Source organism: Schistocerca americana, chromosome 3 (genome assembly GCF_021461395.2).
Source record: "Schistocerca americana isolate TAMUIC-IGC-003095 chromosome 3, iqSchAmer2.1, whole genome shotgun sequence".
In the NCBI taxonomy this organism is placed as follows: domain Eukaryota; kingdom Metazoa; phylum Arthropoda; class Insecta; order Orthoptera; family Acrididae; genus Schistocerca; species Schistocerca americana.
In genome coordinates this window covers 821,980,903-822,125,081 of record NC_060121.1, presented here as the reverse complement: position 1 = coordinate 822,125,081, position 144,179 = coordinate 821,980,903, and positions in this window count along the sequence as shown.

The following is a 144,179-nucleotide window of genomic DNA, read 5'->3' as shown; positions in this document are numbered from 1 at the left end:
AATTAAATCACTCAATTTATGAACATTTATGAACATCAGACACTGTGTGCCATTCTGCCTCTCATCTCCGGCCTCGCTACCGAGCAACCTCTCTCTCTAGCCTCTCACACACGACTTCCACCCACGGACTCCAACACTCGACTACTGCTTACCCACCCACACATTGTTGACTGCACTGCAGTCTTTGCTTAAACCATGTATGATCTCTGCATAGTGCATAATCGATACTACGTAAGGGTACTGTACCCTTACAAGCAGCAACTGTCGGTTCTCTAAAATTTCTCAATAATGTTTTTCGAAAAGAACATGAGCGCTGTCTTACCTTCAGGTACTCCCATTTGAATTTACGTAACATTTCCGTAATACTCGCGTGTAGTTCAAACGTACCGCTAACAATCTAGCAAAACGACTCTCAATAGCTTCGATGCCTTTCTTTAATCATTGTATTCCAAAACACTCAAACGGTACTCCTTAAAGAGGAGGTACACATTCGTAAAAGTTTCCCATTATGCTGAAAATAATCATTCACCTTCCCTATTACTGACTATAAGAGCTAATTCCACTCCAGACAGCTTCCACTCGTCACGCCTGGATATTAAATGTATGTGACCGTGTCACACAAAAAGCCACTTTTAATGTAATCGATATTTACACGATTGTTTTTCCCACTCATCTCCGTTGACTTCCATTTTTCTAGCTTTACAATAAGCTACCAACCGTCACATGAAATAGAAATTTTGAATCATACTTATCCTTGAGTTGTGTCGGCTCCTACAGATTGCGGTCTATAGATTGTTTCTCTGGTTTGTTTTCCCTCTGGTCTCCGGGCGGCGCTCTTACCCACGTCTTCCGGTTTGAAATGTTTGCGAGGAGGAGATTGTAACACGGACAGTCGACGAGGCACGAGGAGCAAGGAAGTCGGTTGAAGAAAACGTCTGCTGCCACACGCTGATTGTCAGTGTCTTGCCTGACTCTCTCAAAGGGAGCCGTGTCAACGGGAACGACATTATGATTGGTTCTATCCGGCGCTCTGAAAGGGGGCCACTTTCCTGTTGTCTGGCTATGTTGTGTGATCTAGTCTGGCGGCATTATCGGGCTCTGTTGTTGGTAAACTGCCCTGTGTGATTCTTCAAATGTTTCAAACAGCTCTGAGCACTATGAGACTTAACTTCTGAGGTCATCAGTCCCCTAGAACTTAGAACTACTTAAACCTAACTAACCTAAGGACATCACACACATCCATGCCCCAGGCAGGATTCGAACCTGCAACCGTAGCGGTCGCGAGGCTCTAGACTGTAGCGCCTAGAACCTATCGGCCACTCCGGGCGGCCTGTGATTCTTCCCTGAGTTGTGAATTTGTGCTTCACGGGATGTTTATATCCGCCGTAGTGTTGTCTGTATCGCTTATAGAAGCTGTTTGAGCATGCCTCCCTCTGTGTTCGATGAGCACCCTGTGTTGCTTTCCTGAAAGCTAACTTAGTTGTGATCCCCTCGTGTCGTGATAGATTTTTGTTACTTGGCTTTAATAACGTTGTTCTTTACCAAATGATGCCTAATGTTATTACTGTCACTGTCTGCACAAACGCTGGGAGTGTTACAGCAGTCACAGGGGCTACTGGTGCTGTTATGAACATTTATGAATAATGTTCTCCTTTAATTATGTGTCAGATTCTGATTTGGCCAGATATATGAGAGCAGCGGGTGCACTAGCGGAAAGTTGCTAAATTTTCTGTTTTGCCACACTGAAAGCCAAGACTCCTTACCTGATTCTTGTAGGCTGATTGGGTCTGCGAGCCATCGTTACTCGTAGCTGACGATTATATTCTTCACAAAAATAGAATTCAGGACGCTTGTTTAAAAATCGGCCCTTGCGGGGGTCTTGTAACATTATCGATTACTTGTTCAGGCAGCTATTTCCTGAAAGTCTGTTACCCTACTAGTTGATCTCTTGGTATTTCTACGCACCTTCGTGCCGAGTGACGCTTATTTCAGAGCGCCTTGTTATTGCCGGATGGCTGCAGTTGCTGCAATCTATGCGTGCAATTGACCCAGCGTGACAAGTGTGAGCGCACCGGTGGCACGATACTACGGACAGCATTTAGGATTCGGTGCTGCCGTTACATTGTGTGAAGCAGCTCTACGGCACGGTGACTGGTGTTTAAGTTTTTCTTCTCTGGTTCGTGTCAGCCTAAGCATTTTCAGTATCGGCGTATTTTCGTCTTTTTTCTTGGATCCCTTTCGATGCCATGCCCTTCCTATATAAAGTTTGCCCTGGTTAGCCAGGCCATTTGCCTGCTCTTGTATCGCTTAAATTTGTCAGTTTTCTCTAATGATCGTGTTAAATTTTGATTTGTAATTTAAAACCATTGTGTTAACTTCGATATTTCAATTTGGTTAACATTTTTCCCGTTACTAAATCGGTGCTAGTCGCCGTAACATTTTACCTTTCAGAAATCTTGTTTTAAATTTTTCATCTCTCTTAAGGTTCAGTGAAATAGTATTGAGCGTAATTTAAATCATTATGTCAGCTTGGACATTTAAATGTGTTTAAATATTGTTCCCACTGCTAAATTTGTCCTGGTCGATGCTGTATTTTTCAAAAACTTGTGCTTTAAATTTGTCAGATCTCTTAAAAGATCTGGTTAATAGTTGAGTCTATAATTCAAAACTGTTGTTACTCTTTTATCATCTACATATTTTTGGTCTGTGCTTCAAAACGTTTGTGTTAGCCTGGTATCATGTTGCTATCACTGTCTTCAAATGGTTCAAATGGCTCTGAACACTATGGGACTCAACTGCTGTGGTCATCAGTCCCCTAGAACTTAGAACTACTTAAACCTAACTAACCTAAGGACATCACACACATCCATGCCCGAGGCAGGATTCGAACCTGCGACCGTAGCAGTCGCACGGCTCCGGACTGCGCGCCTAGATCCGCGAGAACACCGCGGCTGGCACTGTCTTCAATATTTAAAAATTTTAATAAATGTCAATTACTTGGCAAATAATGATATCTTGACCTCAGGCCTAGCTCTTTCATGAATTGCTGCTTCTCTGGCCCGATGTGGATATTGTTGTCCTTTTTAAAATACAGTTAACCGATTACAGTGGAAAAGCACAGCATTTCACTTTACAGAAAGTACAGGAATGTTAGGTGTAGTTGAGGGAAGAGTATTTTGAGCAGGATGTGGGAAGGAGTAGTTAGGGAGGAGGATACAAAATGATACTTTCAGACATGAAAGAGTAAATTGTGCGTCTGGATGGAGGGGAGGTTGTTGGAGGTGAGTGGGAGGTTGGTAGGAATCCTCAAACGGGCAAGACGAGGATTATTGTACTAAAGGTGGAAGAATGGCTAGGTCTGTGGGTGATACCTGGTTGGTTATGGACAGACCATTAGTTTTATAGGGACTGGAGGTGCAGTATGTGGATGTGAAAGGTGGCGGGGGAGAATGTGTTGGTACAAGTGCAGTGGATAGGCTGAGAATTAGGGCCTATTTGGAGGCATTTGAGGGTGGTCTGTGAAGTTGTAATGACCATTTTATCAAGATGGCGCAGTGGTCAATGAATCTATTTAGTAAGCAGGACACCCAGGTCCGAATCTCTTTCCTGCGCCATAATTTCCACCTTACCCATTAATTTAAATCAATGCCCACGTCTGTAATTACTTTGTGTCTTGATGTGTAAGGGCTGCTGGTTTGTGACATGTGTGAAAGAACAAATACTACATCTATATATCTACAGTAGATTACTAGAACGAAACGATAGATTGGTTGTTGTCACGTTTTCGAGATTTGTTGCAAATTGGAAGATATCTAGTGTGGAATAGAAGAGAAGGGAAATTAATAGGTTCTGGTGGAGGAATATAGGCTTATTGGAAAGTCAAGTTGGAGTGCATAGCATTCGATGATCTGGAGAGAGCGGTAAAATTTTGATAGACCGGAAACCCAGGAGATGTTGCTATAATAGAGGATTGTTCGAATGTTTTTTATAGATATTTAATTATTTTTTTGACTTTTGAAAAGGGAATACCTTGCTCTGTAAAACTTGCACGAAGTGAACCCTCTTTTCTCTAGTATGTACGTATTTTAGTAGCCATTTATAATGAATATTCGTGCAAGTGTAGCGTTTGAAATAATTCAGCAACTTTTATGACTGATCACTTTTTCAGATTTCGTATAGAGCAGCGAGTGCCCCTCTGGTACTGCCCTTGTGCGGCCGCCGTTGTGCTGGGTCACGCAGCTGCGCGGCGCTGTATTTCTGCCGACCCCAGGGAGCGCCAGTGCCGTGTTATTTATTTGTCGGGGTGGCTGTTGGCGGGGCAGAGGGAACGCCGTTTAAAGTGGGATAACTCAGCCCGCCTACGCTGCACCAGCGCAGCGGTGCACGCACAGGCGCGCAGTCTGCGCAAAGAGCCATTAATTTCCAATTCCTTACCCCAGCAACACTACGAGGAAGAGCATTCACGCAGTAAGATCACATTACGATAACACAGATAATAACCACAGTCACAAGGGAATAATACGATAAAAGTATGGCACGACTGCAGGCGCTTAATACAGCGTGAATGAGAAAATAAAAACATAACCAAGTCGTAAATTGCTATTAGGAAATCGGCAGCTTTCGATAGTCTCATAGTGATTCTTGTAAGAAAGAAAGGAGATATGTGATTATAGTCGCTTAAGAGTACCTATAAGTATATACATAATATAGTAAAGAATTTATAACAGATGTTGTTCCCAACAATAACGTTAGTATTTAATCAACATCATAATACATTATAACTAAAACTAAATAAACATTTTTATTGTGTTTCAAATTTTAGTGCTCTTTTCGTTCCACCCATGTTACCGGAGTTGATTTAACTGGAACTCAGCCTTTCAGACAGATCCTAATCTGAAGCATGACGTTAATTGTGAACATGTTACGAGAGTCAGTCTCCTGATTTGTTTGATATGGTCCGCCGCTAATTCTTCTCCTGTCCCAAACTCTTCATTTAAGGGAAGGCCTTGCATCCAACGTCCTCAGCTAATAGTTCAATACAACGCAATCTCTGCCTCTCCTTACTGTCCGCAGCTCGTGGTCTTGCGGTCGCGTGGTCGCGTTCTCGCTTCCCGAGCACGCGGTCCCGGATTCGATTCTCGGCGGGGTCAGGTATTTTCATCTGCCTCGAGATGACTGGGTGTTTGTGCTGTCCTCATCATTTCATCATCATTTATGACTGGACTGAGAAAAAGTTGGGAATTTCTACGGGCGCCGATAACCGCGAAGTTGAGCGCCCCACAGACCAAACATCATCATCATCATCATCATCTTTCCCTTCTGCTTGTACTCTCTACACATCGCCCAAGGAGCATAAAAGGTATTCCACAGAATCCATAGTAGATGGTTGGTTCAAATGGCTCTGAGCACTATGCGACTTAACGTCTGAGATCATCAGTCGCATAGATCTTAGAAGTAATTAAACCTAACTAACCTAAGGACACCACACGCATCCATGCCCGAGGCAGGATTTGAATCTGCGACCGTAGCGGTCGCTCGGCTCCAGACTGTAGCGCCTAGAACCGCACGGCCACTGCGGACGGCAATCCTTAGTAGAAGTTGGTTTCTTTCTCTCACGTATACTTTTTCACAATTGTAATTTCGTTACAAAATAGAAAAATCGCAAGATATGTATAAGAGGAATGCTGATTTCCTTACTTTTTCGATAATGACAACCATTTTGTTGATGTATACGAAACATCGGTTTATTATGTAGTATTTCTACGCCTATTGACTAATATTTCCATTCTCCCAACTCCTTAAAGAATGTAAAATATTTATATGAAGAATTCATTGTGCTGCATCTCGACGGTGTGACTAACGATAATATCGTAATAAAATGGTATCTGAACAGCTTGCACCGTCTTTCCACCACATTCATATCTTAAACAAAAACTTCTTCTTTTTCCGTAAAATCAGTATTATTGATGCATATGCGTATCATCTACACAATCCTGCAGGTAGTGTAGATAGTTAGGTGGTGGTGGTGGTGGTGCTAGTGAAGGTACTGTATTACTCATCTATAAATTTATTTTACAAGGATACTGGAAATGATGTGTTGGCAAATGTGCCAACACCTTGTAGATAGAGGAGGCCTAAATGCACGCTATCTAACGCAGATGGGCGTGAATTCTGGAACAGGATAAGTAGTGAATGGTAGCAAGAAAAGTACGTTGCTTTGGGAATACTTAACTTTTATATAGTCCTTTGGTTTACAACGTTCTTGATGAGACATTTCATACGATAACTATCAAACTATGTAAGGCTAATGGCGCCTTGCTAGGTCGTAGCCATGGACTTAGCTGAAGGCTATTGTAACTGTCTCTCGGCAAATGAGAGAATGGCTTCGTCAGTGTAGTCGCTAGCAAAGTCGTCGTACAACTGGGGTCGAGTGCTCTATCGTATCTCGAGACCTGCCTTGTGGTGGCGCTCGGTCAGCGATCACACAGTGGCGACACGCGGGTCCGACATGTACTAAATGGACCGCGGCCGATTTAAGCTACCACCTAGCAAATGTGATGTCTGGCGGTGACACCACAGGAAACGTTTTGGTATTAAAATTTATGAACAAACAGATAAAGGTAAGATAAAGGTAATTCACATATGCAGACATTCAGAGACTTCCAGATCTACTATAATGAGGATGGGGCATGTAATTGCCCCTGGCCTTATAGTAGGAACAACGCTATGCATTTGTCTGAAGTAATTTAGAGCAAATACTAAAAACCTAAATTAGGATGGCTGGGTGATGATAAGAGCCTTTTTTTATGTGGCATTTTATGCCAAAACTGTCACGCAACCTATTTTATAATATAACAGGCACATTCCAATAATCAGTAGTTGAGTCTTAAAGTCTGCATGGAAACTGCAGACAGCATTCACTGCTGGCGATGATTTCACTGTTAATTACTCCTACTTCTTCTTTCCTTGAGCCTTCTTAACTTGCTTGCGAGGAGAAGTTAACTCAGGACTGTAATTTCATAAACTTGTTCAGTACTGGAAGCTGCTCCTGAACAGGTTTAGAAAATGGAAGTCACAATGTACTGTCAGCTCAGCAGACAAATAGGACGACGACCTCAGTTCCATGAAACTGCCCTGTGCTAGACGCTATAAGAAATCCTTTTGAGTGAGATACGACCCAAAACTCACAGCTTGAGATAGTGAGACTAGCCGTTGGTTGCACGGCCTTCATGCAGGAATGTTTGTTTAGATATGATTAAGACGAGCCGGCCATGAGCGGTTCTAGGCGCTTCAGTCTGGAACCACGCGACCGCTGCGGTCCTAGGTTCGAACTCTGATTCGGGGATGAGAGTGTGTGATGTCCTTAGGTTAGTTCGGTTTAAGTAGTTCTAAGTTCTATGGAACTGATGACCTCAGATGTTAAGTCCCATAGTGCTCAGAGCCATTTGAACCATTTGAGTAAGACGGCCTCTGGTGGTTCACAGTAAACCTTTTGGTATAAAGCCCATATTCCCCTATGCCATCATACAAGGCTTATGGGTAGACAGTCTTGGAAACGTGTCATGTAGAGAGAGAGATTCTCTTCCTTCCTCCTCATGCCACACCATTATTAATTAACCACATCAAATTCGACGAGAGTAGCAATATCTCAATCTTATTTATGTAATTATTGTTGGTTAGAGCTTGCAAGGGCAGCTGCAACTCAGTGACGAGATTCCTATGCTGGCAGTACCAGCAGTGTCTTAGAGAGTAAAGTCAGAGCACATTTGCTGCAGGGACATTTATGACAACACTCCTTCAGGTCTTATAGAGCCATGATCAGCGATGTCTATGATCCTGGCTCAGAATTTCCAGCCTCTGCTGCAGCTGTCTACGAAATTCATACAATTTAGGAGAGGTATGCAGGAGCTGCCAATGCGGTCTCCGAGGCGAGGGGGCGACAAACGTGGTTCACCTGCACCACAATTTCATTGCAAAATTTTAACGTTCACAGCCAGCTAGTTGCTGCAATCATGTGCTTCAGGTAATCCATTGGTGCTCATTCTTCCTTCTGGGTCTCTTTCTTCAAATCAATAACCACCGGTTTCAGTCATTGGCCATATCCTTGATAAACATTCATATTAAGCTCTCATGTGCCCACCCACCTGTGATGTAATTCTTCTAGATTACAACCTTTTGTCCATTTATAATTTTTTATGTTTGATTCTAAGGGTAATTAATTTTATTAGATTACTTACGACGAGAAAACAACATTTTATAGTGCCTTCTAGTTTCATTTTGTAGTTAGATGTGTCTCTTAACTAACATATCGGTGTGGGATGTGGTACTCATATTTTCGTGCTTAATGGCACCTTCACTAGTAATTCTCCTTCAACAACACGTTATCCATTGTCCAAAATTGTTTCTTTCAAATTTGCATAATGTTACAGGGAGCTTCCCTTCCCTGCTGGTGACCGCGGGGCAGACTTTCAGCATTTGAAGGTTATGCTATACAGCTCAGTCCCAAATACAAGGCCACTCTGTTTAACCCTTAACTCACTACGTGTGGTCTCACAGACCGTGCGAAAATTTTCGAACTCGCTTTTGGAAGTTCCCTTTCAGCTGAATGCTTTTATACTCCCCCTACCTTCCATATATCGCCAACCCTGTAATGTTCCGTTGTCGGTTGCATTATCCCCTCCTCTGTTGACTGTTGACAGGCGTTATTCACACGTGATCTGGTCTCCCAGACCACGCCTCGTGAATTACATACCTGTTTTCTGCAGTACAGCACAAAATGCATTCACAGGAACACATCAGTTTTAACGTTCCTAAGGTTGATGAAATTGTTAATCGGTGAGTGGATGAAGATGTCAGTGATATGCATTACGAAATAGAAGACGGTTTTACAATAGCTAGTGATTATAGTACTGCTAGCAAATAGGACGGTGATTTGGGGGAAGAACTTCAAGATAGTTGTTATGGGAACATCTCTGTTTCTCCAATAAAAATGCTTAAACTGTTACTTAAAATCAAATTTATTCTGAGTGGTAATAAAGAAAAATGTAGATACCAGTAACGAATGTCAGTGTTGTAGGCTTTCCTTCTGTACCTAACGGGTGCAATTTTTAGGTGCATGTTTAAATCTCGGAATTTTGTTCTATGTGAGCATTTATTTGCTATTGTGATACTAAAATGTCTTCAGAATGTGAAATTCAGTTCTGTAACAATTCATTTATTTGTACTATTTGCAAAAGGAAAACACACAAAGCAATGTGATACTATGTTCTAAAAAGTAAAATATTGCTGCCATTATTCACTGTCAAAAAAAAAGGAATATTTAAAAAGCTTAATAACTATAAAAGGAAAACACACACAGCAATGTGATACTATGTTCTAAAAAGTAAAATATTGCTGCCATTATTCACTGTCAAAAAAAAAGGAATATTTAAAAAGCTTAATAACTATAAAAGTAATGGTTATACAACTTAAATTAAATATTTAAAATGATTTGTGCCGTAATTATCGGGTTAAACACAACGGTCCCAGAGACCTTGAGTCCCATTCCTGCATACATTGTCGTGGGAGTTATTCCATTATACATCTGATTGTAGTCTGTATTCGCAATTGCAAATACATGACTCGTATTTCATAATAGCTGTAGTGCCTGAATATCTGAAGGAATATTGCATCATAATTTGGAACAACACAGCCACTGCAAATCTCGTGTTAATATTATATTTAGTATATAACGTAGCTTTGGTATAAGATTTTTCCACAGGAAAGTAAAACAAAGAAGGAAAAGAATTAGTGTGAAAGTGTAATATGGCAGGATACATGTTTCATTACTATTATTATTATTATTATTATTATTATTATTATTATTATTATTGCTACATTTACAGATTTACCAAACCCTACTCTGTATTATCTAAGTAACACCTGAAGTCATATAATATTTACCGCCTTTTTAAATAAGTCTGCTTCATAATTATCTTTGTCCTACATACGTAATTTGTGGCACAGTTTTATATCTTGGTGGAAAATGCTCTTTTGAGTTTTATGTTTCACTAGCTGAGAAACCTAACGTTGCTCAGCTGTTTATTTATAGCTGTATCCAAGACATTGCAGATTGGAGTTTATTTTTAATTTACAAATCGTCTTTCCATACTACACTCCTGGAAATGGAAAAAAGAACACATTGACACCGGTGTGTCAGACCCACCATACTTGCTCCGGACACTGCGAGTGGGCTGTACAAGCAATGATCACACGCACGGCACAGCGGACACACCAGGAACCGCGGTGTTGGCCGTCGAATGGCGCTAGCTGCGCAGCATTTGTGCACCGCCGCCGTCAGTGTCAGCCAGTTTGCCGTGGCATACGGAGCTCCATCGCAGTCTTTAACACTGGTAGCATGCCGCGACAGCGTGGACGAGAACCATATGTGCAGTTCACGGACTTTGAGCGAGGGCGTATAGTGGGCATGAGGGAGGCCTGGTGGACGTACCGCCGAATTGCTCAACACGTGGGGCGTGAGGTCTCCACAGTACATCGATGTTGTCGCCAGTGGTCGGCGGAAGGTGCACGTGCCCGTCGACCTGGGACCGGACCGCAGCGACGCACGGAAGCACGCCAAGACCGTAGGATCCTACGCAGTGCCGTAGGGGACCGCACCGCCACTTCCCAGCAAATTAGGGACACTGTTGCTCCTGGGGTATCGGCGAGGACCATTCGCAACCGTCTCCATGAAGCTGGGCTACGGTCCCGCACACCGTTAGGCCGTCTTCCGCTCACGCCCCAACATCGTGCAGCCCGCCTCCAGTGGTGTCGCGACAGGCGTGAATGGAGGCACGAACGGAGACGTGTCGTCTTCAGCGATGAGAGTCGCTTCTGCCTTGGTGGCAATGATGGTCGTATGCGTGTTTGGCGCCGTGCAGGTGAGCGCCACAATCAGGACTGCATACGACCGAGGCACACAGGGCCAACACCCTGCATCATGGTGTGGGGAGCGATCTCCTACACTGGCCGTACACCACTGGTGATCGTCGAGGGGACACTGAATAGTGCACGGTACATCCAAACCGTCATCGAACCCATCGTTCTACCATTCCAAGACCGGCAAGGGAACTTGCTGTTCCAACAGGACAATGCACGTCCGCATGTATCCCGTGCCACCCAACGTGCTCTAGAAGGTGTAAGTCAACTACCGTGGCCAGCAAGATCTCCGGATCTGTCCCCCATTGAGCATGTTTGGGACTGGATGAAGCGTCGTCTCACACGGTCTGCACATCCAGCACGAACGCTGGTCCAACTGAGGCGCCAGGTGGAAATGGCATGGCAAGCCGTTCCACAGGACTACATCCAGCATCTCTACGATCGTCTCCATGGGAGAATAGCAGCCTGCATTGCTGCGAAAGGTGGATATACACTGTACTAGTGCCGACATTGTGCATGCTCTGTTGCCTGTGTCTATGTGCCTGTGGTTCTGTCAGTGTGATCATGTGATGTATCTGACCCCAGGAATGTGTCAATAAAGTTTCCCCTTCCTGGGACAATGAATTCACGGTGTTCTTATTTCAATTTCCAGGAGTGTATATTTGAAGTAGTATGAATGTGGAAATGAATAAGGAGCTTGTTTGCTTCACCAACGTAGGAGAGAGAGTCACATAGAGTCGACTGTGCAAAAAGTGACACTAAGGTCCTCGACTGTAAAACACAGCATATCACCTTGTGCTTTGTTTATGGTCATGGCATCACATAAGCTCACCAGCAACTTGTACATGTTTCAAGCGATAGCATAAATTGTTTTGTATATAAAAACTTACTCGCCTGTACACTTCCCATCAAGAGTTCCACTTCTGTGACGTTAAATTTAGAGAGGAGTAACTGCAAGCCTACGTGAGTGAAGCGATCAGAGTAGCAAGATAACGCAAGACACTCTCGATCAAAGCTACGTCACACTTCACTTTTGGAAGGAGTTTCCAAAGAGAGAGAGTTAAAGCCTGATGTTATCATGGTGCAAAAATCCCGCCCGTTCTTTCCTCTTGATTGCATCTTTCAGACCACATCTTCCTCAGTTTTCTAATCGTTCTGGTGTATTCAGAACGACTCTACCGTTCATAACCATTTATACTAATAAACAAGAAGAAATAACAATGCAAAGTGCAGGCAGCCAAATCACAAGGCAAACCTAATAAATCCGTTTCCCAAACAGATAACAAAAATAAATTTTCATATTTTGGATCCATACCTCTTGTCCTGTCTTACCGCATTTGCAATTAAACTATAGGATATGAGTTCCGTCTTTTGCAAATAAACTGTTTTTTTTTCTTTTTACCCAAACCGGTTTCAGAATCTCAGTGCCATCACAAGTGCTTTTTTGTTTATTGAAAACTGTAACCAGTGAAAATGCTTTAGTTTATAACTGATCTAACCAAGTGAAGTCGAAAGAAAATTTTTGTTCGCTTTACTTCTTACCGTGATTTTAGATTACATGGTTTTGCAAGACCAACTGTGTGGTGTACTGCACTGATAGCTTGTCGTCTACAAACCAAACTATGTAAACGTGAATGTCATCCGTGATTATTTTTAAAATGTGATTTTTTGGTGTCAACAAATTTTGTGTGTATGTTTGTTTCTAGTAACTCAATTATGCTCTCTGGAACATTCACGTTGGCACTCATGGATCCGGTGTAGCTCGTACGAGGCACCAAGACGGCCAATGAGTATCGTACACCGGTTCCATATACGCAGACCCCTTTCTGGCGATACTGTTTCCCGACAGCTGCGGCATTTTTCAACAAAATCTTGTGCCAAGTCACAAGGACAGAGATGTGATGAAGTGGTTCGAGCAACACTGTCGCGAGTTCCATTTAATGTACTGACTCCCTAACTCTCCGGATTTAAATCTGATTCAGCACGTCTGAAATGTGATTGAACGTGGCGTCACGGCTCATCGCCCCGCATCACCCCCCCCCCACCCCTTCCGGAATATACGGGAATTATGTGACTTGGGTGTAGACGCGCCAGCTCCCCCCTGCAGCCTACCAAGGACTCACTGCTTCCATGCCACAATGCGCCGCGACTGTTATTTGTGCCAAATGTGGACATACCGGCTACTACGTAGTTGGTCACAATGTTCTGGCTGATGAGTTTACGTTGCCCTAAGCTACACTGTCTTTACCTGTTTCGTGTACTAGTTTTGGAGATAAGCGTGTTAACACAGAGAAATACACCACGGTCTTAGAAACATTTCAAATGTTGCCCAGTCGGCAGGTCACGCCAGGATCTCTAGCAGAACGTCTTTGTCTTAGTCCGCCCCCGGTAGCTGATTGGTCAGAATATCAATCCTAATAGCCCGCGTTCGAGTCCCGGCTCGGTCGGAGATTTTCTCCTCTCAGGTACTGGGTATTGTGTTGTCCTAATCATCATAATCACTTCCCCATCGACGGGCAAGTCGCCGAAGTGCGTCAAATGGAAAGAATTGCACCAGGCGAACGGTCTATCCGACGGAAGGCCCTAGTCGCACGACATTTTTATTTTTATCTTCGTCTTAGGAGAGCGTGGTTCGCTCGGAGATAGAAGGCGAGGCGAGTAACAGTGAGACTGGGAACGTAATACAGTTTGCTCGGGTCCGCATTTCTTGGTTTAGTGGCTTCCGTTGCTGCCTCTGGATCACGGTGTCCCAGGTTCGACTACCAGCCGGGACGGGGATTTTCTCTGCCCAGGGAATGGGTGCATGTTGGGTGCATGTGTTGTCCTCATCATTTCATCTTCATTTAGGAAATGAGCGAGACTGAAAAGTGAAAAGATTGGGATTTTTACGAGCGCTGATAATCACGCCGTTGAGCCCCCCTCAAACCGAAATCATCATCATTCCAGTCGAGGTGAGGCAGCTGCGTTGCAACCCGGTGGTAAGGTGAGTAGTTTGCCGGTAGTTGATAGCTAGTACAAGTTCGGTAGATAACTCTCACCAACCCCGAGCGTAGCAGGGATACCAGGATGAGACACCAATACGATTTCCTAGATTGCGAGTAATTATTACCTCGGATAGTGTCGGCTACAAACTTTTGGACTTGTGGGGCGCATGCGGATGGAAGGAGCGTGTTCTGTGTTACAGTGACAGACTGGACATGGAGTTTGACGGCGGACCGCCGATGCGTTTCGTTTGGTGGGAGTCTGGTAAAATCTGCCTGGCTGATTGAGCAGGCGTAGCGGCCGTATGCGGAGCCAAGTCCGCGCTCGACTTAACGGCCAGACGGATGCAGGTGGTCCTGCACCTCTTAATATTTCCGAGTCCACTACCCCTTGTCACTACAGGGTTGTATAGCCCGTCGATGTATTTATTTGTGGCTTAATCACTGTGCGCCTACTGCAGCTGTCTTTTTCTTTTCTTTTTTTTATTGTGAGTAATGTAAATTGTTGAAGTGTTAACCGGTTAATTTGCCAGTTGAGTAATTGCTAGATGTATTTATAAGTGTTTATGCAAGCTTGGCTACTCCAGCTGAATGGTTATTAATCTTACTCCTTGTATATAGCGTCTGTTTTTGAACTGACCAAACACCAGGTGCATTAAAATATGTTAATTTCATGCAGGTTCTCACTATTTGTGCCATTCAGAATGCAATATTTAATATAAATGTTGTCTGGTTATTTCTCGTCCGTGGCTTACACGCCTCCGCTATCTTGCGCTACAGTAATTTTCTTATGATGCTTTTTTGACGAGTATAATTGTATTTTGAATTGAAATTCTTAAAGATTTTTTCGAGAAAGAATTTTTAGCTCTTTTATTGTACAGCTACAGTTTTTATTATTGTGTTTAGTCTGTTTGCTAGTTATCAGTCTGGTACCGAATCATGGTAGTAAATTATTCTGCTCTTTAGTAGTCAGTACCACTGCAGGTGTTCTTCCAGTAGATGTTTAATAAGTCTAGCCTAGTGTTATCTGCTAAAATAAAAAGAAAGCTCACAACACTAATGATGCTCAGTCTCCCTTAAGCCCTGTCCTTCCTGTCAGTCAGCCTGATGCGAGTATTGTGATCCACTTTTAATTTACGTTTGTTTCTTTGTTACCCTATTTTGGTGAAATAAAGCCTAAATGTTGCCCCAAGTTAAGCTCAAGTTTCATTTGATAACCCCACGAAAATTCGACTAAAAGTTTAGGAGGCTTCTGTGTTGAAATAGAAAAACAAACACGATGGTTTTAAAGGTCTGCTATTATCAGAGATTTCTTGGTAAAAGTAAGATGTTATTTTCTATGCATACAACAGATCTTTAAATGTGTTGACATGGTGGAGTGTTTAGAACAGATCTTAACAATGAGCTCGGCTACAATTCTGTGTATCACTTTATGGTCCTTTTCTGCAGTTTGATGTGTTAATATTTTGTGCATTTGTCCCCCAGATCGGAATACCATAGCTAAGAATTGCGTGTACACATGAATAGTACGTAACTAAAGAATTCCGCTGTTACACACTGATGACTGGAGTAAAAGAGCATAATATTTTGATGAGATTCTCTTGGGAAGTACTCACTGATAACCACTTTTCATTCTTAGAAATTATGCATGCGTTACACAGCTTCTAGAAGTGCCATGTACATTTAATTTAATAGTGTCAGTTGTCATATTCAAACTGAACTTCATGGCAATTGTTTTCCTTGTGATCAATGTCATTTTATTGCTGAATGACCAGTAAGAAACTTACTTGACCGTTTCATTTGCATTCTCCTTTTTCCTGAATGACTATTGTTGTGTCGGTATCTGGGCCGACACCGTGAAGTTGAGATGGCTGAAAATGAACGCTAGACTAACGCTGTAGCCGATAGGGCACGCAAGGCTAACGCCGACGGGCGTGAAGTCTGGAACATGAGAACTTATAAATGAATAAGAAGAAAAGTATGTAGATGCTTATTACTTATCTTTTTATTAGTCCTTGGAATACATCTCTCTTGAATACTCGTAAGCTATAGGCACTGATACAAATGGCGCCTTGCTAGTTCGTAGCCATTAACTTAGCTGATGGCTATTCTGTCTCTCGGCTAATGAGAGAGAAAGGCTTCGTACATCTGGTCGGTAGCTAGGTTCTCGTACAACTGGGGCGAGTCCACTCTCGTATCACGAGACCTGCCTTGGTGGTGGCGCTAGGTCTGCGATCACAGTGGCGACACGCGGGTCCGACATGTACTACATGGACCGCGGCCGATTTAAGCTACCACCTAGCAAGTGTGGTGTCTGGCGGTGACACCACAACTATAATATTGCTTTCACCAGCAAAGTGATTTTTTTCTCATGTTGGGAAAGTACAGTACTGGAGGTAAAATGGTAACTCGTGGGACACCTACGTTAACGTATTTTGTCTCTGATGGGTGTTCTAGTATTTTGTCTCTGATAAGTATTCTAATAAAAGTGTAGAGTTGTTTTGCGATTGGGTCGTCTGTGCTCTTTGTATACTATCTGCTCAGTAGGACTTCAACCAGAATTAATTACCCTTCTTATTCCTAATGATTCTTGTTCATTTATTAATATCTTATGGTCAGCAGTATTATAATCCTAAGAAAATTTTAGAAATATGCCTGTGATACTCTCATCTTTGTCACCAGCATTTAGTACCACTTGTATGAAACCTGCTGTTGTTGATTACGTACTTCCACTACTTCGGAAACGAAACTATGATCCACTTAATAAGTTTTACTTATTCAAGTAATTCATTAATTTCCCTTTCATATTTGATTCTCTTATTTTTAGGAATGGTCACAGTAGGGTAAAGGGTCGATACTTTTCTGTGTCTTCTACATTACTTTTCTTTAGCTTTCCTGTTTTAAACACTGTGGAAACTTCCCTCATGGGAAAGATCAGGTTACTGTCAAGAGAGCCTGTATACTCGCTATGTATTGTTTCAGTACACAGATTGGTCCACAGCACCTAAACTTAACAACACTAGTTTTTTAGTTTCTATACAGTTCTACTGACTTCATCCTCTCTGGCCTGCAGCAACGTCACTGCAGTTATGGCATAATTATTTTTTCTGTAACTTCTCTGCAATACCTGAAAAATTCTCATTCGCTTAGTTCGCAAGGTGTGTGGATCATTCATTACATGTTCACACTCCCTTGTAGGTATTTTATTGTGCCTTTATTAGTCTCTTCCTGTTTCTTTTCTTGTATGACATGCCAGATTGTTTTGCTTTTATTCTTTGTATTGTATATTTTTTGTTATTAAATGAGTTTTGTGGAGTAATCTGCATCTTCCTACAAACATTTTTGTACCTGTGATAGAAATTAGAGAATCTGACTCAGTGAAATTGTTTTTCTTCGAACTCAGATGCTTAAAGATTTAGGAGAACTTCTTAATACCTGCTGTTATCCATTTGTCTCTGTTAGACATTGATGCTGATGTGGGTATTTTTTAAAATATCTTTTCCGCGTCCAATTTGAATAATACTGAGAATTTCGCATTTACATTAGTTTCACTATACTCTTCATCTAAACTTTGCTTTTCTAGTTCTTCTGAAACATCATAACTTTTATTTCTGATAAATGTATTTCACAAGCTAGCATTTTAGGGAATTTTTTCATACTCTATTTTACTCTTATTATTTGCGAGAAACGGTTTGATAGCCTAAGATCCCTGCCCATATTTGTGGCAACATGGTCAATTAATCACTGATGCAGTCACGTTAGTAACCCTCTTGCATTATTACAAACGGGGGCATTTAAGAACTCTGAAGGATATTTATGAGGGTGCTAACAGTTTCAGTTATGATGATAGTGATAACATACATGTGTCCATACAAAATTACGTTGCCTATTGTACATGAGTCCTTGTCCAGAAACTCTCTTAATTTATTGAAAAATGTGGCCACTACGACTGGAAGGTCGATAAGCACACAGTATGATTAATTTCTTGGTGGTTTAATTGAGTACCCGATATTTCAAAGCGTTTGACTTCACTTACTGTGCTAATGTCACGTCTTTATTTGAACCGTGTTCTTTCCGTTATATCAATGTATCAACGCCATCTCTAATTCCACGTTAATACGCGGCAAATCGCTATTAACGTGTAGGAGGTCGTGACGCTGTAACATCTCAACTAAGAGTACACTGGTGCTGCGAGTCTGGGGAGCTATCTTGTTCCCGTGTAGGAGGTCGTGACGCTGTAACATCTCAACTAAGAGTACACTGGTGCTGCGAGTCTGGGGAGCTATCTTGTTCAGGCCACCACATATGTCAGAAACCTCATTCCTGTCTTAACTAATTGCAGCCATATCCACCATTGCTACATGGCCTCCTTTAGAAGATCCTTGCGTCAAGATGCTAAGGCTGTACCACTTCACTGAGCCTTGCATTTTGTTTGGAAATGACGGTGGCCTTGTACGCTGCCCATGAGCTTTCCTGTACATGAAGGACTTTACGTTGCCAATGGCTACCGCTAGCAGCACCTCCTTCTTCTTCTTAACTCTTCGCACATTTCTAAGCTTTCTGTTATCGGCTGAAGCGTGCTGCACATTTCCTGTTCCTAGTTCAACTTGAGGCTCTTCACCTCTAAACTCTGGTAGTGGCTGATACATGATTTTAGTATCGACAGTAAAACGCGTTCTCTTTCCCCCTATCTTCCTAAGCATTGCCACTTCTCAACCAGTCTCATCCTGTCTACCTCTCCTGATCCTGATCGGTTCCTTCTTCGTTTACCCCAACAGCGCCTGAAGGGCACAGATTTTCCTTTTCTTTTCGTATCCTATAACGGCTCCCACATTTTCCTCTCTTGGTGAGTTTCCAAACAAGTATTAAATTTAACTTCAAAGACTCTATCAGTTTTGTAAAGTACGCGAGGCTGGCTGTTTGTTAAGAATAATGACACGAATTGTTCCGTGCTGTTCCCGCTTATCTTGTACTTATATATCGACACGACAGAAAAATGGATTAGTAGTAACTTTGTTTTTAGAGAATTCGTACTACCAAGTTCGTTTGGTGAGGTTTTTTAAGCAGTTATAACTCGGAAACGTAGGCCTGCATTGCGTCCATCTAAGTATTAATCATGCGAAACGTGTTGAGAAATACGATGTACAAAGGTTTAATTGCACCTTTATGGCGAGATTAGACAATATTGAAACTATTAGCTGTCTTGTTTTAATGAGAATTATACTATTAAGAATACTGAAATAGAATTTTCAATCCTTATGTCAAGCAAAATTTCTGTCTGATTAGCGACTGCCATGATTTTGGATAACGCGAGTTGTTTTTAAGAAAAAAACGCAATAGGCGTACTACATATTCATTTTGGTAAAATGATCTGACACTACAGAAAGTATACTAAACAGAATAAGTTTAAATTATAATTATTTGCACTTAAATAAGCAGCTTTTGTGGAAACAATATACCTGTGTGTCTTACTCGGCTCCATCTTAGTCAATGTGCGAACTACCAAATAATCAGTTTACAAGCTCATGAGTCAAAGTTGCTCAAAAGAAAAACGCATTTAAAAATGGAAAATAAAATTGGTGACTTCTTTGCTGACGGTCAGTTTGGCCTTAAGAAAGATGAAGGCATGTCAGAGGCAGTTCTGACGTCGCGCTTGATAATGGAAGCAATTACTATAGTAGTTTACTTCCTTCTTCGACCTATAAGAGACAGTCTGTCCCATTTTCGGAGGTAACTGACAACAAAGATGCATTGTTCCAGTTTCGTTTCTTACACAAAAGGAAGTTTCTCGCGGGCATACTTGAAACTTGCTGCTTTTTCAGTAAGCGACTAGCAAACTGCATCATCTCATCATAATTAATGTGCATATCTGATATCAGATTCTCTGTCGGACCATGATGTAATCGAGCTGTAATTTTCCCTTATCGCTGGGTCTTTTCCAAGTACACCTGTGATTCTTGGACAGAGTAATCTCTGTTACCATCTGAAATTTACTGCCGAATTCAGTTACTTTCTCTTATACCCACTCCTAGTTCTCATTCTCGAGTAAGCCTTTCCTCTATTGTTTCCCCTGTAACCAAGCTCCCACACGGCTATTAGATTTTCATCTCCATTGACATACTGAGCTACCCGTTCAATACAGTCACGTATTTTCTCTACTCTTCTTCTTCTGCTTGCGACCTTGGCATGTATGCCTGACGTATCGTTGCGGCGCTTCTTTTCTTTCGAATCTGATGATAACATCCCTATCACTGAACTGTTCACAGAAAACTCACCCTCTGTCCTACTGTCCTATTCATAACGAACCCTGCTTCTGTTATATCGTGTTCTGCTGCTGTTGGTATTACTCCGTATTGTCTGACCAGAAACGCATTCTTTCCATTTCACTGAACCCACCCTCCCCCCAAAATATATGGATCGGGCCTTAGCATTTCCCTTTTTAGATTCCTTAGCTTTCCTACTACGTTAAAACTTCGAAGTTCCGTGTCCCGATTCCACGGAGCCCATCTATCTGCTACCTACAATCAGCTACCTACAACCACTTGAACCTGCCTCTAGTTCACTAGCGCTCGTGTTCCCATATCATTCTTCACCCCAGATTTAGCACTGTTAACAAATTAACAGTATGTAGGTTGCAGTGGGTACTGGGAGATGAAGAAGTTTGCACAGGGTAGAGTAGTATGGAGAGCTGCATCAAACCAGTCTCTGGACTGAAGACGACAACAACAACAACACCAACAACAAAGTAACTGTTTCTTCAAATTTTAGGATGTGTCCTGTCAGTCGATCTTCTTTTAGCCAGCTGAACTGTAATTTGCTATTCTCCACATGTTGATCTGCACGTTTCTATCAGATCTACACATCAGATCTTTACCGTTCTTCTGTGCTACCCTATACTGAATACTTCTGTTCTCTTCTTGTCTGAAATATTTATCGGACAGTAACACTCCAGTACAAGGCTAATCTCCAGGTACTTTCTGTTTGGCAGAACCGCCTTTCTTGCTATTAGCAGCCTACATATGGTATCATTATGTTACGTTGCCATTTGTTACGTTATAGATAAGAATTATATATATATATATATATATATATATATATATATATATATATATATATATATATATACTTATTTATTTATTTATTTATCAGCATGAATTTTTCTTTTGTTAGTGCATTATTCTTTCTGTCACAGATATTATCTTTTCTTATCGCTTTTACTTACGTGTATAAGTAAATATGAGACGGGTTCTTGAAGGGGCCGCTGTTATTCATGTACCAACTTCAGATTTTGAACGTTATGACTGAAATATAGTTGCTGTTAACTGAATTGAATGTAATTTTTTTAAATTTATATTTATTGATGGCAAAGCAAAGCTCGAGAGAATTTAGATTGTTGCCGTGGAGCGGCCAAGATAAAACTTACTGAACTCATGGAATCTGTATAATTTAAAAAATGAACTTTAACGTAAATTAATTAGCTGTTGCAATTTAAAAAGGTTCTTACAACGAAAACTCTCGAATTTACGGTTACTGTTAACACTTTGAAAAATAAATTAATACTTCGGCGGGTAATGGCCGACCAGAGGCTGCATCGGAAGGTGAGCTTCCCGCAGCGCAAATTAGTGAAAAAATGCTTATTAAAAATAATTATCCGCTGCGACCATTTGAGATGACAACTATTACAAAGAAATTCATTTCGTGATAACAATAATTAGTTTATTGTAGCAGAATACCGAATAACTTATATAAAATATGTTTAGCCGCTCAATGGCTGCCTTCCGTATCGCGAAACAAAAGTGTGTGTACCATAAAGTACGTCCTTCCTCCTCGGCCGTACAATCGCGTCTCTTTGCGATCCTTTTTTATTTTCGTAGGCATCTTTTAAATACAGATGCTATTTTTAAATTATCGCTGCATATCAATTGTTTCAAGAACATTAACTGTATCTTTTATACTAATTATATTCATAAAATACGTTAACTGCGGTTTACAACCGATAAAAATGTCAATATTTATGTGACGTGCCGTACTTCGCTGAAAATGCCAGTTACTTGCTTTGCTAAAAGGCAAACTTAGTGTCTCACAGTCTATTGCAGCTCCTTTAATATTGCCTGATTTAAATGTATTACTTTTGTTCATGCTCATCTTATTACCTAGTTTAAAGAAAATTCCGTCGTAATGACTGTGAACTCTTTCGCTGTCTCTAACAATAGCCAAAGGACTGGAGAAGCTCAGTATTCATCCCGACTCCTAAAAATGGAAGCTCTAAAGACTGTTCAAATCATCGAACAATCGCACTTCTCACACTGTAGCAAATTTACGCTTAAAATATTACAAAGGCGACTTAGCCAGTATAAATACCGTTCACTACTTGAGTAACACAAGTTAGATTTAGTGAAGCAAGGGGGACCAGTGGTCAAGCTGCCAACATCCGATGGATAATGATGGAGGCATGTGAATTCCAGGGAGAAGTGTATCTCTGCTTCATTGATTATGCTAAAGCCTTTTACTGCGTCGAGCACAGTATATCATGGGAAGTAGTATTAGATTATCTCGTTTACCTAATACGGAATTTATACGCTGGGCAAGAAGCCGCGGTGAGAACCATATATGGAGCATCTAAACGGATCAAGATGCAGAAAGGAGTACGGCAGGGCTGCATATAGTCACCTTATTTATCAAATCTGTACGCCGATCAAATTATGAGGAATAACTGGGTAGATGAAGAAGAAACCGGAATTAAAATAGCAGGGATAAATATAAATAACTTTACATACGCAAATGACGATATACTGAACAACAGTTAAAGTTCCTCCTATTGAAGATATAAGAAAAGAGAGCAAAGGCTGATCTTACGCTGAATGTCAAGAAAACGAAATCTATGGGAACTGCACCTATCACTTCAAGGCATACAGGAAAGGAAACGACGGAGGGAGTTTCCACCTTCAGTGACCTTGGATTCTGTATTCTGCTGATGGTCATTGCGGCCACGAAATCAGACAGGCTTGTGGCTTGCCACAAAGTCAATGCCCACTCGTGACAATGTTTTGATGAGCAGCGACATAACTTACACAAGAAAAATCCGTAAAGGGCTATGGTCTTTCCAATTCTGATGTACGGATGTGAAACCTGGAATATAAGAAAGGTTGAACGGCGTAAAATGGATGCTTCAGTTGTGTTGTTGGAGGAAACTCCTTAGAGTTCCATAGACCGCAAAGAGACTGAATGTGACAGTATTACAGTAAACCAGACAAAATCATATTGCTCCTTGGAAGGTGTGAAACTGAAACAATAACTGATCTAATTTGAGAGCATAATGAGAAGATATGATTCTCTGGAAAAGGCGTTAATACCGGGGAAGGTCGAATGCGCAAATAGAAGAGAGCGTCAAAGGGTGACGTGGGTGGATCGCAGAAGCAATGGATTTCAAACAAGACAATCCAGTCTGTGGGAGAAAGTGCCACATAGAAGAAATTGGCATGGTTAGTTCATGGTGTCGGATCGACTAAATGAATAGAGAGAGACAGAGAGAGAGAAAAAGAGAGAGAGAGAACTTACATTCTCTCTGCCATTTTCTCTTCCGTATCCTTACTGGTTGCGTGGAGATCACAAAGACAACTTAGTATTTCACATATATTGAGCATGCTAAGTCCTTCAATTGAAGAGTGAGAAAAAATTACATATGTGTTAATTTCATAAAACACTCACGTTTCTAGAATGAGATTTTCACTCTGCAGCGGAGTGTGCGCTGGTATGAAACATCCTGGCAGATTAAAACTGTGTGCCTGACCGAGACTCGAGTCTCAGTCCGGCTCACAGTTTAAATCTGCCAGGAAGTTTCACTCGCGCTTCTGTTTGAGCGCGTTATGGTCATTCTCCGACTATAAACTGCATTTAGTTTTTGACTTTATTGCTTGCTTTTAAATTGATCAAACGAAGAAACAAGTCCAAGTGATTAATTATTTCCTAAAACTTCTTTCAGCACATATTTCAAATTGGGATGTGATAACATCATGCCACCGATGAGTATTGGAATCCGATATTTATTCCTAATTCCTCAGTCTTCAATAGAAGATACCACAGATATTCGTAATTTCCTAATACATCAAGCTAGTACGTTACTGTAATACTCTGACGTGTACGCTACTGTAATAGCGTAATTTGTAGCCCTGTAAAATAGAAATAAAGGGGTAGTGGCAGATAGGATGAAAGAACAGAGGAGCGCTTATGATCGTGCAACAATGGCGTTGGCGTCATAATCGGGATGTGTGACGCACGTGCGCTGTGTTTCATTAAATTTGGAGGATTCATCCCAGCGTCAGCGTTAATCATGCAAAGGGCGATATTGCTCACTTGTCAGCGGCAGGCTGCGCTCGAAAAAAGAAAAACCGCGTCCGAGAAAACGCAATATCAACTCTGAAATTGAGCACAGGCAATTGTGTATAGCGAGGCTGAAGCTAAATATCAAACTTCATAACCCAGCTTGTTAGTGTGAGGCCACCATCAGCATACTCTCCATTAACTAGTAACGGCGTGTTCATTACATACTTTATCGTACTGAAAGTACTCAAATCCAAACAGTTCTTCGAGTAACCGTCTGAATGCATGAGACGATAACGTAAGATACGAGTTGTAACACCTCGGTTCAGTTTACAGTGATAAATGCTATAGAAAGAATAGTTTTAAATTAAGAATAGAACTTTTAGAGGGGAAAATAGTGTAGAATCAGTGTTCGGTAATTGCTGATCAAATTTATTGTATATTAGCAAGTAGTTTACCGTCTAAGTACAGCAAAGCCATGGAAGCTCCGTCATGGAGTAGGCAATTACGTTAAACTCTTGTGATGAAAAACCTATAAAAAGCTCCGATCGTCATTATTGCCGCTTTTTTTCCTTGATTGTTTCGTTAAAGGGTGGGAAACCCGTGTCACTCAGCGAGACAATAATTATATTGGACTTTATCGTGTTAAGATTCACGATAAACTGTTAGAATATTACGGATATTAAAAGTGATGTAGTGTACTATCTCTGACTATTGGTAGCAACCGAGTATTAACGGGATTTTAGGACTTTAGTGCTAGATTGGAACTTTACGGACGCATAGACGGCAGAAACTCCAATTATCTGCTGATACGAGTGAATTCAGAGATACCGGTATTCAGATATTAACGTGTGGACTTTGAAAGTGTCGTGTACCGTTAGTTTCGAATCTGGACGTAGAGCTCGTGCATATCGGCATTTGCGGACTATTTAGATTTCTCCAGGCTAGGAACCTTTTAAATAGACCATCATCAATCACCATCTTAATCCTTGAATACAGAGTGAAAGTGAAATGCAAGAGTGTTGTATTTATTTCATTTACCTAGTACTAATCAGTGAAGGTTTTACGGAACCAAAGCTATTCAGCAGTAAGTCAGCACTATCTAGCGGAAAGCATAGGCATTAAATATCACGCTAACTGCAGTGAACCTTTACGTGTTTTACGGACTGCTTAATATGAACTTTTATGACTCTTTGACTTCCCCACTCCCTCCTAAAGGTCGCGCAGGCTATCTTAATCATAAAAGGGGAGAGTTTTAGCCGGGCAAATTACTAAATAAAAGCGATATTTACAAGACTGGCAGTAATAGCAAAACACCAGGCCCGCACCTCATCGGAGAGTCGTCGCTGTCACGTCGGGAAGTAAAGCCGGAAAACCTACCGGCGATACGTATCTACGAGCAGACGTCGACGTGGAGTACCTAGAAAGGGAACCACAAGAGAGTTGGGGCTCCTCCCCGACACCCAATGTGGCTTTCGACCTTCCTTCTCTGCCGATGTCCAACTCCTCCGCCTCACTCATCTCCTCTCCCTCCAGCTTAACTTCTATCGTTCGGCCATTTTTGTCTCCCTCGATCTCGGAAAGGCCTACGACCGTGTCTGCCATCCCGGTCTCCTGTTTCACCCCCCTGTGGGAGAATCGATATTCGAGAAAGGAAAAAAAGTGGAGAGTTGGGGATGCTTCAAAATGGCACCCAACGTAGGGCCCGAAGTAGGGGAAGACGGCATTAAACCGTCACGGGAGAGAAGATGCAGAAGAACGAACGAGTTATCCGTGAGAAGATGATTCATTAACAAACCGTGGTGCCAAACTTTTACCAGATAATCAATAAATTGAAACCAAGTTATTGTAATCTTGTGTGTGTTACATAACATTTGTTGGAATTAATAACAGTGACAAACTGTGTCTGTGTGTGACCTTTCTCTGTTCCATGTGCTCAGAATACCAGTGTTTAAGTGGACTACCAGGTTATTAACGAGGTCGAGTGGACAACCTGCAACGTGAACACGAGTGCAGGAATAAGGTACTGTAATCGTTATCTAACGACTTGGCTGATTATTTGAGGTAACTGCATACTAGCAGTACAACTCATTCCTATACTTGTCGTAGATTAGACATTGTGAATGTACTAGTATGAGGTATTGATTTGATTTCACAACCACCGTGCCTGTTGTATTGTTAAGTGAATGTTTTAGGAGTGTGATTAATTTTTTCTTGTAATCAGTGTGTGTTATTATGTTAAAAAATTTTTATATGTTAAGATCAATAGACGACTTAGAGGAGAACAGGAGTGATAGGAATGTGGATCGGAATGCGCGAGGAGGTGATTCTATGAGTGTTGGATCAGTAGAACGTGTGAATGATAATGCAAGGGAGGTAGAATATGTAGATCGAGTTACTGCAATGGAAAGGAATGTGGATTCAGGCCGGGGGGCGATGGAAGGGACTAGTTCTTGCCCGACCATAGCGGATAATCTCAATACCCGAGATGAAACTCATAGTAGACAGATAACGAAAGGTAGTAGTCTGGAGGACATGATACGTCAATTTATGCTTCAACAGAGCGTTAGAGATAAAGAAAGGGGAAGCACGAGAAGCGGAGAAGGAAAAAGAAAGGGAAGCTAGAGAACGAGAGAAAGAACAAGGAAGGAAGATCGTGATAAGAGTAGAGACGACCTGTTAGAAAAATTTTTAGAACAGCAGCAGGAAATTGACGAATCATATAAAAATGGACATAATGATATTATTCAAGAGCACGAACGGGACTGTAATCAATTTAAGGAGCGTGTAGAGGAAAGAGTCACCGGAGTGGAAGACCGGGTAATAAAAGTTTCTGAAATTCAGGCTATAATCAACGAGAGTGTAGAGCAAATTAACGAAGAGCTAGTAAATATAAAATTATATCAAAACCAAACGAGAGAAATTTATCAGTTTTAACACAGAAGTTTCAAAAATTAAATACTTCGACAAAAGAAGAAATCAAGGAGTTTCTAACTGAACAGTCAGATAAATTTAAAACGGAAATGGCTCAGTGGCTAGAAACGAAGAAGGCTGAAGTTGAAAGGGTAGTAATATGGGCTTTAACGGAAGGACAGCCATCTATATCGGATCAGATAAGTAACGCTAGCGATCCTGATTTTGTGAAAAGATGTACAAATGAGGTTAAATCGATAAAAGGCTCGATTGTGACGGAGATTATGACCGCGCACGTTGAAACTAACAACGCATGATCGATTTTCACGAATATCGCCGAATGCTTAGAACTTCGGAATCACAATAATGAAAAACGATTGAACACTGACCGACTGCGAGAGAATGTTAGTGAAGATAGGAGAATATAATTTAATGTTCATCCTGCAACTGAAAATCGTGGTTTGAGTTTAGATCCTGATAGGTATCACGTGTCCTGTTATTCGTCGTGTGATAGGACGAAGGTAGAGAATAACATCTTTGAATCCAGGCAATTTCACATATTTGATGACGAGAAGGAATCCACACACACAGTGGTGTTCATTAGGTCGTTTAGGAATATATTCCCAAGAGGATGGACGGAGAGGGACAAATTACAATTTATTGCGTCCAAAACGGCAGTAAAAGTAGCAGTTTGGGCGGCCGAAGTAGCTGAGAACTGTCATAGGTGCGACGAATTTGAGAAGTTATTCGTAGCTAAATACTGGTTTGAAAAATATCTCAACAAAATCCATTACTGGGATGAAGCAATATCACATTGAGAGGTACTGTGTATCCTAATTGGAAAATTACCGATCAGTATTAGAGAAAAGTTAATTAACGTGCCAGATGAAGATTTATAAAATTTGTTATCAGTAGTAGAGACGTAGTAGGTGAATATGGATTGGGGCTAAGAAATGAAAGAGAAAGCTGCCTGGTAGAATTTTGCACAGAGCACAACTTAATCATTGCTAACACTTGGTTCAAGAATCATAAAAGACGGCTGTATACATGGAAGAACCCTGGAGATACTGACAGATGTCGGATAGATTATACAATGGTAAGACAGAGTTTTAGGAAAGAGGTTTTAAATTGTAAGACATTTCCAGGGGCAGATGTGGACTCTGACCACAATCGATTGGTTACGAACTGTAGATTAAAACTGAAGAAACTGCAAAAAGGTGGGAATTTAAGAAGATGGGACCTGGATAAACTGACTAAACCAGAGGTTGTACAGAGTTTCAGGGAGAGCGTTAGGGAACAAATGGCAGGAATGGGGGAAATAAATACAGTAGAAGAAGAATGGGTAGCTTTGAGGGATGAAATAGTGAAAGCAGCAGAGGATCAAGTACGCAAAAAGACGAGAGCTAGTAGAAATCCTTGGGTAACAGAAGAAATATTGAATTTAATTGATGAATGGAGAAAATACAAAAATGCGGTAAATGAAGCAGGCAAAAAGGAATACAAAAGCAGGGATGGCTAGAGGACAAATGTAAGGCTGTAGAGGCTTATCTCACGAGGGGTAAGACAGATACTGCCTACAGGAAAATTAAAGAGACCTTTGGAGAAAAGAGAACCACTTGTATGAATATCAAGAGCTCAGATGTAAACCCAGTTCTAAGCAAAGAAGGGAAAGCAGAAAGGTGGAAGGAGTATATAGAAGGTCTATACAAGGGAGATGTACTTGAGGACAATATTATGGAAATGGAAGAGGATGTAGATGAAGATGAAATGGAAGATTTGATACTGCGTGAAGAGTTTGACAGAGCACTGAAAGGCCTGAGTCGAAACAAGGCCCCGGGAGTAGACAACATTCCATTAGAGCTACTGACGGCCTTGGGACAGCCAGTGCTGACAAAATTCTACCGTCTGGTGAGCAAGATGTATGAGACAGGCGAAATACCCTCAGACTTCAAGAAGAATATAATAATTCCAATCCCAAAGAAAGCAGGTGTTAACAAAAGTGAAAATTATCGAACTATCAGTTTAATATGTCACGGCTGCAAAATACTAACGCGAATTCTTTACAGATGAACGGAAAAACTAGTAGAAGCCGACCTCGAGGAAGATCAGTCCGGATTCCGTAGAAATATTGGAACACGTGAGGCAATACTTACCCTACGACTTATCTTAGAAGGAAGATTAAGGAAAGGCAAACCTACGTTTCTAGCATTTGTAGACTTAGAGAAAGCTTTTGACAATGTTGAATAGAATACTCTCTCTCATATAATGAAGGTGGCAGGGGTAAAATTCAGGGAGCGAAAGGCTATTTACAATTTGTACAGAAACCAGATGGCAGTTATAAGAGTCGAGAGCGCATGAAAGGGAAGCAGTGATTGGGAAGGGAGTGAGACACGGATGTAGCCTCTCCCCGATGTTATGCAATCTGTATATTGAGCAAGCAGTGAAGGAAGGAAGGAAGGAAAGAAAAGCCGGCCGCGGTGGTCTAGCGGTTCAGGCGCTCAGTCCGGAACCGCGCGACTGCTACGGTCGCAGGTTCGAATCCTGCCTCGGGCATGGATGTTTGTGATGTCCTTAGGTTAGTTAGGTTTAACTAGTTCTAAGTTCTAAGGGACTAATGACCTCAGCAGTTGAGTCCCTTAGTGCTCAGAGCCATTTGAAGGAAAGAAAAGAAAAATTCGGAGTTGGTATTAAAATCCATGGAGAAGAAATAAAAACTTTGAGGTTCACCGATGACATTGTAATTCTGTCAGAGACAGCAAAGGACTTGGAAGAGCAGTAGAATGGAATGGATAGTGTCTTGAAAGGAGGATATAAGATGAACATCAACAAAAGCAAAGCGAGGATAATGGAATGTAGTCGAATTAAGTCGTGTGATGCTGAGGGTATTAGATTAGGAAATGAGACACTTAAAGTAGTAAAGGAGTTTTGCTATTTGGGGAGCAAAATAACTGATGATGATCGAAGTAGAGCGGATATAAAATGTAGCCTGGCAATGGGAAGGAAAGCGTTTCTGAAGAAGAGAAATTTTAAACATCGAGTATAGACTTAAGTGTCAGGAAGTCGTTTCTGAAAGTATTTGTATGGAGTGTAGCCATGTATGGAAGTGAAACATGCTCGATAAATAGTTTAGACAAGAAGAGAATAGAAGCTTTCGAAATGTGATGCTACAGAAGAATCCTGAAGATTAGATGGGTAGATCACATAACTAATGAGGAGGTGTTGAATAGGATTGGGGAGAAGAGACGTTTGTGGCACAACTTGACTAGAAGAAGGGATCGGTTGATAGGACATGTTCTAAGGCATCAAAGGATTACCAATTTAGTATTGGAGGGTAGCGTGGAGGGTTAAAATCGTAGAGGGAGACCAAGAGATGAATACACTAGCAGATTCAGAAGGATGTAGGGTGCAGTAGGTACTGGGAGATGAAGAAGCTTGCAAAGGATAGAGTAGCATGGAGAGCTGTATCAAGCCAGTCTCAGGACTGAAGACCACAACAACAACGGTGGAGACGATAGGCGTAATGTACGAAGACATAAAGCATTTAGGGCAGTATAATTGTGGTAGCTGTAGATTTAATGTTAATTCTGTAGGTAATTTTGCCAACAGTCATTATTGCAACGACTGTTGCGAGGGTAATAGATCTGGTAATGGTCGTAATAGTAATGGAAACGGAAAGGGGAATTTTAGTAGGAGAAGCAACCAACCTAATGATTTCAACGGATATGGCTCGAATAGTCAATATATTTGGAATAGTAATAGTGGGAATGTTAATACTGGTAACCGGAAACGGAAGTCTGAATGGAATTCAGTGGATAATGGTGAACAGAGAGCGGTAAGGTGGAATAATTCAGCGCCGACTCCTTGGAAACAACCGTTAGGAAATATACCAAGTGGTAAACCCGGAAATAGAATGATACGGGAGCAAAGAGCTCTAGAGATTAGGCCATATGTCAATAGAAGTGAATGGGGTAATCAAATTCAGGATGTACGGGTCGTAGTGGTCGAGGAGCAACCAGGTACATCAAGTCAATCGCCAACAAACTTAGCCCAGTCCATGTAAGTCTTCCGACACAGACTGGTGATGGGCAGGGGGGCAAGGGGGGAAAATGAATTCAACCATTGCAGCACTGAGGTTTAGTAACGGCGTCGACATTAGTAAGGAATTATTAGATATACCAACAAAGAAAGCTCCATTAACGCTTGAGGTTATAAAGGCCATCGTAAAGGGGAACATTTGCAGAAGAGATATTGGTATACTGATAGATACCGGAGCTACCACGTGTGTTATGAGCTGCAATTTGTTCGATCAACTTAGGAAAATAGAAGCTTTACCTATGTTACCAGTATCTAATTGTGTGCTGTCAGGTGCTATAGGAGCCCGTTCAGTACCCATCAAACTCCAGACCATAGTAGAGATAGATCTAGAGGGACATAAATTAAACATAAATTATTTAATCGCCACAGGACTATCCTACGATTGCATTTGGGGTTGGGATTTATTAAAAGATCACAAGGCAATACTGAACCATAGTCAATGAATGTTTTCTCAAGTACTTGACGACCAAAGAGTAGAAATTAAATTTATAAAGAGGGTGAGGCTTACCGGAAAGTATTCCCGTAGTTTTCAGGTAATCACTGAGACATCTGACATGATCGAAGATTGTAATAGTTTAAACCAACTATGTTATTTGAGCGCTCAACAAACTGCGGATATAAAGCAAGCCATTAATGACAAGGTTAATGAATCCGAGTATTTGTTTGAAAATCAAACAGTAGAACTGAACGAGGATTTAATAAATAATATAGAAGTGTTTGCTACTAAACCAGGCATGATTAAAGATTTTATATGCAAGTTTGAAGTGTATACCCACCAAACGCACTGTCGAGCGTCGTAATCTGTACCATCAACAAAAACAGGAGTTGGTAGCGAGAGAGATAAAGAAAATGTTAGAGTGGAAGATTATTGAACCCTCGAATTCATCATACAGTTGTCCGATAGTTCCGGTTATTAAATCTGACAGGAGTGTTAGAGTAGTTTTAGATGCCCGTGACATTAATAAAATAGTAAAACCCGTAATGACGAGTTCTTAGAATTAAGAGGATATGTTACAGAGATATCATGGAGTAAAGATATTATCTTCAATTGACCTCAAAGAGTTTCATATTGGCAGGTCATGATTTCAGAAGATTCTCGGAAGTATACGGCATTTATTTTCGCCGAAGTCAATATCAGTGGAGGAGTTTTTATCATGGTCATGGATACGGTCCTAGGTCCCGAATTATTACAATCTGTGACCACTTACGTGAACGATCTGTTCATAGCAACCCAAACTTGGGAGGAACGCCTTGAACTGTTGACGAAAGTATTTGAAAAATTTAAATAATGTGGTGTAACGGTTAACTTGAACAAGTCTAAATATGGAAAAAGAAATCAAATTTTTAGGTCACATGATAACTCCGCAAGAAATAATGCCAAATCCTAAGAAACTTGACGTAATTAGAAAATTGCCATATCCTAAGGACAAGAGACAAAGCGTATTTAGGTATGGTGTCGTTCTTTTGTCAATTTTTACCTAATAAGATACTAAACGACGATAGTTTGTTGAGGTTATTGCGAAAGAACGCACCATGGATGTGGACTGACAAATGTACAGGCAGTTTCGAAAGGATATGTAGCGCTTTGTTGAATGCTAAAATGCTTGCACACCCTGATTTGAATAGAACATTTAGTATAATGTCCGATTCATCTGCTACGGGCATCGGCTCTATGCTTTTCCAAGCTGCTGAGGGCAATGATTTGGATAATATTTCCATTATAGAATTTGCTAGTCGGATTCTAAGTAGTTGTGAGACAGCATATACAGCAACCGAGTTAGAAATTCTGGCTATTGTCTGGTCACTACACAAATTCCGTTATCTCGTCTACGGACATGGGATAAACATCTATACTGATCATAAAGCGCTGTCCTTTATGATGAATTGCAAATTATTACATAGTAGACTACTTCGGTGGTACCTATTGCTGCAAGAGTACGATATTCACATCAAATATATCAGTGTCAAATCTAACGTCATAGCAGATGCTTTATCCAGATTGACACCTGGTTTGAGTGAATGTACTGAAATATCTCAAGCCACTAATAATGTTAAGGTAACGCAGATGGACGTAGCCTGTCATAAGAAAAGTTTTCTAATAATATGTAAGGATATAGCTAAGATCCAACGCCAAGATCCAGTTTGGGGTAAAGTTATTACCTTACTGAATAACGAAGATCAACATGTAGTTAAGAATAATTATAAGTTAGTTGATGATGTTCTGTACCACAGGATTAAAGATAGTGAACATATATGGAGAGTATGTAGTGAACATATATGGAGAGTATGTATACCTAAGGTACATGTTAGCGATCTACGTTTGTATGTTCATCATTTATGGGGACATAGTGGACCTGAGAGATGTGTGGCGGAAATGAGTGAACATTGTTGCTTCAAAAATCTGAAAATGGAAGTGCAACGAGTATTACAAACTGGTGTGGTGTGTCAAAAGGCTAAGCCAGTGAACTATAGCCGTAAGGTAGAATTACATCCGATAGTGCCTAAGCAACTGTTAGATTTAGTATCTTGCGATGTCACTGGATCCTTCCCCAAATCGAGAGGGAACTTAAGATATGCAGTTGCATTTTATGAATTATTTTCCAAACATATCGAGGAGGAGGAGATTAGTGTTTAACGTCCCATCGACAACGAGGTCATTAGAGACGGAGCGAAAGCTCGGGTGAGGGAAGGATGGGGAAGGAAATCGGCCATGCCCTTTCAAAGGAACCATCCCGGCATTTGCCTGAAGCGATTTAGGGAAATCACGGAAAACCTAAATCAGGATGGCCGGAGACGGGATTGAACCGTCGTCCTCCCGAATGCTAGTCCAGTGTGCTAACCACTGCGCCACCTCGCTCGGTCCCAAACATATCGAGTTATACCCCCTTCGAAGTACTATCACCAGGCAGTTATTAAATATATTTAGTAATAAGTATGTGCCAGTGTTTGGGAAACCAAAGGCGTACTGACAGACAACGCGTCTTATTTTGGCAGTAACATATGGAAGGATGGTTTGTCTAAACTGAATGTCAAATGTATTTTTGGTAGTCGCTTTCACCCAGAATCCTCGCCTTCGAGAGGATATTTAGAGATTTCAATACGTTTGTACGAGCACACGCGAGTAGGAAACATACTAAATGGATCGATTTATTGCCAATGTTCGAAAAAATGCATAACCTACTACCTCATACCAGTACAGGGTTTCCACGATGTCATGTAATAGGATTAAGCGAAGCAGATGATTCATGGTTTAAGTCACTGCCTAGCTGCACTTATAGCCAACTAAATAGAGAGCAAATGTTACGTACAGTCAAACAAAGATTAACTTTGAAAGCCAACAAACGCAAAGCTAGATACGACTGGACACTGAAAGGAATTGTTAGCTATAACGTTGGAGAATTGGTACTCTTAAAGACCCACCTGAAATCGTCAAAAATTAACCGTTGGCATAAGAAATGGCTTATGTTATACTAAGGACCATTCAAAATCGTAGGAATTCCTCACAGAGGAAGCTACTTATTAGGCAACCCACAGGATCAGTTGAAAATAAAAGGGTTATACCCTCATAAAGATTTAAAAAGATTCTACATGTGAACTGAATTTTTTTATAAAATAATGCTTAGTTCTAGATGTAAGATGTTCCGATGATTTGTGGTCATCGAACCCGATTGGTATTGCAATGTGAAGTAATTGTCTTATAGTAATTGGTAAGTTACGTCTAGAAATGAGTTGTGTTGTTGATTAATTTAATTTTAATGAGTTAATTTCGATACTTGATTAATACATTGTTAGTGGTGGATAACGATTGTGGTGAAAGGTACTAAAAATAGACAGAAGCCTATGCACCTTATTCTTTGATGTTATTAAGTGTTTCACTTTCACAAACAGTGTTATTCGGTGATGGATAGACATCAAGGTTATAATGAACAGTACTGCAAGACAGTAATCTAGAAGTGTTACCGTAAATTGACGTAATAATTAAAGTAGTCAGAGCATTAGGTACTGTGAATAGACGGAAGCCGACGTGCACTGTGACATAGCTTTTCGTCAAAGTTTGTATTGCAAACGTGTGGTGTTTAGTAATCTAGATACAAGTCATATTCTAAGGATTTTATCACGTAATGGCACTAAGAAAAACTTATTATCAAGTGTAAATACGTGACGGTGATATCCTAATTTTAAGTGGTGACTATAATAATATTTGTCGTAATTCATATATCTGAATATGACTTGATCAGACTGTGAATATGATCTGTAGTGAATGAACTTCTGAATGTTAAGATGAAAACAGACTCCTAAAGGAGAGAGAACTAAGATATATTTCATGCGTGTGTGGATTTACTGTCTGCAATATTCTGTGCTATGTCTCTGTACTTAGTAAATGAATGATATAAATGTATGACTTAAAACTCACAGTACTATATAACGAGCATGACGAGAACATTTTTACGAAATTACCGAGGTTCATAAATATACATGTGTTCGTCTTGGTGTGATACAATTAACAGCTTTTTGTTTCATGGGAGGAGTCAACGAGGCAACTAAAACAGTGGCAGCCATGTGTCGAACAGCCAAGCTCTTCGCAGTACCACCGGTGATCCTGCCACAACAGTTCGGGACGCGTGCTCGAACAAGGGGTGACTAACGAGACAACTGAACAACAGTCAACTGTCGCAGCGAACAGCAGCTCAATAATGCAGAGTAATCTTAACGCGGCCGCGCTGCTACTACAAGAAGCGGTCGCGTGGAAGAAACTTTAATCACATCCATCGAGATGGCGCTGCGTTCCTGTATATGGTCGTGGAGTCATCTCAAGAGACGACCAGTTAACAACATCACACCTAATTAAAGGCGGACGGATCGTCTAGTGAAGAACCATCCAGCCAACAATCATGAAGAACATGATCGCACGGACGGATCGCGTAATCAAGAGACGTCCAATCTTATAATGTAGCCGTACGTGAAGAATCATTTAGCCTACGATCATGAAGAACTTGACCGCACGTACGGATCGCATAATCAAGAGACGTCCGACCATCAAAAGTGGCAGTACACGAGAACTTGATAATCTGCATAGTCAAACGAAGAGATGTCTAATCAAGAATACTAACGGTTCGATAGCGTGGACGGATAGCCAAATCAAGAGACGGCCAGCTGTCGAATACATAAAAAGTAACACCTGCATCTGTCTGCCATTTCAAACTAGTGATCTAACTGCATTATTATGTAGGCTCTTAAGAAGAAAAAAGTTCTCACTGCATTCCGCAGTAAAGCTGCAGCCCAACCGGGTGATGTGATGTGGACATTCATGACGGTGCTTGCTGCTGGGACCCTATCAAGTCCCAAGACACATGAAATACACTCCTGGAAATGGAAATAAGAACACATTGACACCGGTGTGTCAGACCCACCATACTTGCTCCGGACACTGCGAGAGGGCTGTACAAGCAATGATCACACGCACGGCACAGCGGACACACCAGGAACCGCGGTGTTGGCCGTCGAATGGCGCTAGCTGCGCAGCATTTGTGCACCGCCGCCGTCAGTGTCAGCCAGTTTGCCGTGGCATACGGAGCTCCATCGCAGTCTTTAACACTGGTAGCATGCCGCGACAGCGTGGACGTGAACCGTATGTGCAGTTGACGGACTTTGAGCGAGGGCGTATAGTGGGCATGCAGGAGGCCGGGTGGACGTACCGCCGAATTGCTCAACACGTGGGGCCTGAGGTCTCCACAGTACATCGATGTTGTCGCCAGTGGTCGGCGGAAGGTGCACGTGCCCGTCGACCTGGGACCGGACCGCAGCGACGCACGGCTGCACGCCAAGACCGTAGGATCCTACGCAGTGCCGTAGGGGACCGCACCGCCACTTCCCAGCAAATTAGGGACACTGTTGCTCCTGGGGTATCGGCGAGGACCATTCGCAACCGTCTCCATGAAGCTGGGCTACGGTCCCGCACACCGTTAGGCCGTCTTCCGCTCACGCCCCAACATCGTGCAGCCCGCCTTCAGTGGTGTCGCGACAGGCGTGAATGGAGGGACGAATGGAGACGTGTCGTCTTCAGCGATGAGAGTCGCTTCTGCCTTGGTGCCAATGATGGTCGTATGCGTGTTTGACGCCGTGCAGGTGAGCGCCATAATCAGGACTGCATACGACCGAGGCACACAGGGCCAACACCCGGCATCATGGTGTGGGGAGCGATCTCCTACACTGGCCGTACACCACTGGTGATCGTCGAGGGGACACTGAATAGTGCACGGTACATCCAAACCGTCATCGAACCCATCGTTCTACCATTCCTAGACCGGCAAGGGAACTTGCTGTTCCAACAGGACAATGCACGTCCGCATGTATCCCGTGCCACCCAACGTGCTCTAGAAGGTGTAAGTCAACTACCCTGGCCAGCAAGATCTCCGGATGTGTCCCCCATTGAGCATGTTTGGGACTGGATGAAGCGTCGTCTCACGCGGTCTGCACGTCCAGCACGAACGCTGGTCCAACTGAGGCGCCAGGTGGAAATGGCATGGCAAGCCGTTCCACAGGACTACATCCAGCATCTCTACGATCGTCTCCATGGGAGAATAGCAGCCTGAATTGCTGCGAAAGGTGGATATACACTGTACTAGTGCCGACATTGTGCATGCTCTGTTGCCTGTGTCTATGTGCCTGTGGTTCTGTCAGTGTAATCATGTGATGTATCTGACCCCAGGAATGTGTCAATAAAGTTTCCCCTTCCTGGGACAATGAATTCATGGTGTTCTTATTTCAATTTCCAGGAGTGTACATGAAATTTATAAGTGGTGGCTACCCACCGAATATGTGACAAATGAATGTAAATTTTGTTTGAAATATTTGCGGCATGCGCAAGCGTCGTTGTCAAAGATCGATATATTCATTCTCATATCATCATAATAAAAGAAAAACCAAGAACCATGACAAAACAAAACAAAGCACCCAAAAGCCCCTTTACTGAAATAAATTATCCTCCCATGGCCCCTGAGATAAAATAAAAATAAAAATAAGAATGAGATCCGAAAAAGATACAAGAAAAAGAAAAAAGTCTCTAAGGATACCCAAAATGCAAAATAAAGAAAAGGTTATCATAGGTAGTAACCCTTATGGTATTAACAAGCAAATGGTTACCGTTCTGGGGGGCGAATGTAACACCTCGTTTTAGTTTACAGTGGTAAAAGCTATAGAAAGTATAATTTTAAATTAAGAGTAGAATTTTTAGATGGGAAAATAGTGTAGAATCAGAGTTCTGTAACTGCAGATCAATATTATAGTAAATTAGCAAGTAGTGTAACGTCTAAGTACAGCAAAGCCACGGAAGCTCCGTCATGGAGTAGGCAATTACGTTAAACTCTTGTGATGAAAAACCTATAAAAAGGCCTGATCGTCATTATTGCCGCCTTTTTTCCTTGATTATTTCGTTAATGGGCGGGAAACCCGTGTCAGTCAGCGAGACAATAATTAGATTGGACTTTATCGTGTTAAGATTCGCGATAAACTGTTAGAATATTACGGAGATTAAAAGTGATGTAGTGTACGATCTCTGACTGTTGGTAGCAACCGAGTATTAACGGGATTTTAGGACTTTAGTGCCGGATTGGAACTTTACGGACATATAGACGACAGAAAATCCAATTATCTGCTGATACGAGTGAATTCAGAGGTACCGGTATTCAGATATTAACGTGTGGACTTTGATAGTGTCGTGTGCCGTTAGTTGCGAATCTTGACGTAGAGCGCGTGCATACCGGCATTTGCGGACTATTTGGATTCCACCAGGCTAGGAACCTTTTAAATACACCACTATCCATCACCATCTTAATCCTTGAATATAGAGTGAAAGTGAAATACAAGAGTGTTGTATTTATTTCATTTACCTAGTACTAATCAGTGAAGGTTTTACGGAACCAAAGCTATTCAGCAGTAAGTCAGCACTATCTAGCGGAAAGCATTGGCATTAACTATCACGCTAACTGAAGTGAACGTTTACGTGTTTTACGGACTGCATAATATGAACTTTTGTGACTCTTTGACATCCCCACTCCCTCCGAAAGGTGGCGCAGGCTGTCCTAATCATAAAAGGGGAGAGTTTTAGCCGGGCAAATTACTAAATAAAAGCGATATTTACAAGACTGGCAGTAATAGCAAAACACAAGGCCCGCACCTCATCGGAAAGTCGTCGCTGTCACGTCGGGAAGTAAAGCCGGAAATCCTACCGACGATACGTATCTACGAGCAGACGTAGACGTGGGGTACCCAAAGAGGGAACCACAAGAGAGTTAGGGGTTGCTTCAGAGTTTGAACCAGTTTTGGCGGAATGAATTTCCGATTGCTAGATTTGACGACCAAGGATTGAACGATATATGATCGGTAAATTCTACCATGTAAGTTAGGACTGTCTCCTGAAGACATGTAACGTTGTTGATGTTCATCCGGAGGTGAATTTCGGTGACCGTTTCGTGTTACTAAAGTGTTCGTTTCTAACGGCTTTCCCCCTATCCGTTTTCCATCACTATACAAACTTTACATTGTTTTGTAGATGCGCTGCCACCAATCATAAGAACTAATGTGCCTATGATAAATATAAAAAACAAGTGCAGCCAATATGAGTGAAAAAAGAAAAGTATAGAAGAAAGGTGCGAAGGAGGAGAACTCTGTAACGTCCCGTCGGCGACGGCATCTCTTAGAGACAGAGAGCTTTCAAAGGAACAAACGTGGTATTCACCTTGAGTGATGCACGGGCGTCACTGAAATCTAAATGTGGATTGGTGGAAATGCTTTGAACAGGCATCGTCCCGATAACGAGTACACCTCGATTGCGAAAACGTTTCAGTTACGATGAACACAACACTCACTGACAACGTCATCACTTTCTTTCCTCTCAAAAATCGACTTATTCGAAGGTTTTCAAATGTTTTACTTGAAATACACTAAAGAAAAGGAATTCTACGACAACAAGAAACCTGACAATCTTATGAAGTATCGCGTAGTCTACGAAATGGGGCAGCTAGCCATATGGTGCTGGAAAGCAAAACTTGTCATTTGCACCAGAAAAGACATTCATTTCAAAACATCAGCTAGTAACACTACCGGCTGCTATTAAAATGGTATTGTGTGATAGTGTTATTTCTGTGAACCAACACATCTTTTATATTTTGCGATCGTGGCTGTGTGGAATGGAAAGGCGTCGGATAGTTGTTCCGCCCTTGAAAGATTACAGTTGAGAGGAAACAATGTCTAAGCAAACGAGAACCGAAGAGTCTATTAGTAATGAAGTAAACTTCGCTCAGTTAGGCAAAGGTCACCGTGGACTAGCATGGTTCAGGAAGATATTTAATTATTGCGATTGACTTTACTTGATATTGAATTCTGTACAAGACAGTAGCTTAGTTTGACAAGTAATGTAGCAGTATTTTGACATGAACTACGCAGGGGGAGTGTTAATGCCTTTACGCTCACAGTAACACTTACTATCTGTGTATTGAATTAGAAAGATATAATGACCCCCAGGGGGCACACAGCTCTTTCGTGGGTATGTGTGGGGAGCGCCAGGGTCCCCTAGCTATTGCAGCCCTTATTCTTATCCGAGTTGCGTTTCCTTCCTCTTCCTTCTCCTTCCCTGTCCTTGTTCCTTTCCCTTTGCTCCTTCTTTCCCTCTCTTGGTGTTCATCTTTACGTCGGCCTTGCTATCGTCATGACTTTGCTTCCTCTTGCGGTTTTGGTTGGTTGCTTTTCCTCCTCCTTCTTGGCTTTTCCCATTTGCCCCCCCCCCCCCCCTGGGGTTTGACCTTCATCTCTAAACTTGAAATCTGTAGTGTGAACCAGATGGGGAACAACTCCCTCCCTAGGGTTCCTCCTCCAGCTCAGTATCCAGTCCATATGGTATGGCTGTTACATTCCTGGAAATGGAAAAAAGAACACATTGACACCGGTGTGACAGACCCACCATACTTGCTCCGGACACTGCGAGAGGGCTGTACAAGCAATGATCACACGCACGGCACAGCGGACACACCAGGAACCGCGGTGTTGGCCGTCGAATGGCGCTAGCTGCGCAGCATTTGTGCACCGCCGCCGTCAGTGTCAGCCAGTTTGCCGTGGCATACGGAGCTCCATCGCAGTCTTTAACACTGGTAGCATGCCACGACAGCGTGGACGTGAACCGTATGTGCAGTTGACGGACTTTGAGCGAGGGCATATAGTGAGCATGCAGGAGGCCGGGTGGACGTACCGCCGAATTGCTCAACACGTGGGGCGTGAGGTCTCCACAGTACATCGATGTTGTCGCCAGTGGTCGGCGGAAGGTGCACGTGACCGTCGACCTGGGACCGGACCGCAGCGACGCACGGAAGCACGCCAAGACCGTAGGATCCTACGCAGTGCCGTAGGGGACCGCACCGCCACTTCCCAGCAAATTAGGGACACTGTTGCTCCTGGGGTATCGGCGAGGACCATTCGCAACCGTCTCCATGAAGCTGGGCTACGGTCCCGCACACCGTTAGGCCGTCTTCCGCTCACGCCCCAACATCGTGCAGCCCGCCTCCAGTGGTGTCGCGACAGGCGTGAATGGAGGGACGAATGGAGACGTGTCGTCTTCAGCGATGAGAGTCGCTTCTGCCTTGGTGCCAATGATGGTTGTATGCGTGTTTGGCGCCGTGCAGGTGAGCGCCACTATCAGGACTGCATACGACCGAGGCACACAGGGCCAACACCCGGCATCATGGTGTGGGGAGCGATCTCCTACACTGGCCGTACACCACTGGTGATCGTCGAGGAGACACTGAATAGTGCACGGTACATCCCAACCGTCATCGAACCCATCGTTCTACCATTCCTAGACCGGCAAGGGAACTTGCTGTTCCAACAGGACAATGCACGTCCGCATGTATCCCGTGCCACCCAACGTGCTCTAGAAGGTGTAAGTCAACTACCCTGGCCAGCAAGATCTCCGGATGTGTCCCCCATTGAGCATGTTTGGGACTGGATGAAGCGTCGTCTCACGCGGTCTGCACGTCCAGCACGAACGCTGGTCCAACTGAGGCGCCAGGTGGAAATGGCATGGCAAGCCGTTCCACAGGACTACATCCAGCACCTCTACGATCGTCTCCATGGGAGAATAGCAGCCTGAATTGCTGCGAAAGGTGGATATACACTGTACTAGTGCCGACATTGTGCATGCTCTGTTGCCTGTGTCTATGTGCCTGTGGTTCTGTCAGTGTGATCATGTGATGTATCTGACCCCAGGAATGTGCCAATAAAGTTTCCCCTTCCTGGGACAATGAATTCACAGTGTTCTTATTTCTATTTCCAGGAGTGTATATACCTCCTGACCAAGCCACCTGTCACCCATAAGGACCGCACTGCTGGTGTCTGAGCTATGAATGCCTTCTGAAAGCCTAGGAGTAGTTGTCCATCTTCTCAGGGCATCGAAACTCCTGGCACAGACCTGATAGGTGGCCGTTCGTGTGGCCGAGTAGCGCCCACAAGGCGAGTCCCTGTGCAGAGTGGGTGGTATCATGTGGAAGTTTGGCATGTAAAGCGTGTTAAACTCTCTGGCTGTCCTTCTAACACCTTGTCTCTTCCTCGACACAGTTTTGTCTCAGTTTCTGCCTTCTCGGCCTTACCATCCGTGTCTACCCCCAGGGGGAGGGCCAAGCCCACCACCTTCGGACGAAACCTTTCCACGGTTCCTGGTCTCTACCAGGATTGAGGGGAAATTTTTTGCCGCTGTAAGACCCGTTTTCTTTGTGGAAAATGTTGAAGACAGGTTGGGTGAAACTGAGTCTTTAAGCAAGATGACATCTGGCTCTCTCCTTGTAAAGACAACTTCTGGCAGTCAGTCGGCCTCCCTCTGCGCCTGCGACCATTTAGAAGATATCCCCATGTCTAAAGCTCCTCACAAATCACTCAGTATATTAGGGACCATCTCCTGCTGTCCGACGATGAACTTGGAGCTAATCGTGAACTATGTGGCGTTCACTTCGTCCGGTGTGTCCAGAGAGCCCTAAGGATCTTCGTGTACACATTGGCGCTTTCATCCTGTTATATAAAGGGGATAGCTTGCTCGATAAAGTCGAGATAATGGTGTACAGATGAAACCGTACATTCCACCACCCACACATTGCTTCTGTTGCCTCATGTTTGGCTATATGTCCCTACAATGTGTTGCCACCCACATCTGTGACGACTGTGGCTGCTGCCTTTATGTGGGGAGCCCTTCCATCCCACCGCCTAACTGTGTAAACTGCTCTGGTCTCCATTCTCCCCATTCATCAGAGTATCCAGTGTTCATGAAGGAGAAAAGAATTAAGAAAATAAGGATTCTTGACAGTCTCAGCTACTTTGAGACCCAGAATAAGTTTGTCAGACCTCACCCTGTATATCTTTCCGCTACCATTGCCTTACTTACAAACTCCCCTCTTCACTCCTCCCCCTTAACCCTATCCTCTCTCCTATCCTTTCCTCACCCTAAGTGGCTCCCATCCCTTTCCCTCCCGGAACTACCCCTCCCCCTCCTTGGCCAGGGAAGACATCTTGTTCTCTGTCTCCTGCTAGGGATTAGGTTCACACTTGAAGTACCCATCACCGGCGTTCTCCGGATACGAAGCTAGCACCCTCGCATTGCATGAGAGAGACACACTCCGAGGGCCCCAAAGCCACTCTCTCCCTCTGTTCGACCCCAAACATCACTGCCCCATATTCCCTTCATGATAACGCCTACAGCCTCCCTCCCTGGGAGAAGAAGAAGGATCAGCACTAGTCAATGGAGGAGACTTCACTGGCTTTCCAGGAGGCTCGTCCCTTCTCCTCATCCCGAAACTGACACACGTTTTATGGATGTCACTCCATCCTCATTGGGGACAACCACCTCTGTCTCCACTTGGCTTCGTCGTGTCTTACCTGGACTCTCGCCACATGATAATCCAGTGCAATTGCAATGGATATTACAGTCACTAGCGGAAATATGACGACCTGTATCCTCCTACTCAGCATTCTGCCTTGCTCTTCAAGAAATGCACTTCCTTGATGACCACATTCCAACGCTTCGTGGTTATTGCGGATTCTGGTGGAACCATGCTGGCCCCAGGAATGTGTCTACAGGGATTTGCCCTTTGGTTCGAGCTGACATCGTTAGTGACTGGATACCCCTTCATACCAACCCTGAAGCAATAGTGGTTACAGCGCAAATGACTCTGGCAATCACCATTTGCAATGTTTACCTCCCTCCGGATAGGGCACTTCCACATGTTGAACTGTCTACCTTAATATAGGAACTCCCACACCCGTATCTCCTCCTCATAGCACACTACCCCTTGTGGTGGAGTGCCACTTCGACAAGTAGGAGTCTTCTAATGGACCACCTTATTGCAGACTTTAATTTGTGTCTCCCCATGACGATTCCCCTACCCACTTTAGTGCCACTCTTGGCACCTTTACTTCTATCGATCCCACAATCTCCTAACGAGCTCTGGTGGCTTCCCTACGTTGGTAACCCATGATGATCTCCGTGACAGTGACCACTTTCTGGTGAATCTATCCTCCCTTGACGCCTCCAGGCAGACCGGCCGTCACGTTGGGATTTCTACAGGGCTAATTGGTCTTTATATACGTCTGCATTTTGACACCTCTGTCTCGAACTGTATTGATGCAGGAGTGCAGGGCATTTCTCTCGAACTGCTATGATACGGTCATGCAGGGCATCTCTGCCACTATTCTCCATGCTGCTAGCACTGCTGTCTTCCGTCCACATGCCCCCTCGTCGTCAACGGATACCGTGGTGGACCAAAAACGTAGCAGTAGCATCCCAGGAACGCCGGCGAGTGCTGCAGCGATTTGAACTACACTCTTCAGAGACCAACCTCCTCACTTTTAAGGGTCTCCATGCTTAAGTGTTGTTACCTTATTAAGCAGAGTAAAAAGGAATATTGGGAGCACATATGCCTCTTCACTGCAGGTTTTTACCAAGCTCCATAACCCTCTGTGCCACCAGTGACAGTTAAATGTTTAGGGCCTTGTCCTCCACGGCGCGCTGTGCACTGATCCATTGGTCCTTTCAGAACACCTCACGACACACTTTGCAACTGCATCTGCATCCTCTTCCTACCCACTGCCTTTCTCCACCAGAAACGCCGAATTGAACAGATCTGCTCTGTTTTAAACCTCACCAAGCTGAATCCTGTAATAAACCCTTCACTGAATGGGAATTCTTGCAGGCTCTTAACTCCTCACCTGACACGCCCTCAGTCCCAGATTCCATCCACAACCAGATCATCCAAACTTGGATTTTATGCAGAGGCAGTATCGACTCATTGTCTTAAACCGCATTTGGCTCATGGGTGCCTTCCTGTCACAATGATGAGACAGTATAGTTACACCTGTCCTTAAGCCAGTGAAAAACCCAACTTACCCAGCTACAGCCTGATTAGACTGAAGAACATACTTTGTAAACTGCTTGAGACGATGGTAAACTTCCAATTATGTTGGGTACTCGAGTTTCGGGGCCTTTTGTCCCAGCATCAGTGCAGCTTCCAGGAAGGACGCTCTCCAACTGACCGTTTACCCTGACAGTAAACTGCAATCCGACAGGCTGTCACTAACTGCTGGCACCTGGTCGTAGTTGTCTTTGACTTACATAAGGCAAACAACATGGCTTGGCGCTATCACATTTTAGTTACCCCCTAAGGATGAGGCTTTTGCAGCCCCCCTCCCATTTTCATCCGCGAGTTTTTATCTGACCAGGTCTTCCAGGTTCGTATTGGCGTTTCACTCTGCACCCTACAGATTTAGGAGAATGGTTTTCTACAGAGTTCTGTATTAAGGGCTACACACTGCCTCGTAGCGAGCAATGGGCTTGTAACCTCTGTTGGGCTTCTGGTTACCCTGGCATTGTATGTCGACGATTTTTGCATCTCGTGGAGCTCCCACTCGGTAGAGCCTAGAAAGCGTCGGTTCCAAGACGCCACCTGACGCCACCTATCGGGCCTCTGCGTGGGCTGTTTCCCGTGGCTTCCAGTTTTCTCCCTCCAAACTGCTGGTTCTGCATTTTTGTCGTCGACGTACATTACACCTCGATCCAGAACTTTATTTAGGCGACATTAGATGTTGTAGTAGAGTCCCCTTTATTGGGCCTTATTTTTGACAAAAATCTGACATGGCTGCCCCATATTCGCCATCTGAAGACTACATGCATGCGAAAGCTTAATGCTCTCTGACTCATGGCCCATGTGCTAGTCTTCTCCGTCTTTACTGTGCTCTGGTCTCGTCCTGACAAGATTATGGTAGTCACATTTATGGCTCAGCAGCTCCTTCCACTCTGAAAATACTTGTTTCTGTTAACCTTGGTGAGGTGACACTCTCTTTGCAAAAACGGGGATTCCCCTTCTACAAATACGAAGCAGCCATCTCCTGGATTCTTACGCAATCGCCAATAGCAGGTTCCCTCACTATCGTGTGTATCCTGTCCTCTTTGCAAACTAGGGTCGTTTCCTCTCTGATCACTGCTCGCAGGTGAGATTGCTAGTTGGCATGTGTCTCACTTCCCTCTACCGGTATCTACATCTCCACTCACTGGAATACACCCCATGTATTTTCGCCCTCACCCCCCCCCCCTCATGGATGGTGCCTAGATAACGGTTTAGGACCAACCTATTCTAGGGTCTTAAGGTCTCTGTTGCCCCTATTGTCTCCTGGCGTCTTGTATGTTCGATCTTTGCTAAGATTTAGGGTGCAAACATCTTCTACACCGATGGATGGTTCTGAGAAGGTAGATAAAACGGGACACGCTTTCAGGTATCCTACTGGCTTAAAACATCATTTATTGCTGGGATCATGTGTTGTGTTCACAGCAGAGCTGTTAGCCATTACCAGGACCCTCCAATTTGTTACTCTGGTCTCCGTCCTTAGTGTTTTAACATGTACCAACTCAGTGAACAGTATGCAAGCAATCAACCGATGCTACTCTCGTAATCCTTTGGTCTGTGCTATCCATGACCTTTTCTGTGCCCTTTGCCATACCGCCAGCTCAGTTCGCTTTCTCTAGGTCCTAAGACATCTGGGTATCCCACAGAAAGAACTGGCTGACTGTTTGACTAAAGAATCCGATACTTACCATCCAACCCCCCCCCCCCCCCCCAACATTCCTTTTCATGACTCCATCCGCAGATATGCGAATCTACGTCAGATATCTCTTTGCCCAAAAGTGGAATGACGTGTTGTGCACTACTGTTCTCAGATGTAAACTCCCCACAATCAAGAAGACTACTACAGTTGGGTGCTCGTCCTTCCGCTTCTGTCGAAAGGAGCCCACTGTCTGTACACTGGTCATACCTGGCTCTCCCACAGTTTCCTCTTGAATAACGTACAACCCCCACAATGTGGTTGTGGATCCAGACTGACGGTATAGCATGTACTAGGGGAATGTCTCCTTCTTTAGGCCCTTTGTACCGCGTTTAGTCTTCCAGATTCCTTAATTTTAATATGAGCAGACGATTCACAGATGGTTTAACTGGTCCTCAGTTTCCTCTCTGAAAGTGGTTTTTATTTCCAGATATAAGGTCTTGCTTTACCCTTGGAGCAGTGTCAGACTGGTTGTGGTTGGGGCCTCTCTTCATGTTTTCTCGGTCTGGGACCCATGTCCGAGTATTAGTTGAGGACCAATTGGATGAAAATCAGTGTGGGTTTAGGCCTCTTAGAGGTTGTCAGGACCAGATCTTTAGCTTACGGCAAATAATGGAGAAGTGTTATGAGTGGAACAGGGAATTGTATCTATGCTTTATAGATCTAGAAAAGGCGTATGACCGGGTTCGTAGGAGGAAGTTATTGTCTGTTCTACAAGATTATGGAATAGGAGGCAAACTTTTGCAAGCAATTAAAGGTCTTGACATGGATAGTCAGGCAGCAGTTAGAGTTGACGGTAAATTGAGTTCATGGTTAAGAGTAGTTTCAGGGGTAAGACAAGGCTGCAACCTGTCTCCCCTCTTGTTCATATTATTTATGGATCATATGTTGAAAACAATAGACTGGCTGGGTGAGATTAAGATATGTGAACACAAAATAAGCAGTCTTGCATATGCGGATGACTTAGTTGTGATGGCAGATTCGATTGAAAGTTTGCAAAGTAATATTTCAGAGCTAGATCAGAAATGTAAGGACTATGGTATGAAGATTAGCATCTCCAAAACGAAAGTAATGTCAGTGAGAAAGAAATATAAACGGATTGAGTGCCAAATAGGAGGAACAAAGTTAGAACAGGTGGACGGTTTCAAGTACTTAGGATGCATATTCTCACAGGATGGCAACGTAGTGAAAGAACTGGAAGCCAGGTGTAGCAAAGCTAATGCAGTGAGCGCTCAGCTACGGTCTACTCTCTTCTGCAAGAAGGAAGTCAGTACCAAGACTAAGTTATCTGTGCACCGTTCAATCTTTCGACCAACTTTGTTGTATGGGAGCAAAAGCTGGGTGGATTCAGGTTACCTTATCAACAAGGTTGAGGTTACGGATATGAAAGTAGCTAGGATGATTGCAGGTACTAGTAGATGGGAACAATGGCAGGAAGGTGTCCACAATGAGGAAATCAAAGAAAAACTGGGAATGAACTCTATAGATGTAGCAGTCAGGGAGAACAGGCTTAGATGGTGGGGTCATGTTACACGCATGGGAGAAGCAAGGTTACCCAAGAGACTCATGGATTCAGCAGTAGAGGGTAGGAGGAGTCGGGGCAGACCGAGGAGAAGGTACCTGGATTCGGTTAAGACTGATTTTGAAGTAATAGGTTTAACATCAGAAGAGGCACCAATGTTAGCACCGAATAGGGGGTCATGGAGGAACTGTATAAGGGGGGCTATGCTCCAGACTGAACGCTGAAAGGCATGATCAGTCTTAAATGATGATGATGATGATGATGATGAGGACCCATGTCCACTCCCCCATCGAATGATCGCTAACCTTTTATGCCTGCTGTGTGTGTCTTAACTTCTTCGTTTTATAGTTTGACGCTGCTGACTGGATCCGTTCACTTTCAGCGAGCCCTCTTTCTTCTTTGAGTAATTTTGGACCCCAGGACTGATGACCTCACCATTTGTTCCCATAACTTCTCTTAATTAATCAATCAATCAGTTACGAAGATAATTATAGATAAACGATTACTAATGGTGAAGCAAAAATGTTCAAATGTGTGTGAAATCTTATGGGACTTAACTGCGAAGGTCATCAGTCCCTAAGCTTACAAAGGACAAACATACACACCCATGCCCGAGGGAGGACTCGAACCTCCACCCGGACTAACCTCACAGTCCATGTCTGCAGCGCCTAAGACCGATCGGCTAAAACCGCGCGGCAATGGTGAAGCACTATTGACTTGAGCAAAAGCTCCTTTAGTCAGTTTAACTGTAGTTAGTTACTACTATTGAAATGGGAGGAATAGTATTTTTTTTTACTGATTACTATTTGCATTCTCAATGAACATCCACTTCCTTATTTACTTAGCTCAAGTGGAACATGTGGCACCTTGATCTTATATAGTGTGAGTATTTGTAGAGAGTTGCCTATTCTTGACTGCTGTTATTGTAATATGACATCTAAATCTGGCTCAGCTATTAGCATGGGCCCAGAAACTATTCTTCCGGTAGACTCTGGTCGAGGCTGAACACTTTAACCCGGAAGTCAATATGAGAAACACTTAACTATATAACATATGTAACTGCAAACACATTATAGTGTTTGTTTCAATAAGAAGAGTCTTTGAACTGAATTCTTTAAATATTCTCTTGGCAATTGTACTTTCATGAAACATTAACTATCCATTTATGAACACTTCGGAGAGTATTTCAGAACTTATGCTCACTAAATAAATACGTACTTAACAGTTCCACAAAGTTTATTAACTTTTGTTAAAGAATGTAATTGCTTTACAGTTCAGTGAAGTAGGATACTCGGACTTAGCGTAGCACTTGGTATAGGACCACATCTAGGTAAACAGATAAGGATAAAATACGGTGGTTCAGCACATAATTTACAGAACGCAAAATTATTATTGAATATGAAACCAATAAGTGGACCATACAGTGTTATGTCACTCATCTGATAGTTTGAGATGAGGGTGATGATAGTGTCGATCCTCATTGCTATTCAAAAAGTCGGCAAAAATATTCATGACTCTCTCTGTGTGACAAGCTCTGAAAATTCGCATCTTAGCGTCGGATTTTCGTAGTGTAGAGGTAATCATAGTATACCACGAACAATAAGCCAAATTAATTCAGCATTCGAGGCTCCATTTTATAATCTTGGAGTTCTCATCTCTTTCAGTTTACAAGGCATGCAACCTTTGCCTTCTAGCCACTGAATGACTCATGCCTCACACAGTAGCCTTTCAGTTCGACTGCCAGATCACCTTTTCCATTCCCGCCTAGCAAATTCCGTTTCTGAGTGACCTGCCTCCGAGTTTAACATGATTGGAAAAATTACTTTGCCTGTGCATGAACCAGTATTGCTGTTAATGTTTTTACAATCTTTTACAGCACATTACTTTTTAAATTACACTCATAAATTAATTACATTGACATAAATTACCATAAATAATGAATAAAATATTTACACGGATGTTACATCAAAGAGCAGGCTTTCACAGAAGTCACATTAGGTAAAGGCAGACACAGAAGTCGGATAAGACCATTGTAGGTAACGTAGATTACAATTTTACAAGTTGAAAGTAGTTAACGTAAAAATTAAAATATTGACACTGCCTTTCATTTCAAAACGCTTGCTTATGGCAGCAGAATGAGTGCCTCTTACAGCGCAGAGAATTAAAAAGAAGTATAGCTTGAGAATGCCAGTTAGTGAGTCATAACAATATAGCGAAAGACTTCTCTATTACAACAGTATTCAAATAAATGAGCGACAAATTCAAAACATTGAAGTATTAATAATATGAAGAGAGGAGGTATGTAAAGGTTAAATTTCTTTAGTTGAGGTCTTCGCTGTTCCAGGTTCAAGCCACATCAGATAAACAATACTAAAACAGAGAAAAAATTACATTAGACGTAATGATGAGAAGCAGCTTCAAAAAGGTTTAAGAATCGGTAGTGAGCCGTCTCAATCAAAGACTGTAAGAACAGGTGGGTGCAAAACGACTTTTAAGTACGATTAAGAAAAAGGGGCCACAGCTATTGCATGAACGAGTGTGCTCGGAACACTGAACTCAAACAAAAGCTACACTATACGTTCAAGAATATATTTACAATCTTCATAAACATCAATCAGATGGCCATATTACATTAAAAAACTGAAGATGGGCACTACTGGGAAAATAAAATTTACACTAAAAGTAATTTCTTAATGTAAACAATAATGAGACAAATGAGTAACAGATTATAAGAAAAGGTACCAATGACTTAGAGCCTGAAACAGTCTACTGACTTCACCTCGTCCAGCACATTCAAATGCAGTCCACACAAAACAGTTGAGTGGGTAATTTCCTAGCATCATTGTATATCGAACGTGTGGGCCTCCAACGGTATATATCGAACATGCGACTCTAGGTCAACAACACGATTCTGGTGGTGCGAATCATGGTAAATGTTTAGTGCGCTGCCGGGGAACATAGTTTATCGTCTTCGGTTGTGAACAGCAATGAGTGAAAACGTTGCAGATTTGAGTCCCGATAGTCTCACATGGCGCAATCTTATGTCTCGGTTATGTAGTGTGGAACGTTGTTTCAAAGTTTTTTGACCTTTCGGATTGCTTCCTAATGAGGATAGCATGAATTCTGCAAAAGGTCATGGAGTCAACTCCTCAAAACTTCGCAAGAAAGGTGCGCATGTTGACATTTCCTTGCCACTGTACAGCGTCCAGTATCACAAAAGAACATTAATAAGAGAGATCACATGGTCTGAAAGTTCCAAGTTACCCTTCAAGTAGAGCATAAATTTTGATTCTTGTTGGATAAGAGACAACACACTAAAACCCATAGTTTTTGAAATACAACTGTCCGTGAACACAGGTGTGCTGCTGCTACAGTTTCAGCCGAGAAATCTGTTACACCATAGTCACGAACGAGTGTTCCAATTGGTGGACAAAACAAGGTTGTCACAAAAGACGAATCGTATGTAACTACGTACTAGGAAATACCAGAGGGGACTAACGGGGAAAATTATTTGGGTATTTGGCGACATTAAAAAAGCACCCCGAAATTGTTTTTAGGTAGTTTATTCAAGGATGCATAAAACTGTAGTTTCTCCCACTAAACACTTTATTTGTCTGGCACAAAAGTGATAGAGGCGGCTTTAAGTCATTTCAAGGATGGTTGCAACATGAATTTGTGAATCAGTTTTTAGAAGTTGTGTCATCAGACTATCGATCTGTCTACATACAGAAGATCGAACACTTGTGGAAATCTGTCAAATCGTCGATAGAGAGGGGCAGCCAGGAGAAAAGCATTAACTGTTCTTTTTCCAACACACATATTTCCAAAACTTGAGTTTGCGAGGAGAAGTTGACGCTCCTGATACTCTCCCGGTATTTCAAACTGGCATATCAAGAATATGCCCGAGTTAGGGGTAAGATGAGTGCTGCCAATGCCTTATACAATACGAGGAATATTGCGTGAGGAAGACATGGCAGACGATTAAAGTAAGTGAAGTTACTTCATTCATAAGTAATTAACTGTAACTTAACAAACATTCGTCGTTTGCCCTTGCTCTAGTGAGCTCTGTCAACAGTATGCATAATTTGGGCCAGCAGAGTCGTGTGGTCGATGTAGATTCGCACGTTCGACGTATATCATTAAGGGTCAGCGCGTTCGATAGGGAACCTTTCTTGGAAATTTCCGGTGTGTGGGTTCAAGAAAACATCCAGAGCAAGAAACTTGAACTTACCGAATAATATACACTTTTGGCAGACACTTGATTCATACATATTCCCCAAAACGCAAATGCGGTGTCTAACAACCCTACCACAACAAAGGTCAAAATTTTAATAACGATTGTGGTGCTGCTTACGCAGCTAAGTACTGCATCTTCGGGCAACATCAGTCATATTATGTGGCAGGTGCATTAGAGCACAGTTAATAGTCATTTCATGTAATAATGAAAAAACTAGGCACTCATCTTTTTGTGTTTCCCACGCTGGTCTCGTATTATCATGGCTCAATCGTTGAAGATCTAGGTGATTATGATTCCAAGCTCGGATGCAAAGAGGCCTAGGTTTTATTCTGCTATATTCTAAAGTTTTGTAGATGCGCTTCTCAAAACCATTCTTTGAGATTACACTTTTGCAGGACAATGGTGATGTAAAAAAAGCAATCAGCGCTCCGAATTTAAGTTATGCTTTCTTTTAATTGGTTTTATTGCAATATCAAGTAAACACAAATCTTCACTTCACAATACAAAACATACTTGAAAACATCTCTCTCACAGTCACTGTTGAAGTTCACATTTTATAAGCGGACTACGTTATGCATCTTTCCAACATGACGTCCAACGCTTGACCTTTTCAAGGTCTGGCTATCTTAACAACTTAACAACTAACTAATAATCGCTTACGCGCCCAATAGTCAGAGTTACAAGTACGTCAAAGATCATAGTGACAAAAGAAAGAATACACATAAGATTAATATCATTGCAACATAAACATATCGATGTATCAAAAATGAAATAAAATCTGAATGTTGTCTCAGAAATATGTTAAGTAGTTAACAGAAATACAGTAGAATATTACTGGTATCGAGAGGTTCAGATGAGGTACCATAATGGTTGCGTAATTCAACTACCATTACAGGTGGCTGCATGTCGGCAAAAGAAACCAATAACGGCGCTGTCGGTACACCTCCCTTGTGGCGGGTACGCGTAACCACTGAGCACAAGCACGCCACAGGACCAACCTAGATGCCCACCAAACTAAACCACATGCGTTCGCTGCTCCACTCTTTCCGTGTACCCAAGGACCAACCAGCAAAGACGAACAAATGCCGTGTTGGAACTCGAGAGCTGCGTTTCTCAGACAAATAAGCGGAACAATTCAAGAACCGCACACAAGACAGAGCAATGCCGAGAAATGCAAGTCGGTTTGCAGCTCCACGGGACTACCATTTGTGGCTGCTCAGGAACTGCCTTCTCCAACAAGACGGAGCTGACCAAGAGCCAAAGCAGCTCCGTGTCAAACCACCGCGGTTGGTCGAGCGCGCACTCTATAGCGAGACGTCAGGAAGGAGGTTGCTTAGTGATCGTCAAAGATGTAGCATTCTACTATCGATGAGAAATCGGTAGTGAACAAGTCTCACATTAAATCCGTAGCGGTACAATTTTCAAGTCATATACAAGACACTAATGCGGAGAGTTTGTTGAGTACTGTTCAGTGTTGCTTCATCTCTCCTGCCATGACGTAATCATGAATTTTTGTAGAACTGCCTCTGCTGTTCAAGGTATACATCAAAGAAGCAGTTGCGGAAATACAAGGAATATTAAAGAGTGGTATTAATATTCTGGGTGAAAGGACATCAGTGATTTACAAATGACACTTATTCTTAGGAAAAGTGAAAAAGTGTTACTAGATGTGTTGAATGGACTGAACAGTCTAATCAGTACAGGGTATGAACTGTAGAAAACCGAAGAAAGACGAAAGTAATGAAAGTAGCAGAGCTGAGAATAGCTAGAAATGAAAAACCCAAAATTGGTAATCACAAAGTAGACTAAGTTAAGAGATTCTGCTATCTTAGAAGCAAAACAGTCGGTGGTGGACAGGGCTAGGAGGATATAAAAGGCTGACTGGCACTGGCTAAGAGGGCATTCCCGGCCAAGGAAAGTATAATATCAACAACAGCCTTAATTTAAGGAATAAATATCTGAGAATGTTCTTTTGGACCACAACATTGTATAGTAGTGAATGATGGGCTGTGGGTAAAACGAAAAGGAAACGAATCGATGAGTTGTAGACGTGTGCCTACAGCAAAATGTTGAGAATTAGGTGGCCTAGTAAGGTACGGAATAAGGAAGCCCTCCTCAGAAGCAGCGGAAAAAGGAATATATGGAAGACACCGACAAGAACATGGGACAGAATGACAGGACCTTTGTTCAGACATCAGGAAATAAATTTCTTGGTGCTAGAGTAAGCTGTAGACAGTAAAATCTGTATGGGAAAACAATGATTGGAATATATACAAAACATAATTGAGGACAGGATGAAAGTGCTACTGCAAGGTCGAAGAAGTTGGCACAGGACAGGAATTCGTGGCGGGCTGCATTAAACCAGTCAGCCTACAGATGACTCAAAGAAAAATAAATCTCCTCACACACTCATGATCCTGAGCGTCGCTGAAGTTATTAAATCTTGAAATTATTACATTTCTATCATCGGCAACAGGGGCGTAATGTTAAATCCGCACCACACGCCTGGATGTTAGTCGTGCTGAAATGTTAATTCTTGTCCTTATATTTTGATCTGAAAATTTTTCAGCACACCTTCTTCTCCAAATGAGGTTTAAAGTTCCAGTTATCTCACAGACTACAGCGTTTCGTAAGAGTAAATGTTATCCTTCCATTTGTAGTTATTTTACCACCTTCAATATAAATGTTGCTCTACATATCAATGATAAACTGACTCCTCACACTTCATCCTAATTATTCACATAATTCCAATTTCCCAATGAGAACCACTAAGTGGTGGATAATGGACTGCTAATGAATTCTTCAAATAAACATTACGCAGAACGCGTCGTATTTTCCCAGCCTATCCTTAAATATTTCAAACATTAACGTTCAAGGCAATAAAAAGCCTAACCTGGCGCAACATACGGCATTATACCAGTCGTTTAGTTCCACAAGCGCGGCACTGGCATTTGATATTATTCATTCTTATTTCCTGACAGCAGCAATGCCCTCCCCTTGCTCCGTGGAGAACTGAGTATTGGGCTGTGCTTTCGCTGTACATGCGGTTCTGGACGAGATACTGCTCGATGCCGCAAATATTCTTGTCACAACAGTTTTGTGAAAGATTAGCGCAAAACAGATCCCCTAGCTGTGGCTTCGTTCGGTTGCTCCGCGCTGACTTCCACACATTTACCTGTCATTATGATTTATAAGGGTAGTAAAATTAACGTACTAACGCTCATCATATTCGAACCGTTACACTGTATCTGTAATCCATACGAAGCAGGCGCGACAACATACATCCAACGAAGTGAGTAACTCACTACTTGGATCGGAATATGTCGGTATAGCTCACTCGAAAGTGTAACAGCACTACTCATTGAACTTAAATATTCCTCGAAGCCCTTTTGGATGAATTTAAAGACCCTGTATATGAAGATGACATTATTATGACCTTGTTGCCACCATCATACACCTCGCCAAAGAATCATGACACTGAATGTAGATACGAAATGAAATGAATACGTGCAGTTAATGGCAGAGGAAGCGAATGGAAGCGTTGTATGTAATGAGAGGATTATGTGAAAGTGCGGGGAAACTAAGATAACATTAGGGTCGTTCCCCTGCAGCTGAAAAATATTTCATGAAAGTCATTTTGGGGCCAATGTGTTAATTTCAGTACTACCAATTTCGATGTACAACATCACTACCAGGTCGTAAGTAATTAGCAACTATCGAACACTATGGTTCGTGTTTAAAATATATAACGTCAAAACTTGCTGCAGAATGTTCATTATTGACATTGTGACGGATGAAACATAAGTATATTAAGTGATGTTTTGCGGTCTACAAGTGGTATCACAAAGAAGCTATTTCATTATCAACAGTCCCTGTCTCTTTCAATACGATACACAGCTACTTCCACATTTTTCTTCCATATCAAGGCGTGGGTGTTATTCCGTTCTGATACCGAAGGAAATTAACAGAAACGTTGTCTTCATCTCTTCATTGCTCGTCCTGCATACCATTTTCCAGTTTGGTCAAAATGTCACGCTTTCCTAGGAAACACCTTTGATGTGTTCATACGAATATTTTCGCAGTGTGTTATCTCATCTGCCATTCTGTTTTCACGTTTAATTATTGACTGAGGTCTTCGCACTCTGTCTCCTTATGTAAATCCAGTAAAAGATCTCAGAAACCTCATCCTAGCTGCTTTAATTTTTTATTTCTCTCCTCTTTTGGTACAGTTAGGTTCCGCCCTCATACATATGAGTAGTCTTATACAACCATTTTTAGCGTTATATTTTGGTGCATTTTCAACCATATATGCATTCATTTTTTGTACTGACGTACCAGTCCCAACAGTTCATCGAATTCTGTATGTTTATCACTATTTTTGCTCTTTTTACGTGTTTCGATTCCATTGCCATTACTTCCGCTTCATTTACAGATACCCATTCGAATAGTATGTAAAACATTATTTAACTGAATCTCATTTTCGTATAACACAGTTTCACAATCGGCTACCAAAACTTTGTCGTTCACAAACAAAATAGTGTTAATATATTTATTCCTTCCCGCGCTCATCCTCTTTCGATTTTCAGAATTCCGTTATTGTAACACTCTTTTGAAACATATTTCACTGAAAAACCAGACAATTCGGATTAGGACTGGTGCTCTGAGGTTTCCACACAATCTTTATTATGTAGGCAGGGTGGTTACAAATGGTCTGGAAAGCTTGTAAGGGTTTTGCATTGAAGGCTCTGCTAAGGAATAATATTTGCGACAAGAATTTGATACGTGGCGCCGTGAGCCGTAGTTGTGTCCGGCTCTTCGAAAAGCGCGCCAGGCGGAGTGCTTTCGCTTCGCGTCTAGTGTTTGCGGTGGCGCTTTCGGTTTGGCGTGATGTTTGGATCGCTACCGGCCTGTGCCGGAAGGTGAAGCAAATGTACGGTCGCGTGAGATAGGGGAGTACGTACTGGACGGTGACCGAGAGAGGTGGTGGCGCGAGCGGGGCCCTGCTGTTGGGGGTCGTCAGCTGGCCGCCACGTGCTTTGCCCGACCTCTTGGCTGTCAGGAGCTAAGTCTGCCTTACCCGTATGTACGTGGCTTACGAAGCTTAGAAGACGTGTTACAGGAGATCAGCACGTGGGACCGTATGTCTTCTTATCGGCCGTTGAAACCACTGGTAGCGGTTGGCTCTGACGAGCATTTGGAAGTGCAACGTGTTCCCGGCGCTGTGGTGGAGTGTGAGAAGTTGAGTACTGTTTTTATGTAACACAGTGAGTATATAAGAAAGGGGTTTTTCAAGTTCTAGTGAAGTGTATGAGTTTCTTCACCAGTGTTTTTGTTGGGGTCTTCCGACCACAGTTTTCGTTTGGCTGTCGGCGGGATTATGGTAATTGCTTCTTGGTCGGGCCGTTTCATTCATACCTCGACTGGGTGATTTAGGGTCGGTGTCGCGTGTCTCTGTGGTTCGGAGTCTGTGCAGGCACCGCCCTTGCTACATCTTCAGGTTTTGGGTAACTCGGGGAGGTGGTGGCTTGTAATGGAGGTTATGGGGCTGATCTGCTGTGACCCTGTAGACCAGCAATAACTATTCCGCCTATTGTGATTTGGGCCCCTTTACACGTGTCATTCCCTCACCGAGCTAAGGAAATTTCTTTTGGTGAACTGCCTTTAATTTGAAGATGTGCGTACTGGCTTATTCACATTTATCTTGTATAAGCTGACAGCTGTAATATAAGTTATTTAACTGGCGAGAGACACCTGTTTTAGCTATAGTACAAACTATCTACTTATTATTGGGAAGTTGTTAACGTCATACCTTGCAATATCCTTTAAATAGAGAAAATTTGCCAGCTATTTATTTAAAAGAGTTTTTTAAAGTGTCCCAGCTATCTCTGGAACAATAACAGCTATTGGAAGACGACTTTCACCAGAATCAATGTAGGGCTGGGGCCCATGAATGTACATATTTGGAAACATTCTAAAACGAAAGCATATATGATTTCTAACACAAATGGACCTCCTATATTTTTTCTTCAGCAATCCATAGCATGACAAAGCATATACACAATGGCGTTGATTGCGTCGCAATATTCCCATTACATCCCGAGACATTCAGACGCGAAATTGACGCTTGAAACACCCGACATGCGCTGCTAACGCACGTCCTGAGGCTCAGGCGTGAACCCCATGCTGCCCGTAATCGCGATGTGATTAACATGTGTAATCACACCTCCATACTTATCAAGAGGTCCGAAACGAATAATACAGTCTGCTGCCATCAACTCTCATAAGCACATAATGGTTTCCCTATTGCACGTTTTACGTATCTACGTACACAATATGAACCTGTACCGATCGGTGTACACCCGTCAGGTTGCCTTATTTATCCTGTGCACCCAAAATAAGGTTTATCTAATGCGTTATATGACCCATTGTGCCTGTCGCGCAGATCCTGGCTCTACCTAGTCAAGTGTCCAACGTAGTTCCCACTACTGCCACAGTTACCACTTCGCCTCGTTTATTATTTGCGACCCATGCAAACTCCTGTACTCCACCACCCTCCGAGCATCCCATTTGTTGTTGCTTTGGCGTGCAGTACACCGCTTGCCAGTGTAGTCGTGCATCAGAGTAATCTAGTGACGGCACGGAGGTAGTACACATTGTGAATAAAGTTGTGTTGTGGAACTTATACTGTACAGAATAATTTACACACATGAAGATATGGTAGAAATGCTGCTGATCTATGGAGAATGTACGCTGACGGGGAATACGTTATGAGATTGCTTATTTGTTGATAGTACTGTTAGCGAACATTATGATTACTAAGTTAATATGTCTGTTTTCTACTCTACTCTACATACCTGTACTGTACCATGTTGTAGGTGGACGAAATGCTGTTCAGACAGAACGGGTGTACAGAAGACGATTCCCTGACAAGCCATCGCCTTCGCGCCGGATGTTTGGCCGTCTCACATCTCGTCTACGTGAAACGGGAAGCTTAAATCCAGGACCTCGACATCGTCCTAGAATACGCACAGATGAACGTGCTGAAGTTACTGTGCTCGCTACCATAGCTGTGAATCCTGAAATCAGCACACGTCAAATTGAACGTGAAGTTGGTGTATCGAAATCAAGTGCACAGAGTATTCTTAAACGTCATAAGTTTCATTCCTACCATGTTCATTTACACCAGGATCTTCATGGAAATGACTTAAGCAATAGGGTAACGTTTTGTCGGTGGGCTCAGCAAAAACTTCTGACTAATCCAAATTTTTTTTGCAGATGTCCTCTTTACCGACGAGGCATCATTCTCCAACAAAGGAATTGTCAATATGAGGAATATGCATTATTGGTCCGCAGACAATCCAACATGGCTCCGTCAGGTAGAGCATCAACGTCCGTGGAAAGTTAATGTTTTGTGTGGGATTATTGGAGATACTATTATCGGACCTTTCTTTATAAATGGCATCCTAAATGGCAGACAATACTCCAGATTTATACGACACAATCTTCCTGTTCTCTTGGACACCGTACCTCTGAACAGAAGAATGGTCATGTGGTATCAGCATGACGGATGCCCTGCACATAACGCCTTACGAGCACGACGACTTCTGAACCGTAAGTACCCTGGTAGGTGGATTGGACGAGGTGGCCCAGTTCGGTGGCCTGCCCGATCTCCGGACCTTACACCGCTGGATTATTTTCTTTGGGGAGCAGTGAAGGATGCTGTTTACCAACATGAACCAACAACACCAGAGGACATGAAACAACGCATTATTGATGCTTGTACAGCCATCAAAGAGGAAACAGTAGCACGAAATAGGGCATCCTTCATCGGCAGAGTGACCCTATGTATGCAAGCCAATGGGCATCACTTTGAGCATGAGATGTGAACGCTATGTTTAGTATGTAGTGCTGGTATCACAGTGGAAATTTCTACAAAGGGCCATTTTACCCAGTGATGTTAAGAAACATTTGTTTGCAACAATTTGTCATTTAACGCATTAGATAAACATAACATTGATAATTATGTGATAATATAACTAATTGGTTAAACATGTTTACATTCATTTTCTATGTCCTACCTGAAGTTCCCAAATCAAAACATTTTTACCTAAACAACGGTAAAAGTTTTAGTCCACTTACTCGTTTCACTAAAACCATCATCATGAATTTTACTACTACGAGTGAATGATTAACTGTCACTTGCGCTAGATCTACAGTAAAGTAAAGTTTTAACGTTGAACGGCATTACCTTTTTAGTAACGGATTAACGATAAGCGAAATTAACTTTGTGACTAACGTTGCGGTACACAGATATGTTACAGAACCGCATCACCCCTAGCCTATGGGATAAATACCTGCTGGAATGTACGACGTTAACGCAGGATGGCAGCAGACCGTATTATTCGTTTCGGACCTCTTGATAAGTATGGAAGTGTGATTACGCATGTCAATCACATCGCGATTACGGGCAGCATGGGTTTCACGCCTGAGGCTCAGGACGTGCGCTAGCAGCGCATGTCGGGTGTTTCAAGCGTCAACTTCGCGTCTTAATATATCGGAATGTAATGGGAATATTGCGATGCACTCAACGCCATTGTGTATGTGCTTTGTCATGCTATGGATTTCTGAAGAAAAAATGTGGGAGGTCCATTTAAAAAAACATAAGTTTGTGTTAAAAAACCATATGCTTCTGTTTTAGAATGTTTTCAAATATGTACAATTATGGGCCCCAGCCCTACATTGATACCGGTAAAAGTCGTTTTCCAATAGCTGTTATTGTTCCAGAGATATTTTGGGTGGACAAGTGTGTGTGTGTGTGTGTGTGTGTGTGTGTGTGTGTGTGTGTGTGTGTGTGTGTGTGTCAAGTTAAAATCTTGCTATTGGGAAGCTGTTAACGATATACCTGCAATCTCCAAATCATAAAGAAAATTTTTCAGCTATTGAAAATTGTTTTCGAAATGATTTTTTAAACGCCAGACTTAAAAATTTATTATTGAGAAAGCCTTTTAAAATAAAAAGATAACCTTAGCAGTGTGTGTTATTTGACCAGCACCTCCTGGCCCCTATTTCCACGATAATGTTTTTGGAATAACATGTGTAATTGACGGTTCACGCCGTTTCCGATTTATTTACCACTGAAGTTAGCCGTTCATGTCGTTGCTCTTCCACACAGTATCTCATATTCTGTTCATGTGACTGATCTTTTGTTTTCATTAATAATTTACATGAAAAAACATCTAGTCTAAAATTCTCCAGAGGATAATATCTGAAAATACCTACCACTCTTACCTACGAATGCTTTACAGACGAATGGAAAAACTAGTAGAAGCCAACCTCGGGGAAGATCATTTTGGATTCCGTAGAAACACTGGAACACGTGAGGCAATACTGACCTTACGACTTAGCTTAGAAGAAAGATTAAGGAAAAGCAAACCTACGTTTCTAGCATTTGTAGACTTAGAGAAAGCTTTTGACAATGTTGACTGGAATACTCTCTTTCAAATTCTGAAGGTCGCAGGGGTAAAATACAGGGAGCGAATGGCTCTTTGCAATTTGTACAGAAACCAGATGGCAGTTATAAGAGTCGAGGGACATGAAAGGGAAGCATTGGTTGGGAAGGGAGTAAGACAGGGTTGTAGCTTCTCCCCGATGTTGTTCAATCTGTATATTGAGCAAGCAGTAAAGGAAACGAAAGAAAAATTCGGAGTAGGTATTAAAATTCATGGAGAAGAAATAAAAACTTTGAGGTTCGCCGATGACATTGTAATTCTGTCAGAGACAGCAAAGGACTTGGAAGAGCAGTTGAATGGAATGAACAGTGTCTTGAAAGGAGGATATAAGATGAACATCAACAAAAGCAAAACAAGGATAATGGAATGTAGTCTAATTAAGTCGGGTGATGCTGAGGGAATTAGATTAGGAAATGAGGCACTTAAAGTAGTAAAGGAGTTTTGCTATTTGGGGAGCAAAATAACTGATGATGGTCGAAGTAGAGAGGATATAAAATGAGGCTGGCAATGGCAAGGAAAGCGTTTCTGAAGAAGAGAAATTTGTTAACATCCAGTATTGATTTAAGTGTCAGGAAGTCATTTCTGAAAGTACTCATGTGAAGTGTAGCCATGTATGGAAGTGAAACATGGACGATAAATAGTTTGGACAAGAAGAGAATAGAAGCTTTCAAAATGTGGTGCTACACAAGAATGCTGAAGATTAGATGGGTAGATCACATAACTAATGAGGAAGTATTGAATAGGAATGTGGAGAAGAGAAGTTTGGGGCACAACTTGACCAGAAGAAGGGATCGGTTGGTAGGACATGTTCTGAGGCATCAAGGGATCACCAATTTAGTATTGGAGGGCAGCGTGGAGGATAAAAATCGTAGAGGGAGACCAAGAGATGAATACACTAAGCAGATTCAGAAGGATGCAGGTTGCAGTAGGTACTGGGAGATGAAAAAGCTTGCACAGGATAGAGTAGCATGGAGAGCTGCATCAAACCAGTCTCAGGACTGAAGACCACAACAACAACAACAACCTACCTCTCATATACCAGACGCCCTTTACATTCCTACAAGCTTTTAGTGTACAACCACATCCAATTTACAGCCCTCCAAGCTCTCAAGAAATATGGAACATAGGCGTACTCCGTAGACCTATCATCCGCCTCAGTAGCTGAGTGATCTGAGATGGCTGCCATGCGAAAGAGCCGTGTTCTTTTCCCTCTACTGTCAAGAATTTCTCCATGGTGCGAGGTCTCATACGGGGGCACTAAGCCAGACGACGAGCTCATTTTGTGGAACTATGACTTTCAAATAGTTCGTACATAAAGCACAGCGTGACTAGGTCTGCGACTGTTGATAAAAATTGGTGAGAGTAGATCTTTGAAGTGACGGTGTAAACAAGTAGCAGCATGCTGCATTCTTTCGGCTCAGCTTTCCTAGAAAAGACAAAACATATCTTGCCGTACGCTTATTCTGTTGCTGTGAAAGGGTGTCTGTGCACTTCGTTAACTCCAAGAATGTAGCTACACATTTCTCCTCCCGAAGATGACGATTTCAACAATGTAAACGCGTTGTGCGTAAATAAACGAAGGAATTGTTGTGTTGGCGGAAGAGCCAACTCCGTGTTACTAGAGGAGGCCGAAATGCACGCGTTTTAGCTCACGCAGGCTGGCGTGAGGAGGGAAAGACTATACTGACATGAGGTCTGGAACACGACAAGGAATTAGAATTCAGAAGGCGGACGTAATTCGTTTGATACTTAACTATAATCCATTAATGATGAACGTCGCTGTTGACGGTACATGATTCACAATATTATCTGTTCAGAATAGTAACTGAATATGGCGCCTTCCTAGGCCGTAGCAAATGACGTAGCTGAGGGCTATGCTAAACTATCGTCTCTGCAAATGAGAGCGTATGCAGGCAGTGAACCATCGCTAGCACAGTCGGCTGTACAACTGGGGCGAGTGCTAGGGAGTCTCTATACTAGACCTGCCGTGTGGCGGCGCTCAGTCTGCAATCACAGATGGTGGCGACACGCGGGTCCGACGTATACTAACGGACCGCGGCCGATTTAAGGGCTACCACCTAGCAAGTGTGGTGTCTGGCGGTGACACCACAGGAATGATGTAGTAAACTGTTTTATTTATATCTATCCTTGTTTCAGCTTACATCGTCTTGCATTGCCTCCAATTTTCTATACAGGCTAGATTAGAACTACACAAATGTCAGTTACACAAGCAGAACTGTATCGGGTTGTTCTTTGCTTCCGCAAAACGCAAGGATATGCAAGCCCTGTCGGCTTTTGCATTCTCAGCATTATATCGCCATCCGCCACTCTTGCCGCTAGGCACCAAGGGAACCACAAGATACTAGACAACGCTCCTGCAGGGTCCTATTGGCCGCTACTGGAAGTCACCATCACAAGCTGGGTCCGCCCAAATCTGATAAATTGGACAGTCGTTTATCCCTTAACAACCAAGCCATAGCTTCCATCGGGCTCTTACAAAAGTTTCTGTGACCCGATAGACCAATGCCAAATTGGCGATATTGGAGTCGCCGTTTTAACGGGACGTCCTCCTCTGGCATTACTTATCATCAACAGTAGTTGTCGATACCAGTATTATTTTGGACAGGTTTTTGAAAGCTTTCATATAATTTTATACACAGCATGTTACATTTCAAGGAAAAATTTATGAAAAGGAATTACTTTATAAAATATTTTAGTTCCGATGTTATAATCGATAACTACTAGTTATGAAAGTATAGTTAAAATTATATTTCTTAGAAACATTTCAAATCACGGATTATTTACACACTTAAAATTTCTGTTACTAATACGCAATCCTGTACTGTTTATTAATCACGCAATCCTGCTCTGTTCATTGTTTTTATTTCTGGATTCATTTATGAAATAACAATCGAAATTGATAATTCAACGAGAATAAGTAGGAATTCATTTGTTCAAAAATTGTAAACCCATTGCAGTATGGGTATTTCCGCAGAGAGAGAGAGTCGTAAGCTTTCCTCTGATGGGATCGGACGTATTTTTGTATAATAAGTGCCAAAAATGTATTTCCAGCTTCGTTAATTTGAAAATACAAAATACTGTATGATATACTAAAATATGAGAAAATCACTGGAAAATATATTTACGTAAAAATTTCTGCAACAACAATCTTCCCACTTATTTAGTCAAATCAACCGTGAGAATCTGATGTTAGATTTTCAGTTTCAAGAATTAGATCCCTAGACAAGAAGAACTGGAGACGTCTCAACATAACAAGTTAACTTGAAAGTTTATTGTAATCTTCGCTCCTCTCACACCTTCATAGTAGACCTCGCGTATTAATTACTTGAACTGGGTATTGTTTAATGAGGACAATAGATGAAAGAAGGAAGAAGGAGGGAGATTACATTACGGTGCTGGTTAGACGCTGTTCTCAGTCCATCGAACATGAGACACGCAAAAAGCTGAACTAAACTGTGGAAATCATCGCTGTTGCTGCCCGCTGCGCCACAGGTGGTGTCGAAATTACAGCAGCGGCCTGGGACCCGTTGCCGTGCAAATCCCCCCTCCCCCGCTTCCCTCAGTCTACGTTAAGCTAGGGTGACCAACCTGACACAACATACTTGGCGTCACCCAGTTGGCACGAGACGAAAAACGCTAAGAGCAATTTTAAGATTGTGAGTCTCAATAAACTGTCCTTAACTTCGGAATAAACGTGATTTATGCTATCTTGTAGAGAACAGCGCGTTTCAGTTTATCGAATCTACTGTCACTTAAATACCGTACGGTGTCTTCAATGACTTATGTTTTTCAGCGTCATTATTGTGCCAGCTCCCATTCATTAACAAGTACATGATAATCGTATTAGTAAATCAACGGTGTCGTAACTGCAAGTAACTGCAGAGTTTCCTTTGTTTGAATTACATTACTATTGGTGTGGTTGACCAGATGTATTTACAATTGGATGATAAACATCTTTCCACGAAGAAAGAGCAATCCATAATGTTAGACAGCCCTTGTATTCGTGTCGGCCTTCTTTCTCCAGACTTCTCGCATCTTGCAAGACAGAGGAAACTTCTATGTTTTGATTAACTAATTCGCTAGATACAGCTGAAGTGGCAGTGAGGAAAGAAGCACTATTGCCTTTATGTATGATTAGCGTAATGTGAAAAGCATGCGGAAAAGACATATTGTGGCTGCCTAACCCCGCTGACCTTATAACACTACCAGCTACTACTAATTCAGCAATACCGGTAATGTTACTCCTGTTAAGCGATTCTAATTTGACCGTGATCGTGCGTATAATGGTTAAGTATGGTACTGTTTTAGTTTCTATGAAGATTTTTGTTGAAGCAGTAACAGAACAAACAGGAATCGAACCAAGACTTTATTATTGCTAAAGCGAGTTGCAATTACGTAAAGAGAACGGTGGTTACCTTAATTAGGCAAATTTTTACCAAATACTATTTATAAAACAAGTTAATTATTTGTATTTATTTTACTTCACACTAAAACAATACTTGGGCTTAGTGGACTCGAGACATTAGTACCATTTAACAAGCAATACACTAGAGGTCAGTCATGAGTAACTCAGAAGTGGTATTGCAAAAACTGACTCATAGTAGCAACTACTGTCTGTATAACAAAGCAGCAAACCAATGATCATTATAAGTAGATGATTAGCTTATGATGGAGCACTACTGACTTGAGTATGAGGTTCTTTTATTAGTTTAGTTATCGGAAAATACTCTCAATGAAATAGATTTCAGACAATTGTACTATTTGTACCGATTATTATTTGTGTGCCCAAGGAACATTCACTCCTTTATACTACTTAGTTCAAACGGGATATGGGTTAACTGGATCTAGTACAGTCTGAATAGTTGCAGTTATTTGCCTTTTATGGATCACAAATATTACAGAACTGTCAAATGCACAACTTTTATGTTGTAGTTGTAAAATTAAATTGAAATCTGGTTCAATCATCGGCATGAGGACCCAGAAACTAACCTTCAGCAGACGCAGATCAGGGCTGAAATTTTTTGTCACGCTACAATATGAGAAACACTATTAACTATATACACAAGAAATTATAAACACTGTTATTTCCAGACTTTAGCACTAATTAATCCTTATGCAGCCCCTTCAAAGTGTAATGGGCAGTATCTGTCATGAATAATCACCGTTTCTGCTGATCACTGTAATACTGACACTGAGAATTCAGTAAGATCAGTTTTTAGGCTGAATACTTTAAATCATTTTTTGGAAATTGCACTCTGGTGAAACAATAACTATTCTTGCATGAAAAATGCATCGAGAACTTCAGAACTTCCGCTCCCAGAAAAATTATGAAATTTACTACTCCACAAAGTTTATTAACCGTATTGAAAGTTTACTAAAATGAAATTTGGCTCGATAAAATAGAATACTAATAAATATCGTAGCAGCTCGGATAGGACACTGTTCAGATGAACGACTAAGGATCAAATACGGTTGCTGAACACAAAGTTTAATGAGCACAAATTCATGATGGAAAAAGAAACCGCATAACTGGTCCATGCAGTTATACATTACTCAACGATAATAATCTGAGATGAAAGCGGTGGTAGTGTCGATCTCTTGTAGCGGTTGAGAAAAGTCAGAACAAGGATCCATGGCTCTTCCCGTGTAACATTCCCTGGAAATTCTCTTCTTAGTGCTGGATTTTCGTAGTACAGAGCTAACCAGATTATGTCTTCAATGATAAGCCAAATTACTTCCACATCCAAGATTGTATTCCATAATCTCTCTGTCCTTCTTGCCTCGTTCAGTTCACAAGGTGCGACCACATCACCTGGTATCCACCGACTGACACTTAGCACAAAGAAGCAAAATGTACCTTTTCTATTCCCGCCAAGCTAGTTTCATTGCAGAGGGACTTCCCTCCATGCTTTACACAATTACAAACCTATATGCCCTATGCAAGCACCAGTGTTATAAGTAAAGTTTTAACATATCCATTCTTTTGCAGAACATCACTTTTAAAATTACGTCCATAGATTAACTAGAGTTGCATAAATGGTCGTAAATAATGAATAAGTCATTCACATAGATCTTATATCATATATTATCGTCTTACAGAAGTCACATTAAACACAAGCAGAGAACAAATTGTATGAGATACGTGTAATTAATGTCGATAGTGGTGTTACAGTTTCCACAGCCCTTGCTATACCGGCGGTGTAAGGAAACGGTCTTGCCACAGTTTGCGGACGTGGTAAACTTGATTAACCACCCACCATGGTAAAGGTGTCAGCAACATTTCTGTTTGCGAGGGATCCATGACGTTTTCGATACGGGGAAATGTGAATGATATCAGCTCTCTAATCAGAAATAAATGATGAGTAGAAAAAATACTGATATATTAGATTACAATTGAGGAGAAAACAATATTTAGCCGAGGCAGGTTTCACTGAGGTTATGTAATGACGATATGGAGTACATATATGTACCGTAACTAGGCACATAGATCTACCAACGAGACAGACACGTTATTCAACCGAGAGATCAGATGAAGGTGACCAAACGGGAAGATATCAATGAATCTTAACACACAGCTGGCGCCGTTGCATGGCGGGCGTAGCACAACTGCTCTTACCGAGCGAAAGAAATGTCCTGTTTACGTGAGCGACATTATGTTCTCTTCCAGATGAACAGCTAAACTGCTGCTAGCTGTAACAAGGTGACTTTACCACGGTGACGAAGCAGCAGCTGCGGCTCCGTCTCTAAGCTTGAAATGAATGGACAAAATCGTGGTGAGGACCATACTTCACACTATCAAAAATAGAGCCGTTGCAACGGTGTAGGTCAGTGGCTAAGCCCCTTATTGTCACATGAACTAACCACATATTATTGCCAACAAGGGTTTCCTAGTCTCAGTTCCCACCGTCAGAGAGGAAGTTCTCGCTGTATCCCTACACATCGACGAGAGAGAACAAACTAAGTAGATTGTAAAGGTCTCCGCCATTTTGAATAAATTACTAGCGTCTCTCAAAGCAGCCGAAATCTTCTTCCTCAGTATGTTAGGTGTCAACGTGAGTGAAGTTTACCAAAACAGAATTTTCGATTACCTCCAAATATAATTGGAAGGGAAATAACCAACGAAAGGCTAACACTATACGAATCGGAGCGTCGAATGTCAGTAGTTCGAACTTTGCTGGGAAGCTAGGAAATCTCAAGAGTGAAGTGCAATGGCTCTGTCTGAGAATAGCGCTGGTCAGTGAAGTGGAATCGATAGATGATAGGAACTTGTGAATAGAAGAATTTAAGGTAATATCAACAGCAGGGACAATAGTTATATCGGGAGCAGGATTAGTTACGCAGAGAATTAGTGAGAAGTGAGTTATCGTGAACAGTTCAGTAATAGTATTGCTCTCATCAGATTCAACAGAAAACCAACGCAGACAATAATAGTGCGAGTATACATGCCGAAGTCGCAAGCAGAAAGCGAAGAGACTTTGAAAGAATATGAAGGTATTGAACGGGTAATTCCGCATGTAAAGGGGGGTGAAAATTTAATAACCATGGGGATTGGAATATAGATTTAGAGGAAGGAACAGAATGAACAGCTACGGGAGAATGTGAGTTTGGCTGTAGGAATGAGAGATGAAAAAGACTCAACATCACGACAAATATCTGTTGGTAACAGCAAATACTCGTACTCAGTCAAGAAACTTGAAGAGGACGACATGCTTGGAAAAGACCTAGGTAGGCGAAAAGATTTCAACTGCGTTATATCAAGGTCTGACAGGGATTCCGAAATCAGACACTGGCTTGTAAGGCCTACCTAAAAGAAGATCCAGAGTCAGATCCCAATTTAGCAATGATTAAGAGTAGGCTGGAGTTTAAAATTATTGTACGAAAAATCAGTGTGAAGGAAGTAGTATTCTGGTGTACCAAGAAATGATGAGACGTGTTTGAAACTCGCTAAAGGTACGGATACTGCGATATGGAATAGCAAAATATCCAAATCACTTGAAATGGAGTGTTTGAAACGAGACGTCATAGATGTTGCATAGACAAACATAGGTACTAGGAAGTCAATTGCGAAGAATGCTTGGGTAACAGACGAAATACTTCAACTGATCAACGAGAGAAAGGAATATAAATATTTTCAGAGAAAAACAGGAATACCGCATTACAAATCACCCAGGAATGAAATAAGTACGAAGTGAAGGGAAAAATATGAAGACATGGAAAAAATATTGTCGGATGGATTGATTCAGAATATTTAAAGTCGAAATTACGTTCGGTAAAATTAAAAGCAGTGGCGACAACAGATGTTATTGCAAATTTAAAAATAGGAGAGAGAGCGTGTAAGTGAAAAGAGTACATTTAATAGATGGGAAGAGTACGATGTCGGCGTCTATGGGTGTTGTCTGACGATTAGATAGAAGAAGAAAAATCGACATGGAAGGGGTCGGGGGTCCAGTATATGAGTCATAATTTGAAAGAGCTTTGGAAGACATGATATCAATAAAGTAGAAGGGTTAGATATCATTGGATCTGAATGTCTAAAATCATCGGAGGAAGTGGCAACTAAATGACTAATCATGTTATCGTGTACAATGTATGATCCTGACGATATGTCATCAGACTTTCAGAAAAATAACAAGAGGAGGAAGAGCAAGTGCGAAATGGTCGGAAATCAGGTTGTGAGACAGGGATGCAGTCTTTCACCCCTATTGTTTAAGTTACAGATCGAAAAGAAATGATGGAAATAAGAGAAAGGGTTCAGGAGAGGGATTACAAATTCAGGGTGAAAGGATATCAGTTCTGAGATTAGCTGACGACTTTTCTATCCTCATTGTGGCTTAAGCACAAACGAACACAAAAAATTTGTACATACTAAAGAAGACAGACGAAAGTAACGAGAAGCAGCAGAAACGACAAAATTATTGCCAAAACTGGTGATCAGGCAGTAGCGGAATTTAACGAAAAAGCTACCCTGGAAGCAAAATAGCCCATGACGGACGAAACAAGAAGGATATAAAAAATTACTACAGGAAAAGAGGGCATTCCTGACAAAGATAGGCCAACTGATATCAGACACTGTACTTAATTTAAGGAATAAATTTCTGAGAATGTTGGTTTGAAGCCCAGCATTGTAAGATAGTTAATCATGTATCGTAGGAAAATCGGAACGGAAGAGAATCGAAGCTCGAAAGAAGTGGTATTATAGGAGAGTGTTGAAAATTAGGTTAACTGATGAGGAAACGATTAAAGAGGTTCCCCTCAGTATCGGCGAAGAAAAGTACATTAGGAAAACGCAGACAAGGAGGGACAGGGTGATAGGATATGCATTATCAGCGAATGAACTTCATGGTACTAGAACGAACTGTGGAGGGTAGAAACTGCAGGCGGACTATGAGTCAAGCAATTTGATAGTCACAAAATACAGATTAATGGCACAGTACACAATAAAGATGATCTAGCTGCAAACGGGAATGTGAAATCTCACACTGTAGTGTAACTGATGTCGAACGAAAAAACAATAGGCAATACTACATGAATGCGTTCAACAGATGAATTTTTACGACTATATGCTTTTGATGTAACTGCGAATCACACAAAAGCTACGAAGCAGAAATTATTTCTGGTCGACTAATGAAAATTGTAATAACAAGCGAAGCCGATCGACATACGCCGTGGGAAGTTCCACCAGAAGTATTATTGGGCGCATTGAACAATGGACTGATAGTGCTAAGATAAAAGAGCAGCTTTTATTGAGCTGTGGACGAATGTCGGCTGTGCTGATTAAAACTGCAGAAAATTTTGTGGGACACTTATGTGAGGTGTCGCTACAATTACACAGACGTCTCGATCTAGGGACACAATGAGACCCTATTAAACCGTTTCAACTCTCGTCGTTTAGTCTCTTGATAAAATACTGATATTTCATTCTAGCAGTGAATACATTTGGCACACACACAGATTATACTTTGACTTTCTTATTTTTTCACATTATATTCACCCAAACACAACGTTGAGCTCACAGTAAATATTCTGATCCTGTGTAACAATTTCTTTAAGTTATTTGTGCTTCATGTCTGCAGTCCAATTCATTACTGGTCAATATTGTCGAGGTTTCCCTATCTACTAACCCAAAATCGTAATTTATAAGACACTTTCTCCTAACTTTAGGTCCATCAAAGTTCAAACTCTGCAAGTGGTGTCTCCAAATTTGTCTACTTTATAGAAAAGAGGAGCACATCTGAGCCGTTCATGATAATCAGCTACCAAATTTAACTAAACTTACTTGTAACGACCGTAAGAATTTCGTAAAAGTCTGTGGATTCGTTGTTCTCACTTCGTCCTTTTCCATCTGTCTAGCTGGTATTTTCACAAGTTTCCACAGTACATTGTTTGTAGATAATGTAAGGCAAACGTACGTTTCTGTGACGTTCTAGCTCGATCCATTTTTTTTGCAGGTGATCCGACAGAATGCTCACAACTTTAGGACGAATCGCTGCTGTTTGTATCCTCCTGATTAGGAAGACGTACGAAGAGGTGGGAGAGGATTTCATCTGTGCTTTTAGAAATCTTGATAGCACAAGGCTTTCAGTCAATAACGGGATTAGCATATTCAAATTTGCCGGCGTATCTGATTATGAACATTTGGACAGGCCGCTCATACCGTACCTCAAGGCACAATGGAACGCATACAGGATGCGATAAAACGAAGCGTCTTTGCTGCTACCAGGATACTGTGCGGGTAACTAAGAGTTCCACAATCCACAGTGTGGATGCACATTCAAGAAACGTTGAAACACGTATGTTGTGTGGCGGCGATGGCGAGGCATTGCAGAGTCTCTGACCAGAGAGCTATTTGTCGTTCCTAGTCTGCGCTTGACCGCGCGAGAGTTGCGAGCAGCAGTCAGTGGGCAGTCTGTGAGCAGTGTAGTCTGTCGGTAGCAGTGGGCCAGAGCAGTCTGTCAGTAGCAGTCGAGTGCAGTAGTCTGTCGGTAGCAGTAGGCCAGTGCAGTCTGTAGTAGTATGTCGGCAGCAGTAGTCGAGTACGGTCGCGAGCGGGACGCAGTCGCAGGCGTCGACATGGGTCTCTGGTCAAGATGCTGAATGAGGTATATTGTTAATTAAGGTAACAAAGCTGCATTGCGCACATCAGATAATGTAATGTATTTTTATTGTAATCAATTTTCAACAAGTGCCCCAATAATAATTTGGTTTTCAATGCATTCTGACAAAAGAACCATTTAATTGAACGAACGATTTCCTTCCATTTCCTCTAAAGAAAAGTTTCAGTTAAATTTCAAAATAAAATAAAAGTAATAATACTTGCAATGCATTTCCTCCAAGCCGCGGCCAACAATAAGAGCAGAACTTTGACATGCAGTTATACTGAGGTAAGAAATTAATTCTGATTTTTGCACAGGGCCAAACACCGACACTTCGGTCTAATTGTGTTATCATTATCGCTGAACTTTCATTGTCATTGAATTATCTTTCATTATTTTTGTGGGAGCTTACACTTGAGTCAGATTGCGATTTTTCACATTTAATTGTGATTGTCACTACATTTCATTGCAGGGAGGTTACGCTAGGCTTCCATCCATTTTATATTTAAACCATTCATTTTTTTGTGGGGAGGTTACACTTGGCGACACCCAGTCCAGGATCGTATTTCGTTGAGAATCTTTTGAAAAACAGTCAGATATCTGCTCTTATTTGCTTAAATATAATTAACAGTGGCGCAACGCTTTTACTAATTTGTGAATTTCTTTCCTCAGATCATCGGCAATTCGTTGCTCTGTTGCATTTGTGTGTTGCTTTTGCATTGTGGTTATTGTTTTGTGAATAATTGTGACTATTGTAAAAATGCCGCGAAAGACTGTGAATAGTGTATCGCGAGGTATTATGAATGAATTTACCGACTTAAACAACGTGACCGATAGTAATTGTGACACGCAGTGTAATGATGACAATCCTGCGTTCACTGACAATCAATGCGTTCCAACCACTAATGATGATTTTTGTCTTAATGATGAACAAACGAACTCGGTTATGTCCTCTGTTGATTTGACGACAATCGATGACGCGGGGCGCTCTATTGTAATGAGCGCTGCCCAGCTTAACACAACCGGTTTACTAAATTCACGTGACGAACAGACAAATACGTCTAATGAAAATGAACAGGATACACAAAGTAGGACGGATTCATTTAACTCTGAAATAGTGACTGACAGTGTACATCCGACTAATAAACCTTTTTGTAAATTACAGAATGACCAAATGGTCACGTAAAACGCGACAATTGCAAATACACCGTCAAACGGTACAGAGAATGGAGTAGATAATGTTACATTGGGTCAAATTATGGCAATATTGCTACAAAATAGCGAAGATAACAAACAATTTAAAGAGAATTTCAGACAACAGAGTGAAAATTTCAAACAACTTAGAGAGCAGAACAAACAAGATAACGAAAATCTCAAACAGCACTTAAATGAAAAATTAGACAACAATTCTAGGCAGCTTAGTGAACAAATTAGAGCCGTTGCCGCGCAGTGTCATGACACTAAGGAACAGTTACGAGAGGAAATTGAGGCTTGTTAAAAAAAAAGTAGCGAAGAAATTAGGTCTGTTGCTGAAGAATTAAGGGAAATGCAAACAGCCGCAACAGAAACACTTAGAGCGGAAATTAGTGCAGTCGCTAAACAATGCTCTGAAAAAGCTACACAATTACGCGACGAGTTTAAAGCAATGACAGCAGAACTTTCGCGCACAATGGATGAAAAGATTGACGCGAAATTCGAACAGCAGAACACTCAAATTTACGAGCGATTTAGTCACCACATACAAAACAGTGATACGCGTTTCCGCAAATTTATTCAGGACCAAAATAAAGTAAAACGTCAAGTCATGGAAACAATCACTGCTCAGAGACAAGAAGACAAACGTAAAATGTTCGCGAAAGCGAAGACATATGTAGACAACAATATTGCTACAGTGTCCGACGAAATTAATTCCATCAAACAGTCGAACACAGAATTACGTGACGAAATTTCTGACCTTAAATCGAAAACAGACACATACACAACAGATTTTCAAACAGTGACCGACAGACTCTAACAATTAGAACTAACACAGGATTCCGATGTCGTCAAAGCTGACGTTAAAAAACTGAACGAAACTACACGTAAGTTGCAAAAACAGATTAATGCGTCTGATTCTAAAACCGATGATCAGGTTAAAATACTGACTGAAAAATGTGATGAATTGGCCAGTCGTATTGATGTTACCGAAAATACTAATGACAATAAGTCAGACGATACTTCACCGGTTTCATTCAGTCAAACACCGGAATTCCAAAATTTACAACAGACAGTAAATGAGATCGATTCAGCTAATAATTCATTACGGAGAAATTTGTCAAATTTACAGCAAGAAGTAACAGAGATGAAAAATATTTCAGTTAATAACACATCACAGCAGACGCCACTTCGCGAACATTTGTCAGACTCGCGCAGCGCGTATAAATTGGGTAATCTACAGAGAGCACGGGACTTAGATTCCGAACAATCACAGTTCAATAGATTCTCTTACAATCCTGAACCTGTTCCAACACACAGAGACGATAATTTCGATTACAAACATTTTCTATCAGTGAGGAAATTTAAAGTGTTTAGGAATGACAGAACACAGATTCACCCACTGGATTGGATACAGCAATTTAGCTTTGCTTTTCCACCGTCTTGGCCTGTAACACACAAACTTGAATTTATTTGCAGTTTTTTGGAAGGCGAACCGGCACCTCGTATGAGAACGATCGCGAGGCAATGCTACTCTGTAGAGGAATTTCAGAATGCTTTTCTGTCTGCGTATTGGTCGAAAACGACACAGCGCGGAATTAAAGATGAGTTAATTAGTTTGCCAAATTACGAGGACTCAAATTTTCGCAGTGTCACGCAGTTTTTTGAGCACATGGTGCAACAAAACGAATACCTAAGTGAACCGTACAGTGAATCCGCACTTATACAGTTGTCATTAAGGGTGTCACTTCTAACCGGTCAGCAAAAGGAAAGCATTTCAGCATTCAGAGATCTTTTACAGCTCTTGGAAGTACAACAATCTGATTATTCTTTTGTAAACAAAAATTTTTCATATAATAACCAAGGCCAACGAACTTACAGTAATTACGATCAGTCACGTAATTTCAATAGTAGAAGTAACAGACGCTTTAGGAACGACAACCACCAGAACTTTGATAGAAAGCAAAATTTTAACTATCGGTATCGTCAAAATTATGAGCAACAGGAACCACATATTAGTAACAATAGACGTTTTCCACCACAACAGCATGAAAGTCAGCCGGTTAGCATACCTAACCAAGAATGGAATGCACAAGGTCGACCAGGCTTTAATGTGTCGCCGCGTGCACGTAAAGTCCCAGATCCAACAAATAGTAACGCACGGCAGCAAGGAAATAACTACGTACAAAGAAGACAGTATTTCAATTCCTATCGCAATGCACCGTATAGGAATGACTATCACGACAGACGTAAAAACGATGAGCACAATTTTCAGCGTACATCTAACAACAGTCGGTCATACCAACAGCAGAATTATCCGCAAGAACATATTCTCATGAATGAACCCGACAGTAGGTATCATCCAGAGCGTAATACGTCTGGAAGAAATAGTAGAACAGTTCAAATAGTAGAAATGCCACAGAATCGTCCTGACAATAATAATACGTCAGATAGAATTTGACTATATACCGTACAGGTCGCATCTTCCAGTAACACAAGAACTAATTTTGACACGCAAAATGTTGTTCACGAAAATGTCATTACTTTTGACGACATCCGAGACACTCTTTTACAGGAAAGACCAGTTATTCAGAAAACTATTCCACGCCCTGTCATTGAAATTAAAATTGGTTCATCGGAATTTTCAGCAGTAATCGATTCCGGATCACCTATGTCTGTTATAAATGAGGAGACTTTTAACGAGTGCAACAAAGAGAATACCTATCCCACATTACCACTAGGCAAAACGAAAGTAAATGGAGCAGTATCGAGTAAAGGAGTAGACGTTAAATTACAGACGCATTTATCACTTTGTATTGCAGGTCACATATTTCACTCAAATTTTTGGATTGTTCCTTTATTGACAACAGACGTTATTTTAGGTAATAATTTTCTGGTACAACACGAGGCAGTTATCGATTTTCAGAATTCCTATTTAATGTTGAAGGATGAAAATGTGCAATTGGCTTTAGAATTTCAGCACTCATTATCGGCAGAAGAGGAAACAATTAACTGTACACAGGTCATTTCCGTGTTACGTAACATAGACTGTAATTCCGCATTGTTCACTGACACGTACGTGCATAACTATAATACTTCAGACGAAGCTGACTACGACGTAATGCCGATGATTTCCGATAAAGTTAAACAAAGCAGTGCAAATACAGACGACGAACGAACGCAATTACACAAAATTCTTTTACAGCAAGCTCCAGTTTTTGACAACATTCCTGGTACCATGTCCGGATTTATGTTTGAATTTCAAGTCAAACATCACGACACATTTAAAGCTAAGCATTATCCCATTCCATATATTCACAGAGAACAGGTTAAGAAAGAATTGCAGGATATGCTTGACCAAGGAATTATTGAACCGGCAGTTAGTCCGTACATAAACCCGCTATATATTGTTCAGAAAAAAGATGGCTCACTTCACCTCGTACTTGATTCACGTCACATTAATGACATTATTATTAATGAAACAGATCGACCACAGACATTAGAGGAACTTTTACAGAAATTTCACGGTACTGCTATTTATTCCACATTAGATTTGAAATCAGGATTTTGGCAAATTCAACGTCATCCGAATTGCAGAAAGTATACAGCTTTTTTCTGTTTTGGTGACTGTTATCAATTTTGCAAATTACCATTCGGCTTAATTATTTCTTCTGCAGCTTTCATTCGCGGTTTGAACACAATACTTCCGACGGAACTGAAAGACAGAATTACAACGTACGTAGACGACATTCTTATCGCAGAAGCTAACTGGTCTGAACACAATATGATTCTAGAACGACTGTTACAAACTTTTCATGCACAAGGACTCACAGTTAACCTCAGTAAATCGCATTTTGGTAAAACTTCTATAAAATTCCTTGGACACGTAATTTCAGCAGAAGGCATTGTACCTGATCCGGAAAAACTTCAAGCTCTACGTGATATTACTGTTCCTACAACGAAGAATCAATTACGTAGTTTTTTGGGCTTAATTAACTTTTTTCGCAAATTTATTCATCATTCTGCTTTAGACACACCTAGATTATGCCATTTAACAGGTAAAAACAGTATTTGGTCTTGGGATAAGCAAGCACATTCTGAATTTGTGAACCTGAAACATGCTTTGTTGGATGCTCCACTTTTATCGCACTTTTATCGCACTCAGATCTTACTAGAAATTTTTCCATTGCCACCGACAGTTCCAACACGGCTTTAGGCGTACATATTTTCCAGGAAATTGAAGAAGATGGCTCAACAGTAATTAAAAACTTCGCATTTGCAAGTCACATTTTGTCACCTGCTGAACGAAATTATTCCGTTACAGAACTGGAAACATTATGTGTTGTATGGGCTTTCACGAGATTTAGGCACTTTCTTTATGGCAGACATACCACCGTTTACACAGATCACAGAGCTATACAATTTTTACTTTCGGCTAAATTCACTCATGACAGGTTGAGCAGATGGAAGCTATATTTACAGGAATTTAATTTTACAATAGTTCACATTCCCGGGACACAAAATGTTATAGCATACGCACTAACGCGTTCTCTCAGCAACAATCAGCAAGACGTAGCAACCAACTTCTGCAGAGCAAATTTCAGTGTCATGTACATTCAACAAGTTGCATTTGAAAATTTTATTTCGTCGTCATTACAGGACATAGCAAAAGAGCAAAGTAAAGACAATGTGTGGAAACAAATTAAACACCTTTGGCAAGACAAGAATAATGTTACGATTAGACACCATTACACTGTACGCAATGACATTCTGTTTCGCCGCTCTCATCCAGACAGCAACAATTGGTTATTATGCTTTCCTGACGAACTTGTTAACAAATTAATTTGGTATACTCATTTAAGTTACGCACATTACGGACCCAGAAAATGTTTTCTTATACTGAGACAGAACTGTTATTTTGCCAACATGGAAAAACGTATACGACGAGTTTTAGCGTCATGTAAAATTTGCCAGAAAGCTAAGTCAGACACCACTTCACATATTCCTCCATTATATCCCATTGTACCTGTTAAATTAAGACATATGGCCGCTGTAGACATTTTTGGTCCAATTCCGAGAACTAACAGAGGTTTTTGCTACATATTTGTCGCTGTTGAGCTCACTTCAAAATTTGTTACTTTCACTCTGTTACGCAAAGCTACAGCTAAAACTGTTTCGAAAGCATTTGTAGAACATTTTCTATTTCATGTAGGGCATGTGTTAAAAGTAATTTCTGACAATGGATCACAATTTCGTTCTGCTGTATGGACATATATGTTACGAGCTAGAAACATTTCTCCTGTTGTGGCGTAACAAGCGTGCTACGCCACACTGGGAAGGGAGCCGAAAGAAAGGCACGCGTACACACACGCCGACTGGCGTCAAGTCTGGACCAGGATAACTATTGAATGGTAGCAAGAAAAGTACGTAGCTGCTTTATACTTAACTTTTATTCTTTGATGAATACAGCGTTCTTCTTGAGACATTTATACGATAACTCTCAAACTAGGTAAGGCTAATGGCGCCTTGCTAGGTCGTAGCCATGGACTTAGCAGAAGGCTATTCTAACTGTCTCTCGGCAAATGAGAGGACGGCTTCGTCCGTATTGTCGCTAGCAATGTCGTCGTACAACTAGGGCGAGTGCTCTATCGTATCTCGAGACCTGCCTTGTGGTGGCGCTCGGTCTGCGATCACACAGTGGCGACACGCGGGTCCGACATGTACTAAATGGACCGCGGCCGATTTAAGCTACCACCTAGCAAGTGTGGTGTCTGGCGGTGACACCACATCTCCGATTTATATATCCAAGTACCATGCTTCTTCGAACCCTTGTGAACGATTAATGAATGAAATTGGTAAACTGTGTAGAATATATTGCCACAAAAGACACATTAATTGGGATACACACATATTCTCATTCCAAGATGTAATTAATTCCATTCCAAATGAGTCCACTATGCTATCTCCGTCTGTTATACTGAGAAATGTTGAACCACCTAACAAAATCACAGAATTAGTAAACTTCCCAACAAGTCGTCGCCTACGACACCATGAAATAATTAACATTGCACTGAACAACATCAAACGTGCCGCAGAGCGCCGGAGAAGACAGCAAAAACAGGTTTGTACACGCTGAGACTTTCACGTTGGACAGAAGATAGTAGTACGTACACACTATTTATCCAGCAGAATAAAAGGTAAGTGCAGTAAATTTGAACTTCTATACGCAGGTCCAAATCGGATTCGCAGCATCCCTCACCCCAATGTTGTACACGTCGAAACTTTGAGAACCACATAATCGAAAGGCAATCACCATATCTCAAACATTAAACCGTTTATTGAATGAAACCACTTTATGATGTAACATGCTATGATGCCATTTACTAATCTTTATTACCACTTATGCAATTATATTCACATGACTAATTACTGATGATCATCGTATTTTTTTCTTGGCAAGTGCCCGGCAAGGTATGGTTAGCAGGTCGCTTTTCTTGTTATATATCAGACTGTGCACATTTTATTTCAGAGACACTTACGTATTTTATGACTAATTATGCAATGTTATCTAATGACATGTTAATTTCATTACATTTTTTCTCCATTAAAGGCTTTAATTATCGCCTCCATTAACTACACTACATACAAGCTGAACACAACGAACATCACATTTTTTTCTTTCTTATATATATACGATTATTTCATGTTTTGTTCGTATGCATTATGAAATGGTGAAGACATAGCAAACACCAGTCGACTTTGACATTTTTTGCCTTATGACATCTCAAGATCGTGACTGTTTTACATTTTTTGCTGCTGCATTGTGATATTCTGTGTACATTTTTGCATTTGAACACTGTCAATGTCTTTGACATATTACGTTTTCTGTCATGTTATGCTGTATGCTTAATTATGTTACCTTAAACCAGTGAGTATATGATGTAAATGCACGATATTAAACTCTGTTCATCATTTTCAGAAAAAATAACGTGTAAAGGAAGTAAATTACACAGAAATGGGAACTTCACCTACGGAATGATCGAAAGAAGATGCAATAACTTTATGAGGAAGAGTAAATGGATCAGGATTAACAAGCATTAACAAGAATATACTATACACATCGTAGAATAGCAGTCTTAACTAATTTTTTCTTTCAGAATACAAGGTGATTGATGCAAGCTGTCAGACAGAACTACACATCTTAGTTTTAGTGATGAAATATGCTAGAGATAAGGAATAGTTGTATAATGAGTAATGAAGTAATTTTTTGCAGATGATAATGAATACTGATGAAGAGTAATGATGAAGGATATGCTACTATGAATAATGAAGTTTTTCTTTACAGGTGATGATGATAATGGAGTTATGATGATATGGATAATGAAGTTTTCTTTGCAGATGAGGATAATGTTGAAGTTATATTTATGCTATGTAGTTATTTAAGTATTTGTTGCAGTTCGTTTTGACAGCAGGTGTTATATTGCATAGTATAATGACTGAAGGTTTTGGAAAGGACAGCTTTGGAACACATTTTTTACACACATTTCACTACCTGTTAATTCGAAGTTCACTACTTTTCAGCATAAAATGCATTTCTCTTTTCAGCTTAATAATCCATTTTTTAATACATGTTTTGCAGGAGACATTATTTATGAGATTAATGTGCTATAAACAGTTGTTCATTAAATCTATGAATGTGATTACATATACTCTACTTGTTTCATAATCTTGCCACAGCTGACTTATGACGGATGACGTTACACATTTTCATTTATACCAACAAACCAGAAACCAATTTTTTTCTTCTTGCTTTCCCTTATAATTACCCAAAGCAATGCATTGCTAGCACAAAAACAAAATGTATTACCAGTCCCAAATAATGTTACTAGTTTAAGAGAATTCTGAATAATACTGATCAGCTCTGAATAGTATGTCACTTCAGTAATGACTTCTTAATGATACAAAAACAAATAAAAAAAAATAATGCTTTGTAACTGGCTAATAACTGCCACTGTTTATTGTAATGAGACTACTTATAATGCCCATGATTGTTAATTCTATCATTGTAATTAACTGATTTTTAATAATGACTTCTTAATGATCTGAATAATACTGAATGATGAACAATGTTTTATACTATTCAATACTTGCTGGCCACTGAGTGCCAATAATTAATATAACTAAATGAATTATGACTTTTCATATTTTGGTAACTGGCCACTGAGTGCCAATAATTAATATAACTAAATGAATTATCACTTTTCATATTTTGGTAACTGGCCACTGAGTGCCAATAATTAATGTCACTAAATGAATTATGTTATTAATTATGCCATTAATTAGCTCGTGTTTTCAATGATGATTTTTCATGTTCTATAACTGGCCACTGAGTGCCAATAATTAATGTCACTAAATGAATTATGTTATTAATTATGCCATTAATTAGCTTGTGTTTTCAATGATGATTTTTCATGTTCTATAACTGGCCACTGAGTGCCAATAATTAATGTCACTAAATGAATTATGTTATTAATTATGCCATTAATTAGCTCCTGTTTTCAATGATGATTTTTCATGTTCTATAACTGGCCACTGAGTGCCAATAATTAATGTCACTAAATGAATTATGTTATTAATTATGCCATTAATTAGCTCCTGTTTTCAATGATGATTTTTCATGTTCTATAACTGGCCACTGAGTGCCAATAATTAATGTCACTAAATGAATTATGTTATTAATTATGCCATTAATTAGCTCCTGTTTTCAATGATGATTTTTCATGTTCTATAACTGGCCACTGAGTGCCAATAATTAATGTCACTAAATGAATTATGTTATTAATTATGCCATTAATTAGCTCCTGTTTTCAATGATGCCTTTTCATGTTTTGGTACCTGGCCAATGAGTGCCAATATTTGGTATAACTCAATGTATTATGTTAATGCTAGGCCAATAATTGACTCTTTTTTTTCAATGAAGACTTCTGATGAACATTATTCTGTCATACTAAATATGCTTTGTAACTGGCCAAAGACTGCCACTGTTTATTGTAATACGATTACCCATGATGCTAATAATTTAATTTTATGAACATTATTCTGTAATACTAAATACATGGTACAGAAATGTTCAATAACTAGGCTATGAATGCCGCAAACTACTAATGGAATTCCTAATGAAGACTGGTATGTGACGTAATTTCCTTCACCTTCTGACCTCACTACTCTGAATTACTGCAATATCCCTTTGTCCTGTACATCCTCCTGATCATGGAGCACTATATTTGGTTTTTGCACTAATTCTACGTTGGTGTGCCTTGTAAGAGCGTGGTGTTGACACGTCATGCTGTCCACCACCGTGAGCGAATGGAGACATTATGGTCCCACTGTTTGGTGTACCTGATGTACAGCCAAAACGATTACATGGAAGATTACTACGACATTTCAGTGTCTTGGATACGCTGATAAATACTAATGGAAAAAGAACTTCAAATTGTGTCACTTGGTGTTGTACTTCTGTGGAAAGATATGGACTTTCAGAGCAGCTATGTGCAATCTAAAGTGCTACAACCATGATGCAATCCTTCCCTTTCCTATCCTAATTGTTGTCACATAGTGAAGATCATTTTTTGCTAACATCATTTATATTCATGACCTATACATTTTTTTGATTTGATGATATGTTCAAAACTACAGTACATGTGCACTTATGTCATGTGTTAATATGCTTCCTACTGAACTTCAGTGCCTGTGCACTTTTCTCATTTTTCAATATGATTTGTACTCATTCTGAATACATTTTGTGATTTCCTGATATGTTCAATACTTCCGTGCGTATGCACTTATGTCATTTGTTACTTATTGTATATACATTTCCTCTTTTGCTGATATGTTCTGAACTGCAGTGTATGTGCACTTATGTCACTTGTCGACATGATTTTTTTGCCATTATGTTTATTTGTTGTGAAAATGCTAAAGACATTTTTCGATTTGTTCTGAAGTACAGTATATGCTCACTCTTGTCTTTTATATTGTATATACATTTTCTGATTTGCTGATACGCTCTGTACTCATTGTATACATTTTTTGTCATTGTCTAATGTTTTGTAGTCGGTGCATGTGCACCACATTTAATTCATGTACTGTATCTGTATATATGCTGTAACTGTAAAGTTAATTAGTAAAAAATAAAATTTCTTGCGATGGCAAGTCCAAATGACTCACCATCGCTGCCAAATTTTTGCCCCCCCCAGTGGAGGGTTATGAAACACGTATGTTGTGTGGCGGCGATGGCGAGGCATTGCAGAGTCTCTGACCAGAGAGCTATTTGTCTTTCCTAGTCTGCGCTTGACCGCGCGAGAGTTGCGAGCAGTAGTCAGTGGGCAGTCTGTGAGCAGTGGGCCAGAGCAGTCTGTCAGTAGCAGTCGAGTGCAGTAGTCTGTCGGTAGCAGTAGGCCAGTGCAGTCTGTAGTAGTATGTCGGCAGCAGTAGTCGAATACGGTCGCGAGCGGGACGCAGTCGCAGGCGTCGACATGGGTCTCTGGTCAAGATGCCGAATGAGGTATATTGTTAATTAAGGTAACAAAGCTGCATTGCGCACATCAGATAATGTAATGTATTTTTATTGTAATCAATTTTCAACAAGTGCCCCAATAATAATTTTGTTTTCAATGCATTCTGACAAAAGAACCATTTAATTGAACGAACGATTTCCTTCCATTTCCTCTAAAGAAAAGTTTCAGTTAAATTTCAAAATAAAAAAAAAATAATAATACTTGCAATGCATTTCCTCCAAGCCGCGGCCAACAATAAGAGCAGAACTTTGACATGCAGTTATACTGAGGTAAGAAATTAATTCTGATTTTTGCACAGGGCCAAAGACCGACATTTCGGTCTAATTGAGTTATCATTATCGCTGAACTTTCATTGTCATTGAATAATGTTTCATTATTTTTGTGGGAGCTTCCATTTAAATGTGATTGTCAGTACATTTCATTGCAGGGAGGTTACGCTAGGCTCCCATCCATTTTATATTTAAACCATTCATTTTTTTGTGGGGAGGTTACAACGTGCATATTATGTGCAGATTATGCATAAAACTGAAGATGATTCCTCAGCCCGATATGCTGCTGAAACAAGCGCTATATCATTGCAAGTGATACAGGGGCGAGCAAGTGTCTGGGGAGTTACTCCAGTTCACTACTACTAGCCCCACCTCATCATAGCTGGCCTGTGCGTAGAATACAAAGTATTGCGCTATAATTTGAGAGTGAAATTAACGATTAAAATAATTTTCCAAACTTTGTCACAGTGTTATTCAGCAAAAATAATGTTAACATTATGAAGTCTCAGAATGATCAAATGAATATGTTTCGCTAAGCGTATTATTTTATGAAAAAAATAAGTCTCTCAAAATAATGCAGCTAGAAAGCTAAAAATTGTTCAGAATAAGCAAACGTATGTCAGAATCAAATGCTACAAATCTCAACTTGTTCAGTGAAATCTTTCTGTCACAATTGTCGTTTTTACGAAACATTCAGGCTCGAAATATTTTACTCAAAAAGCATGAAGTACGTGATTCCATTAATCTACGTCTATTAGTTTTCAATTTATTCACTAGAAACTCAATTGGAAACAAAAATGACTTCATTCATAATAGAATAAGTATCATTTGTAGCTGTTATGGTATATTTGAATTACAACACTTGATAACATTCATTAAATATTACAGCTGTGTTAAGTTTCAAGCCTTTAGTGTAAATAACAATCAATACAAGGACTGTTAAAGAAGTAGTTCAGATGTCATTTTCTATTGTCGGGCCGATTCAAAAAATTCTACCCCTCAAAGTCCAAATGCAGTCGAACTAAAACTTTTCAGTAACTGAAGCCAGCTTAACTCCATTCATACAAAAATTGCGAATACTGTAAATTGTCATACAACAGAGATAATAATTAATACGTGCCCTATATAGGGGCCATCTAAATGCCGCTACCAGTGCCTATAGCGGTTGATAGCGTATGTTCCGTTCGGCGGTCCCCTGCGCCCATATACGAGGTTTGGAGCTTAAATAGTGGCAACTATTTATTCACAACCAATACAAAAGAGTTACGTGTTTCTACATGTTCCTGTCCTTCGAAGTAGTCACCAGCGTTGTGTAGAACCCGTGGCCAACGATGAGGAAGGCTTAGTATACCGTTAGCCGATGCTGTTCTGTTGATGGTGCGAATGGAGCGGTCTGCTGCCTGTCGAATCTCTGGAACAGTTCTGAAGCGAATTCCACGATGTGATTCCATCATCGTTGAAAACCAATCAAAGTCACAACGACTTAAGTCCAGGGAGTATGGTGGATGGTACGGTACTTCCCGTTCCATCGACCGAACAGAGCTGTCCCGTGTGGTGGAGCGGTTCTCGGCGCTTCACTTTGGAACCGCGCGACCGCTACGGTCGCAGGTTCGAATCCTGCCTGGTGCATGGAAGTGTGTGCTGTCCTTAGGTTAGTTAGGCTTAAGTAGATCTAAGTTGAAGCAGACTAATGACCTCAGTTGTTAAGTCCCATAGTGCTCAGAGCCAATTGAACCATTTTAGACCGAACAGAGTGACCACAGCTTGCGCTGTATGTGCCAGCACATTGTCGTGCAAAATTATGAGTGGGTTTCGCAGAAAGTGTCGCCGTTTCTTTCGCAAAGATCGTCGCAGGTGATGCTCCGAAAACGAATAGTAATACTGTGCATTGACGGTCTGCCGTGGAGGAACGTAATGTGTTACGATAACACCATCACAGTCGCACACGAGAATCACCTTAACTTTAGACTGCTCCATTCGCAACATCAACAGAACAGACTCTGCTGACGGTATACTACGGCTTCCACATCGCTGGCAACTGGTTCTACACAGCGCTGGTACTACTTTAAAGGACAGTAACAGGTGCAAACATGTAACTCTTTCGTATCGTTGTGAATAAATAGTTGCCACTATTTAAGTTCTAACCCTCGCATAAAAACGTCCAGAGACGCTGTCAGAGACACTTTGCATCGAGCTATCAGTCTGTCTGAGTCAGTCGAACGCCGTCGTACGCTATGCCTCGGATGGTGCCAGAGTAAGGCACCTACGAAACGGATTTTCGGTAAAAGTAGGTGAACTCGCGAATACTGTACATCTTCCTGGATCGCTTATATCTCACGGATGTGACTCTTTGTGTGCCACCAGTAACGCTGACAAAACCACTTATGTGGCGACGAATTAACTCTGGTGATTATAAGTCAGGGCGATCGATCATTTTACTTGGAACTTACTGTAAAGGTCGTCTCTGGACTGCTATCAGTACTGTTTATAATACGGACATCACTATTATTATGAGGAATATTATTGTGTTTGTGCGTGTGAAATTTTAATGAATATGTTAATCGGTCAGAACTCAAAACTTTTTTATTCGTAGTTCCTGATCCCGTTGAGAAAATAGCAAGTAAGGACGTTTTCTTTGAGTGAGCACAAGAATAATGTTGACTTGTAGAATGGAAATTCTGGTCAGTATGTTCACCATCGCTCTCTGGCTGGTCGCTCGATATCTTAATGTACCTGCCACCCTACATTTTGTGTTGTGATTTCCGGACACTCAAAATCTTATGTTCAGTGATGAAGCAACATTCCTCTCCTGCGTCCACGTGAAATGCCACAACTGCAGATTCTCTTCACTCGGACAACCACACGCACTGCAACTTTGGTAACAAGACACCCACGAAGTTGAGCTGTGGTTAGGGATGACAAGCAGTATCGTCTATGGACAATTTATGTTTCCAAAAAAAAAAAAAGAAAAAAAAACAGTTATTCCAAATACATACTACCATATGTTGGAATTCGTTCTGGAGCCACAGTCGATGCGAGATGGGACTACGGACTCATTGTTTTCCACTTTGCCTTAGTTGTGCGTCATTACGTGGACACAGCTTTTCCGGGTGACGGTTTACAAAGACTCTCCAGTCCTGATCCTCCTGAATTTCTTTGTGTTTTGGTTTATGAAGGCTGTAGTGCACGAAGTAATTAACAGCATAGTACAGTTGAAACCACGAATCAGAGACGCAGAGCTACGTTGAACAATGTTGCGGTCCATGCAAAGACGTTAGCAGACATAAACTTGGAGGGCAGTCACATTGAGATGTACCAATTTATGATTATGTTGTGACGGATACGGCACCAGACATATAACTGATAGTTCATCTGCTTAGCTGGGTGGTAACGTGCTCTCCTCTCATGCAAGCAGGCCCGAATTCGATTCCCGGCCAGGTTGGAGATTTTCCCCGCTCAGGGCCGGGGTGTTGTGTTGCTCTCATTATCATTTCATCCTCATCATCGCAAGTCGCTCAACGTGGCGTCGACTGAAATAAGACTTGCACTCGACGGCTGAACTATCCCAGATGGGGACTCCCGGTCAAAGATGCCCTACTGTCATTTCATTTTTTATGTCAGTGAAGCTTGATAATGTTGGGTTTCCACAGAAATCTGTAAAGACTTTGAGTCAATCCTACATTAAAATCTCATGCGGTTAACGTCATGTGTACTCGTCGCAGTTAGGCATATTTTGACGAGGAAATTCCAGCGATTCTACGGTATGAACTGTAAGTCAGCTTCCCGTTCTGGATTTCCTGTTTCGCTGGCTTTCACTCTGAATAACTGTCTTCAGCGGTGTCTGTTGCTGCTCGCATTAATGTTTACCCACCATTGCTTTGAGAAACGACGGGATCCAAATATCGTTAAACAGCAGGTATCTTTTACCCTTAATGTTGTTACGCTTGAGTATCATAGTAGCTTCGTGAGCTGATATGCGTAATTCATGGGTGTATTTGATAGGATTTTCTGTATTAATGGAGACATATTTGGGCACAGTTGATCTTTCAAATCGTCTTAGTCAAAAATTCCTTTTGTGCTCCTTTAGTCTCACTAGTCTCACCTGAAAAGATCTTTTAGTCTTACCAGTACAGATTCCCGCACATGAACGTGGTTTTTGGCGAGAACTTGATGTTGGTAGTGGATCACACCGCTTGGCAACATGGACAATAATATGATCTGGAGTTGGTTTTGAGGTATCATAGTTTTTCTGACGCCAGGGTCGTTATAATTGGTTGCACGTAACATTACCGAAAGAAGAGACACCTTGTACATGTAATAAAGGGGAGACGACGAACGATCTATTAAGCGCAGGCGCACAGCAGGTTCGAATCTTACGATAATTGGTGAAATGTCGCGAGTAATGAGGATACTGGGCAAACAGTGTGTAGATAAGTTGAGAAGTTTGGTCTGACTTGAGGCGTGCGAGGTTAGTCCGCTAGTCCGTGCAGCTACAGTGACCACTATGTCCAGATGGCTTAGCGCTCAGATCAAATGCCTAATGAACGAGAGGTCTGGGTTCGAACACCCGCCTGGCAAAAAATTTTAACATATCCCATTCATTTCAATCACTGCCCGCTCGCAGACAAGGTACATAGCTCCTCTGTGTCTTAATCTATGTATGTCAAGGTGCAGCTACAGAGAATCAACAAACGTCAGCCAAGTATTGCCTTTAAGCATCCGTAAAGGAATTCAACAAGAACATGATTGCGGAGGTAGGTTGTGTTTCCTTAAATAACGAAGACTTTGAGTCAAAATATTCGAGCTAAATGGGAAACCCCGCTATTAACTCTTGGCTTTTCACTACGTGGAAATTCTAAGAGTCAGTCGACTTCGAGTTCAAAAATATTCAAATGTGTGTGAATTCCTAAGGGACCAAACTGCTGAGGTTATCGGTCCCTAGACTTATACATTACTTAAATTAACTTAAGGCTAAGGACAAAACTCACACCCATGCCCGAGGGAGGACGCGAACCTTCGGCGGGAACTGGTTTGCATTCGCATCCCTTTTACTTCGTTCCACGCACTAATCAACCGTGATGCGAGCCATCTTGCTTCCGCAATATGCCTGATGAATGGGCTGTCAAAACATTGTCTTCGGCAATTTTATACAATTAATCTACATTCGGCTTCTTACAGCCATTGCCCTGTACTACATGCGAGTGCAAGGACTGCTAGAAGAACAGTTTTTCAGCTGTGGTGTCTTATTTTTTCACTAGAATGTGGTACAAGAGAGTTTTGCAAGTAGAAGTTGGCTTTACGAGCAAACATCTATTTTCCGATTTTGGTATACAGTTCTGTAAACCGTTTCAGTATATTTCCATGAGCCGTTCACTGTATTTCTTCACTAAAGAGTTAGCAATCGCTGAACACTGACAACACTGAAGCTAAGCGCCTTTAACTCTCCCACGCCCCCGTTCGCACACAAACCTCCCCCCCCCCACACACACACACACGTACGAGCTATCGAAGGCACTCAAAACAATGCCACCCTCCATTGAAAGGTAAAGTACTACTATCGTTTCGATGTAGTGATCGTCAAAGAAGCTAAATGTAACTCATAATATTCATATATCTAAATAATTACTCTCTGGTCTAGTCAGGGATCTTGTTCCTGTATTGTGACCCGCTTATAAAATGTATACCGTTCCAATGGCTTGCGAAGTGAGCCCATAGAGTTGAAGAAGTCATAAAAATACGTGATTAACGTTAAATCCAGCCTAGTCGTGTAGGAAACCTGCTCTCTCGAATCGATAGACAACATTAAAACAAATCATAATAATGAGTTTTATTACAGAATGAAAAAGAAATGCCTAACTTTGTGTTACACAGATGTATCGCAAGCAAAGGGCCACAGACAAAATATCTCTTCAGTATAACAATTCTCAAGTCTGTGTTACGTAGGCAGTACAAGCAAGTGATTAGGTTTGACGTCTCGATCCAGATTGCTAGTCTTGAAGCCGCAGTAGAACTGGGCTGCACCAGTCGGGCGCAGCGCTTATGTCCTCTGCACATAGGGCCACTACTGTGGTTTAGTCGTCCTGGAGAGGGATCGGTAACGGGCGATTGGCTGACGACTTCTCACAGCCATCTCTTCTCTCTCGTTCCCGACTGGCATGGTGGGGCTTGACTTTACACCGTAATATTCCTCCCCTCCAAAGCGACAGACCGTTGTCGTATAGGGGACACGACATTTGCGGGGGAGGCACGAGCGAGGACGCTCTGAAAGGCTGGAAGCTGTGGCTGCATGGGACTTCAGACTTCCAGCTCGCCTTTATGTCTGCGCTCTGGTGGATACGTCCCCCGGAAAACGCCCAGAGTGGTATGCTTCCACGTCCTGAGGCCAGTACCCAGATATTGTAGGATTCGGCTGCTGCTGCGTGAGAGGATCCATCTCCATCGGTAGGACGTAAGGATGCGGAGGAGGCGAAGGCTCCATCTACACGGGTTTATCTCGCGATGTCGTGATGACACCCTCTCGCGACTGCTGTGGCCGCGCTGTCCTCGGGATCCGTGAATCTGGGGGAAGAGATAGAGAAGGATCACCGTGCAAATGACAGTGTGAATTTGATTGTGATGTCGGCGCTGCAGTCCATCTGGGCCTGAAACGAGATTCGAGATACATGCATAAGCCAAGTCTACGAAGGATCTCACCTCGCGCCTACCGTGTCTGCCTCTAAAAACCGTGAGAACACAATATCATGCGACACGAAGCGATACTAGTGGTCTTCCTTCGGCGTCGAATGCTGAGGAGGATGGAGCAGGTCGGCCAGTGTCCGATTGCTGCGGCCGTGAGTCAATTCGGCCGACGATCGTCCTTCTCGTGGATGCGCACGATAGTAGGCGAGAAACAGTTGCAGTGCTAGATCCCTAGTATGTGCTGTGCTGCTTGAAAGATCTGGCGAGAGGTTCCGCTTCGCCGTTGGATTGTGGATGGAACGGTGCACTAGTTAGGTTCTGTATGCCACTGCCTTCAGAGAAAGTTTAAAATTGATTTCACGTGAACGGAGTGCCGTTGTCTGCCACTATGACCTCAGGTACAGCTTCAAGGCAAAAAATTGAGGACAACACCTGAATTGTGTCACGTAACGTTGTAGACGTCATTGGCACAGCAAAAGGTAAGTTGCTATACGAGTCAACCATAACCAACCAACGAGTGTTCCGGAAAGGTCCCGCAAAGTCTGTGTGCGTGCACACGTTGCCATGGTGATGACGACAAAGGCTGACCAAAAAACTACTGTGGTGGAGCCGACTGATTCACTGCACATGCGTGACACTGTGACATCATTTGTTCTATTTGGGAGGCCATACCCTGCCAAGTACAGTGTTAACGTGCTAACTACTTCGTGCTAGCTAATTCCTACTGTCCTTGGGGAAGTAACTGCAACCCTTTCTTTTGCCAAGCTATAGGGATCAACACAAGTGACTGTCCACCGTCATTTTTAACAAGAATCGCACCTTTCTGTACAGCGAGACTATGCCAAAAGGCAAAGTATCGACGCACTACAGAGTTCATTTTACTGTCCAATGAGTGAGGCCAAGATGTGCGAACGTATGTTAGGCAAAATGTTCAAATCTGAATCAGCTTCCGTGATCTGTGCAATTTTCCTATAGCTCAGCGGAAAACATTTATGCAATTCTGAATCATAAGCATCAGTGTGACAACAAGATGCATCAGAAGCGTCAAAGTTTATGTCAAAGCCAATCGGAGCGTAGAAGTGCGTCCGCATTACCATGCTGAGCCGTTTGACGGTACACAATTTCGTACTGCTATTGAGACAATAACAAAGCACATCATTGCAGTTTGTGGGCCGTTCGCACAGAAACCGACTTCATCGGATCGAACAAGGACTGCAATGGCTTGTGATCCGTTACTAAGTAGAATTCCCCGCCATACAAATATTGGTGGAATTTGGTGACACTATACACAATAGCCAATGCCCATTTCTATATTTGTGAATAGTTACACTGAGCTTTGTACAACACTTTCGATGCGAAAGAGATAGGCCTGTCTTTGTCACCAAATCTGTGCGAAAGCTTTGCACCTATCAGTAAGAGGAAGCGATAACTTGCAACACAACTGGTTTGCCAGGATCAAACTAAACCAAGCATCGATCACTGAGCAATGCATCTTTAAGTTGTTGAAAAGCTTCCTGGCACTCATATGTCCAAACAAAGGGGACGTTCTTGCGACGCAACCGATGCAATGGGGTTGCCATTTGTGCATCATTCGGTATGAACCGAATATATTATATTATTTTCCCCGAGACTGACTGTAGTTCTGTGACATTACGAGGAACTGGCAGGTCACGTATGGCTAACTCATGTGACTGAAGAGGATGTTCACCTTGACTGTTTAAGACATGAGCAAGATACTGCGACACAGGTTTAAAAAATCACAATTATCCAGTCTACACTTTAGTCCTGCATCACATAACATACGAAACAAAGCACGCTAATTTGCAACGTGTTCTTTAGGTGTACGACCTGCTACAACAGTATAGTCCAAATAGTTTTAACAGTTAGGTTCTTGAGCACTCAGCTGTTCCAAATACCGTTGAAAAATGATAGGTGCTGAAGCACTGCCAAAAGGCAAACGCATATATGTATACAAGCCCAAATGTGTGTTCACAACACACACGGTTTGAGATTTTTCATCTTGTGGTATCTGAAGATACGTGTCGCGCAAATCAAGTTTTGAAAAGTAGCGACCAGCGCCCAGTGTGTCCATGAGATCCTCTGGTCGTGGTGTAACGTCCCCATAGAAAAATTAATGAATTACTCTGCTGATAAACCTCTTACATTATTTGATTTTCAAACAGCTGAGCAGAACTGAAAGTACTCAGACATTTCGCTCTTTACCTATTCTGATCAACACTAAACTGACACACAATATTTTTAGCGCAACGCTATCTGACTCAATAATCCCTACAAACGAATGGCCCTGACTAACATTAACCCATAACTTTCATGAATCACTTACCTCACAAAAATCTTCGTTACTCGAACTATTGCAATACAGCGAGCGCCAATACTGCCAGCTAAATAGAAGATTCTAACTACTGAAGGCACTAACTACTGACAGGCGTAGGTAGCAAATGAAAGATTTGACAGAGAACAAACAATGTATTTACCTTAATAGTGTTCAAAAGTCATAATAAATATAGCAGTTCATGACATCCATTCATACAAATATACTGTTTCTGATGGACACACGTTCAGATCATCCGCTCTTAAAATTCCGCCATTTGTCAAAAAAATGGTTCAAATGGCTCTGAGCACTATGGGACTTAACATCTGAGGTCTTAGTCCCCTAGAACTTAGAACTACTTAAACCTAACTAACCTAAGGACATCACACACATCCATGCCCGAGGCAGGATTCGAACCTGCGACCGTAGCGGTTGCGCGGTTCCTGACTATAGCGTCTAGAACCGCTCGGCCACACTGGCCGGACGCCATTTGTCTCCCCACATCCACCACTGCTGGCGGCTCACCTCCAGCTGCGCAACACTACGCGCTGTTAACATCCAACTGCCCAACACTGCAATAGCGAATATTACAACAATGCTAACCAGCCACAGACTGCACACAGCACAGCCAGTGATTTTCATACAGAGCGCTACGTGGCGTTACAAATATAAAAACCTAAACAGCCTACTTACATAGCCCCCATGCTTCCAACAAAAAATTTTACAAATTGTTTTGGGCAGTGGCCAATACAGATTTGAAAAATTTTTCATAATTACAATAACAAAGATATCAAATGAACACACTTATAGATACACTGTAGGTCAAATGCAAAGAAAAAAAAAATGGTTCAGATGGCTCTGAGCACTATGGGACTTAACAGCTGTGGTCATCAGTCCCCTAGAACTTAGAACTACTTAAACCTAACTAACCTAAGGACATCACACACATCCATGCCCGAGGCAGGATTCGAACCTGTGACCGTAGCAGTCGTGCGGTTCCGGACTGCGCGCCTAGAACCGCGAGACCACCGCGGCCGGCAAATGCAAAGATTTTCTCACAGTCCATAAACACAGTCCTGATCATTCATCACAGTAAAATTGTGATGTTTTCTTTTTTTTCTCAAAGTCTGAGCAGTAAAAGAAAATGCACATGGAAGTAGTGGATTTCCATGCAGTCTTGAAGAAGTGGTGCTGTCCTTCCAACGGAAAGACAGTGCTGACTCTTGACATGCAGACAGGTAATGGGCCACAACAGAGTAAACCCACAGCAGAGTCAGTCGAAGTTTTGAAGAATATTGGTAGGTAGGTCATCACAGAGCAGACTCATTGTAGTCCTGGTAGATATTATGGTATTGGTGGGCCACCAGAGGTGCAGACCCACTGCAGTCCTGGTAGAAATAATGGTATTGGTGGGTCATCAAAGATGCAGACCCACTGCAGTCCTTGTAGAGACGGCCAGAAGCCATCTATTGCGACTGTGCAGGTGCACAATCACCATCGAAGAGTCTTGCGGACAATATAGAAAGTCCATAAACCCCCACTTGTGCACTCACAAAGTTTTTTGAATTGTCCTTAGAACCAGCAATGCTGTTAACCAGTCCCTTGCTGAATTATCAACACACGTGCGAGCACTAACAGTCCTCTTTTTTGTTCACATATTGTGCATATACTATGACCAACAGAAATGTGTGCAGTGAAATGAATGCTTACGAGTTTCTTAATTTGATGAACTGGTGTCGATTACAATTTTAAATTTACGACATGAGAATACAATTACAACGGTACAAAATACATCATTAAAGAACATAATAATACAGATAACATTTGTGGTAATACAGGCTTTACAAAGAACCGAAATAACATATACAACAGTGTTACAGGAATTATGACATAAGTAAATATATAAAAGGTCAGAATAACTTTCGAAACATCAAATTCACACGTGAACATTAAAACAAAGCAGAATAACTAATGTCTAAACATCTTTACATAGTAAACAACATATTATAAATGCAAATTTTATTTGAGTATAACAGTATTCCTCATAATAGTGAATGTAGCTGAGTATTAGAAAAATTCTATAACATAAGTCTTATCAGATAAACACATGAAGACAGGAAGAACACAAATACACAAGGTACACCGACACATAGTAGATAACACAAAAGGACAGGACAGGGTTTGTTTTCAGTGTGTCATTTGGCACTGCAGTCCTACCCAAACTTCATTTCATAGATGTTTCCTCTTACTTCACTTTTTTTATACCTTGTCAATGCATTGCTTCCGATTCATCACAACTCATTCTCTTATATAGCCTACCCCCTCTTAAGCTAACATAAATCTACTGCGCTCAGATGTTAAACTAAGGGACGAGGCAATGCAGCAGCACAAAACAATTAATGCAAACAGCAATGACAGAAAAGGCAAATTGGCAAAGCAAGCAGCAATAAATATAAATTAGCAAAGCAATTGCAATATTACTACTAATATAAGGGAATGTGAGCAAACAAGAAAACTAAATCAGTAGTAAAACTGGCTTAACAAAGTAATACAAAGTGAAATTGAGTAGCACTATGCCTGGCAAACAGCAGCAGCAAATGCTATAACCTATATCTAAACATAGCAAAGTTCAAGAGAGAAGAATATTACACTAAAGACAACAATGCAGATGTCTATTCACATCTTAATGTCTATGTAATGAAAGTGGTGCAACACAACTTATTCTACAAAAGAAATTTCCAAGTACTTGAAAAGAGAATTATGTATGCAATTCCTGTGAAGGGAAATGTCTTTTTGCGCTCCTTTATTTTTTTTAAAGTAGATCATAAAGGTATTGTTTACTGGATCTGTAGGCATTAAATATCTATACTAATACATCTACTAAATTTTATTTTAACCAATGCTGCAGTGCCACTAGAAACTAGATATTAAACGAAATGAGCAAATATATACAAAGCAATGTGTGAAATGTCATTCACTAGGCTAATGGCGTCTCCAAAGGCAGTAATAAATCTCTCAGCTAGCAAAACAATAGCTGTGAAATGTTTCTCATCGTTTCATTAGTCATTTCAGTAAATATCAGAAAGTGTCGTATTTGCGATGCTTTCTACAAAGGAATGTCAATAGCGAGGTTAATGGCCTCTTTCTTTATTTTTTCTACTTAATGGCTTTTTCTCCTAGTGACTCGCACAGCTGGCCGCCCATAACGCATAATGTCAAGGTCACTTAGTTTTCTTACCGAAATATTTACATCAGTTTGCGCTACAGTGACAGTCTCATACAAAAAATTTCACAGGTCGAGAATTTGCATTACAAATGTGTGGAAACAAAATCCTATAAATAGAATAGTGTCCAAAATATTTTCGGTGGCATTGTGATACATTCATGCATATACACACATTTCATAACTCTTAAAGCACGATCCTTTTTGACAAATCAGAGTCACTAACCACTACTCATTATTCCTTACCTTATTACACATATACATATTCGTCGACACTTCTTCAATATTTCATCATAATAAATACATAGCATAATCAAATTCCTCATATAGCATCGGCTTATTGATCATAAACATACCTCAGCAGCATAATACACATCGTCATCGTAATAATAACATCATAACACCCCAGTCAATTCTCAAAAACGTCTTAGCTTTCTGCAATAATTTCAAAACCTAAAAAAATTCTCTGCTCATTTAAATTGTGTCATCTACCTCAAACGTACTTTAGAAATCATGATCCCATACCAAATACATCTTTCAAAGCTCTCATAGTATCACAATGGTTCTGAAAAAATATGAACAGTTCACAAAGTACAGACAAAATACAATTTCATAAGTGTGAAGTTATCCAACTGTGTAATTACGTAAACATTTGTCACTGATGTAGTAAAACACATGTTTGTCTCTCTCCGTTAAATGATCAGATAGCTGTGTAATTTATGTGTTAGAGAAATATGGTACCGATGTGTAAAGTTGTTTAAGCAAATCTCATGTTAGCTAGGGCTCCTTGTGCTTGCCAAACACATGGTACACAAAGAAAGCGTGTACCCCCCTGAGGATTAACCTATACCTTTCACAAATCACTTACCTCACAAAAATCTTTGTTACTCGAACTACTGCAATACAGCGAGCGCCACTACTGCCAGCTAAATAATAGATTCTAACTACTGAAGGCACTAACTACTGACAGGCATAGTTAGCAAATGAAAGATTTGATAGAGAACAAACAATGTATTTACCTTAGTAGTGTTCAAAAGTCATAATATATATAGCAGTTCGTGACATCCATTCTTACAAATGTACTGTTTCTGATGGACACACTTCCAGATCATCCGCTCTTAAAATTCCGCCATTTGTCTCCCCACATCCTCCACTTCTGGCAGCTCACCTCCAGCTGCGCAACGCTACGCGCTGTTAACATCCAACTGCCCAACACTACAATAGCGAATATTACAACAACGCTGACCAGTCACAGACTGCACACAGCACAGCCAGTGATTTTCATACAGAGCGCTACGTGGCGTTACCAATATAAAAACCTAAACAGCCTACTTACAGTGGTAATGGATAAGTATCAATCACAGTTTGTGGGTTGACTGTAGATTTAAAGTCAATACAGAGGCGAATGCGACTTGAGGGTTTGTGGAGAAAAATCAATGGACTGGCCCATTGACTGGCTTCTATGGGCGCAATATCTCCGATATCTTGCAATTCTTTAAGTTCAGCAGCTACTTTGTCCCGTAATGGTAAGGGAACAGTTATGGTCCGGTAAAATTTCGGCTGAGCATTACCTTTCATAATAATATGTGCAACACAATTGTTAACTTTGCTTAAACCTTCAGAAAAGCGTTCAGATGTGTGTGAAATCTTATGGGACTTAAGTGCTAAGGTCATCAGTCCCTAAGCTTACACACTACTTAACCAAAATTATCCTATGGACAAACACACACACCCATGCCCGAGGGAGGACTCCAACCTCCGCCGGGAACAGCCGTACAGTCCATGACTGCCACGCCCCAGATCGCTCGGCTAATCCCGCGCGGAAGAAAAGCGTTCTGGGAATTCTTTTGGCAAGCTAGTCACACGGTTTTTGACATTGAGTACAGTCACTGACAACTCATTGTTCTGAATTTGAAAGCCAAGCAAATGAAACGAATCAAGGCCAAATACATCCTCACAATCGCGTGACTTTAGCACAACGAAAGTCACAGTTCACATACGCGAGCAATACATGGCAGGAAAAGTACGTTTTCTGAGAATGGGAATGACTGGTCCATTATAAGCCATCAGGCGCATGCTTGTTTTAGACAGGCGTGGGGAGCCTATGAGTTCATATATGTTATTGATATGTGTTACGGTTCAGAAGCGTATCAGAGGCACCTGCGTCCAAGAGAAATTTCACACGTTTTCCCCTCAGACGAAAATGCACAGAAACTCTGTTCGACTGGCGTAGCACTGAAGCACTGTTTGCTTGCTAGGTTTGCTAGTGCCTGTAGCAGGATTTGAATACACTGCATTGATTATATTTGTTCCGTTGCAAACATATAGACTGTATGTGACCTTTCCTGCCACAAGCGTAACACCGTGCTAATTTGGATGGGAATTTGGCGTTTGTGCCGCGAATAATACCATTGACGGCATGACTTAATTCTGTTCGGCCGTGTAGGGAACAGCTTACGCAGTGTGGTGTGCACGGGCTGTTGCTACGTAATGGGCCAATTGCGAGCAAGGGACGACTGAACCCGACAAATTGGTGGCTGCTCAATTTAACGGCGGCTACGGCACCTGAAGTATACTGATCGAGAATTTGCACTACTTGCTGAAATGATGGTTCTGACTGTTTCAAAATCTTTTCTCCAAGTTTTACATCAGTTTCATTGTACACGATCGCATCACGCAACATAGCATTTGAATATAGAGCACCACAATTACATTCCAATTTGTGTTTCCTTGTCATACCCTACAAATCTGTTACCCACTCGCCATAAGTTTGTTCTAACCGTTTCTTGCAACAAAAGAATACGTACCTAGCTGTTACCACATTCATTAGTTGGTGATAGTAGTTAATTAGCGAATTTACAAGCTGATCATAGGAAAGTTCAGTAGTAGTGACATTAGGGAACACTTTTCGAATGAGGCGGAACACTGCACATTCTACCGTTGGCAAAATATAACGTAGTTTCGCAGTACCTGACACATTGTGAGCGATAATGTTTGCTTCAAACTATTCCAACTACTCAAGTCATTCGCTGGCCGCTGTGCCCGAGCGGTTCTAGGCACTTCAGTCTAGAACCCCAATGCTGCTACGGTCGCAGGTTCGAATCCTGCCTCGGGCAAGGAAGTGTGTAATATCCTTACATTAGTTCTACATCTATATACATACGGTGCATGGCGGAGGGGACATTGTACCACAACTAGCATCTTCTCTCCCTGTTCCACTCCCAAACACAACGAGGGAAAAATGACTGCCTATATGCCTCTGTACGAGCCCTAATCTCTCTTATCTTATTTTTGTGGTCTTTCCGTGTAATGTAAGTTGGCAGCACCATACGGTGCATGGCGGAGGGGACATTGTACCACAACTAGCATCTTCTCTCCCTGTTCCACTCCCAAACACAACGAGGGAAAAATGACTGCCTATATGCCTCTGTACGAGCCCTAATCTCTCTTATCTTATTTTTGTGGTCTTTCCGTGTAATGTAAGTTGGCAGCAGTAAAATTGTACTGCAGTCAGCGTAAAATGCTGGTTCTCTAAGTTTTTTCAGTAGCGATTCACGAAAATAACGCCTCCTTTCCTCCAGACTCCCATCCGAGTTCCTGAAGCATTTCCGTAACACTCGCGTGATGATCAAACCTACCAGTAACAAATCTAGCAGCCCGCCTCTGAATTGCTTCTATGTCCTCCATCAATCCGACTGGATAGGGATCCCAAACGCAATAGCAGTTTTCAAGAATATGTCGTATTAGTGTTTTATAAGCGGTCTCCTTTACAGATGAACCACATCTTCCCTAAAATTCTGCGAATGAACCGAAGAGGACTATCCGCCTTCCCCACAACTGCCATTACATGCTTGTCTCACTTCATATCGCTCTGCGATGTTAGGCCCAAATATTTAATCCACATGACCATGTCAAGCGCTACACTACTAATGAAGTATTCAAACATTACGGGATTCTTTTTCCTATTCATTCGCATTAATTTACATTTATCTATATTTAGTGTTAGCTGCCATTCTTTACACCAAGGTTTAAGTAGTTTTAAGTCTAGGGGACTGATGACCTCAGATGTTAAGTCCCATAGAGCTTAGAGCCATTTGAACCTTCTTTTTTTTTTATTTTTTTGTAACTCAAATCATTCCTCTTCTTTTTCGTGAAACTGGCGAAAAGGCGTATGGCATTTGAAGCTACAGTTGTTGCCTGTTGCACTGCTTTGGTGGCTTGATGGGTGAGTAGCAGCTGTACCGTGTCTAGCAGCGTTGAGATTTGCTGTGTCTGAAACTGAAGCATCTGTGTTAGCTTCGTCGCATGTAATGCTTGCAGCTGTGGCACTTGAGAAGGGGGTGGGAGAGATAGGTTGGTTATTTTGTAACAGACAAATGCGATAAATGGACAATGCAAGCAAGAAAAATAAGCGTACAAGCAAAGTAAATCTCCCACCTGGAAACACTAAATAACAAATACACTATAAGACACTGTTAAAACATGTAAACACACCCTTGCAAAGGAAAGACAAGGTAGAATTGAGGCACCTGGAGAATGCAGAGGCCCACGAGAAAACTGTGGCAGCCAGGCTCTGGGTTCTTCTTGCATCTCGTCGCGCCAAATGTTGAATCCAGCCTAGTCGTCCAATATGGGGTGTCTAGGAAACCTGCCTTTTCGGATCGCTAGACAACCTTCAAACAAATTGTATTAATGAGTTACAAAATGAAGAAAAAATACAATAGTTAATTTTGTGTTACACAGATGTGTCGCAAGAAGACGGCGTCAAACAAAATAAGAAATCTCTTCAATATAACAATTCCGAAGTAGACAGTAGAAGCAAGTGATTAGAGTTGACGCTTCTATCCAAATTGCTCGTCTTGAAGCTGCTGTAGGGCTGGGCAGCAGCAGTCGCGCGCGGCGCTCATGTCTTCTTCACATAGGGGCCCCTGCTGTCACGTTGTCGTCCTGTGAGGGATCGGTCAGTGTGCGATTGCCTTTCGTCTTCTCACAGCCGTCTCTTCTCCTCATTCCCGACTGGCATGCCGGCGCTTGACTTTACGCCGTAACAGTGAAGTCCAGTATATGGTTGTAACACAGAACTATGGGTACAATTTACAACTGTTACCATAATTTCCACATACATACATAGGTGAAATCTGTCACATACTGACGACGTAGTGATTTGTACATTGTTACCCTTAAGGCTGTTGGGGGCTATCAAGGGCATTGCCAGATAGGAAACCCGAGAGACAATGCAGAGAGCAGGCAAAAATGGTAGCGTTTAGGTTTCCTGATCTACATAGTAACTCTAAAGCCCTGCAAATTGCTGATACTCTGGGCAGCTTTCCCAGGGGAGATGTATCCCTTCAGAGAATTAACTGTTAATTCCATCCACCATTTAGACATTGTTGTAGGCGTCACTCTAGAAGGTCGCTAATAAAAGGCAAGTCTTAGCAGAGACAGGAAGCTTCATACTTGCTCCTGGGAACTGCAACGACAGTGGCTTTACACAGGTCAGAATGCTACTACAGCTGTCCCCAGTCACAAAATGATTGAGGGCGGAACCAAATGACGTAAAACACTGTTGTTGCTGGCTACAGTAAGAGTTACAGTGTTTTGCTTTGAGCTGAACGCTGTTGCTGACAGTCTTTGAGTTTGTTAACGCGAACTCTAGAAGCGTCCCTATCTACTGAATAAGAGAAGGGAGGAATCTAAATGTGGCTAGCCAGAGGCACATTGGTGTGCAGAGTGACTCGTCAAAGCCGGTCGTTGTGGCCTAGCGGTTCTAGGCGCTTCGTCTGGAACCGCGCGACCGCTACGGTCGCACGTTCGAATCCTGCCTTGGGCATCGATGTGTGTGATGTCCTTAGGTTAGTTAGGTATAAGCAGTTCTAGGTTCTAGGGGACTGATGACCTCCGATGTTAAGTCCCATAGTGTTCAGAGCCATTTGAACCATTTTTGACTCGTCAAATGGGCTGAACCTGGTAAGGCGCCTCTGGGTTGGTGAGTCGACTACAGGCAGGGAGAAACAATGCGCCGCCACGGTTCTTTAAAAACCCATGTTTTTGTACTGAGAGGAATTTTCAGTCATATCGTTGGGCGCCGATTCCGTGTCGCTAGTGGCTAGCCTCCGTAAGGTCCTACATGTCTGTTTTTCTCATTGGAGTTATGTTCTCAAGTATTTACTTATAATGTTGCTAGTGTTCAATACTTCTGTTAGCGGTCATGCCCGTCGATTCAGACACTGACTTCTGTTGCGTAACCCCTACCTTCTTTGCTTTTTCTAATGTTTAGAATTAACCTTCAGTGTAACAGTCGGATCGGTAACGTCCTGTCGTGTCCCGGAATCCGCTCTTCTTGTAGTTGCCCTGTGACAGTGTTTGGCGCTGAGCCGAGTAATCAACCTTCCTTCCCTGGGAATTTATCTTTCTGCATTCGCTTATCACCGATCGGAAACTGCACATTGACCTCAAACGACATGTTGTCCCTCTACCCTGTGTTGGGATACGACACAGGCAAACATTTTATGGTACAGGTGTGGGGTACTTTTTTATTTTTGAGTACAAAGCCTTCACGCATACACAGCCACATATCCTAACTGGTCTGATGGTTTTGAGACTCATAGGAGAAGCAAAATATCCACTCCAGTAAGAACTGACGGAGCACAAAGAGCAGAAGAATGATGCAGAGGTCCGCAAATAGATGTTTGGTGAGTGAATACTCGGCCATGGCAGCCCCATCCACACAACTTCACGGCAACACAGGGGGCACCGGAACGGCCGAGCGACAAAGAGACGGAAATGCGGGTGCAGCCGGGGCGGGAATCCCAAGGAAACTGCACTCTGCGACAGTGCGACCCGGCAGCGGGGGACGCGCACCGCCTTCGCGAGTTTTAGCACCAGCGGCGGCCAGCCAGCAGACAGCATTCGACAGCAGGCAATGGCTCGGCATAGCGCAGCTAAGGGCAACGTGACACCGTGGCCACTTCCTGCTTGGCTTTACTCAGCTCACCTCACCAGAGGGATCCACTTTCAGCAGCGACGCTGTGTCGTCTCGCCTCTGAACAAAGCGTCAGCAGACAAAAGTAGCAGATGGCCTCGTCTAGCTGCCAATGGTGGAGTACTGCTGTAGTATCTAACATTAGTGTCAGTGAAGCTCTTAAATTCAATCCTCATGATTTCGACGGCACAAAATCTACATTAAATGAATTTATAAATAATGTGGGCGTAGCTTTGGAATTAGTACGAGAAGCAGATCATCCCCACTATCGTTTAAATTCGTAAAACGAGCAATCAGGGCAAGGGCCAAGGACGTAGCCAAAAGGGGGGGGGGGCGAGTACAGGGGTTCCTAAACCCCTCTGTCACCTAAACAAAATCACACACTACCTAGCAGCCTTGTAGCGAAATTGAAAAACAGAAGGGACGATGAGAAATTTCCGTTTGAGGGCGTTGCTGCGGTGTATGTGTAACGTAACTCCGGTGCAGGTGTTTAAGCACCGACATGTGAGCAGGGGTTAGTGTGGCAGTCGTGTCTTTCTGGCGTGCACGGGTTAAATGAGGAAACATGAACTATGGCGAGGTATTTACCAGTTGCGTCCAAACAGGACCAAAATGCTGGAATTCTTCTATTGGATGTGGAATAATAAACAATGGTAGACATCTAGCAGACAGTGAAGAATTTTATGGGGCAGCATGTCTACCGAAAACCACAGTCGTGTAATGGAGCGACCGACAAGACGTCCTTCTGCTTTATGATAACGCGCGTCAGATTATCGCAAATGTTGTAACGGAGAAGTTACGCCAGCTGCAATGGGAGACACTCGAGTACCCGCCCTATGTTCCTGAACTCTCCCTACGTGATATCACGTCTTCGATCCCTTAAAAATGGACCTGAGGTGTCGATGATTCCTGTCGGGCGACGACGAGCAGGAGTCAGTTACGGACTTCTTCACACAGCACGACACGCTGTCTTAAAAAACGGTTATTTTCAACCAAGTGCGTCGATAGGATAACTGCTTCAATGCTCATGGTAATTTTCCATGAGCGGCATTGCAGTTCTGGACTGCACGGCCTTCGAAAGTAAATTCTGTTATCGCCCTTTACATTTTGATGTTCAACAATACGACGAAAATAAATGATACTCGTTATCGATAGATTTGAACTATCTATATATCATAGCACTATCGTCTATCGTTTATCGCCACTTTATCCAAGACCAACCATTTTATATTGTTGGTCTTACTGAGTTCAGTTGCTGTTTTGTTAATCAATTCTGTTCTTATGTTCAAATTCAAATGGCTCTGAGCACTATGGGACTTAACTGCTGAGGTCATCAGTCCCCTAGAACTTAGAACTATTTAAACCTAACTAACCTAAGGACATAAAACACATATATGCCCGAGGCAGGATTAGAACCTGCGGCCGTAGCGGTCACGCGGTTCCAGACTGTAACGCCTAGAACCACTCGGCGACTTCGGCCGGCAATTCAGTTCTTACTTGGGAGCTCAATTTAATGTAAATGCTGGTGTTTACAATAAGAAAGAATAGGAAAACCGATTTTAATTCGTCCACTAGCGTTATGATAGTTTAAAAATATGTACACTACTGCACTGGAGAGCTGAAGAAACTGGTACACTTGCCTAACATCATGTAGGTCCCCGCGAGCACGCAGAAGTGCCGCAACACGACGCGGTGTGGACTCAGTTAATGTCTGAAGTAGTGTTGGAGGGAACTGAAACCATGAATCTAGCAGGCTGTCCATAAATCAGTAAGATTACGAGGGGATGGAGATCTCTTTTGAACAGGCATCCCAGATATGCTCAGTCATGTTCATGTCTTGGGAGTCTGGTGACCGGCGGAAGAGTTTAAACTCAGAAGAGTGTTCCTGGAACCAACCCTGTAGCAGTTCTGAACGAGTGGGGTGTCGCGTTGTCCTGCTGGAATCCTGAGCTCCATAGGAAAGCACAATGGTTGCAGGTGATCAGACAGGATGCTTACGTATGTGTCCTCTTCCGAGTCGTATCTAGACGCATTAGATGTCCCATAAGACTCAAACTGCACACGCCCCACACCGTTACAGAGTCTCCACCAGCTTGAACAGTATGGGAAGGCAGTTTTAGGTCATGGAATAAAATCACGAACTAAGAGTTTCAGCTAGTAAGAGGGGAACTGAATATTCCATACGCCAGTTTAATCGGTAGAGACTTCCTTATGAAGCACGGTTTAGCAACTGATAACGCCCAGGGAAAACTGGGGATCACGGGTAGGACTGTTTAACTGTGTACGGAGATAGAAGCGCAATGCGCAGGTACGCAGGGGCAGGGACTTACCAAACCATGAATAGATTTTGAAACTGTAAGGTGTGAATTCAGTGGAGTTCATAGTTCTCTCAGCTGTTCAGAGGGGCCAGTAAAGAACAGCACGCCGAAGAAATGGTGAAGTAAAAATGGTACCGGTAGACAGACGTGTTACCGGTGGGACGCTACAGACCCTAATACAGGCCAAGTGGTTACAGTAAAGTTGGGTGCTCGTTAGGAGAGAATTTTGAGGATAAAGTTTGAAGGTGCTAGCCTAAGAGAAGGCATTGTCTACAAACAAGAGTTGAAATAGATGTGCATTTATCAGAGGCGCTGGTGAGAGTATTAAAAATGTTCTTGTTGAATTAGTGTGTTAAATACACGAGAAGATGCGGTTTCTGTGGAGATTCCTCGCAGTAAGGTGGAAGAAATTACACCATTTAGTCTGAAGCACACTGTGTGCAAGGTAGACAGGGTCTCGCGTGTGAAAAAATCGAGGATCAGTTTATTAAAAGAAAACTTACTGTTTAAATGCCCTAGAGCAATATTCCATAAAAGAGGTGTGTTCTGCGTAGAATTGATATCCTTCATTTTCCAGGGGCTAAGTTGACACATACATATAGGATTCGGCATGAAATAAAAGTGGTTCCAGAAGTAGAAGGACGAGTAATTTTCTGTCGTCCTTACAGAATACCAGAAGTGCAGAAAGAAGCGTTATAGCAGAAGGTAAATCAGACGTTGGATGACGATATAATAGTACCTTCTTCAGCAAGCGCCTATAATATTCCGTTACTCATGATTCCCATCAAGATGGATGGTTCTGTTAAAAGAAAATGGAGGGTGGTAGCAACTGCAGAGAACTAAATGACATTGCTGTCAACACTGCGTTCTCACTTCCACGTTTAGATGAAATTTTTGGATGGACTGTGTGAGGAAAGATATTGAAACTTCAGGAAAAATATTGTTCAACGCTTGATTGGGCTAAGGGATACTCTCAGGTTTTACTAGATGAAAAAAGACAGAGAGCTGACAGTTTTTGGTACACCGTACACCTGTTATATGGGCAAAATAACGCCAATGGGACTCCGTTCTGCACTCTCCACATTCCTAAAACTGATGAATTCGATTCTATAGGGTTTACGTGGTGAAAAGACGTTTCGAATGTTTTTATTCCAGTCCCTGATCACAATATTAATTCCTTTGACGATGACCGGTTTCAGTCAATAATCACCATTTTCAGATCTGTTCTACACCATGTCTAATGTGATAAGGCCGTAATGGCATCGTCGAAGCACGTAAATATATTCAGCACAGCATCGTCAGATAGACCTAAAATATAGTGTAAAATAGGCCACAGCGTCCACACAGTCATTTTGCATGTGCACGATGTGGCCTATTTTACACTATATTTTAGGTCTATCTGACGATGCTGTGCTGAGTATATTTACCGGTTTATTACAAATGATTGAAGCGATTTCACAGCTCTACAATAACTTTATTATTTGAGATATTTTCACAATGCTTTGCACACACATACAAACACTCAAAAAGATTTTGTAGGCATTCACAAATGTTCGATATGTGCCCCTTTAGTGAATCGGCAGACATCAAGCCGATAATCAATTTCCTCCCACACTCGGCGCAGCATGTCCCCATCAATGAGTTCGAAAGCATCGTTGATGCGAGATCCCAGTTCTGGCACGTTTCGTGGTAAAGGAGGTTTAAACACTGAATCTTTCACATAACCCCACAGAAAGAAATCGCATGGGGTTAAGTCGGGAGAGCGTGGAGGCTATGACATGAATTGCTGATCATGATCTCCACCACGACCGATCCATCGGTTTTCCAATCTCCTGTTTAAGAAATGCCGAACATCATGATGGAAGTATGGTGGAGCACCATCCTGTTCAAAGATGAAGTCGGCGCTGTCGGTCTCCAGTTGTGGCATGAGCCAATTTTCCAGCATGTCCAGATACACATGTCCTGTAACGTTTTTTTCGCAGAAGAAAAAGGGGCCGTAAACTTTAAACCGTGAGATTGCACAAAACACGTTAACTTTTGGTGAATTGCGAATTTGCTGCACGAATGCATGAGGAATCTCTACCGCCCAGATTCGCACATTGTGTCTGTTCACTTCACCATTAAGAAAAAACGTTGCTTCATCACTGAAAACAAGTTTCGCACTGAACGCATCCTCTTCCATGAGCTGTTGCAACCGCGCCGAAAATTCAAAGCGTTTGACTTTGTCATCGGGTGTCAGGGCTTGTAGCAATTGTAAACGGTAAGGCTTCTGCATTAGCCTTTTCCGTAAGATTTTCCAAACCGTCGGCTGCGGTGCGTTTAGCTCCCTGCTTGCTTTATTCGTCGACTTCCGCGGGCTACGCGTGAAACTTGCCCGCACGCGTTCAACCGTTTCTTCGCTCACTGCAGGCCGACCCGTTGATTTCCCCTTACAGAGGCATCCATAAGCTTTAAACTGCGCATACCATCGCCGAATGGAGTTAGCAGTTGGTGGATATTTGTTGAATATGGATGTGTACATTTAATGTAAAAAAAGATAGAAAAATGTTTTATTTTTGTTGTGTATTTGTATCTGTCACTGTAAGAAAACGGAAAAGTTAATTAGCCGACGACTTAAATTCATATTCTATGTAATGTACTTCTCCATTAAAAATGAACCAATGTTTTTCAATGATGCTTCTGTGCAGATGTGAATGTGTATGTAAATGCAGTGAAAAATAAACCAGTGTTTTATGTTGATATTTACATTTGTGCAGAAGTGAAGTAAAATACGCACTTTACACAGTGAACATTATGAAGAGAACTGGTCATTAACGAAGAATTTTTATAACATCATTTCTAGAGCTAAGATATTTTAACTACAATAGTATCCATATTACAAATATGTTGCCAAATAATTTTCAAAAAGTTTTTCTCGTTTGGGTAGATGCCACATACTGACGACGTAGTAACTTGTACGTTGTTATGCTTATGATTGTTGGGAAGAATCAAGGGGAGTCCAAGATAGGAAATCACAGACACAATACAGAGATTGGGCAAAAGTGGTAGAGTCTAGGTTACTGGAGCTAAATAGTAATACTAAAGCCCTGCAAATTCCAGACGATCAGGGCAGCTGTCGTATGGGAGATGTTTCACTTTAGAGAATGAAACACGTATGTAACATAGCAGCGATGGCGAGGCATTGTAGCATCTGTGACCAGAGAGTTTGCGCTTGACCGCGCGAGTGTTGCGAGCGGTTCTCAGTACTCTGTTGTCAGTCGTTGCGAGTCTGTAGCTCTGTGTAGTCGTGCAGTGCAGTACGCTAATAGTCGTCATGCAGAGCGGTCGGTCAGTAGTAGCAGCCCAGTGCGGTTGTGTGATGTAGGCGGTCGGCAACACTGGTCAAGATGCTGAATGAGGTACACTGTTAATTAATATAATCATTAGACAATGTAAAACTTATTTATTGTAATCAATCTCTAACAAGTCCCCCAATAATAATTTTGATTTCAAAAGCATTTTTTCAAAAATTTAATTTTTTATTGAACTAAAGATTTCGTTGCACTTCCCATTTCATTCCACTTCTTTTGAAGAAAAATTTCAGTAAATTCACAGAAAAAAGGAATATTATTATTTGCAATGCAGTTCCTCCAAGCCGTGCGCAGAAATAAGAGCAGAAATTTGACATCCAGTTATTCTGAGGTAAGACTTTAATTCTGATTGTTTTACACAGGGCCAAAGACCGATGTTTCGGTTTAATTGAATTTTCTTGTGAATGGACTTTAATTTTTTGGTGAAGAATTTATATTTGAGTCAGAATGCGAATTTCACATTTTTGTTCCCATTGTCAGTACATTTCATTGTGGGCAGGTTACGCATAGAGCAATGACCAGTAGCATTTCTATTAACTATTGTCATTACATTTAAAATATTGTGGGGAGGTTACACTTGGCGACACCCAGTCCAGGATCGTATTTCGTTGAGAGTCTTTTGAGCGACAGTCAGATATCTGCTCTTATTTGCTTAGATATAATTAGGATTTGGCGCAACGCTTTTACTAATCTTGTGACTTTCCTTCTACAGGTCAACGGCAATTTGTTGCTTTGTTGTATTTGTGTGTTGTTTTTGCATTGTGTTTATTTGTTTTGTGAAAAATTTTGACTATTGTAAAAATGCCGCGAAAGACTGTGAATAGTGTATCGCGAGGTATTACGAACGAAATTACCAGCTCAAATGACTTTACCGATAGTAATTGTGATACGCAGCGTAATGATGACAATCCTGCGTTCACTAACAATCAGTGCATTACAACCACTAGTGATGACTTTTACCTTGATAATGAACAAACGAACTCAATTGTCTCGTCTGTTAATTTGACGACAATTGATGACGCGGAGCGGTCTATAGTAATGAGCGCTGCCGAGCTTAACACACCCGATTTAGAAAATCTAAGTAATGTACAGACAAATTTGTCTAATGAAAATGAACAGGATACACAAGGTACGACAGATTTATTTAATTCCGAAACAATGACTGATAGTATACATTTGACTGACAAACCCTTTTGTAAATCTCAAAATGACCAAATGGTTACAGAAAGTGAAACAATTCCAGATCCACTGTTGAACAGCACAGAGAATAGAAATGCTGACCTTGAGTCGAATCCAATTATGGCTTTGTTGCGACAAATGAGTAAACAACTTAATGAAAATAGTGTAGATAACAAACACTTAAATGAGAAACTTGACAATAATGATGAAAATTTTAGACAACTTAGGGAAGATAACAAACAACAGAATGAAAACCTCAAGCAACTTAGTGAACAGGTCAGACGACAGAATAAAAAATTAGACGACAATTCCAGACAGCTCAGTGAACAAATTAGAGCCGTTGCCGCGCAGTGCCATGACACTAAGGAACAGTTGCGCGTGGAAATTGAGGCTTGTTCACGAAAAAATAGCGAAGAAATAAAGTCTGTTGCGCAAGAATTAAGAGAAATGCAAACAGCCGCAACAGATACACTCAGAGACGAAATTAGCGGAGTCGCTAAACAATGCTCTGAAAAAGCTACACAATTACGGGACGAGTTTAAAGCAATGACGGTAGAACTTTCGCGCACAATGGACGCAAAGATGGACGCGAAATTCGAACAGCATAACACTCAGATAAACGAGCGCTTTAATCAGCACATACAAAACAGTGATACGCGTTTCCGCAGATTAATTCAAGATCAAAACAAAGTAAAACGACAAGTCATGGAAACAATCACTGCACAAAGACAAGAGGACAAACGTAAAATATTCGCGAAAGCGAAGACGTATGTAGACAATAATATTACTACAGTGTCCGACAAAATTAATACCATAGAACAATTGAACGCGGAATTACGAGATGAAATTTCTGACCTTAAATCAAAAACAGATACACACGCAGTAAATATTCAAACAGTGACAGATAGATTCGAACAATTAGATCTAACACAGGATTGCGATGTCATCAAAGCTGATGTTAAAAAACTGAGCGAAACTACGCGTAAGTTGCAAAAACAGATTAATGCGTCCGATTCTAAAACCGATGATCAGGCAAAAATACTGACAGAAAAATATGATGAATTGGCCAGTCGTATTGATGCTATCGAAAGTGCTAATGACAATAAATCAGACTATACTGCACCGGTTTCATTTAACCAAACACCTGAATTTCAAAATTTGCAGCAGACAATTAATGAGATCAATTCATCTAACAATACGTTACGTAGGAAGTTGTCAAATTTACAACAAGAAGTAACAGAGATCAAAAACATTTCAGTTAATAACATACCGCAACAGACGCCACTTTATGAACATGTGTCAGACTCACGCAGCGCGTATAATTTGGGTAATCTACAGAGAGTACGGGACTTAGATTCCGATCAACCACAGTTCAATAGATTCTCTTACGATCCTGAACCTGTTCCATCACACCGAGATGATAATTTCGACTACAAACATTTTCTGTCAGTGAGAAAGTTTAAGGTTTTCAAAAACGATAGAACGCAGATTCACCCACTGGATTGGATTCAACAATTTAGCTTTGCTCTTCCACCGACTTGGCCTGTAACGCATAAACTTGAATTTATTTGCAGTTTTTTGGAAAGCGAACCGGCAACTCGTATGAGACCGATCGCGAGGCAATGCTATTCAGTAGAAGAGTTTCAGAATGCTTTTCTATCTGCGTACTGGTCGAAGACGACACAGCGCGGAATTAAAGATCAACTAATTAGTTTGCCAAACTATGAAAACTCAAATTTTCCCAGTGTAACGCAATTTTTTGAGCACATGGTACAACAAAACCAATACCTGAGTGAACCGTACAGTGAATCCGCACTTATACAATTATGCATATCCAAATTACCACGGTCATTACGAGTGTCACTTCTAACGGGTCAGCAAAAAGAAAACATTTCAGCATTCAGAGATCTTTTACAGCTCTTGGAAGTACAGCAATCTGATTATTCTTTTGTAAACAAAAACTTTTTGAGTAACAACCAAGGTCAACAACCGTACTGCAATTATGATCAGGGACGTAATTCCAATCGGAAAGATAACAGACGTTTTAGGAACGACAACTACCAAAACTTTAATAACAGACAGAATTCAGATTATCAATGTCGTCAAAATTTTCAGCAACAGGAAACACATTTTGGTAACAATAGACTTTTTCCACCACAACAGTATGAAAGTCAGCCGGTTGGAATACATAACCAACAATGTAATGCACAAGGTCAACCAGGCTTTAATGTTCCGCCGCGTGCGCATATAGCCCAAGATCCAACAAATAGTAACGCGCGGCAACAAGGAAACAATTACGCACAGAGAAGACAGTATTTCAATGCCTATCGTAATGCACCGTATAGGAATGACTATCACGACAGACGTAAAAACGATGAGCAGAATTATCAGCGTACATATAATAACAGTCGGTCTCACCAGCAACAAAATAATCAACAAGGACCTATTCTCATGAATGAACCCGACAGTAGGTACCATCCAGAACGTAATACGTCTGGAAGAAGTAATAGGACAGTTCTAATAGTCGAAATGCCACAACATCCTCCTAATAATAATAACGCGTCAGATAGAATCTGACTAGATACTGCACAGATCGCATCTCCCAATAATACAAGCACTACTTTAGACACGCAAAATGTTGTTCACGAAAATGTAATTACTTTTGACGACATCAGAGACACTCTTTTACAGGAAAGACCAGTTATTCAGAAAACCATTTCACATCCTGTTATCGAAATTAAAATTGGTTCATCGAAATTCTCAGCAGTAATTGATTCTGGATCACCAATATCAGTAATAAATGAGGAGACTTTCAACGAGTGCAACAAAGAGAATACCTATCCGACATTACCTTTAGGCAAAACAAAAGTGAAAGGAGCAGTACCGAGTAAAGGAGTAGACGTTAAATTACAGACGCATTTATCATTTTGTATCGCAGGTCACACGTTTCACTCTAATTTTTGGATTGTTCCTTTATTGACAACAGACGTTATTTTAGGCACGAATTTTCTGGTACAACACGACGCAGTTATCGATTTTCAGAATTCTTATTTAATGTTAAAGGATGAAAATGTACAACTTGCTTTAGAATTTCAGCACTCATTATCTGCGGAAGAACAAACAATCAACCGCACAGAGGTCATTTCCGCAACACGTGACATAGACTGTAATCCCACATTGTTAACGGATACGTACGTACACAACTATAATACTCCAGACGAAATGGACTACGAAGTAATACAAATGATTTCCGATAAAGTTAGACAAAGCAGTGCAACTACAGACGACGAACGAACGCAATTACACAAAATTCTTTTACAGCAAGCTCCAGTTTTTGACAACATTCCTGGTACTATGTCCGGCTTTATGTATGAATTTCAAGTCAAACCGCACGACACATTTAAAGCTAAGCATTATCCTATTCCATACATTCACAGAGAACAGGTTAAAAAAGAATTGCAGGATATGCTTGATCAAGGAATTATTAAACCAGCAGTTAGTCCGTACATAAACCCGCTACATATTGTTAAAAAAAAAGAAGGCTCACTTCGCCTTGTACTTGATTCACGTCACATTAATGGCATTATTATTAACGAAACAGATCGACCACAGACACTAGAGGAACTTTTACAGAAATTTCATGGTACAGCTATTTATTCTACACTAGATTTGAAATCGGGATTTTGGCAAATTCCACTTCATCCGAACTGCAGAAAATATACAGCTTTTCTCTGTTTCGGCGACTGTTATCAATTTTGCAAACTACCGTTCGGCTTGACTATTTCTTCTGCAGCTTTTATTCGCGGTTTGAACACTATACTTCCGACAGAACTTAAAGACAGAATTACGACGTATGTAGACGACATTCTTATCGCAGAAGCTAACTGGTCCGAACACAATCTGATTCTTGAACAACTGTTACAAACTTTTCATGCACAAGGAGTTACAGTTAATCTTAGTAAATCGCACTTTGGCAAAACTTCCATAAAATTTCTTGGACACGTAATTTCAGCAGAAGGCATTGCACCTGATCCGGAAAAACTTCAAGCTCTACGTGACATTACCGTTCCTACGACGAAGAAGCAATTACGCAGTTTTTTGGGCTTAATTAACTTTTTTCGTAAATTTATTCACCATTCTGCTTTAGACACACCTAGACTATGCCAATTAACAGGTAAAAACAGTATTTGGTCTTGGGATAAGCAAGAACACTCTGAATTCATGAACCTGAAACATGCTTTGTTGAATGCACCACTATTATCGCACCCAGATCTTACCAGAAATTTTTCCATTGCCACTGACAGTTCCAATACCGCTTTAGGCGTACACATTTTCCAGGAAATTGAAGAAGACGGTTCTACAGTAATTAAAAACATCGCATTTGCAAGTCGCATTCTGTCACCTGCTGAACGAAATTACTCTGTTACAGAATTGGAAACATTATGTGTTGTATGGGCTTTTACGAGATTTAGGCACTTTCTTTATGGCAGACATACCACCGTTTACACAGACCACAGAGCGATACAATTTTTACTTTCGGCTAAACTCACTGACGACAGGTTAAGCAGATGGAAACTATATTTACAAGAATTTAATTTTACGATTGTCCACATTCCCGGCACACAAAATGTTATAGCAGACGCACTATCGCGTTCTCTCGGCAACAATCAGCAAGACGTAGCAACCAACTTCTGCAGAACAAATTTCAGTGTCATGTACATTCAGCAAGTTGCATTTGAAAACTTTATTTCATCGTCATTACAGGACATAGCACAAGAACAAAATAAAGACAATGTGTGGAAAGAAATTAAACACCTTTGGCAAGATAAGAATAATGTTACGATTAGGAACCACTACACAGTACGCAATGACATTCTGTTTCGCCGCTCTCATCCTGACAGCAACAATTGGTTATTATGCATTCCGGACGAACTGGTTAACAAATTAATTTGGTACACTCTTTTAAGCTACGCACATTACGGAGCACGAAAATGTTTTCTTATACTGAGACAGAACTGTTATTTTACTAACATGGAAAAACGTATACGACGAGTTTTAGCGTCTTGTAAAATTTGCCAGAAAGCTAAATCAGACACCACTTCACATATTCCTCCTTTATATCCCATTATACCTGTTAAATTAAGACATATGGCCGCAGTGGACATTTTTGGTCCGATTCCCAGAACTAACAGAGGTTTTTGCTACATCTTTGTCGCTGTTGAGCTCACTTCAAAATTTGTTACTTTCACTCCGTTACGCAAAGCTACTGCTAAAACTGTTTCGAAAGCATTTGTAAAACATTTTCTATCTCATGTAGGGCATGTGATGAAAGTAATTTCTGACAATGGATCTCAATTTCGTAGTAGCGTATGGACACGCATGTTACGAGCTAGAAACATTTCTCCGATCTATATATCCAAGTACCACGCTTCTTCGAACCCTTGTGAAAGATTAATGAAAGAAATTGGTAAGTTGTGCCGAATATACTGCCACAAAAGACATATTGATTGGGATATACACATACTCTCATTCCAAGATGTAATTAATTCCATTCCAAATGAATCCACTATGCTATCTCCGTCTGTTATAATGAAAAATGCTGAACCACCTAACAAGATTAAAGAATTAATAACATTTCCTACATCTCGTCGATTACGACACCACGAAATAATTGACATTGCGCTGAACAACATCAAACGTGCCGCAGAGCGCCGGAGAAGACAGCAAAAACAGGTTTGTACACGCCGTGACTTTCACGTTGGACAGAAGATACTAGTACGTACACACTATTTATCCAGCAAATTAAAAGGTAGTGCAGTAAATTTGAACTTCTATACGCAGGTCCGTATCGGATTCGCAGCATCCCTCACCCCAATGTTGTACACGTCGAAACTTTGAGAACTAGAAAATCGAAAGGCAATCACCATATCTCAAACATTAAACCGTTTATTGAGTGAAGCCACTGTATGATTCAACACACTATGATGCCATTTACTAATGCAATTATTTCACGTGACTAATTACTGATGATTATCGTATTTTTTCTTGGCAAGTGCCCGGCAAGGTAAGGTTAGCAGGTCGCTTTTCTTGTCGTTACACATCAGACCGTGCACATTTTCCACTTTTTTGTGTATATGATTGTACTCCAGTTTTGATTGTATGCACTATGAAATAGTTAAGATATAACACACACCAGTCGACTTTGACATTTTTTTTGCCTTATGACATCTCAACATCGTGACTGTTTCACATTTTTTTTTTTTTTTTTTGCTGCTGCATTGTATTATTCTGTGTATATTTTTGCATTTGAACACTGTCAATGTTTTTGACATATTACGTTTTCTGTCATGTTATGCTGTATGGTTAATTATGTCACCATAAACCAGTCATTATCTAGTGGGTATATGATTTAAATGCAGGACATTAATCTTTGTTCATCAATTTCAGAAAGAAATGATGTATGTAAGAAATAAATCCAACAGAAATGGGAATTTCACCTACGGAATAAACGAAAGGAGATGCAATAACTTTATGAGGAAGAGTAAATGGATCAGGATTAACAAGCATTAACAAGAATATACTATACTCGTCACAGAATAGCAGTCTTGACTAATTTTTTCTTTCAGAATACAAGGTGATTGATGCAGGCTGTCAGACTGAACTACACATCTTAGTTTTAGTGATGAAATATGCTAGAGATAAGGAATAGTTGTATAATGAGTAATGAAGTGATTTTTTGCAGATGATAATGAATACTGATGAATAATGATGAAGGATATGGTATTATGAATAATGAAGTTTTTCTTTATAGGTGATGATAATAATGAAGTTATGATAATGTGGATAATGAAGTGATTGATAATGAAGTTTTTTCTTTACAGATGAGGATAATGTTGAAGTTTTATATATATGCTATGTAGTTATTTAAGTATTTGTTGCAGTTTGTTTTGACAGCAGGTGTTATATTGCATAGTAGGATGACGGAAAGTTTTGGAAAGGACAGCTATGGAACACATTTTTATACACATTTCACTACCTGTTAATTCGACGTTCACTACTTTTCAGCATAGTATGCGTTTCTTCTTTCAGGTCAATAATCCATTTTGTATTTTTTTCGAGGAGAAGTTTTTCATGATACTTGCTAAACCTGTTACTTATTATACCTGTTCTAGTACTTGCATTTTTTTTGTATTTTTACCCATTTGTGTTTATCATTTATAAATGTGATCACATATACTGCCTTGTTACATAACCTTGCTACAGCTGACTCATGACGAATGACGTTACCTATCCTCGTTTGCAGCAATAGGTCAAAAGCAAATAGTGTTATGCCTCAGCAATTAATTATCGATCCCAACGCAATGCATTGCTAACAAAAAAAAAAAAAAGGTATTACCAGTCCCAAATAGTGACACCAGTTTGAGACAATTCTGAATAATACTGATTAGCTCTGAATAGTACGTCACTTGAGTAATGACTTCTTAATGAGACAAAAAAAAAGGTATATATTTAAGATAATGCTTTGTCACTAACTAATAACTGCCACTGTTTATTGTAATGAGACTACTTATAGTGCCTGTGATTATTAATGCTTTGATTGTAATTAACTGATTTTAATAATGACTTTGTAATGATCTGAATACTACTGAATGAGGAACACTGTTTATTGTAATGAGTACTTATAATGCCCATGATTATTAATGCTATGACTGTAATTAACGGATTTTTAATAATGACTTCGCAATAATCTGAATAATACTGAATGATGATTCTATTCAATACTTGCTGGCCACTGAGTGCCAATAATTAATGTCACTCCACGAATTGTTATTAATTATGCCATTGATTAGCTCTTGTTTCCAATGTTGATACTTTGTAACCAGAAAGGAATGTGACTGTTTAATAATGCTTTGTAATTAGGAGAAGACTAATGATTATTATTGGAATGACAAATGATTAATTAACTGTAATTAGGAGAAGGTTAATGATTCTTAATTATACTCTGTAACTGAAAAGAATGCGATTATTTCATAATACTTTGTAACCAGGAAAAGAAGGCTACTGATTCTATGTAAAACAATTAATGAACATTTTTCTGTAATACTGCATACTTGGTACAGAAATGTTCAATAACTGGGCTATGAACGCCACAAACTACTAATTAAGTCTGTAATTGTCAATGGTATGTGACATAATGTCCTTTACCTCATGAGCTAACTACCCTGAATTATTGCAATGTCCATTTGTCCTGTTTATCCTAGTGATCATGGAGCACTATATTTGGTTTTGCACTAATTCTACGTTGGTGTGCCTTGTAAGAGAGTGGTGTTGACACGACATGCTGTCCACCACCGTGAGCGATGAAGACATTATTATGGTCCCACTGTTTGGTGTACGTAACGTACTGCCAAAATGAAAACATGGAACATTACTACGACAGTTCAGTGTCTTGGCTACACTGATAAATTCTGATGGGAAAAGAACTTCAAGTTGTGTCACTTGGTGTTGTACTTCTGTGGAAAGATATGGACTTTCAGAACAGCTGTGTGCAATCTAAAGTGCTACAACCATGATGCAATCCTTCCCTTTCCTATCCTGATTCTTGTCACATAAAGAAAAAAATTTTTTGCTAACATCATTTATGTTCATAGGTTATACATTTTTCGATTCGCTGAACTCCAATGCGAGTATACTTATGTCACTTGTCATCATGATATTTTTTCTTACCAGTCTGTTTATTTGTTCTGAATATGCTAAAGAATTTTTTCAGTGCCTGTGCACTTTGTTATCTGTCAAATAATTTGTATATGCATTTTTTCTGATTTGCTACTATGTTTTGTACTCACATTTTGTCTTTGTCTGATATATCTTGTACTTAGTGCGTGTGCACAACATTTACTTTATGTACTACATCTAATTATTCTGTAAATTGTAGAAGTTTATTAGTTAATTAAAAATTTTGCCGCGATCGGCAAGTCCAAATGACTCACCATCGCTGCCAAATTTTTGCCCCCCCAGTGGAGGGTTATGAAACACGTATGTAACATAGCAGCGATGGCGAGGCATTGTAGCATCTGTGACCAGAGAGTTTGCGCTTGACCGCGCGAGTGTTGCGAGCGGTTCTCAGTACTCTGTTGTCAGTCGTTGCGAGTCTGTAGCTCTGTGTAGTCGTGCAGTGCAGTACGCTAATAGTCGTCATGCAGAGCGGTCGGTCAGTAGTAGCAGCCCAGTGCGGTTGTGTGATGTAGGCGGTCGGCAACACTGGTCAAGATGCTGAATGAGGTACACTGTTAATTAATATAATCATTAGACAATGTAAAACTTATTTATTGTAATCAATCTCTAACAAGTCCCCCAATAATAATTTTGATTTCAAAAGCATTTTTTCAAAAATTTAATTTTTTATTGAACTAAAGATTTCGTTGCACTTCCCATTTCATTCCACTTCTTTTGAAGAAAAATTTCAGTAAATTCACAGAAAAAAGGAATATTATTATTTGCAATGCAGTTCCTCCAAGCCGTGCGCAGAAATAAGAGCAGAAATTTGACATCCAGTTATTCTGAGGTAAGACTTTAATTCTGATTGTTTTACACAGGGCCAAAGACCGATGTTTCGGTTTAATTGAATTTTCTTGTCACTGAATGGACTTTAATTTTTTGGTGAAGAATTTATATTTGAGTCAGAATGCGAATTTCACATTTTTGTTCCCATTGTCAGTACATTTCATTGTGGGCAGGTTACGCATAGAGCAATGACCAGTAGCATTTCTATTAACTATTGTCATTACATTTAAAATATTGTGGGGAGGTTACAAGAATGAATTGGTAAATCCATCCATCGTCTAGACGCTGTTTTAAGGCGTCACAGTAGAAGATTTTCACGAAGAGGCACATATTAGGATAGGCAGCAAGCCTGATACTTGCTTCTGAGAACTGCAATGCCAGTGGGCTTACACAGCTCAGAGTGCTATTACAGCAGTCCCACCTCACAAAAGGACCGAGAGCGGGGCCAAGTGATGTGACACTGTTGTTGTTGGCCATGATAGGAGTGGCAGTGACGTTCAGCTTTAAGCTGAACGGAGTTGCTACTGATTTTGAAATTTGTCAACATGAAGTCCAGAACCATCACTCTCTACCAAGTAAGAAAAGCGGAGGAATCTAAATGTGGTTGGCCAGAGGCGCCCTGGAGGTGCAGAGTTACTCGGCAGATGGACTAAAGCTTATTGAGTAACTGTGGATCGGTAGATCGTCTATAGAAAGGTAGAAATACTGCGTCGCCACGATTCTTTAAAAACCCCTTATTTTTGTATTGAGAAAGAGTTCTCTGTCAGATCTGTGGGGCACCTACCCCGAGTTGCCTATGGCCAACCAAGGTAAGCTCTGATATGTCTTACTAAGTCGGAGTGCTGCTCTCAAGTTTGTACCTAACATGGTGCTGGTGTTCGCTGCTAGTGTTCACTACTTCGGTTAGCACTCATTCAGGCACTGACTTCTGTTGTGCAACCAACAGTGTTAATCAGACTCCAAAATTCCATGATTCTCCTGCTGCGAGTATCCTGTAGAGCCCCAGACTCTGCGTGTCTTTTAGGTGCCCTGTGACATTGTTTGGCGCTGATCCAAGTCATCAGCCTGCCTTCACAGGGTTAAAAAAAATGGCTCTGAGCACTATGGGACTTAACATCTGTGGTCATCAGTCCCCTAGAACTTAGAACTACTTAAACCTAACTAACCTAAGGACATCACACACATCCATACCCGAGGCAGGCTTCGAACCTGCGACCGTAGCGGTCATGCGGTTCCAGACTGAAGCGCCTAGAACCGCACGGCCACAACGGCCGGCCCTTCACAAGGAATTTGTCTTTCTGCATTTGCTTCTCATCGCTCAGAAATTGCAGACTGACCTCAAACTCCCTGTCTTCGCTCTACCTGTTTAAGGACGAGGCGAAACGTGTTTTAAATACTGTACTTGATTATTGTCGTCATGTTCAGCAAAATATCTATAAAATGAATCACTGGGTTGTGGACGCCAGGAGTTTTGTTCCTTCGTAAACACCTTGAAAAATCTACAAAACACAGCAGTGCGTCCAGCTTCTCCGCTATACATGCGCACACGTCAGAAGACGTAGCGCTCGTAAGTGGAATAGTGGATTCGTGTTATTATTAGGCCACTTCAGATGTAGTCATTACCCTGACGCTCTGTGTGATACTGCTAATGATATAGTTTCATGAAGAAAACCCATGAAAGACAATTTTACACCAACGCTATAAGGCAGTGAATCATAACTGCCCTATGGAACATTGCCTTCTTCAATCGATCAACGGCTCCAGAAACGTAATCCGCATCGGATTGAGCAGTGTCTGAGTAATACCCGCAACTGGAGAGCTGTACAACAGTACCAGTCAATGATGTAGGAGTGGGTTTCCCATTCCGAAATCGTATTTGCATGTCGCGTGTGCGTGAGAAGGCAGCTTTACGCCTCGTGTAAAGAGGAACGTCTGCCAGTAATTGTCGGCATTTCCCAGCGGCAGGAAGGTAGCATATTGAGAATGTCTTCCATAGTTCCTCAATATTGCTGTTTTCGCCTTGTGAATATGGAATCGATGGGTTCAGGAGTGCCAAATTTAATGCCGTGTCACATCTCAGTGGTCCCACATGACTAGTTCACGACTGGATACACATCGTACAGCCACGTCATTTCTCTAGGGTCAAGACACGGGCATATTTGCAGCCAGGTAGGGATCCACACGGACAGTGTAACGACCCCTGGAACAGCAGGGGCTGTCAACATGGCGTCCATTGTAGCAGATTTTCTTGACGAGGCGACAGAGAGCAGTGCTGACTGCTTTGCGCCCAACGGTAACACTAAACAAGGGAGTGGCGCCATGTTGTCTGTTCGTATTTGCTCTGTGTACGCCATCACATATCCTTGTGTGGAGACTTCACGGAAAATGAACGTTGCCAGAATGTACTCTTCATCTGCCGTGGTACGGCGCTCCACTGGGAACTCAACACTCATTAAAAAATTATATTGCATTTTTAAAATAAAATCTTAGGGAACCCGCATTGTTACTTTGCAGCTACATGATGGCTCTTGTCTTTTTTTTTTATCGCTGTAAGAATCATAATTTTCCTCTATTTCTTCGTGTTGTCCAAGATACCTCTCACTTTTGTATAAATGTGTTCGTCTTTGCGTACTTTATTTAACAATATCCTCTGCGAAACTGCCTACATATTCATATCTCTGCTGCCCCTTTCAATTACTCCTCTATACAGCATCTTACGTTCATAAGTTCCATTAACGACTCAGTACATCTAAAGAGAATGTGCTGTGGCGCCGGCCAGAGTGGCCGAGCGGTTCTAGGCGCTACAGTCTGGAACCGTGAGACTGCTACGGTCGCAGGTTCGAATCTTGCCTCGGGCATGGATCTTTGTGATGTCCTTCGGCTAGTTACGTTTAAGTAGTTCTAAGTTAGCATTGGCGGCCGAAGACTTCCGGCATAAGAAGTCAGCCTCATTCTGCCAACGGCCTTGTCAAAGAGGGCGGAGGAGCGGATAGAGGTTCGCGGCACTATCTTGTCCTAGGGGTGGGAAATTGCCCCTAAAGGCGGAAGAATCAGCAATGATCAACGACATGAGGATGCAGAAGGCAATGGAAACCACTGCATTAAAGACACGTAACTTGTATCCACAGGACATGTGGCCTGTAATTGAAGAAGTGTCATGATGATCTCCCCATTGGCAAAAGATTCCGGAATAGTCCCCCATTCGGATCTCCGGGAGGGGACTGCCAAGGGGGAGATTACCATGAGAAAAAGACTGAATAATCTAAGAAAGGATAACGTTCTATGAGTCGGGGCGTGGAATGTCAGAAGCTTGAACGTGGTAGGGAGACTAGAAAATCTGAAAAGGGAAATGCAAAGGCTCAATCTAGATATAGTAGGGGTTAGTGAAGTGAAGTGGAAGGAAGACAAGGATTTCTGGTCAGATGAGTATCGGGTAATATCAACAGCAGCAGAAAATGGTATAACGGGTGTAGGATTCGTTGTCAATAGGAAGGTAGGGCAGAGGATGTGTTACTGTGAACAGTTCAGTGACCGGGTTGTTCTAATCAGAATCGACAGCAGACCAACACCAACACGATAGTTCAGGTATACATGCCGACGTCGCAAGCTGAAGCTGAACAGATAGAGAAAGTGTATGAGGATATTGAAAGGGTAGTGCAGTATGTAAGGGGGACGAAAATCTAATAATCATGGGCGACTGGAATGCAGTTGTAGGGGAAGGAGTAGAAGAAAAGGTTACAAGAGAATATGGGCTTGGGACAAGGAATGAAAGAGGAGAAAGACTAACTGAGTTCTGCAACAGGTTTCAGCTAGTAATAGCGAATACCCTGTTCAAGAATCACAAGAGGAGGAGGTATACGTGGAAATGGCCGGGAGATACGGGAAGAATTCAATTAGATTACATCATCGTCAGACAGAGATTCCGAAATCAGATCACAATATAGTAGTGATGAAGAGTAGGCTGAAGTTGAAGACATTAGTCAGGAAGAATCAGTACGCAAAGAAGTGGGATACGGAAGTACTAAGGAATGATGAGATACGTTTGAAGTTCTCTAACGCTATAGATACAGCAATAAGGAATAGCGCAGTAGGCAGTACAGTTGAAGAGGAATGGACATCTCTAAAAAGGGCCATCACAGAAGTTGGGAAGGAAAACATAGGTACAAAGAAGGTAGCTGCGTAGCTGCGAAGAAACCATGGGTAACAGAAGAAATACTTCAGGTGATTGATGAAAGGAGGGAGTACAAACATGTTCCAGGAAAATCAGGAATACAGAAATACAAGTCGCTGAGGAATGAAATAAATAGGAAGTGCAGGGAAGCTAAGACGAAATGGCTGCAGGAAAAATGTGAAGACATCGAAAAAGATATGATTGTCGGAAGGACAGACTCAGCATACAGGAAAGTCAAAACAACCTTTGGTGACACTAAAAGCAACGGTGGTAACATTAAGAGTGCAACGGGAATTCCACTGTTAAATGCAGAGGAGAGAGCAGATAAACGATTTAGAAGAGATAGGGGATCCAGTATTAGAATCGGAATTTAAAAGAGTTTTGGAGGACTTACGGTCAAATAAGGCAGAAGGGATACATAACATTCCACCAGAATTTCTAAAATCATTGGGGGAAGTGGCAACAAAACGACTATTTACGTTGGTGTGTAGAATATATGAGTCTGGTGATATACCATCTGACTTTCGGAAAAGCATCATCCACACAATTCCGAAGATGGCAAGAGCTGACAAGTGCGAGAACTATCGCACAATCACCTTAACAGCTCATGCATCGAAGCTGCTAACAAGAATAATATATAGAAGAATGAAAAAGAAAATTGAGAATGCGCTAGGTGACGATCAGTTTGGCTTTAGGAAAAGTAAAGGGACGAGAGAGGCAGTTCTGACGTTACGGCTAATAATGGAAGCAAGGCTAAAGAAAAATCAAGACACTTTCATATGATTTGTCGACCTGGAAACAGCGTTCGACAATATAAAATGGTGCAAGCTGTTCGAGATTCTGAAAAAAATAGGGTTAAGCTATAGGGAGAGACGGGTCATATACAATATGTACAACAACCAAGAGGGAATAATAAGAGTGGACGATCAAGAACGAAGTGCTCGTATTAAGAAGGGTGTAAGACAAGGCTGTAGCCTTTCGCCCCTACTCTTCAATCTGTACATCCAGGAAGCAATGATGGAAATAAAAGAAAGGTTCAGGAGTGGAATTAAAATACAAGGTGAAAGGATATCAATGATACGATTCGCTGATGACATTGCTATCCTGAGTGAAAGTGAAGAAGAATTAAATGATCTGCTGTACGGAATGAACAGTCTAATGAGTACACAGTATGGTTTGAGAGTAAATCGGAGAAAGACGAAGGTAATGAGAAGTAGTAGAAATGAGAACAGCGAGAAACTTAACATCAGGATTGATGGTCACGAAGTCTATGAAGTTAAGGAATTCTGCTACCTAGGCAGTAAAATAACAAATGACGGACGGAGCAAGGAGGACATCAAAAGCAGACTCGCTATGGCAAAAAAGGCATGTCTGGCCAAGAGAAGTCTACTAATATCAAATACCGGCCTTAATTTGAGGAAGAAATTTCTGAGGATGTACGTCTGGAGTACAGCATTGTATGGTGGTGAAACATGGACTGTGGGAAAACCGGAACAGAAGAGAATCGAAGCATTTGAGATGTGGTGCTATAGACGAATGTTGAAAATTAGGTGGACTGATAAGGTAAGGAATGAGGAGGTTCTACGCAGAATCGGAGAGGAAAGGAATTTGTGGAAAACACTGATAAGTAGAAGGGACAGGATGATAGAACGTCTGCTAAAACTTGAGGGAATGACTTCCATGGTACTAGAGGGCGCTGTAGAGTGCAAAAACTGTAGAGGAAGACAGAGATTGGAATACGTCAAGCAAATAATTGAGGACGTAGGTTGCAAGTGCTACTCAGAGATGAAGAGGTTAGCACAGGAAAGGAACTCGTGGCGGGCCGCATAAAACCAGTCAGTAGACTGATGACCAAAATAAAAAAGGTTCTAAGTTCTATGGGACTGACCTCAGAAGTTAAGCCCCATAGTGATCACAGCCATTTGAACCATTTTTTGTGCTGTGGCGTTTTGTAAGTCACTATAGTCTACACATTTTAAGACAAACTTGAATGAACATTATTGTAGTTAATATGAGTGACTCACAACCAGGTAGTAAATATAAATATCTCCATTTCCCAGCTATCTCACGAAATAAATGCCATAGACATCCAGTCCTACGAGATATTTGGCATGCTGATCCCTGCTATGACTTGGTATCACCTATAGGAAAGGTTAGTAAGTAAATGAAAAATAACGTCTGATAATTCCTGTCATTTACACTATTTTATCAAGAATTAAATCCAGTGTAACCTGTGTATTCTACGGTGATGTCTAACAACACAGTAAGCAATCGGATAGATATGACGTACTGTTGTCAACAAATTTGTGCTCTCAAAGATGCGCTGCTCGACATTTCTGAGGTTAAAGCTGGTAGTAGATGATTTCGGTCTTCATAATGTCTCGACTAATGATGTAAAATGTAAATGTCGGGTGACTAGGGCATCCCGTCGGATAGACCGTTCGCCGGGTGCAAGTCTTTCGATTTGATGCCACTTCGGCGACTTTCGCGTCGATGGGGATAAAATGATGATGATTAGGACACCACAACACCCACTTCCTGAGCTGAGAAAATCTCCGACGCAGCCGGGAATCGAACCCGGGCCCTTAGGATTGACATTCTGTCGCGCTGACCTCTTTTTTTTTTTCATTTTATTCGTTGTATTTAGTAGTTGCGAACGTCACATGACATCCGTTCAAGTTCGTTGTTGATCCTTTCAGTCAGTTTTTTTATTACAGAGGCCAACAAGCTCTCTGACCAAACACGGTGAGCTACCGTGCCGGCTGTCCATTCAGCTACCGGGGGCAGACACTAATCATATCAGTTGAGATAATTAATTTATGCAGTGTACGGTCATTCAAAGACAACAAAATATTGACAGAATAAGTAAAAACAAAAATTTTTCACAATAACACATACACAAATTGACACACAGGATAGCAAATAAACTGACGGAACAAAAAATCGCAACACCAAGAAGGAGCTGTGCTACATAAATGAAAGTTGTTAGACGTATTTTCTACATCTGGAAGACGATATCTATTCAAATTTCACGCCAGTCGCATTAGAGTGACTTTACTAACATCACTTTGATGATGTCAATCAGGTTTGCTTTTAATATATTCTGTAACGGTCGTGAGTTTTAGTTACCTTTGGGACTGGACGTCGTGAGTTGATGTTAGTCAACAATGCCTTTAAGACGACAAAGACTCCTTTATCAATGTCTCATTGAGTTTGCACCAGGTCTTTTAATAGGGCTACGAGAAGCTGGCTGCCCATTCTCCGATACTGCAGAAGATGCGGCAGGAATGGAGCTACTGTGTATGATTACTGGTAGCCGTGGTCACGGGAGTGGGTTGCAAGTGGACTGGACTCCGGACGGTCACCCGGCACTACCGAGAGGGATGACGCCCGTGTTCGGTGCACTGTTCTGGCTAAAAGTACCGCATCTGCAGCAGCAATTTGAACAGCATTTGGTACCACAGTGACGCAGTGAACTGTTGCAAATCGGTTACTTCAAGGAGACATCCGTGTGAGACACCAAGTAGAGTCCATCCCACTTGTAACACCATAGTTTAGACACTACATACCTTTTGTTGATTCAGTTTTGCTTTCTGTTTATTCAGGATTATATCGTTCAGATTTTGTAATTATTATTAACTCAATACTGTATAAAACACTTATAATCTTTCCTCAGTTAAAAACTTTGATGTCTTTTAGATTGTAGGAAGTGTAATCTCTGTAATATGTAGAATATGAGCAAATGATGTGTTTTGTCTTTCTCATATAATCTCTTTGGTTAATTTAGAAATTGAATAATTTTTATTGAAATACCAATATGTGCAAACGATATATTTTGTTCAAAGTAAATACTTGCTGTTATGTAAAGACTGATCCTCACTAAGGGTTTTTAGTTATTTTGTATGTAAAAGATGGTGTTGTTCCCCTCGGGAACGGAATCATGCAGCGCGCGCAAAATGTGGTTGGCATGGATAGAAAGGTGGAATTAAGAGTCAGTCGGGGACGAGCTACCAAACTGTCAACTGCTATTGTAAAAATTGTGTACTGCGCTGGTGCCGAGAGAGGCTTTTCGTGCCGTTTTCCAATGTACCAATGCCTCGGTTGGATGGATGAAGAGTTGGAACTATTCTGGAATTGGTATCTATCTTCGCCACCAAGAAATGACAGAGTCCAGCATTTCCGTCTACAAATCCACCCACCAACATGCACTCGACACCACGTTGCGCAATCACTGAAAAGGAACCAAGGAATAGTAGAAATGTACAGTCATGGATCAGTTCATGTGCATGATTTATTTGTTTTCCGTTACAAGGTAAACAAAAAGTCTATTCATGAGAACTTACCTTGATTTAACCTCTGTCACATTTCCTCTTAGGATCCTTTCCATACTAAAGTGATTACCGAGTGTCCTTACTGAAAGAACATTAAAGCCCAGTGTTTTACTAATTAATGCCTCTTCAACATAGTAAAAAGAAAGCTAAAGTTAATGTGGAAAAAAAGTGTGCTTGAGTAAATAGTGTTTGCTGAAAGTAAATTTGCAACTAAAACTGCTTATTAAAAATTTGTGAGCTTGCTAAATAACTTAAGTTAAAAGTAGAATTTCAAGTAATAACGTGGTAAAATTAGGCCTTAAAACAATTTGATGTTATTTCAAAGCTAATGGAAAACCTGCTCATACTGAGGCTACAAAATTTTGTTCAGTAAATGAATAATAAAGCTTTTTGTCCACTGTACCAGGTGAGACAATGCCTGATGTTTTACGCTAACTTGTGTCTTACTGGAGTAACAGGTCAAATTACTGATGAAAGTTTCATAGTTATGTTTGTTAAAATAAGAATCCCATGTCTACAGGAAAGTGCATATCATTAGTGTAATAGGACCTACAGTTTGTTTATTGTGCTCACTAGTAGGAAACATATGATAGATAAACAGTTTGTTATGATTACAGTAAGTGCTTTCAGTCATAGATCAGTGAGAAAGTGTTTGTCAGTGCATTTCATTTAAATTTTATTGTAAATAGATAGGTATTTAGCTGAGAGAGACTTAACCTATGTCCAGTTTACGATTCTATGATGAATATTAATAGTAATATTGTAGATACCATCCAGTTTGACTAAGCACTGAAGACAATAGTGTGTGTCAGTATCTGTTGTACTTAGGCAGATACTTTGTTCTTCTCTAACTGTCAGCTACAACCTTTACGTTAACACATGCAGGTGCCAGAGTTCATTGCACTCTTGTGTGACAAAGTACCGGCTGTTTCTGACCATTGAAGTTACTTATGTTCAGTTTCTTGAACAAGAATGTTACTCATTCTTATGCCTAATTAGGCTGGCGACCGTTTTTTATTATCATTTGGACAGTGTGGATAGGTAAATTATTGTTTGTTACTGTTTAAATATTTACGTAATTTTTACTTTCACTTCCGATAAGACACCTTCGTTAGGTGTCTCATGCTCAATTCAACAAAATTCCTTTCAGAGGGTAACACGGCAGTGTTACTTTATACCACACTAGGTTTAACAAAAATAATTTCACTATACGAACTGCCTCCAGCTTAGAGGTAATGGTATATATGTAGTAGACGGTAGTGTTATACTCTGACTCCCAACTATTGTCATTTGCGACTTCAATGGTGTGAAGCTAGAGCTCATAGGAAGGCAGGGTGGAGGTCTTCCGTTTTTCCTGATGAAAGCTGATAGTGCCTCGATGCCACTGAAGGCGGAGGTCAGTTGAGGGCCTTCAACCAACCTGTCTGCGTGCTAGACACATTGGACCTACACCTCCAGTTACGGTCTGGGAAGTGATTGCATATTGCAGCAGGAGGACTCTCGTAGTCATCCCAAACACCCTGATTGCATATTTATAAGTCTGTCTACATCTAAATCTACATGATTACTCTGCAATTCTCATTTAAGTGCTTGGCAGAGGGTTCATCGAACCACAATCATACTATCTCTCTACCATTCCACTCCCGAACAGCGCGCGGGAAAACCGAACACCTTAACCTTTCCGTTCGAACTCTGATTCTTGTTATTTTATTTTGATGAACATTCCTATCTGTGTAGGTTGGGCTCAACAAAATATTTTCGCATTCGGAAGAGGAAGTTGGTGACTGAAATTTCGTAAATAGATCTCGCCGTGACGAAAAACGTCTTTGCTGTAATGACTTCCATCCCAACTCGCGTATCATAACTGCCACACTCTCTCCCCTATTACGTGATAATACAAAACGAGCTGCCCTTTTTTGCACTCTTTCGATGCCCTCCGTCAATACCACCTGGTAAGGATCCCACACCGCGCAGCAATATTCTAACAGAGGACGAACGAGTGTAGTGTAAGCTGTCTCTTTAGTGGACTTGTTCCATCTTCTAAGTGTCCTGCCAATGAAACGCATCCTTTGGCTCGCCTTCCCCACAATATTACCTATGTGGTCTTTCCAACTGAAGTTGTTCGTAATTTTAACACCCAGGTAATTAGTTGAATTGACAGCCTTGAGAATTGTACTATTTATCGAGTAACCGAATTCAAACGGATTTCTTTTGGAACTCATGTGGATCACCTCACACTTTTCGTTATTTAGCGTCAACTGCCACCTGCCACACCATACAGCAATCTTTTCTAAATCGCTTTGCAACTGATACAGGTCTTCGGATGACCTTACTAAACGGTAAATTACAGCATCATCTACGAACAATCTAAAAGAACTGCTCAGATTGTCACCCAGGTCATTTATATAGATCAGGAACAGCAGAGGTCCCAGGACGCTTCCCTGGAGAACACTTGATATCACTTCAGTTTAACTCGATGGTTTGCCGTCTATTACTACGAACTGCGACCTTCCTGACCGGAAATCACGAATCCAGTCGCACAACTGAGACGATACACCATAGGCCTGTAGCTTGATTAGAAGTCGCTTGTGAGGAACGGTGTCAAAAGCTTTCCGGAAATATTGAAATACGGATTCAACTTGATATCCCCTGTCGATAGCGGCCATTACTTCGTGCGAATAAAGAGCTAGCTGCGTTGCACAAGAAGAATGTTTTCTGAAACCATGCTGATTACGTATCAATAGATGGTTCCCTTCGAGATGATTAATAATGTTTGAATACAGTATATGCTCCAAAACCCTACTGCAAACCGACGTCAATGATATAGGTCTGTAGTTCGATGGATTATTCCTACTACCCTTCTTAAACACTGGTGCGACCTGCGCAATTTTCCAATCTGTAGGTACAGATCTATCGATGAGCGAGCGGTTGTATATGATTGCTAAGTAGGGAGCTATTGTATCAACGTAATCTGAAAGGAACCTAATCGGTATATAATCTGGACCTGAAGACCTGCCCGTATCAAGCGATCTGAGCTGCTTCGCAACCCCTAAGGTATCTACTTCTAAGGATCTGATGCTAGCAGCTGTTCGTGTTTCAAATTCTGGAATATTCCATTCGTCTTCCCTGGTGAAAGAATTTCGGAAAACTGCGTTCAATAACTGTCTATAACTGTCTGGTGATTCGACCTGTCTTCCTTTCATTGATTAACATTATTCCAGGGGGTGTTTTCCAGCAGGATAATTCTCGCCTACACATCGCTGTTTTAACCCATCATGGTCTACAGAGTGTCAACATATTAGCTTTGCCTGCTCGATCACCGGATCTCTCTCCAGTCGAGCACCTACGAGACACTATCGGACGACAACTCCAGCTTCATCCACAAACAGGAATAACCCTACCTGTATTGAGTGACCGACTGCAACAGGCATGGAACGCCATCCCAGAAACTGACTTCTGGCACCTGTAAAACACAATGTGTGCAAGTTTGCATGCTTGCATTCAACGTTCTGACGGGTACACCTGTTATTAATGTACCAGCGTTTCACATTTGCAATCTTTTATCTCGTGTTTACATTAATCACTGACCTTGCGATGTTAATCATGTACAGATGTTACCTACACAAATGTATTCCCCAAATTATTTTACCCTTCATTAATTAATTGTTGGTGCTGCGATTTTTTGCCGTTAGCGTATATTAAGTAATCTACGTTCATAGCATACAGATCAATGAACGTCATGCAGTCATATTTATCCTATATAAAGGGAAAACTAGGCAACCGGCAAGGAGCAGGTATACACGAATGTTAAGTCACTGTATCTGTTTCAAATTACGATTTACCAGAAGGAAAGAATTAAAATAAGCATTTTAGCTAAACATCTGTAAAGATATTGGGACACGTGGACTATATTCAAGTGTGAGGCCTTATATTTTGTTGCCGGCCGGAGTGGCCGAGCGGTTCTAGGCGCTACAGCCTGGAATCGCCCGACTAACACGGTCGCAGGTTCGAATCTTGCCTCGGGCATGGATGTGTGTGATGTCCTTAGGTTAGTTAGGTTTAAGTAGTTCTAAGTTCTAGGGGACTGATGACCTCAGAAGTTAAGTCGCATGGTGCTCAGAGCCATTTGAACTATCTTTTTGAAACTACAATAACCATTAAGCTACGTAGAGGGAGGTGAATTGAGGTCATGAAAGTGCCACAGCCATCTTGCAAAAGGACGACTTGAGTGAGGCAACTTCTTTGGTAGTCTGAGCGATGTCCCCACCGCACACGTTTTGTGAGATAGAATTTTCTCGAAGTGTCAGTCGTGACACTTACAATTCCAGGACTGTTATCAGTTCAGCAGAAGTTGTGACATTTTCCCTATGAAGAGGTTTGTGACTGCTTTCGGGCACTGAGGCTACACTTTACCCCAGTTGCCGTTGAGAGACAGAATATTTCTGCTACTGACCGACACTTGGGTTGTAGCATCATCTGTTGGTCATACTCTGATTAGATGTGACGTGGTGGAACAATTAGCTTGAGTTAACATTTATCTGGGAACATTTATCTGGGTGTCAATTAATTTATTTTATGTAGTGAGTTCAGTAAGCACTGAGTTCAGTGACCACTGTTCTTGGTGCCTGAATGACTTTGTAATCATGTAATCACGTTGGTGGTTTCACCAGTATATGAATTAAACTTTTAATAGTTTAAACTAAATCATTGTAGTAGAGGCTCGTTATTTAATGTAATTTGCACCTACGTACAATCTCATAGCAAACTGTGTGACTGATTAGTAACATTAGGGACATGTCATTCCCATACCGATAACAAGAGCGAACATGATCGTCTTTCTTTGTTTAACATTTTCAGCCATATGAAAGCACAGTATAAATTCGATGTAAAACTGTTTAGATTAATAAACACAACCGAGAAGTACTAACATTAGAGGAGAACTTCCACACTCAAAAACGACGTAAGAAATAACACTAAAGTAAATAACGGTATATATAAACGCGCGCCGGAGTAACTTCACCATTCCCATTAGGAACCAACAACACGAAACAGACAAAAAGCTAATCTGCATACCACACAAACAAAAGAGGATAGATAACCATGGCACGAACATATTGTCTTTTTGATTAGGGGCGAATTTATTCATTTATTTGGTATTAAAAGCGAAGGTAAGGGCAAAAAATGACGACTGTAACAAATTAAAAAGATTTTGGTTCTACAGAAAAAGCGAGCAGTCCCTATCCGTAGGAAATTTGATGCAGTTAAATTTTGTAGCGGGATACGTTTTCGGTAAAATCCATAGTTTTCGAGCTATACAAGAAAAACGCATCTTCCTTCTCTCACATTCAAACCTCACCAGTCAGTAGTTATAGTAAGTTACTCGTGGCACTCCCACTGTAAATAAGTTTGAGGCTGCACGAATTGTTTCTCACATTCGACTCTTTGGTGGTCTTCGTTGACTGCCGTTATTACAACACTGGCGTAGTCGACCACTTACAAATTGAGAAACTGACGTTTGTCTAGATTTTATCATGCAACTCTATGAGTTGTAACAGCACAAAATAAACACGAAGGCACTGCACTTGTAAGTTTGGACGGAATTGTCAACGTAATTACTTATAGCGTCACGTCCAAAAAAGTCATTTTTATTTCATTACCCTCACGGCCATGTTGTAACCTCCCCGCACAAATTTATGGAATGATAATTAAAAATGCAAAATGGAGCCAAGTGTAACCTCCCCGCAGAAATGTTAAATGAAAATTGACCAAAAAACCCACACACTAATAATATTGATTAAATAATGAACCATGAACGAAATGTAATCTCCTAACAGGAATAATTAAACCTGATAAATTTTATAAGGACAGCAGCGCTGACCTTCGGCCCTGTATTCTGAATAAAAAAGGCAAAATTCTTACCTCAATAAAAACTGCATCATAAAAACTGCATCTATATCTGCTCTTATCTATCGACACAGCTTCGTGCAATGCTGGCGTATATTTAATTTTGATTCTGGAGGAAATGCGTAGGAAATATTCTTTAAATTGAAATGAATGTTTTTCTTTAAAAGAGTCACTCTATAAAAAAATTATTATTGGGGCATCTTTTAAACAAATTAATTACAATTAACATACATTACTAGATGTGCGCAATGCTGCTTCATTACCTTCTACAACAATACCCATCGTCCACCACAATCCTGACCAGAGTCGCAAGAAGAGCACGCCGCCGACTCATGCCGACGTCTGCTACCGTATCCGACTGACTACCACTACAGACAGAGTACAACTGTTCCTGCCGACTCGCTACACCCAACTACTGTCGTCTCGCGCGGTGATGCGCAGACTAGCAACGATAAATAAGTCTCTGGTCAGAGATTCTGTCATGCCTCGCCATCGCTGGTAATGAATACATACGTGTTTCATAACCCTCTACGGGGGGCGGCAAAAATTTGGCAGCGATGGTGAGTCATTTGGACTTGCCATGAGCAACCAATTTTTGTTAACTAACTAACTTTACAATCACAGAATATACAGATATATATGTGTAGAACATGAATTAAATCTAGTGCACATGCACCAAGTATAGAACATATCAGGTAATGACAAAATATATATACAATGCGTACCATACAAATTAACAAATGACATAAGTGCACATGCACTGTAGATCAGAACATATCAGCAAATCAAAAAATGTATAGATCATGAATACAAATCATGGTAGCAAAAATGATTTTCACTATGTTACAAGAATTAGGATAGGAAAGGGAAGGATTGCATCATAGATGTAGCACTTTAGGTTGCACGCAGCTGCACTGAAAGTCCATATGTTTCTACAGAAGCACAACACCAAGTGAGACAATCTGAAGTTCTTTTCCCAGAAGTATTAATCAGCGTAGCCAAGACACTGAAATGTTGTAGTAATATTCCATGTTATCTGTTTGGTAGTACATTAGGTACACCAAACAGTGGGACCATAATAGCATCTCCATCGCTCACGGTGGTGGAAAGCATGTCGTGTCAACACCACGCTCTTGTAAGGTACACCAACGTAGAATTAGTGCAAAAACCAAATATAGTGCTCCATGATTATTAGGATATACAGGACAAACTGATATTGCAGTAATTCCAGGTGATTAGATCAGAAGGTGAAGGACATTAAGTCACATACTGGTCTTCATTGTGAATTATACTAATAGTTTGTGGCACTCATTGCCCAGTTATTGAACATTTCTGTACTACGTACATAGTATAACAGAATAATGTTCATGAGTTGTTTTATAGAGAACATTGGCTCTCATTGCCTAATTATAAACCATCAGAAGTCATCATTGAAAACAGGAGCTAATAAATGACATAGTATTACAGAATAATGTACATAAATCGTTTTACAGAGAACATTAGCACTCATTGCCTAATTATAAACCATCAGAAGTCATCAATGAAAACACAAGCTAATAAATGACATAGTATTACAGAGTAATGCACATAAATCGTTTTACAGAGAACATTGGCACTCATTGCCTAATTATAAACCATCAGAAGTCATCATTGAAAACAGGAGCTAATAAATGACATAGTATTACAGAATAATGCACATAAATCGTTTTACAGTGAACATTGGCACTCATTGCCTAATTACAAAGCATTACACACACACACACACACACACACACACACATATATATATATATATATATATATATATATATATATATATATATATATATATATATATAAAAGCAATGCATTGCGTTGGGTAATTACTGAAGAATGAAAATATTTGCTTTTGAGTTGTTGCTGCAAATGAAGATGTGTAACGTCATTCGTCATGAGTCAGCTGTAGCAAGATTATGAAACAAGTAGAGTATATGTAATCACATTCATAAATGACATAGGTTTAATGAACAACTGCTTATAGCACATTAATTTCATAAATAATTTCTCCTGCAAAATACAAAAATGGATTATTAAACTGAAAGAAGAAACGCATTTTATGCTAAAAAGTAGTGAACTTCGAATTAACAGGTAGTGAAATGTGTATAAAAAATGTGTTCCCTAGCTGTCCTTTCCAAAACCTTCAGTCATCATACTATGCAATATAACACATACTGTCAAATCGAACTGCAACAAATACCTAAATAACTACATAGCATCTCTTAACTAACAACAAATATATAAACTTCATCATTATTTTCATCTTCAAAGAAAACTTCATTATCCATATCACCATAACTCCATTATTATCATCACCTGTAAAGAAAAACTTAATTATCCATAGTAGCATATTCTTCATCATTATTCATTACCATTCATTATCATCTGCAAAAAAAAAAAAAAAAAAAAAAATCACTTAAATACTCATTACACAACTATTCCTTATTTCTAGCATATTTCATCACTAAAACTAAGATGTGTAGTTCTGTCTGACAGCCTGCATCATTCGCCTTGTATTCTGAAAGAAAAAATTAGTTAAGACTGCTATTTTACGATGTATATAGTATATTGTTGTTAATGCTTGTTAATCAAGATCCATTTACTCTTCCTCACGAAGTATTGTATCCTCTTTCGTTCATTCCGAAGGTGAAATTCCCATTTCTGTTTAATTTCTTTCTTTTACACGTTATTTCTTACTGAAAATGATGAACAAAGGTTAATGTCTTGCATTTAATTCATATACCCATTAGATAAAACTGGTTTATAGTAACATAATTGAGCATACAGCATAGCATGACAGAAAACGTAATATGTCAAAAACATAGATAGTGTTCAGAGGCAAAAATGTACCCAGTGTATCACAATGTAGCAGCAAAAAAAAAAAAAAAAAGAAGTAAAGTAGTCACGATGCTGAGATATCATAAGGCAAAATGTCAAAGTCAACTGGTGTTTGCTATATCTTAACTATTTCATAGTGCATACAAACAAAACAGGAAAACAATCGTACATACATAAAAAATGATGACAAGAAATGTGACTTCCTTTGTGTTCAGCTTGTATGTGTAGTTAATAGAGGCGAGAATTAAAGACTTTAATGGAGAGAGAATTTAACAAAATTAATATGTCAGTAGATAAAATTGCATAATTATTCATAACATACGTCAGTTTATCTGGAAAGATGTGCACAGTCTGATGTGTAACGACAAGAAGAGCGACCTGCTAACCTTACCTTGCCGGGCACTTGCCAAGAAAAATACGAAAATCATCAGTAAGTATTCATGTGAATATAATTGCATAAGTGGTCGTAAAAATTAGCGAATGGCATTACAGCATGTTAAATCATAAAGTATCTTTATTCAATAAAAGGTTTGATATTCGATATGTAGTGGTTTCCTTTGGTTTTTCTGGTTCTCAAAGTTTCGACGTGTACAACATTAGGGTGAGGAATGCTGCGAATCCGATATGGACCTGCGTATAGAAGTTCAAATTTACTGCACCTACCTTTTACTCTATTGGATAAATAGTGTGTACATACTAATATCTTCTGTCCAATCTGAAAGTCACGGCGTGTACAAACTTGTTTTTGCTGTCTTCTCCGGCGCTCTGCGGCACGTTTGATGTTGTTCAGCGCAATGTCAATTATTTCATGGTGTCGTAGTCGACGAGATGTAGGAAATGTTACTAACTCTTTAATTTTATTAGGTGGTTCAACATTTTTCAGTACAACAGACGGAGATAGCATAGTAGATTCATTCGGTATGGAATTAATTACACCTTGGAATGAGAGTATGTGTGTGTCCCAATCAATATGTCTTTTATGGCAGTATATTCTACACAGTATACCAATTTCTTTCATTAATCGTTCACAAGGGTTCGAAGAAGCATGGTACCTGGATATATAGATCGGAGAAATGTTTCTAGCTCGTAACATATGTGTCCATATAGCAGATCGAGACTGTGATCCATTGTCGGAAATTACTTTCATGCCCTACATGAAATAAAAAATGTTTTACAAATGCTTTTGAAACAGTTTTAGCAGTAGCTTTGCGTAACGGAGTGAAGGTAACAAATTTTGAAGTGAGTTCAACAGCGACAAAGATGTAGCAAAAACCTCTATTAGTTCTGGAGATCGGACCGAAAATTTCTACAGCGGCCATAAGTCTCAATTTAACAGGTACTATGGGATGTAATGGAGGAATACGTGAAGTCGATTTTACATGACGCTAAAACTCGTAGAATACGTTTCTCCATGTTGGTAAAATAACAGTTCTGTCTCAGTATAAGAAAACATTTTCTAGCTCCGTAATGTGCGTAACTTAAATGAGTATACCAGATTAATTTGTTAACAAGTTCGTCAGGAATGCATAATAACCAATTGTTGCTGTCAGGATGAGAGCGGCGAAACAATGTCATTGCGTACAGTGTAATGGTTTCTAATAGTAACATTATTCCTATCTTGCCAAAGGTGTTTAATCTCTTTCCATACGATGTCTTTACTCTGCTCTGGTGCTATGTCTTGCAATGACGACGAAATGAAATTTTCAAATGCAGCTTGTTGAATGTACATGACGCTGAAATTTGCTTTGCAGAAGTTGGTTGCGATGTCTTGCTGATTGTTGCTGAGAGAACGAGATAGTGCGTCTGCTACAACATTTTGTGTGCCGGGAATCTGAACAATTGTAAAATTAAATTCCTGTAGAGAAAGTTCCCATCTGCTTAACCTGTCGTGTGTAAATTTAGCCGAAAGTAAAAACTGTATCGCTCTGTGGTCTGTGTAAACGGTCGTATGTCTTCCATAAAGAAAATGCCGAAATCTCGTAAAAGCCCAAACAACACACAATGTTTCAAGTTCAGTAACAGAATAATTGCGCTCAGCAGGTGACAGAATGCGACTCCCAAAGGCTATGTTTTTAATGACTGTAGAACCATCTTCTTCAATTTCCTGAAAAATATGTACGCCTAAAGCGGTGTTGGAACTGTCGATAGCAATGGAAAAATTTCTGGTAAGGTCTGGGTGCGATAAAAGTGGTGCATTCAACAAAGCATGTTTCAGGTTCATAAATTCAGAATGTGCTTGCTTATCCCAAGACCAAATAGTGTTTTTAGCTGTCAATTGACATAATCTAGGGGTGTCTAAAGCAGAGTAATGAATAAAATTACGAAAAAAGTTAATTAAACCCAAAAAGCTGCGTAGTTGTTTTTTCGTCGTAGGAACAGAAATGTCACGTAAAGCTTGAAGATTTTCCGGGTCAGGCGCAATGCCTTCTGCTGAAATTACATGTCCAAGAAATTTTATAGAAGTTTTACCAAAGTGCAATTTACTGAGATTAACTGTGAGTCCTTGTGCACGAAAAGTTTGCAACAGTTGTTCAAGAATCCGATTGCGTTCAGACCAGTTAGCTTCTGCAATAAGAATGTCGTCTACGTACGTTGTGATTCTGTCTTTAAGTTCTGTCGGAAGTATTGTATTCAAACCGCGAATAAAAGCTGCAGAAGAAATAGTTAAACAGGATGGTAATTTACAAAACTGATAACAGTCACCAAAACAGAGAAATGCTGTGTACTTTCTGCAGTTCGGATGGATCTGAATTTGCCAAAATCCCGATTTCAGATCTAATGTAGAATAAATAGCAGTACCGTAAAATTTCTGTAGAAGTTCTTCTAGTGTCTGTGGGCGATCTGTTTCATTGATAATACTGTCATTGATGTGACGCGAATCAAGTACGAGGCGAAGTGAGCCATCCTTTTACTTAACAATATGGAGCGGGTTTATGTACGGACTAACTGCCGGTTCAATAATTCCTTGGTCGAGCATAGCTTGCAATTCTTTCTTAACTTGTTCTCTATGGATATATGGAATGGGATAATGCTTGGCTTTAAATGTGTCGTGCTGTTTAACTTGAAATTCACACATAAAACCGGACTTAGTACCAGGAACGTTGTCAAAAACTGGAGCTTGCTGTAAAAGAATTTTGTGTAGTTGCTTGCGTTCGTCGTCTGTATTTGCACTACTCTGTTTAACTTTATCAGAAATCGTCTGTATTACGTCATAGTCCACTTCGTCTGGAGTATTATAGTTGTGTACTTACGTATCTGTGAACAATGTGGAATTACAGTCTGTGCTACGTGATACGGAAATGACCTCTGTGCGATTTATTGTTTGTTCTTCTGCAGATAATGAGTGCTGAAATTCTAAAGCCAATTGTACATTTTCATCCTTCAACATTAAATAGGAATTTTGAAAGTCAATAATTGCATCGTGTTGTACCAGAAAATTCGTACCTAAAATAATGTCTGTTGTCAATAAAGGAACAATCCAAAAATTTGAATGAAATGTGTGTCCTGCAATGCAAAATGATAAATGTGTCTGTAATTTTACATCTACTCCTTTACTCGATACAGCTCCTTTTACTTTAGTTTTACCTAATGGTAACGTAGAATAGGTATTCTCTTTGTTACACTCGTTGAAAGTTTCTTCATTTGTAACTGACATAGGTGATCCAGAATCGAGTACTGCTCAAAATTTCGATGAACCAATTTTAATTTCGATGACAGGATGTGAAATGGTTTTCTGAACAACTGGTCTTTCCTGCAAAAGAGTGTCTCTGATGTCGTCAAAAGTAATAACATTTTCTTGAACAACATTCTGCGTGTCTGAAATATTGCTTACATTGCTGGAAGATGTGACCTGTACAGTATCTAGTCATATTCTATCTGACGTATTATTATTATCAGGAGGATTCTGTGGCATTTCGACTATTTGATTTGTTCTGTTATTTCTTCCAGACGTATTACGTTCTGGATGATACCTACTGTCTGGTTCATTCATGAGAATATGTTGTTGCTGATCATTTTGCTGCTGGTAAGACCGACTGTTATTAAGTGTATGTTGATAATTGTGCTCATTGTTTTTACATCCGTCGTGATAGTCATTTCTATACGGTGGATTGCGATAGGAATTGAAATAGTGTCTTTTCTGTATGTAGTTATTTCCTTGTTGCTGTGCATTACTATTTGTTGGAGCTGAGACTATACATGCACGCGGCGAAACATTAAAGCCTGGCTGACCTTGCACACTGCATTTTTGGTTAGGTATGCTAACCGGCTGGCTTTCATGCTGTTGCAGAGAAAAACCTCTATTGTTACCACAATGTACTTGCTGTTGCTGATAATTTTGACGATACTGATAATTAAAATTTTGCCGGTTATTAAAGTTCTGGTGGTTGTAGTTCCTAAAGCGTCTATTACCTTTGCTATTGAAACTGCGTGGCTGATCGTAATTACTGTAAGTTTGTTGGTCTTGGTTATTATATGAAAAATTTTTGTTTACAAAGGAATAATACGATTGCTGCACTTCCAAAAGCTGTAACAGATCTCTGAATGCCGAAATGTTTTCCTTCTGCTGACCCGTTAAAAGTGACACTCTTAATGACCGTGGTAATTTAGAACTGCATAATTGTATAAGTGCAGATTCATTGTATGGTTCACTTAAGTACTGATTTTGTTGGACCATGTGCTCAAAAAATTGCGTGACACTGGGAAAATTTGAGTTCTCATAATTTGGTAAACTAATTAATTGATCCTCAATTCCGCGCTGTGTCGTCTTTGAGCAATATGCTGACAGAAAAGCATTCTGAAACTCTTCTACCGAATAGCATTGCCTCGCGATCGGTCTCATGCGAGTTGCCGGTTCGCCTTCCAAAAAACTGCCAATAAATTTAAGTTTATGTGTTACAGGCCAAGTCGGTGGAAAAGCAAAGCTAAATTGTTGTATCCAATCCAGTTGATGAATCTGTGTTCTGTCATTTTTAAATACTTTAAATTTTCTCACTGATAGAAAATGTTTGTAATCAAAATTATCGTCTCGGTATGTCTGAACAGGTTCACGATTGTATGAGAATCTATTTGTCTGAGACTGTTCAGAATCTAACTCACGTACTCTCTGTAAATTACCTAAATTATATTGGCTGTGTGAGTCTGACAAATGTTCGCAAAGTGGCGTCTGCTGTGATGTATTAAACGCTGAAACATTTTTCATCTATGTTACCTCTTGCTACAAAGTTGACAATTTTCTACGTAATGTATTATTAGACGAATCTATCTCACTGATTGTCTGCTGTAGAATTTGGAATTCAGGTGTTTGATTAAACGAAATCGGTGAAGTATCGTCTGATTTGTTGTCATTATTACTTTCAATAACATCAATACGACTGGCCAATTCATCATATTTTTCAGTCAGTATTTTTACCTGATCATCGTTTTTAAAGTCAGAAGCATTAATCTGTTTTTGTATTTTACGTATGGTTTCGCTCAATTTTTTAACGTCTGCTTTGACGAC